Below are 144,179 nucleotides of genomic sequence, written 5' to 3' on the forward strand. Positions count from 1 at the left end.
CGGCGGTCACTAATAACATAATACATGTATTCTCTGGGTCACTATGGTTACGGTGATACCACATTTGTGTTGTTTTTTTTTTAACTATTATCACTTTGGCGCAATAGAAACTATCTTCCTAGCAAAAACCCACAAAAACTGTCGCCGCATTGCAAAATCCATAGCGTTCTTATCTTTTGTGCGACAGAGCTGGTTTTGGCCTTATTTTTTGTGGCAAGATCTGTAGTTTCTATTGATACCAAGTTTTATATGTATATGACTTTTTGATCTCTTTTATGATGTATTTTCTAAAGTGGATTGATAAAATACAGCTATTCTGATACTGTTTTTTTTTTTTTTTTTTTTACAGCGTGTGTCGTGCGATATAATTATTGATATAGTTTTATAGATTGGGTCGTTACGGACGTAACGATACCAAATATGTATAGGATTTGTGTTTTTGATCACTTTTATGTAATGTTTTATAGTGTATGGGGAATGTAATGCATCTTTATTATTAGGGGGGCTGTGTTGTGTTTGGTGCACATTTTTTTTCCCTCTTTTTTACTTTTACACTAGTGTACATTACTGTACACTAGTGTAAAATACTTTGATCACTGATACAATACATTGCAGTACCTTATGTACTGCAATGTATTGTACCATGCCTCATGCTGACAGGCAATAGCCACAGCCACCCCTGTCAGCATGAGGCATCTCCATGGTGACCCCAGGGACCTTCATTAGGACCCCGGGATCACCATGGAGACATCGGAGGACCCGACGGCGCCGCGGGATATCGCGATCACGTAAGTGACCCACGGCGCCGTCCGGGATCCACCGGGACCCGTTAGATGCCGCTGTCATGGTTTGACAGCGGCATTTAACGGGATAAACAGCCCGGAGCGGAGAATCCTCCACTCTGGGCAGTTACAGGAGGGTGTCAGCGGTCACACTGACCGCTGATCACCCGTCCTGCAGCCGCCGCCGGGCGGTGATTTATTCCGATGCGCCCGCCGTTAAAAGGCGTACGCATCGGAATAAAGCCCATTAGTGGCCGCCGTAAAAAGGCAGCATGGCGGTCACTAAGGGGTTAATGACCATTGAACTTTAAAAAAAAACAGTCAATGAGAGGTATGATGCAGGAGTTTTTAGTTCAATAAAAAACTCTCTGGTAAATAGTTTATTTTTCTCACTTTACAAGCTTAGTAGTGGAAGCTGTCTGATAGAAGGAATCTATTACTAAGCTGCAAGTATTAGGGCTTCTTCCCACCTCCTGTAAATTATGGGCCCTACAAACGGGGGAGCCCTTTAATGCAGTGTTTCCCCGCCCGGGATAATGTATCAGTATCATGCCAGGAGCAGGGAACTGTATGAATCCCCACTGCACTGTAGTGACAGGGTCGCATGGTTATATTCCAGATAAGCGAGCGCTGATCTGCTAGATTGGCTCTCCCTTACTGAGGGTATTACATGGTTCAATAATGGTGCAGCAAGAGCTACACAATTACACTTACTTTTTAATTACACTTTACACTTACTTTACTTGCCTTAAGTGTAAAGTAATAAACTGTATACTGGAACTTCTGAAGTGACCGGCTGCTCAGCCAATCACTGACCATGGAGCTGTCCTGTCTCAGTCAGTGATTGGCTGAGCGGCCTGTCACTGCACAGACCATCTCAGACGTACCATCGGCAACTGTGGAAAAGGGCAGAAGCGTGAAGAACTCCAAGGAGAATGAAGCGTTAAAGGGGTTGTCCAGCGAAAAAAAATTTCTTTCAAATCAACTGGTGTCAGAAAGTTATATAGATTTGTAATTCACTTCTATTAAAAAATCTCCAGTCTTCCCATACTTATCAGCTACTAAATGTCCTGCAGGTAGTCTTGTTTTATTTTCAGTCTGACACAGTGCTCTCTGCTGACATCTCTGGCCGAGACAGGAACTGTCCAGAGCAGGAGAGGTTTTCTATGGGGATTCATAGAAAACCGAGACAGAGTTCCTGTCTCGGCCAGAGGTAGCAGCAGAGAGCACTGTCAGACTGAAAATAAAACATTTCCTGCAGGACATACAGCAGCTAATAACTATGGGAAGACTTGAGATTTTTTAATAAAAGTAAATTAGAAATCTATATAACTTTCTGATATCAGTGGATTTGAAAGAAAAAGATTTTCGCTGGACAACCCCTTTAAGTATAACATCTATTATTTTCTTACCCATTCATCAGCTGTTGGCTGCCCATCACTATTACACGTAGTGATGTGTGCCCAGCAGCTGGTGATTTTAAGGCAGGATTAAAAGACACGATCAGTCGTTTTCATCGATCATTGTCTTTATTACACGGAACGATATTCTGTTGAATTGACCTGATTCTGCAGATTTTGGCACAGTGTAAAAATGGTAGGGTACACAGTGGGTCCACATCCATTGGGAGGTTGGCTTCTTGACAAGATATTCTCATTAAAATTAGAAATAGTCAAAAGCCAAGACCCCCTATACTGAAAAGCACGGGAGGAGTACTTCTCCCCCTGCTGGTTGGCTGACAGCAGCTGCTCCTCCTTCATGTCTCCTCCACTTGGCTACTTACACGCTTTACAACCATCATAACAATGGAGCTTGAAGATAGACCATAAATCTTTACCGATAATTAGATTTTTGGAGCCTTTGTTTTGGCAGATCGGCCTGCTCCATGACAATGGGTTTAGTCTCCTTTGATATAACTCCGTTCTGTGCTCTTCCAGTAGCAAAGCTTTAATACTAATCTGAGTGTGGATTTACGTGTTACTGACTTCTGTGCTAGGAACTACCGGGGCAGAACATATGTAGATGTATTTTTTTGAACAGATTTACAAATCCGCGGTAATTATAGTTGAGCTGTAACAATTTCGTTCTGTCTATATAACCTGACAAACAAAATATGATGTCACCGCTGCGGCTGTAGCGTATCCACTTAACCGTAATCTATATAGACAAGTGAGCCGCATTTCAAACAGCAGTCAGTCATAACAAGCCGCTAGCTTAAATGAAGCCTCGCAGTCCAAACACACATGATTCAGAGACACGGCTCCCAGTAAACGCGGCTAATCTCGCCTTTTATTGGGGTGAGTTAGATGAATAGCATGCAGTGCGTGAAGCTACATGTGAGTGCTCTTGCTTTGCTGGAGGCAAGAGCTGCAGTCAGGTGAAGATCATTTCCCCCCTAAAATCGAGTCCTAGTTGTATCCTGCTATTTCTCGGGACACTTAGATGACAATCGGTATGCAATTTGCAAATTAGAGGGTTTTTTTTTGGCAAGCTGTAAAATGTAAAGTATTTTTTTTCAAATCAGCTGGTGTCAGGATATTATACAGATTTGTAAATGATTTCTATTAAAAAAAAAAAAAAACTCAAGTATTTCCATAATTATCAGCTGCTGTATGTCCTGCAGGAAGTGGTGTATTCTTTCTGACACATTGCTCTCTGCTGCCACCTCTGGCCATGACAGGAACTGTCCAGAGCAGGAGCAATTCCCCATAGACAACCTTTCTTGCTCTCCAGACTGGAAATAATACACCACTTCCTGCAGGACATACAGCAGCTACTAAGTACTGGAAGACTGGAGACTTTTTAATAGAAGTAAATTACAAATATCTGGCACTTTATGACACCAGTTGATTTGAAATATATATATTTTTTTTCAAATCAACTGGTGTCAGGAAGTTATACAGATTTGTAAGGTGAGAGAGAGCACTGTGTCAGACTGGAGGGAATACATCACTTCTTGCAGGACACATAGCAGCTGATAAGTACTGGAAAATGTTTTTTTAGATAGAAGTAATTTTTAAATCTGTATAACTTTCTGCCACCAGTTTAATACAACTGTACATTAAATTATTCATTTACAGCTCTAAAAATACCATGCGTGATTACACCCTTTTAGCGATGTAAAAAATTTTGAAATTTGTTAATATTATCATAAAATATTATTTACAACTTTATAAAAAAAAACGCATGACTCATGTATGCAAAAAAATTACAAAAATTTCCAACTGTTCTATACAGATTAATTTTGCCTACAATAATAGACCTTATCCTAAAGTAATAATGTTAGAAGAAGCTATAAACCCCATTGTATATGTGGATCTATACTTTGTACGACAATTCAGTAAATAGTCAAATGGGCGTGAACTTAATTTTTATAATGGGAGTGACTATCATTTGGTGAGTGTGATTATAAAGTCTTGTTTTACATAGAGGGGCATGAATCCCTTATACACACTACCTTATACTTATTCACTCCCATTCTTAAAATTAAAGGGGTTGTCAGGTGAATTTTTTTTTTTCTTTCAAATTAACTGGTGTCAGAAGATTTGTAATTTACTTCTATTTAAAAATCTCAAGTCTTCCCATACTTATAAGCTGCTGTATGTCCTGCAGGAAGTGTTGTTTTATTTACATTCAGAAACAGTGCTCTCTGCTGACATCACTGGCCAAGTCAGGAACTGTCCAGAACAGTAGTAAATCCCCATAGAAAACCTCTCCTGCTCAGGACAGTTTCTGACTTCGGCCAGAGATGTCAGCAAACAGCACTGTTTCTGAATGTAAATAAACAACACGTTATGCAGGATATATAGTAGCTGATAAGTATGGGAAGACTTGAGATTTTTAAATAGAAGTAAATTACAAATCTATATAAGTTTTTGACACTAGTTGATTTGAAAGAAAATTTCTTTTCGCTGGACAACCCCTTTAAGTTCACGCCCATTTGACTATTTCCTGGATTGTCAAACAAACTATAAATCCACATATCTCAGGAACAGGAGGGCATATTAGGAAACAGTAAAAAGATATGTGATCAGGACTTCCTACGCTATTTAATAATGGTAACATCTCAGTTTTGAGGGGGGGGGGGGGGGTTCACTACAGGTCCTCTTTAAAGACAAACAGTATTTCTAGAATGGAATAAATTGAACTCCTTTTTTTTAATAAATGCTGGTATTGTGTCTCATTTATTTTAATGGAAAGTAACATGTAATACCATACACAGCCCATAGACAGTCATCACTGTTTCGGGGGATAAAAAATAGATTTATTTTTCTAATCCTGAACGATTTGATTCCAGTAAAAGGCCTATCACATTTTAGTACTCCATGACCTTCAGGATATTATCCTGATCTCCTCTTTAACACCTTCAGTACTCACCTGACAGAGACATCTCCTGCCGTACTCTTGGCATCGCAGTTTTCAGCCTCCACCCTTTAACTATTAAAACATAACCTGGGGGCATGCTGCACTGACAGGTCGAATGCGACACCCTTGTAATTTTATTGTTTCCTTGGAATTCTTACTGTCTTCTAAACATTGTATATTCACTGTGATTCATTCCAGTCATCCAGTTATCCTTCCAATCTAAAATCTAACTTTTTACAAGGGCCGATGGGAGGCAGAGAATCAGTGGCAATCTTGGCGATTGCTGATCGTTTGCTGATCCTTCACAAAGCTCAATCAAACGTGTGTCCAGGCTGCACAAATGATGGCTGGTTCAGGCACCTATTCCTACTCCTCGTAATACATGTGAGACTTTGAAGTCTAGAATCTCACACCAGTATTATTTTAGGAATAAAATGGCCCTATTGGAGTGTTCTGTTACCAATATTCCAGCTACTTAAAGGGGCAGAGCCGTTTTATCTTTAGCTGTTTATCACCAAATCATGATGGTAGGGGTAGATAGGGGTGTCGTCTGAAGAGCCCCACGTGTTCCGTCCGTACACTCGGACTTCCTCAGGGGTAATGTAGGTATAAAGGGTCCTATCATATCTACTGCGCATGCGCCAACAACGTAAGGACCGTCCTTGTGAATTATGCATTGGGGAAAGTCTGTATCCACTTTCAAAGATGGCGCCCACAAAGTAAGTCACATATGTTACGCAGGCGCATATATAACAGCATGTTATCAAATTGATATCCACCCATAGGGTTCTTAGTAAAAGCATAATATATGCAAGATCCCTCTTATTTAATAATTATCTTCACTGTGCAAGCAAGGTAGGACACAATTAGCGTATATCACACTATATTAGTGCAGCGCATGCGTACACCCAAATAGAGCGTTCCCATGTAAGTCACATACTTAGTCCATGTTAGGAGGATTTTCATCCACACAATCATACACGCAATCATGCACATCTACGGCAAAGATATCGTGCGTGTAGAGAAAACATAAAAACATGAGCGTATGATACAAATACCAGAGCAACGCATGCGTGCTACCCAAATAGGAAAGTGAGTCAATATATAAATGAATCCATTATGTGTTCTGTCTATCAAATAGATACACAGAATAAGTGTATATAAAAATAAAAAGTGTGTAATAACCGTGTCTAAATATCAACTATATCAAACACAAGTGTATTGATAGATAGCAAAAATAAATTAAAATAAAAATTTAATTATAAGAGATTATTATTATTAATAAAATAAAAGGGCAAACAACAATAAATGAAAAAAGTGAATAAAAAAGGGGAAAAACCCCTGGTGTATATGTAGATCAAAAAGATAAGGAATTTAAAATCCAACACTGAGACCGGATCAGGCCAACACCACTCACAGTCTATTGACAAAACAGTCTATTGACAATGATATTTACAATATCGCGTGGACTTGGGGGCAACATGGAGGCAGTAAAAGGGGCGTCAGACATGAGAGTCCCTTGTATATATGCAAGTACTCAGGGAATCAAACTAGACAAACACTGTTGTATTAATACAGATCATGTTATGTAGGTACCAGAAGCAAGGGGCAGATCCAGGACACAGTTCAGATAGGAAACATAGACTCATATCCACATGTCCACATGTCCATAGGAGTGGTTCCATCAGATGATCCAGGAGCCAAGGAAGTAAAGAAACAGGAAGCTCCCCGGAGTCAGTATTTCTAAAGGCATTAGTCCAAAATTGTGATGGCTTAGTAGGTGGTAATGGGATGCCAAGCGGTGCCAATGCAAGTTTGTAGATAACCATCCATGATCACGTGAATCTGAAACTAACACACAAAGAGGTGAATACACAGAAAAATCACATCAAAGTATTGACAAACAGTGCAAAAAAAGAGATTTGTGTAATACAAAAAGGAAAATAGAAAAAAGAGAAAGAAAGAAAGGAAGAACGAAGAAAAGAAAAAACAGCAAACAAGAGACTAGTGTATGTGGATGAGTGAGTGTGGGAAAAGATATATAACAGAAGAATTGTAGTGTATGACGTGTATGTGATGAAGGTGAGAGTAATAAAATGAATGTGCAGGATATAAAGCTGCAGAAAAGACAAACAAATGTAAAAAAAAGGCTAGGCATCCATCCACAGACAGCTGTTTCGGGGTAAATACCCCTCGTCAGTGTGGAGCAGGATTCTGGCTCAGGGGCAATGAAAAATAGACCAACACAGCATTACTGAGGTCAAGGAGATCAACGACAAAAAAAATGGAGTACTCACTTAGGAGTCTCCACTGATACCTTACCCCCTATAAATTTAAATATGCAAAAAAGGGTCCATGGAGCCTCAGTTACGAGTCTCAAAACACAGTGATCACAGCACTGCGTAGAGTCTACAAGGTTTTACTAAGGACTGGCTTCAGTCCACGCTGAGAGGATAATTCTATGTTAAAGTGGTTGACCACTTTATATTAAAATATTTTAGTGTACAGTATTAGTAAGTGTACTCACTGTATATACTGACAGCAGCTTCCTGTGTACCTAATAGAGCTAAAATCAGACTCTTTCCTCCAGGCTGTGCTGCCCTGCTCTGTTTTGTTTCTGTCCATAAAATGGCTGACATGGAGGAGCATGTGTCCATGCTCCACCCCCAGTGTCCTCCATAGGCATATACAGGCTCAGTGGTGGACATTGGGGGGGTGACCATGCTCCTCCATGTTGCCTTATCTTATGGACAGACTCACCACAGAGCAGGACAGCACAGCCTGGAGGAGGGGAGTCTGAACTGCTGTCAGTAAGTGCAGTGAGTACACTTACTAACACTGTACACTGGACAACTTTACTATAAAGTGGCCAACACTTTTAAAGAACCTGTTCCTGATCCAGGCAGTGAAAATAGGCAAGACAGGAGAGGGAAAGCTGTACAAGGACTCTCCTGTGACACTTAAATCTTCATGGAATTCCAGCCACGTGCAGCATGTCTTTAACAAAAGGTTTTTCATTCATACACCCCTATGATTGTAAAGTACACCGCAGTTTGCCAAATCTGTGGGGGGGGGGGGGGGGGGGAGAAGGTTTGGTCTAGTCTAAATGCAATTCCTGTGTACTGTGTTGCCCATACGGCTGACACTTAATGTAAAATGGTGTATATAAAAAAAAAACTGACTGTGTTTCATGTAATCCAAGTGTCTAGATGTCTCATTCCTGCACTTCGCACTTTGACAAAGACATTGTTGGGCTCACAGAGGCCACCGGCTTAGTTACACCACCGCCATGTGATATATCACATCTACTCTCTGCTAGCCCACAGCAGAATGCTTATGATCCCATAGGGTACCGCAATAAAAAATGTCAACGTCTAATCTCCGCATAAACCCTTTTATTTTGGAGTCTGAAACCCTAAGACTTCAGCGATGGGTCTTCTCACATGTATCTATGACATATCAAAAGGTAATATGGCTATTAACTGGTCTATATTAGAACAACTTACAATATAGTCCAATGTATATGGGATATTACAGCACGATCTGCACTCACACCCTCTTTAGCAAGTTCTGTAGAACATGTTGGCACTTCATGAATAAATGATGTCATCAGTAAGCAGCTTGTGAATGACACGATAAGCAGCTGTTAAGTGATTTACCGCTAATTGTTTTTATCATTGGTTTTTACTGCCGCACAATTCATTAAGTTCATTCTGTGCCATAAATTACCTTCTAACTGACAAAATTTTTCTTTTTTTTTTTCCTTCTCGAAAGATTTTTCCCATATTTATTGTACACAAAGTAGAGTCATTTTCTCAGTCTTTATTGGCAGAAAAGTGAATTCATAAAATTTTTTATTTAACCTTACAAATCAACACTTAGATTGATTAAATATAAAGCGTACGCTAAAGGGGTAAGGACTTAAAGGAGACAGATTTTGTATAAATTATAAAGTGAACTATAACTGTGGCACATAGATTTGTAGTAAGCGAAATATTAAACAATCCATTAAGATCAATCATAAGCTCATTAGCGCCCTCTTCTTCCTACAGGTGCCTAAAATATTGCAATATAATTTTGTTTAGGGCTCATAGAGGGGTAAGAAGCTTACTGCATACTGATTATACATTGAACTAAATAACAAACCAGTATGCAGTAAGCTCATCAGCTCCATCTAGTGGTGGCAGCTATAAAGATACAATAAGAAATTAACCAGCACGGAAAGTTGGTCCCAACAATTAAATGGTGTTGCTATAGCAATTTTCACGCTGCATTTTACAATGTCCTTTTGAGGTATATGTTGGGAGGATTTTCTGATGTATGCCTCAAGTCATATATGTTTTTTATGGTATTCTATTGTAGAGAATAGTGTCTTTAATGTAGCAATTTTAGAATATAGCATTACTATTTATATACATAATTATTACCCTAAGGCGCATTCCAGCCGTACCGCAGAAAACTATTAGAAATGTCCCGAAACTAAGCTTACAGCAGTCTAGATACTGTATCTCATCTCTAAACAGCAGCTTGTTGTGTGATGTCACCGTCATTAGATATATGCACAGACTCATGGGTTGGTGCAGTAAGACTAGTGGCAATGGTATAGAATGTGTTGCATGCCTGAAAAATAGGCAAGTATGAGTATTTGATTGACCGTGACAAAAACCACATTTTGATAGGTAGCCAACTTTTAAAGTGTCCAGTCTTGTGGAGTGTTCTGCTGGTGGCTGGTAAGGTGTAAAGGGGCCTCCTGGGACTCCACCGACAGATGATGTTGGTTGAGATAAGGATTGGTATGACCGATTTTCACTGCTGACCTCTTTGTTGTAGGAGAGATAAGCCGCCGCCAGAGCTGTCTGGCTGCCGCTTACCCCTCCCCTTTTGACATGAACACATGAAGGTTTCTCTTTTACATGGTTGATATTATACAGATATTTCCTACATATAATTCTTATGCATAGTTTTGGGTTTGTTGTTGATTCTTGTGATCTGCCATGTGCCTATAGTCCGTGTATTGTTTCGAATAGATGGCCCCGCAACACCTTTCACCAAGGTGAGGTGGGATCAGACAGATGGAGGTTGGGTTCATTTATCTTCGCCGGTGTTAAATATCTGTCGGCCCAGGTATAATTTAACATATTACCTACTTTCATTGACGTATACCTGCATCTATTGGGTTTCATCATCCAGGGCTAAGGTGACAGCCAAATAGCAAGGCCAAGGGCAATTTGAAAAAGCAGTGCTGGTAAAAATAAATTAATAATAATGATGATTTTTCCATTGCCCTAGAAAGGTAAGCCCAACGAGACCTCGTGTGACCTATTGTAGAAGTAGGTCTGTTAAAGAATAGATCTTGTGTGCAACAAACCAAGACCATTTCATTAGGTAATGGAGCTATCCTTAATGAATGCCGCGCCAGCGTGGAGGTGTGCCATCCACATAGTGCCAAGTGTTCAGTGTTATACTGTACGGTACAAATGACAGTCCTATGGGGCTAAGATGGAATACATCCTGGCAGTCCAACCTTTTTCTTATTTTATTAACTTAAAATATTTGACAGGTTGCTGTACGTTACTTAGATGTATGAACAGATCTGAAGAAACCTGAGCTAATCACATGTTGAGGCTAAGTTCACACAACGTATTTTTTCATTTATTAAATGAAAAGATACATTGCATTGATGTCTATGAAATGATGGCTGGAGTGTATACACCCAGTATACACTCCAACCGGGATTCCTTGCGGATGCAGAAAAAACTGACATGTCGGTTTTGTGTGGCTGCTATTCATTGAATAGCAGGCACACAAAACTGACAGTGCAGACAATGTAAAGTACGGCTCCGGCAGGGAGGGCAGGAAAGGCAGGGAGGGTAGAATGCGCGCCGGGCGCGCGCCTGTCAGCTCTGCCGCCTCCCCTCTCTCCCCTGCCACTGATACAAGATTGTATCAGCGGCAGGGGACATAGGAGAGGTGGCAGAGCGAGGGACATCAGCTTATGGGATCTTTATGATCCCATAAGCTGATGTAAAATCACGACCTGGGCATTGAGGCATCAATGATCTCAAGTCCTGAAAGGGTTAACAATCTCAATAGGTTATGGAAAAAAAGCAGAAGGCAAAAATTCAGGTCTCATGCACACGTGTGTAACAGAAATATGAACAAGCTGGGCTGTCATGTCCACTGACAGGGCCGGACTGCCCATCTGGCAAGTTGGGCAAATGCCAGATGGGTCGGTGTGCTAAGTGGGCCAGTCCATGAACAGCTTGACGGCTGGTTTTCCCCAGCACAGCACCCAGTCATCAGATTGGAGTCATGTATCCAGCCAGCCCCATATCTTTCATTTTCTAGTTCCCAGCAGGCCGAACCTCCTCATGGTTGCTGCATGTCTGACCTTGAAGGAAAAGGAGACTTATCAGTATTGGTGAACAGAAATCTTAGATGCAGGGGTCCTGCCATCCCCTGCATGACTATTACAAGGTTTATTAGTCAACAACAACAAAAGCAAATAAGAGAAGAAATGTGTGTGCTGTATCCTGCTGACTGATATGTGTAGTGAGAGTGCTAGATGTATTGTTCATAATATGTGTGCATTGTATTTAAAAATGTAAAATATTTCTAGAATACCACCTCTTTCATCCAGGTGCCTTGCTTAGTCTGGCCTCTCCCCATTGACCTGTCTGGCACGGGTGGCCCCACCAGGAGTAATACTCCCACCAGCTTAGCTCATTGGATCATCAAGGCACGCAAGCTCCCTCACCACGTCAAGGTAAAGGCACCATGAGGGAGCCCCTCCACCCTAACCCGATTACCCAATCCAACCCTTAATTTACCTGTCTTGATTGTGACCCCCCCCCCCCCCCCCCCGCAGCTCCCTTTTGAAGACCAGGCATGCCCAGCCCCCCTAACACGGACTTTCTTGGCGCGGCACCCTTCCTAGCCCAGGCCCACCCCATCACCCTAATGCAGACTCTCCTGGCGCCCTTCCAGCCCAGGCTTGCCCCAGCTCCCTAATGCGGACCCTGCCAGTGCCCCTCCCAGCCTGGGCCCACCCCAGCCCCCTAATGCAGACCTTCCCAGTGCCCTTCCCAGCCCAGACCTGTCCCAGGCCCATAACGTGGACCGTCCTGGCGCCCTTCCCAACCCAGGCCAGCCCCAGCTTCCTAAAGCAGACCATCTCGGCGTCCTTCCCACCACAGCCTCGCCCCAGCCACCTTATGTGGACCTCCCAGCGCCCTTCCCAGCCCACTCATGGGGATGTTCCCAGGCCTGCCTCTGCCCCATAAAGCGGACAATCCTGCCACCCTTCCAAGCCCAGGCCCGCCCCAACCCCCAAACACGGACCCTCCTGGCACCCTTTCCAGCCCAGGCCCACCCCAGCACCCTAACGCGGACCCTCCCGGCATCCTTCCCAGCCATGCTGCGTCTTGGAGATAACACTCACAGATCTCCATGGGCGCCATTACTAATGTCATCTGTATCCTGTAAAGATCAGTCTGATAAAGGTCAGCTAGTTACATGGCCGCCTAACATGACCAGTCTCTCCGCTATCCTGTGTGCGGTGTGTACTGGTAATACTTACCAGTAGACACTCTGGGAAGATGTACCGGGGAGCTGTGCCGTCCAACAGGCGTCTGTGACAGGAAAAATCTGCAGAAAATTGCCCCTCAGCAACCACAAGCCGCCACCAGACTTGTTTACATCTCCAGTGATGGTGGCAGTTGGTCGCCAGCCTCACCAGCCAATTCAAACCATAACAGTCTGTGATTGGCTTTTTTTTTTTTAAACTGAAGTATCTTTATTAACAACCAATTGTTTTTAACACTGCACACAATAAATGATTACACATCCCATACATAGCACAACAGTATAACACAGGGATCTCTACACTATACATCATACCATGTGTTATATAGTTACCAAGATAAAAAAAATTCCACAGACACTTCAGCTTTGACAATAAGAGGTGTGATTTACTGAAGGTGTAGCGTGTGTGTGTGTGTGTGTGTGTGTAAAGGGTGGCTTGTCACTGGGAGGGGTCCCCCCTCTTTTTCATAACCATTGAGGTAAAACCAATCAGCAGCAGCCTAGTAAGATCAGGGTAAGGAGGTCCATGTATCTTGGCCCTGTGTATATTTCCCAGTGATATGCTAGCACAGTGTGTAATAGATTTGTTGGGTCCATGGTGTTTTTTCACAATGCAGCATGCTGTAGGTGTATGATATATTGTGGGTATTTATTTACTATGTATAAGCCTATGGACTGATGAGCTGTCCACAGTATAGTCCCATCAGTCTCTGATCGGTAGGGTACTCCGTAGACTGTATACATATTTTCCAGGACTCCCTAGGGCTGCATCCATCCCCATTTACCATGAAATCCTACATGTGCTAAATATAAGCTAAATCTGCCCACCATTTCTCCATAGTTAGGGGATCCAGTGCCGTAATGGAGAGGCAGTCCCACAGATATGTGTCATCGTTCTTCCAGTCATGTTGTACCACCAGCATCTGAGAAAACCAATGGATTCTATCTAAGTAGCATAGTGGGGACTTGTAGTTTGTTTCCTATGCCTCAGAGGCCATGGTTGCTTTATCTGTTAGTTAGAATAATTTGGTCGATTAAGCTTTGTATAATTCTTTTCTAGCTCAGCTATCCGAGGCAGGATATTACCATTCCATAAAGGTTAGAGATAGCACGTTGAGGGCACAAAGTGGAACCCACAAAGGTGTAAATTAGCAGTTCGGGAAATTGTTGCCAGAGGCAAAAGGCGAAAACTCTGAAAAATCTTAGGGGGCACAATCTACTAATGTCTAGAAAGGTAAATAAGTAAATAAGGTGTTGGTCGATAAGAGAGTCCACTGGGCCTCATGTACTAACAATGCGCCAATTCCATGCCATAATGGTGTCGATTGTGTCTGAGGTTTTTTTCCGTCAAATTCATAATTCATTTATGTGGCGCATGCTCTTAGTAAATCTGGAAGATTTTTTTACAGGACAAAACTAAAACCCGACCATCCCGCCACTAGAAGTGACTGGCTTTTAGAATAGAGAACCTGTCAAAAAGTGACGGTTTGCTTAATAAGAAAAAGGGATTCCCACAGCATCCAAAGTGCAAAATGGTGTGTTTATTCACACATCAGGGTACAAAAATGCAACGTTTCGGCCTATTGCTTGACAAAGGCCAATAGGCCGAAACGTTGCATTTTTGTACCCTGATGTGTGAATAAACACACCATTTTGCACTTTGGATGCTGTGGGAATCCCTTTTTCTGAAGTTAGCCAGTGCTCATACCGAGGATTGTGAGCCCTGCGTGCATCCCATTTCTCTACCTTGTGGTCGTACTCGGAGTTTCTCCAAAGTGCTGTTGGATTTTTTTTTGTTTTTGGTTTGCTTAATAAATCTGACGGTTGTGGCGGGTTTTAAAAGAACACAAATGAAATACACACTTGGTGTGATTTTAGACAAAAATGACGGGTTTCTTTGTTTTTGGGAGTGGGATGGGGTTGGGTTGTGTCGCACACCCTTAGTAACTAAATTAGAACACCTAACTAACAGGATAAATAGACAGAAACCCAACAATTCACTGCCGGGAACACGGACTGGTGATCAAAAAAAGTAGATTTGTAACCAAGACTATTTGCAAAGTTTCTTTTTTATATTTATTTTAGATGCCTTTGTTCTTTGCGATCCCTGTTACATAAGATTCTGGCAAAATACAAGTAAAAAATCACCACTAGAATCCTCCATGCTGCTCATATGCTTCCTGGATTTTACAGCTCTTATTCTCTGCTAAGGATATGCTTTAACTGTAGAAAGAAGCAGAGATCCTTTACCTTCTGGCTACACATGCTGAATACCTGTGTTCCTGGGCAGTCATAGGGATAGTGATTCATTACATGTCCAGACACCCAGTATAAAGCATGTATGCATTCCACAATGTATGTATTAGGGAGAGAGAGAGTCCAGAAGAGGGGGTGCACAAAACGGCTGAAATAAGTGCGCTCAGGGGGTCACCACTGAGTGTGGACTGGGTCTAGGACTAATACTTGCTGAAATGGATTTAAAGGACGCTTCATCTGACTACAGTATATTGTTCCCTGTTATCAGCCATTTCAAACTGGAGACACTCTGACTGTATGGATCTTCTTAAGCAAGTTTAGAAGCCCCTGCCTGCTTGGTTACTATATTATCTCACGTATCTCCATTTCTGAGATTCCTTAGAGATATTTATAGACATGTCTGTGAATGGTGTTAGTGGATGGTTTCTGTAAAACCCAATTTCAGCTGGACTCGCTGGCTACCTTATAGGGGACTCCCACATTTTCCACAACGCCACTGGATTTTAATATGCCGATTCTTGTGTCTGGTGGCATCTTTTGGAACTGTCTGAAAGGTCATTAAAGTAATTCCAAGGCAAAACAAAAGATAAACCTAGAGTAATTTATGTCTGTTCCCCTGAAGAAGCTTTTTTTTTTATTGCAGAAAAACATGTTGGGTTGACATAAATTTGTATTCTGTAAATAAATGTTTTATTTAATTTGAGCCAGGAGCTAACTAATAATAGTGAAGTAGAGGAAACAGTTCACTATTCCAGATGGGATCTACCTGTGCTTGAACTCCCCATGTGGTGAGAGTGGCCAGAAGTAAGAATTTAAAAGTATGTTCAGCAACAAGGTTTTCTCTGATCCAAATGTTGTTTTTTGCATAAAAACACAATCTCCTGCAGCTCTTCCAGCTGTAACTTCAGTGACTGGGGCACGACATGGCCCCGGTTACTGACTAGCTGAACGGGCAATCGCTTGGCTGGGCCATGACGTTGCAGCTGGAAGACCTGGGAACCCCAATTCCAGCTGAAAGTGACAGCCCACAGCCATCACCAAGACTTGGAATCGCTGCTACGGAGGCACAAGGACTTGTAAGTATACATTGTTTATTAAGTTCCTGCACCCCCCTGCGGACCTTGCTCATTTTTATTTTCATGGGGCTTCCCATTTAATCATGGTCCTTGATTAAGAGTCAAGCGTACCCGAAACGCGTTGGTTGTGACAAAGGGATCATATTTTTATGCAATAAAAAATGTTTGAACCAATAAGAACCAATTAAGTTAAAACAGATCCCCCCCCCCAAATTGTTTTTAAATCATCACAATATATTCCCCTGCTGCTAAATTATAATTCAAAGTGTTTTATGACCAGATCAAAAGACGACTGATTATCTGGACATAAATCAGCTTAGTCACACCAAGGAGTCTGCTTATCTGACAGTTCTGTGGGCAGGACACAGCAGAAGGCTGCAGAGGAGAAACTAAGCAACATTTATAATAAAGACCTATATAGAAAATGTGTTTTGGACCATAATCATTACAAATCAAGAATACAGAACGCATTTATTGGTGCACCTACCTTTAAAGGGGGTTGCCACCAATTGTGAATAGGGAATAACAGTCAATTTAAAGGGGTACTTCAGAGAAAATCAACTGATGCCAGAGAGTTATACAATTTCTGTAAATGACTTCTATTTATCAGCTGCTGTATGCCCTGCAGGAAGTGCTGTTTTCTTTCCAGTCTGACACAGTGCTCTCTGCTGCCACCTCTGTCCATGTCCAGAGCAGTAACAATTCCCCATAGAAAACCTCTCCTCTTCTGGACAGTTCTTGACATGGGCAGAGGTGGCAGTAGAGAGCAGTGTGTCAGACTGGAAAGAATACAGCACTTCCTGCAGGGCATACATCAGCTGATAGGTATTAGAAGAGTTGAGATAGTTGAGATTTTTACAGTTACAAGGACTGATTCTGGTATTATGTACTGAATTAGCTGTGAGTATGGAGAAGTCAACGGCAGAATGTTTTGCCTTTGTTCTATGTAACATATCTATATGTGTCTTTTGGATTAGCCTCCACTGTGGTTGTAAAACAAGCACAGCACAAGGTCTTACATGTAGCACTTACTGCCCCTACCAGCATAGACTAGAGGTTGATGACATTATAGATATATACACCCTCACAGGTGTCTCCCATGACCTCCCTAAGAGCATCCATGCTTGTTTTGGCATATCTATGTGGGGGATGAGGGGGATGAGGGGGACGGGGGACGGGGGACGGGGGGGGGGGGGCTGTAGCAGGACCAAGACCATGTTGCTTAAAAGATCCAATGACCTATATGCTATATAAGAGGAAAACAGTAGTATGGGCTCCTGGTACTGATTAAAACTCACAACTTCCTATTATTGAAAATCAACTTGATGACTCTAAAATCTAGTCAGGATGATATAAAATAATGTGATGTCTACACAAAAGCAGGCTCAATAACATCGACCATGTGTGTAGTGCTGCCCGACGGTTTTCTCTGAGTTGCAGTCGGCATCGGCAGGGTCTGTTCTAAACCACCCATATATTTAGTGGGATCTTCAAATTAGAACCGTACAGAAAGAAGTAACACGTCAATTATTTTTTGTGCTATTCACATTCTATTGAAATCAGTAGAAGATTTTTAAGTGAAACCACGTGGTAAATGTCTGTGTGAATATGTCGTAACCTCATTGTTCTAGATTGAAAACCCATTAAACCCATGGGCACCATCATTCTGTGCCTCCTCTTACAAAGAAGCACAGAGGAGGGTGGAGGAAACAACCGTACAGGCCTCCTGAATCTCCAGTCTTATTGCAGTACCATGACCTGCACGGTCTGTAGTTGTTTAACGTACGTCCTGAAACATAGACGGCTGTAAACGCCATCCCTCATTTGCGATAAATAAATCCACTGCACAGCACAGAGAGCATGGAGAGGCTTTTAGTAACGTGACTAAGCGTCGTGTAGACCAGGAAAAGCAGATTTTATTAGAAGCGAAAACGAAACACGCTATTAATTATAGAACAGGCATGGCACGCCAGGCCAAGGCAGGTATGAAACTTCTCCTTTTCTGGCAAGTCATAGATGGAAACCAGAGACCCCATACCTGAGCACTCAGCCCCATGAATAATACAACAGCTTTTTAAATAATGAATTCTCTGCCCTGCTCAATAACCAGTATCTGACTGGAGGGGGCCCAAGACGTGAGCCGTGAGGAGCAGGACCCTACAGCCGCACAAGGTCTTAGGGCAATCGATTCCCAGCAAGTCCATCACAGCCACGCCACTCAAGCCTTATGAGACCCGGCACCATTCCGGCTCACTACCTTAGAAATTAAGAAAAGAAATATTACAGGTGAACCTATTAACCCGTCAGCCTGTCCCTGCAGGTTGCGGACTCAAAGATTCCCATAAGAAACACTTGTATTCCCAGTGGATGTTCATCAGTATACAGGTCTACAGTCACACGTCTCCAAGGAAAAGCAGTTTATAATATAATCTTATGGCGCAAATGTCACATGATAAATGGTGACCTCTGTAATGACGTAATAAGGGGTTATAGAGTTATACTGTATACTGTTATTATGTAATTCATAATACATGGTTATTTATACCATAATGGTAAGACCTAAAAGTTTCCCTGCAATTGTATGACTTTCATATCACATCAGTCATCAAATATTCCTATAGGCACAAAGGTAGAAAGCTATGGTCATAAATTGTTCTTAAAGACCTAAAGAGATTACGTTTTTTTTCTATATGTTGTGCACAGGTGTTGGTCCAGCGTTGTTACAAAATAATGGCCGTTATTAGGATGTCACATACCAAAAAGACTGTGGGGAGATTTATCAAACATGGTGTAAAGTGGAACTGGCTCAGTTGCCCCTAGCAACCAATCAGATTCCACCTTTCACTCCTCACAGACTCTTTGGAAAATGAAAGGTGGAATCTGATTGGTTGCTAGGGGCAACTGAGCTAGTTTCACTTTACACCATCTTTGCGCAACGCTACTAATAGCGATGCGTAATAGCGTTGCATGCCTGGCGGCTATCGATTGAATAAACTGTTCATACCTCTCCACCCTCTTCTCTTGTCCTCCGCTCGCTTACAGGCACCACGTGCTACAGCTTCTCTGAGCTGAAACACCAGGACTTCCATGGCCAGTGATTGGCTGAGCGGCCAATCAGCTTTGAGAAGCTTCAGTGTGCGATGTCGGTTAACGAGCAGAGGGCAGGAGAAGACCGGGAGCGTAGAGAGGTAATGTATGAACAGTTTAGCGTAAAGGCTGTATGAACATCGCTAACGATGTCCATGCAGGCCTAGCTAAACAATAATCGAGCCACGTAATAGACTCAGTAAACGAGAGCCGATATAGCAGATCAGCGCTCGTTTACATTATTGATCGGGCCATTATCGACCCGTGTAGTGGGAATATAGCCTAAGGGTAGTATTACACAGGCCAATAAAGGCCAGAGAATAAATGCAAACGAGCGCCGATATAGCAGAGTTTACTCCCCACTCATGTCTCCAGCTTGGGCGGGGTTTTGCTGCTAAGGTCCATTGAAGTGAATGGATCATATAGCATTACTTACCTGTCTATCCCAGTTTTGAAACTACCAAAAATCCATTTGTTTTTTTTTTGTTTTTTTATATGTATTGTGTTTCTGTCCTTCCTGGTTGAGCAGTTCCAAGAATGCAATGCTTTCCCTCAGCTGATCATCAAAGTCCCCCACCCGTCACCATCAGTACAATTAGTGCTGCATTTGTTCTGGCCATTCAGAGATGGTGAATCACTCAGGGGATTGGTGGATCCAGCCAAGCCTCCTGTGACATCACGCCCTGCCCCCTGTCTGCATCATCAGCCTGTGGTCAGCAAACACACACAATGTGAGACAGAGGCATGGAAGATTTGTCTCCTAAAGGGGAATAGCAGAAGGAGACAATGTGAATTGGCACAGGGGCCATTTTTTTTTCACTTTCTGGATTTCTATCAGCTACCAGTGTGGCAGAACAGCACAGATACAGTAACACGTTATATAGACACATCTATATAACTTTTTAATAGAAAACAAGTTTCTTATCCGGAGTTCCCTTTAATTGCAAACCGCACCTGGAGACAAAAGTTGTGTTCTCTCTGAAAGAAAGTGGCCATGTCTTTGTATCAATCCCTTTAAGGGTAGGTCACACATGGCAGAAAAACCTTCTGTGCAAGCATCCATTCACATGTAGTTAATCTGCGTATGCATGATTTAATCAATTAACAGTATATCAATAGCTGAAATCCACAGCATATTAAAGGAGTACTCCAGAGAAAATGAAATGGTGTCATAACGTTATACAGAAGTTTAAATAACTTAAAAAAACAACAACTCTTCCAGTACTTATCAGCTGCTGTATGTCCTGCAGGAAGTGGAGTTTTCTTCGAAGTCTGACATAGTGCTCTCTGCTGCCACCTCTGTCCATCGCAGAAACTGACCAGAGCAGTAGCAAATTCAATAAAAAACCTCTCCTGCTCTGGACAGTTCCTGACATGGACAGAGGTGGCAGCAGAGAGCACTGTGTCAGACTGGAAAGAACACATCACTTCATGCAGGACATACAGCTGCTGATAAGTACTGGAAGGCTAGAGATTTTTAGATATAAGTAATATACAAATCTGTATAACTTTCTGCCTCCAATTGATTTTAAAACATTTTTTCCCCCGCGATTTCCCCTTTAACTTGAACTTAAAGGATTTTTCATGGCAAATTCAATTCTCTAAATATGTCATTAATAAGATTAATGTGGTGCTAACATTTGAAACATAACCTGTTTAACAGAGCAGCTGATAAGTACTGGAAGACTTGAGTTTTTGAGTTTAAAGTACCCCTTTAGGTGCATGTGAACAGACCTCAGATCCACTACATAATCTACATGGATATGAAATATTGTGAAAACCCACAATAAAAATCAACAATGCAAATTGCATTGAAGTCTATGGACAGCGGCCGGAAATAACTGACAATAGCCATTGCCCAATACATTGTGTGAAACAACGGCCATGGTTTCCATTGACTTCAATGCAAATAATTTAATTATGAAAATGATTTCATTTTTAAAAAGTATGTGTGAACATAACCTTCAAGCAAATGTACCACTAGTACATCGTTTTTTTTTGTTTTTCACATGAATAGATGCTGGGATGCTGGTGCCAGGGTCCGTTTTTCACACCACCGCCCAGTTCCCCACGCACAGCGCCGGTCTATTCTTAAGCCAAAGGACTGCGACACAGGCATCCCTGCGTCTAGTCATGTGGACACAAGCACACAGATTTGTGGAGAGTCTTAAACAAAATAATAACAAGCAAGAATGGCATCTTGCTGAACATCTATGAATTTCATCACCTTGAATATTTTTTTTATATAGTCCATATACAAAGAATGACCGTGTGCCTCCTCTATGTAGTGCTGAATTTATGTGCTAATTATACACCACAAAAAAATGTTCTCGCTGGTAGAAAGAATTATGCCTCAGGATTAATGTCTGCTATTATGACATGAAGGCAAATATATCACTGCACAGTGAACCAGAAACTCAGCCATGGTCCAGGCATCACTAATACTTGTGGTGTCCCACTAGGGTTGTTACTGTTGTTCACACCCTTTGCAAAAGTCTGTACTTTTTGTGGTCTTATTGCAGGCAAAGTAGTATTGAGAGATGACCACTAGATGTCGCTATCCTATGTATTGAAGTGTGGAAGCTGCACAGCTGAAAAGTCTCTCAAAGGGTTATTGTGTTTCTATGTACCAGTAGGATCTTTCCTTTCTTCTGTCCTATTACCTCTGCTCTCTTTACTCTTCCGCTGCACTCTTTCCACCCAACCACAGCGCACCTTACATGCTGGATAGGAAGTCAGTCCTTTGGGTGAAGGAGGAGTCTTAGTCGGGATTCTGTGGAAGAAGGACGCAGATCAGATAGCTCTCCACAGTGGTCCTACTTGGGCCCTGGCCCTCTGCCAGGTCTCCACAACAAGAAGAGTCAGTGCCCCACCTGGGTAGGACGCAGGACAGTGCTCTCTTGCAAACTCTTCTCTCAGTGCATATACCCTGCATGATGCAGTGTTAAACCCCTCAGGAGAGGACTAGCCAACAGATCACCTCAACCCACGCCATGGACTAGAAGAAACAACAGTTCAGGACAGTATCCACTAAAGAGCCAAAGAGCTAGGAACTGATCCGGGTGGAGCAAAGTTACTGTAAAAGTCTATGAACTCCATCTAGCCGATCGCAGCACCTATAGTGTGGAATAGAGGGAGAATCTTCCCACTATTTCCATCGGGCTGTGCAGAAGTGATCGCAAAGCCCCGATGGTTGCTATGGCACCAGGAGGCTTCCCTGAAGCCTCCTGTGTCATAGTTACGGTGGCTGAGCCTGTTCATCTTTGGCTCTTTTACAGGCACATTACAATGCAATGCAGATCTGCAATGTAATGTAATGTGCCTGTAACCAGGTAAATAAATAGTGATGTCCCCATGGTGGGACAGCAAAATAAAGTACAACAGTAAATATAAAACACACACACACAAATAAAATAAAGTACAAAAATAAATACAAAAAAAAGTACACATATTCAGTATTGCCACGTGTGTAATGACGCTGGCAATAAAATTACCAGATAACTAAACCCGCACAGTGACCGCAGGAAAAAAAAAAAACACTAATTTTTGTCATTTTATGATGAAATGTGGGCATTTTTCACACCAAAATTGTATGAATATCAGCCAAATTTTACCACTAACCTAAAGTACAATATGTCACAATAAAACAATCTCAGAATTTCTAGTATAAGTTATAATATCACAGAGGTACAACCACATAAAGTGAGACTGGTCAGATTTAAAAAATGGGCACTATCTGGACCGGTCCTGAAGGGGTTAACGGATGGAACCTTCTGAACAACATGATCCTGAATGTTGATGCTGCTAATAGAAAAACATTGAGGTTTCTTACAAGTGGGAAGCTACCTTCTTACCGCTCCTGGATGATTGTCAGATTGCTTCCGGCCACGTTCATTCCTCCCTCATTCTTACTTTGATTATTAACATTCCAACCTGGCACCAGGCCTGACACATCTCAGGGTACGTTCCAGAGATGGGAATTTGAATATTGATGAGAAGTCTTCTAACATATTTACGTAGTCAATCAGGATTCCATTGAGTGATAGGAGAAAAAAAGGTTTACCCTGTTGATCCAGAGTATGAGTGTCAAACTGAGGCCCTCTAGCTGTTTTGCAACTACAATTCCCATCATGCTGAAGCTTTGGCCGTTTTTTGGCCAATAGCTAGCTCTCCCAACCCTACCATACAGATGAGCACTTGGCCAAGTGTTTGTGTGTTCTAAACAGAGAGAGGTGGTGTAAGGTGTTGCAAAAATCTTCTGGCCACTTATCTACCCGAGAACAAAAAGATCAGGCAGTTAAAATTCTACATGTCTAATCTTTCTCATACTCAATATTCATCCAATATTCAGATGGTCCCGCCAAAATGGCAGGTTTAACTATGAGGGCTGTGAAGTCTGTCTCCTTTATTGACCTTAAAAAAACAGGTCAAATTTTTTGATCGGTTGGGGTCATGGCTGGGCCCTCCAGTGATCAGGATCGTCTACCATTTCATATTGGTTTCCTGCCATATGGAAGATGGATTATTGACAACCCCCCTTTCTGCCAAAATTGGGTGACTGCTGTGGACCTAAAAGTTGTAATTTACACAGCTAGGAAAAGTCAGATCAAGTTATGAAGACAATTACACGAATTTCCTCCTAAATTTTTTATGACATACGTATTTCACAGATGAATACTATTCAGGGGAAAGACAGAAAATCTACTCACACATTCTTTGCCAGTCATTTTCCGATATGGGGAAAAATCTACTCCCAGCTAAATAGCACTCTGTAAATAACACTTTGCAGGTAATCCCTTTGCAGCTGGAGGGGCTTACAACACATTGCTTAGCAAGTAGAAGCAAATTTGGTCTTAAGAGAGTGTGAGGTCTGCAGGGCAGTAATTTAATTCAATTAGTCCTAACTTTTTAAAAAAGTACGCCCAGCATTCAGGAACTCTAACATTTAGGTTGTCTACACCTTGGGGCTGAAGTGGTAGATCTGACAGAGGTGCAAAATATAAGAATTCAGATTTTTAAATACTAGCACAATTTGCAACTTTTTATGTTGTTCTAACACTTCACAAAAAGATCATTTAGGAGAAATTGGCCCCTTTGTGACATTTTCAATTACATGAATGTTCAATTGCCGAGGATCTCCGCAGCTACGAAGTCTTACGAAGCAGAAAACCACCAACAAAAAAAAGTCACTTTTTAGCACCTGCTTTAGCTCAGTGGATTCTTTTCTATGATATTCTCACAACTGACGTTTGTCTGGTCTAAGAGAATTTACTATTGGGTGTAAATTATGGGACCTGTATACATGAGTTTCCTAGGCAGTAGATCAGGGTGTAAACCCATGGTGGAAACTGTACCACTTAACCAGGCCCTAGATCATGGCCTATGGGGCACTTGGCACCCAACAGAATAAACTGGATTAGTTGCTTCTGTAACTCTGGTTCACGTCAGCTGCCATTATGCCTGTATTGGTGTCCGATTGCCCGTTCTCTTGAGCTGCTGTTCTGTTCCTGGTCTCTCTGCTTGAAGTCACACTTGACCCAGATGCCTTGATGTTGGGATTCTTCTCTTGGGTCTTCTTTCAATGGCTCGCTCAGATCTCTTAACATGCCATGGTTGGCCAATGTGCCTTTTCTCCATCCAGTGCCCACATGTCATAGGATAGTATAACCATCTCAGCAATAGGCTCTTTTTGGTTTTGACCCTGCTAGTTTCTTGACCAAGCTCTTCTGGCTGTTGCCTGCCATTATCTTCTCAAATTTCATACTGAAAGAACTCTACCAGCCATGTTTGACAACACCCTAGCCTCTCCAACTATAATTGGAGTTGGCGTTAAACTTGTATCAGGTAAAAAAATAAAAAATCCTACAGAAGTGTAAAACATTGCATACCTATCTACCCCAGTTCTAAAACCACCAATAATTTAATTGTTTTGGGGGCTTAGTTAAGTACTTCCTGGTTAAGCAGTTGCCAAGTACTATAATTCCCCAAATGCATTGCTTTCTCTCAGCTGTTCATCACAGTCCTCCCATAGCACTTCTTCCCCGCCCAAAGCTGTTCCAGAACATGTCATTTCACTGCAGACTATTGCATCAGTGAGGTTGAAGCACCTGCGGCTTCATTCAGCACAATTTACAACCTCTCTGTCCCTCCTCCCCACCCTCCTCATCATTAGGAATGCTCCAGGCAGATTGCCTCCTATTCATCAGCTGTGAGAGGACGGCACATGGGCTGGATCGTTAGGGAACCTGTGTAGTTTTCACTGCAGAGGAATAGGAAAAATGGTGAAGAGGGTGGGGAGGAGGGACAGAGAGGTTTTGCTACCCTAATGCAATACACAAACTAAGCCACGGACAAAGGGCACAGGGCTGCCAGTATAAAAGTTGTTTTTTAGGACAATAACTACATCACCTGCCGAACGGACCACAGGACAAATCTTGGATTAAAAGCAGCTATATGAAGGTACAAGCGGTTTGGGGGGGTCAGATTGTGGGTACAGGGTTGCTTGAAATCATTAGGATTAGTAATGACACCTCTGACCGGCCCCTACAGTCTACATTATCTCCCTGTATACACACGTCCACAATTTTATTGGTACATTTAGGGTCTGCCGAAATTAACATCTCTGTGTAGAGAACTGGCAGGAGTGCTGTGGGAGCAGAGTAGGCAAGGTGGGAGGGCTGCGATGGAGAGCTGAGGGAAAGCAATGAATTCTGTGGACTGTAGTTTTTACCTAACATTAGAGAACCCCTTTAAAGATCTACAGCTTCTTCTTATAGGAGTAACCTACCTAATCAATGACTTTCATTTTATTTTTTTTCTTTCCTTTCTCTTGAATTGACGCTGGATATGTGACTAATGCTACGTTTACACGGAACGATTATCAGGCGAATTTTCGCAATAACGATCGAATTCGAACGATAATCGTACGTGTAAACGCGGCGAACAATCGATAAATCGTTCATTTTGATCTTTTAACATGTTCTTAAATCGTCGTTCGCAAAAAATTTGCCGATCGTTCCGTGTAAACAGTTCACTGATTTTACCTATGTGTGAGATAGGCTTAAGCGATCGCAAAACGAATTTTCTATACGATATATCGTTCCATCTAAACGCTGATCGTTATTAAAAAAAATCGTTACTTCGAAATCGTTAGTCGTACGATTGGGCCAATCGCCTCGTGTAAACTTAGCATTAGGGTCCATTTACACAGAAAGATTATCTGACAGATTATCTGCTAAAGATCTGAAGCCAAAGCCAGAAACAGACTATAAACAGAGATCAGGTCATAAAGGAAAGCCTGAGATTTCATCTCTTTAAATCCATTCCTGGCTTTGGCTTCAAATCTTTGGCAGATAATCTGTCAGATAATCTTTCTGTGTAAGTGGACCCTAATGGTGCATTTACACAGAAAGATTTATCTGACAGATCTTTGAAGCCAAAGCCAGGAACAGACTATAAACAGGGAACAGTCCATAAAGGAAACACAGGAATCCATCCTCTTTTCAAATCCATTCCTGGTTTTGGCTTCAAAAATCTGTCAGATAAATCTGTCTGTGTAAACACACCCTAAGTTGTGTTGTTTACTTGTAACCAATTTCTTAAAACCTTAATAAAAAATAATTGTGAAAGAAAAGTATACTTTTCTCCATATCGCCCTCCTCCAGATGCCATCTCATCATTCTTATAGAATTTCTGGAATGCCATAAAGAGGCTTCGCTATCAAAAGCCACCAATCTCCGCACGGAAACTACGACAAAACGACTTTCACAACGAACGCTGCTTATTCTTTCTCATTCAATCTCGGCCTTGAAATAAACCAATAAAATAAAAAATCCAGTACAGAAATTGGTGATAAGCGCTGTTCAGGAGAAGTCCAAACCTCAAACGAGAGCAATATAATCCTTGTGGTAACGCTACATGTGCGAGATGCCGAGATATGAATTCAGGCAGAACATCCCCCAATAAAGTAATAAGCAAAGGCCGGGAACAAAGACACCGTAAAACAAGGCCCCCGAAAACCTTCTCCAAACAATTTGATTTTGTTTTAAAACTTTTTATAGCAAGAAATTATCCACATCTGTTTTGTGTTTAGGAGTAAGGGGGCTCGACGTACAGAAGAAGTAGAGCAACACGCGGAGTCATTTAAGAGTGCTACACGTACCAAGCCCTTTCAACATGGATTTGATAAAACAGAAATCACACTTGGGTTATGAATGGATGGCGGTTCACGAGGTAGACGCATGGTAGGACGAGGGCCCAGATGGCACTCTTTTATGACCATGGTCGTCATCGCACTACTGGAGGCCATAGCAGAACCAAACCACGTGTGGGTCTTTTTTTACGCTCCAGAAGAGCCTGCCGATACCTGCAGTCATAAAATCAATTTTCCAGCCAGAACATTAGCATTAAATGAAGGGAAATAAGTTACATGTTGTCCCGTAACATCTGAAGAGGTTTCCATTCCGTCTTCTTCCCGTCACCACATTTCCGATGAATATCAGCACGGTCTATAATTAGTATAATAATGCAAAACATATACATATTGTGTACGCATGAGAAAATATCACAAAACAATTCTATTTCATCATGTTTCTTCCTTGTAGCTCAGCCTGTACCCCGGAGGACCTCCTGCATTGAAACCATATTTACCGAACAATTAATGATTGTAGATAGAAATGTCAATGTTTTTTTTTTTTCAAGTACAAGCTCCACCCACTTAAAGGCGTTATCCAGGATTAGGAAAAACATTTAAATTCTTGCAAAAACAGCTCCACCCTTGTCCTCAGGTTGTGTGTGGTATTACAGTTCAGCTCCATTTACTTCAATGGAACTGAGCTACAGTACTAGACTCGACTTGTCTTGTAAAAAAGATAAGCAACTCATGCTTTGCCAGCTTCTTTCTACTACTGGATATTTTAAAGGGGTTATCTAGCGCTACAAAAACATGGCCACTTTCTTCCAGAGACAGCCCCACTGTTGTCTCCAGGTTGGGTGGGCTTTGCTGCTCAGTTCCATTGAAGTGAATGGAGCCTAATTGCAAACTGCACCTGAACTGGAGACAAGTCGTGTTGTCTCTGAAAGAAAGTTTTTGTAGCACTGGATAACCCCTTTAAAGGCATTTACCATAAGCCTGGCACCCACACCCATACTATGTCCTGACTGCCCATCACACATTTGCCAGGTCTGGTGCAATGGCATCTCGTGTGGGGGATGTACTGTGCTGTAAGATGAGCAACCATTAAAGTGGTATTCCACTCAGGGAAAATACATGCTGAATCATGCCCCCTCCTGGAAACTAACTATTTTCTCTTGCCGGCTGTCTCTGCACTCTGTGATGCTGGGAGGGGTAAGCTGAGGTTTAGTTGCTGACCTCACTGTGATTAATCCTCCCTGCATTACAGAGTACAGAAACAGATGTCCAGGGACAGAGTTTACATGAGCCATCTCAGAAGGGAGGGGGAGCTTAAGAGAGCAGCTCACACACAGTTTTCTATGTCTTCAGCTGAAAACAGCAGGATCACAACTGGGGGAGGGAGAAAAGGTAATAAGAAGTATAGAACAAATGGTTAGTCACTAGTGGGGGGGATGATTCCGCATATATTTTACCTGAGGGGAATACCACTTTAATACAGAACTGTATGCACATCACTGCTCAACTTTGAACTTCCTGAAAGGGGCTCTCCATAGCGCTCAATGGTGGTTGTGGGATTTAGAGAGGTCTAGTCTAGTGCATTGCCTTCCTAACACCCCCCCCCCCCCCCCCAAAAAAAAAAAAAAAAAAAAACAGACATTAACAAAACAATAAAATAAAAACTGGATGTATATTAACATTTACTTTTAGATCACTCTATTTAAGCATCTGGCTTAACAATTGGTTACAAAACCCATGTTGACCCCCTAGATGTAGCTCTTAGGTAGCTGGAGATCCTGGTACATAGGTTCACAGTGGTAGGTTGGCCATAAAGGTCCATGAGCCTCTACCTCTGATCTGCAGGGCACAGAAGTTGTAAAGCATGAGTCCTTAATGACAAGGGCTTTCATAGCAACACTGAAACCTGGCACTGAGGGCCGTAAGACTGGCAGCTGGCACCAGGATAAAAACCTTATCACTGTCACTTGGCTCCTGGATGAGGATCGTATAACTGGCACCTGGCACTGGTGAGCGCCGTCATCCTATACTTTACACCAACATAGTATCACTGACACTTGAAATTTTTTACAACATGGCATTTTCTGATTGGTTATTTCTTATTAAAATATGTTCATGATTTGGTAGTATATAGCTACTGAGCTTAGTACATAGCAGGGAGGCAACTATAGGGTGTGATAGTACTCTATTGGCCATTGAAACTAGCAACAAAAGGATTGGGCATCCCGATATCCAACTGCCTGATCCATTTTGGAGTGATTGGGTTTGTGCAAACCTGAACTTAGTGTAACTTCACTAATCTCTACACCTGGGGTTTCAAAATCCGCTGGATCAATGGGTCGGACATAGGAAAAAAATTGGAGTTTGAGTATATGAATACATCTCAAGTGAAGAGCCACTATTCTTCACTAAATCTGCAGCCAGTGGACATGCAAGCAGTCTGCCAGCAATGTCAGGCACCAGGTTTACAACCCAGGACGTGCACTCCACCAGTGCTAGTGATGCCCCTGTCAGGAGCTTCAGTGCCCCATGGGCTCCAGATGCAGGAGGCCTGTAGACCGTGTGCATTAGACCCCTGGTCTAAAATGTATGAAATAAGGACTATGAAGTAAGAAATACAAGTAATATGAAGTAAGAAATTGCTTCCAAATCCTCCAAAAAATAATAGTATCAAAGGTAATACCCTGTTTCCCCCAAAATAAGACATCCCCTGAAAATAAGAACTAGTAGAGGTTTTGCTGAATTGCTAAATATAAGGCCTCCTCTGAAAGTAAGACCTAGCAAAGTTGTTTGGAAGCATGCCCGCCAAACAAAACACCAGGACATGCAGGTGTGATTCAATTTAGCCTGCCGCCATTGTCCCCTACCTTCATAGTCTGTTGCAGAGCAGCTGCATGCAGGACAAGAAGACCGTCACCTGCAGCCAACCCTGATGTTCCCTTTAGTGGCTGTCACTTATAAAAGGCATCAAGAGGCCAGTCGTCTGCCGTCATCCCATTGTCCCCTACCGCCAAACATAGAGCTGTACTCAGTCTGCCGTTATCCCGTCGTCTGCTGTCATACCGTACGCTGTCCCTGCTTTGCTCTACGAGTGTGCTGTGGTGAACTCTCTCTGGTGTCTGGAAGCTGCCATATTGTACACTCTGTTCCTCCTGTGCTGTACAAGTGTGTTGTGGTGAGCTCCCTCTGGTGGCTGTAAGCCACCATGCCGTATGCTGTCCCTGCTGTGCTGTACAAGTGTGCTGTGGTGAGCTCCCTTTTGGTGTCTGGAAGCTGCCATATCGTACACTGTGTCTGCTGTGCATATGACATGTAAATTCTCCTTCATGAAAAAATAAGACCTAGCACATCTTTGGGGACAAAAATTTATATAAAATACAGTCTTATTTTCAGGGAAACACACTATGTGTATGTTGTCACCCAAGTGTCAGATTTGATGACCTGTATCCTTACAAGTTCTCCATGATGGCACTACATTGGGCTTCTATCAAGAGGAAACATGTTACTCGCTCTCCATGGAACATGAAGGACATAAATCACAGTAAATATTGTAAAAAGCATATAACATTTATCCAAGCAATTACATCTGACATATGCATAAAAGACAGCACTCATATATACATTAAAAGCAACAACAATTGTAAAAACATAGCCAAGGGGGATGTACAATTAAATATTTACAGGGCCTACCCAGCACAGAACAAGCATCATGGAATAGATTACAAAAGGGATTTAAAGCAAGTGAAGCATAAAACAATAACGCCCATGTAAAGTGGAACCACAATGGTGGGAAGAGCACACAAAATAACACACATACACATCTATTCAAGTCAGTCCTGTAAAAGCAAACAGCAGAACATATACAACAGGCCGAGACGTCCGTCAGAGTGGTCACACATGTAAACAATTAGGATTTTATTTGTGTCAGGTCATTGAAGATATACAATATGGTTATGGCAGCTGCTAAGGGGATTGCACTGGCTCCTATGGTCTATGGTGGAAGTGGAAAGTGCATTGCTGCAAACTGTCTGTACATTTTATACACCATGGCCATGCAATGTGGATATACGCATACCTGGTTCATGTGGGCATTATGACTCCTCTTGTGTGAGAGGAACACAAATCAGGCACTTACCCCAAGAGAAGTGGTTCTAAATACATGGTAAGAAAAAATCTGAGAAAATGGTGTGATGTCTGTCAAGCTGTCAACTTGGTTGCTAGGGATTCAACTTAAAGAGGTTGTCCCTAGCAACCAGTCTGTCATAGACTACCAAGGTCTTTAGCTCAAGGTAGAATGATCACTAGACTGTGTAAAGTGGAAATGTAAAGGAGGTCTGCCAAGACACACAGAACAAAGGCAAAATGGTGTTTAAAAATGTACTTTATCTACTTCTCAAGACAAATAAGAATTTTGCTTAAAGGGGTTATCCAGGATTAAAAATAGCAAAGCTTATTACATCACCACCCCGGTCCTCATGTTGTAAGTGGTATTACAATTCAGCTCTATTCACTTCAAAGCAGATGAGCTGCGAACCCCCCACCCGAACTGAGGACAAGAGGAGTGCTGTTCCTGGAAGAAAGCGGACATTTTATTCTAAACCTGGACAACCCCTTTAAAATAATTGTAGGCTGAGGGCCTCTTTAAATGATATAACTTATTTAAAGGAGAAGCAACATTCACAGGATATATCATAAAAGATTAAAAACACTGTGGGGGAGATATAGCAAACATGGTGTAAAGTGAAACTGGCTCAGTTGCCCCTAGCAACCAATCAGATTCCACCTTTCATTCCTCACAGACTCTTTGTAAAATGAAAGGTGGAATCTGATTGGTTGCTAGGGGCAACTGAGCCAGTTTCACTTTACACCATGTTTGATGAATCTCCCCCATTGTGTGCCTACCTGGATGTGCTGGTGAGTGGCAGCACCCATAAAGGATATAACCTCTATAGCATATACACCTAGTACTATCCAGCATGCTAAAATCAACTCATTAGTAATAAAATATACCGTAATGGAATGTAAGGTGTTCTGTTATAATACACCAAAACTCATTGTATAAAATATAATGCAAAATAATAATAAAAAAAAACTAGTTTAGATTAGCACCTACCATCCTGAAAATATGACCGGGTGTTATTGGTTACACTTTTCGCTAAGCTACAACTACTTATAGCATATATAGCACATTGAAGGAGACCCTCAGCATTGTGGCTTACAACCATGTGTCGGTGTAAATAATATATTGGTGTTCCAGTCTTATAAAGTGATGACCTGTCACTAGACTATATTATCATGGTATGATGGGCAGGGTCTGATCTCTGGGACCCTATCAATTGAGAGTTAAAGTGTCACTGTCACTTAAAAAAAAAAAACAACAACTTGACACGTGACAGAGACATATGTAAGTTAAGACCACCAATGATTGTTGGATGGAGGCGGGAGACAGACTTTACTAAGTACTGTCTTCCTGCAGGAGATAGTCTCTGTAGACTTACAATGGAGCCCAATCTCTTGCAGTGATCTAGAGAGTGAATCACTTAGCTGAGCACTTCTCCTGGTTCTGTCTGAAGACCCAGATGACTACCAGTAAAAAGTTTGGACATGTCTCTAGAAAATGTCAAAAGTTGTTTAAAGTGACAGGGCCCATTTAGGTGACCACGGTGCATATTCAGCTCTGCACCCCCTTGATAATTTTTTGCTGCATGTGGGTGCCCCTCCAGCTGTTCGAGCACAATGGGGGTTGTCATTTTGCAACAGCCGGAGAGGCAAAAGTTGGGGAACGCTACAGTATAGGTTAATGTTATCCAACCAGTCTCTGGCGGGCAGACGCATCATTTTTGTACTTTATAATCGTCAAGGCAGTCAACTTATCTGAGCCAGAATATAACATCGGGCAACTATCAAAAACTACTTTCCCGCTACCAGGCTTCTTCAGCTTTAGAGAAACATGGCCGCTTTCTTCCAGAGACAGCATCACTCTATCTCGAGTCCATGTGTGGTTTGCAATTAAGCTCCATTCACTTCAATGAAATGGAGTTGCAAAATCCCACCAAAACTGGAGGCAAGAGTGGTGCTGTCTCTGGAAGATAGCGACCATGTTTTGTTTGTTTGTTTTTTTACGCTGGATAAGCCCTTTAAAAAGGTAGATATATGTGGGAGCAGGGACAACAGCTTATAAGGGTTTCTCCATTGTGATAAGAAGAGGAACCCCCAGATACAGAGAATACTTAGCGATACCAGAAAAGGTTCTATTCTCAATGCGGTTAAGGACATATCCACGGGGATGGGGGGGGATGACTGTTTACATTGGATACCTTTCTCAATGCCACAATTATGATAACCCCCTTTAAACTAGAGCCAAGAGATGGGGCAGAATGTGTTGTCCGTGTCCCATCCTAGAATCATGTTGGTTTTTATTATACTTTCCATTGCATAGTATTTATTACCTTCGGGTACATTATGATTTACTCAACCCACATGATAAGCATTTGCTAATACAGATTGGTTTATAGCCTTTTAATAGACTTGTTCTTAGTTCAATAGTGCTAAACATTCATCATATACCAAGTACTGACCTATGATGATCTCCTCTGCAGCAGATGGGGGTTGGAAGTTCATATACGCTCACCCATATGGATGTGTTTTGTACACAAGTCCCTATGGATATATCCCATGGCTAATAGAGACATGTCTATAACCTGAACTCCTGCCTACAGCAGAGGTCTTGGAGATTAGTACCTAATATAATTTGACATGTCTATTAAATACGATTTCTTTACATAATAGTTTTATGTAATCTCTATAATAAATGAATTATGAAATTCAACTCAAATCAACTGGTTTCAGAAAGTTATTGAGATTTGTAAATTACTTCTATTTAAAAATCTCCAGTCCTCCAGTACTTATCAGCTGCTGTATGTCCTGCAAATTGTGTATTCTTTTCAGTCTAAAACCTCTGTCCATGTCAAGAACTGTCCAGAGCAGTAGCAAATAGTTCCTGTCATGGACAGAGGTAGCAATGTGTCAGACTGGAAAGAATACACCACTTACTGCAGGACATACAGCAGCTGATAAGTATTGGAAGGCTTGAGATTTTTAAATATTGGTAATTAACAAAATCTGTATAACTTTCTGAAACCAGTTAATTCTTCTCTGGAGTACTCTTTAAAGCGACTGAGTACCCACAATCTGACCCCCCCCCCCCAAACTGCTTGTACTGTCAGATAGCTGCTTTCAATCCAAGATCTGTCCTGGGGTCTGTTCGGCAAGTGATGCAGTTAGGGTCTATTCACACGTCAGTATATTTTACAATCCGCAATTTTGAATCCGTTAGCAATCCGCAAATTTTCATCCGTATTGCATCTGTAAATACGGACCCCATAGAGTTGTATTGGGTGTGTCAGTTGAGGAATTTCTGTCTTTACTAGGGCATGTTTTTTTTTGCGGAACAGATTGCAGCCCAGCACACAACACGGATGTGTGTATGGGTCCATTGAAATACATTGGTCCTATTTTTCTGTCCGCTATTGCGGACAGGAACCTGGACGTGTGAATAGGGCCTTACTGTCCTAAAAAAACTACTTTTAAACTTGTGCCCTGTGTCAAATTGGCGTGGCCTAAAGTACCTATTTCCTAGGATTGCAAAACTGCTCCGTCCCTCCTTCCCATCCTCTTCATCATTAGGAATGCCCCTAGAACAATTTCTCCTATTCATCACCTGTGTGAGCAGTGCACATGAGCTGGATTGTTAAGGCATTGTTCAGACAGGTGATGAATAGGAAAAATCCTGCCCGGATTTCTTCTTTCTAGGTGTTTCTAGTGATGAGGAGGGACAGAGGGGCGGTGTAATCCTAGGGCGAACAAACTCTAGGCCACACCAGTTTGGCATAGGGCTGCAAGTTTAAAAGTTGTTCTTTAGGACAATAACTGCATCACCTGCTGAATGGACTCCAGGACAAATATCAGATTAAAAGCAGCTATCCAATGGTACAAGCAGTTTGGGGGGGACAGATTGTGGGCACAGAGTCGCTTTTATATCTTTGCTTGCTCTCAATGAATAGAAATATACACAGAAACACGTCCTACCCCTGTGCTGAACATGATAAGGATGGGATTTTAGTGGTTTTATATATCTGTATTATGACTACTGTAAAGATTGCTAGATATGTGGCCCTAATCTGGAGGAATTTATGTGCAGGTTAAAAAAAAAAAAAAAAAAAAAAAAGATTCTTTTTTTTTTTAAATCAAGTCAATGGAAAACTGATGCTGCAGGACAGTATAAAACTGCATTTGTTTTTTTCCTTTAAATGGAAACATTAAATGGAAAGCAAAAGCGAAGTGTGGCCCCTAGCCTTAGTCCGGGGTGGTGAGAATAAAACCAAGCCACTTTACGCCACAGAATTTAATATCACATTTACAATTTCTATTCCAGTTTGCGGCAAATAAAATGTTAAAATTATTCCACAATCCAGTTAAATTAACCCATTCTGGCCATGTATAACAATAAGATTCAGGTCGGACTGGAAGGTTTGCCAAAGTGATGGACTCAATAAAAAAAAAAAAATATATAAATAAAAATATTTTTAAAAATGTATTATGAATATGGTGGGGCAGTGCTACCATGAAGAGACGACTCTCCTGTAAGTCAGGATGTAATAGGAGTGGAATAATATCTGAGGTAAGAAGTCTTGCATCTGAACAGCACAGAGTCTTCATGTCCTGGTGGCTGCAAGCTGCGTTAATCGAGTCATTGTAGCGCCCCCTAATGACCGGCCAAAGGCCACAGTCCCTTTTCCTGTCCGCTTGGTGCTTTGCACCCGGGGGCTGGAGGATATTTTCTCTGTGGGCAAAACTCAGAATTAGAATTGGTGCATATATAGGTAGCGGGTGCGAAAAGAAGGATATCAAATGAGGGAAATAGACGTTTACTATAAAATAAAATAAAAGGAACTGACGCACATAAATGTAAGTAGTAAGTCTCCCCAGGATACGCTATAAATGTCTAATACATGCAGGCACCAGAGGGTTCAGGGACTCTTATTCATTGGTCCCTGAAGTATGAGTATGGTTAAGCATGCAGAAATTTCCCTGCAAGCAGCCAGCATGCAAGTCTGGAGTGTTAGGCTGGGTTTACATTACGTTTTTGCAATGTTTTTTTCCATCCGTTTTTGCAAAAAACGATGGAAAAAGGATGCAATTGTGTGCATCTGTTTTGATCCGTTTTTCAACTGACTTATACTATAAAAAAAAGAGGGATCAAAACGCATCTTTTTTTTTTTTTTATGTACACAAAAATGTACAAATGTACAAAAATGTACTTTTATTTTTGTGTACGTTAAAAAAAAAACAAAAAAAACATGCATTTTGATCCGTTTTATAATGGAAGTCAATGGAAAAACAGATCAAAACAAAAGGCACAAAAAATGCATCCGTTTTTCCATCTGTATTTTGCAAAAACAGATGAAAAAAACAAATTGTAAAAATGTAGTATGAACCCAGACAAACATTCCAACTGGTTGTCTGAATACAATGAAACACATCCCCCGAACCAACAACCACATCTACTGTGAGATTCTGGATTTGGTTATATACATTAAGGGTAGCTTTACACGTACCGTATCGCCGCTGTTTTTACGCAAGAAAAATCGCAGATCTGCCCCTGTGATTTTAGGCACCGAAAAATTGCATGAATTGACCTGCGTATTATGTGCGTAATTTACGCTGCGTTTTTTATATATACATAATACACAGGTCAATTCATGCGATTTTTCTGCATCTAAAATCGCAGGGGCGGATCTGGGATTTTCTTGCGTAAAATCAGCAGTGATACAGTACGTGTGAAGCTACCCTAAAGGAGGTATCCAGGCCTAGAAAAACATGGCTTCTTTCTTCAAGAAACAACCCCACCCTTATTCTCAGTTTGGGTGTATGTTTTGCAGCTCAGTTCCATTGAAGTGAATGGAACTGAGGTGTAATAACACATACAATCTGAGGACAGGGATGGTGTGGTTTCTGCAAGAAAGTAGCTGTGTTTTTTAAATTCTGAATATTCCATATAGGGATGGTCCGAACCTGCCGAGGTTCGGGTTTGTATGAACCCGAACGCTCAGCAGCAGATTCACACTGTCTGCCCGCTTCGTGGAGCGGGCGGATACAGCGGGAGGAACGCCTGGAAAACTGGGATACAGCCTATGGCTATGGAGCGGGCAGACAGCGGAATCATTACCGAGGGTTCGGGTTCGTACGAACCTGAACAGAACTCTGTTCGGACCATCCCTAACTCCATTTAAGGCTATGTTCCCACGCAGTATTTTTGGCCAGTATTTTGGAACTAAAACAAGGAGTGGATTGGTAACAAAGAAAGGCTATGCTCACACACTGAGTTGAAATTGAGTGTATCGACGCCATTTAATGGCAAATAACAACCGTTATTTTAAAATAACGGCCGATGTTTTAAAATAACTGCAATTGGTCATACACTCAATTTCAGCAGTGTGTGAACATAGCCTTTCTCTGTTTCCAATCCACTCCTGTTTTTGGTTGCAAAATACTGACCAAAACACTGTGTGGGAACCTATCCTCAGGAATAGATGATCAGTGAGGGGTGCTGAGTGTCAGACCCCTACCTATCAGACATGACATGTACTGTCCTATGGATAGGCCATCAGTAAAAAAAACCCTCTATAATATTAGCCAAATGTCTTGATTTAGGCCTAACCATCTAACGTGTATGGGGGCCTCAGAACTCTCCCGTGATGGCCAATATTAGAGGAGAGAAGAATCAGGAAGATGAATAAGCTGCTGACAAAGGAGTCTGGCAATGGCTTACTCCCCCTGCATATTCAAAACTCATTTGTATGAGTGGAGGGCACAGAGGTGTAAGAGCTGCTGGCCAAAACTGCCTTCAGCCGACAGCTTAAAGGAGAAGTCTGGTGAAAATTTTTATTAAAGTGTTGTATTGCCTCCCAAAAGTTATACAAATCACCAATATACACTTATTACGGGAAATGCTTATAAAGTGCTTTTTTTCCCTGCACTTACTACTGCATCAAGGCTTCACTTCCTGGATAACATGGTGATGTCACGACCCGACTCCCAGAACTGTGCGAGCTGTGCAGGCTGTGGCTGCTTGAGAGGATGATGGCAGAGGGACACTGAGGGACACAGGGCACTGGAGGGACACTGAGCATCCCCCCTGCCATCATCCTCTCCAGCAGCCACAGCCCACACAGCTCTGGGAGTCGGGTTGTGACATCACCATTTTATCCAGGAAGTGACATCACCATTTTATCCAGGAAGTGAAGCCTTGATGCAGTAGTAAGTGCAGGGAAAAAAGCACTTTATAAGCATTTCCCGTAATAAGTGTACATTGGTGATTTGTATAACTTTTGGGAAGCAATACAATACTTTAATAAAAATTTTTGCCGGACTTCTCCTTTAAGTGTTTGGCCATTGTGCTGACACAACAGTATTCTTATCAGAAAACACATTCTCACCTGCTATGGTTGGCGGCCTTTGCATCGGCTTTGTTGTGCTCATCTGTAACCTGGCAATACGACTCTGGCTGAGTACCCCGCTGCTCGCACGGGAGGAGGAAGAGCTGGTGGAGAAGACACATTGGTGAGGACAGTGTAAAGTACTACAGCTGGGGACATGGACGATACAGGTTACTGACAGATAGCGCTTGCTGCTTCTGAACTGACCAGATAAAAACACTGGTTACTTACTACTTTTACTGGTCAATGCTGCTGGATATACTGGGAGAAGAAGCACAACATGGGTAAATAGACAGCGATAGTATTTGAATTCTCACCTCATGGATCGCCTTCTTCTATGAGAGTACGACTTCATACTCGAAGCACATGAAGCAGAGCTGGGGACTTTTACTGCAGGACCATTTGTGGTGAACACAGGAATATCGGAGCTGTGAGAGAAAGACATTCTCCTTAATATCTTAAAGGCTAGTATCCACCAGGCTAAGGGCCCTATTCCACTGGACGATTATCGTTCAGATTATCGTTAAATCGTTCGAATCTAAACGATAATCGTTCGGTTGAAATGCAGTTAACGATTAACGACCGAACGAGAAATCGTTGATCGCTTTATAAGACCTGGACCTATTTTTATCGTTGCTCGTTCGCAAATCGTTCGCGTTGAATAAGACATCGTTCGGTCGTTCGCAATAGATACGAATGCAATAGCGAATAAATAGCGAAGAAAAAACGATCGCAATTACGATCATAAGTAACGATTATCGTTCAATGGAAATGAGTGAACGTTTTCAGGTCTTTCGCAATAGTGGTCGTTTGCGATCGTTAATCGTTAATGATATGCAAACGATAATCGTCCAGTGGAATAGGGCCCTAAGGAGTGCGGATAACCATCAAATGCAGTGAAAGATACTGATGGCACTGACTAATGGTGCGTTTACACAGACAAATTTATCTGACAGATCTTTGAAGCCAAAGCCAGGAACAGACTATAATCCAGGATCAGGTCATAAAGGAAAGAATGGGATCTATCCTCTTTTTAAATCCATTCCTGGCTTTGGCTTCCAAAATCTGTCAGATAAATCTCTCTGTGTAAACGCACCATAATGATGGTCACGTATGTATATGAGAACATGCCAGCTTTATTTACTGCCATTAACACATCAGTTTCTGTGCTAGGGGAACCCTGCTGTCAGGGATGCCATATGGACTTAACGGAGAACTCCAGTCACAATGAAAATTCTGTTACAAATAGAATATATACTTACCTGTCCCCAGCCCCGGCAGCGCCGTGTCACCAGCTCTCAGACAGCCACTGGCTTAATTTTCTCCCATCCTACTGCTACGTCACAACCAGGGGAAACCCTGGTTACCCACTCGGCCAGTCAGTGACTGCAGGGGTGTCCAGCTTAAGTCACTGACTGGCTGAGCAGGCATTTTTGTGACACTGCAGGAGCTAGAGGAGGCCTGCCCGGGTCTGAGATTAGTGATGTGGCACTGCGGGGGAAGGGGGATGGGTAAGTATGCATTCTTTATTATTCTTCCCCCACCCCCTGCTTGCACCAGATTTTTAGTTGTGGCCAGAGTTCCCCTTTCAAGGAAGTTATGTGTCTGAAGAAAGAGAGTTTAAAAATTATAATACAGATATCCTATGCTGTGAGCAGGGGGGTAAGTGTCACAGGGTTCCAACCACTGGAGTATATAGGCAACTTGCTGCTTCATTCCAAGAGGAGACTCATGTGTCCATTATCAATATCACAGAAGGTCTAGGCGTTCAGACCCCCCACAATGAGACACTTATCCGCTATCCCGTGGATAGGGAATTAGTGTTGTAAATTGGAATATCACTCTAAGATGTCCCAAGCCAGATTATCAAAAGTTTATAATCAAGCAATAGACTTCATAATCACATAGAGAAGTAATACAGAGAGACCTAAAGCCTTAAAAGGGGATATTCAGGATGTGTGGTATTACAGTTTAGATCCATCCACTTCAATGCAACTAAGCTGCAAAACCCCATATCCAAACCAAGCACAGGGGTGGTGCTGTTTCTGGAAGAAAGTACTAATTTTTCTTAACCCTGGATAACCCCTTTAACAAAATACAAGATCTTAGGTGTCAATACATTAATATCTAATCATTTATTAAAATTTATGATATTATGTGTAATGTGCCACCTCTGACGTGATCTGTTACCAACCTTTTTATAAACGTGCAGTCAATCTGCGACACGCCAATGTTTTCCCAGCCAGAGAATTCAGCGGGTCCAAACGTCACGGTTTTGTCCATCTCTGACATCTTCCAAGGCTCTTCAGACAAGTCAAATGTGGTGTTCATGTCCCGGACAAGAGTCGGTGTTGGTACTGGCACACTGTTTTGCAGGGCAGATGTGCCAAGCGGTACCCGACTCTTTGTGACTGTCTGAGAGAGCGTGCTTGGCACGGCTTGTGAGACGTACTTTGGTGTACACACAGACTGCTTAGACTGACTGGTACTACGGTGGTCAGTGGTTTTACTGGGAAACAGATTTGCACTGGATCTGAGGTTTGGTCGGCTGGGGATAGAGGATTTTCTTGGTCTCTTGACCTGAACCTCTGGGGTGCTGGGAGGGACTTGGCTGGATTTAGATGGAGTGTGCACATCAGCTTGTCTTCGTCTTTTCGCTGGCACCACAGGGCTGCGGAGAGAAGGGCTGATATCTGGAAGAAGGTCCCGGCGGCAGCGTTTGGCTGGCTGCCTCTTTCTGGTCGGAGGTGCCTCGACAACTGGCTCCTCATCTTTGATTTCCGGAATTATATCTAAAATATAGGAAGAAAAAAAAAATGAACAATCATTATAAAGAAGATCTATCCCCTGACGTGTTTCAGTAAACACTTGTATTCCCCATAAAACAAAAAAAAAAATCTGGAATATCTTTTCTCGGTCAAGAACATCTTACATGTCACATGGACACGTCAAAAGGTTTGAATGGTCGTGGGTCTTACTGCCAAGTGTCGGCACCGCGCCAATCAGTGACTGATAACCTATATCTTATGGACTACACAAATATATGTGTATACAGGGAAGTCTTTCTGAAACACTGTCCTTTTCTTGAGAAGGTCATTTTCGAATGCAATTTTGGCTAGTTTTCTCAAAGAGGTTTTACTGTATGAAATATAACGTGTCTATATATAACAAAATATCAAAGTAGGTCCGGGGATAGCACGCCAATCGGATGCACAGTCCTTTCGGGGTTCGACTCCTACCCCCAATCTTACACAGAAAAACAGAAGGTGGAGGACAGCATCATCTTCAACCAAGTGTCAAGTATTTATTGTGCCAATTCGCATAGTACAGTGCAATGTTTCAGCTCATGTATCTTGAGCCTTTTTCAAGTATATAGGCAAAATTCCTATAAGCCAGAGAGCTCGGTAATGCTCCACAGCGGAGGCCGGGGTGACTGCTTTACTGCTCTCCTGCCGGCGCTGTAAATGGAGCTTTATAAATGGAAAGCTAAACCTAAAAGTAGAGTTCAATGTAATGTAATGTAAATGCTCAATGTAAAGAGGGATTCATGGACGTTACAGCTCTACAATAAGCTGATAACCTATTGATGCCCTGTGAATAGATGCAGTTAATCTCCCACATATATCCATCATCTAACTCATTGCATGGATCATCCACCCCCCGCTAACCTCCATAACATTACTACTATTACATGCACATGGTCTGGTAAACAGGTACCCTCCCTTTGATTACACTTCACTACAGTGTAAAGGCTGCATATTTCCATTGACATGTTCATTAATAATATCCATGAGGCCTTATGTGCACAGCCATGTAAGGGATTCATGCCTGCATAGATCCATAGAGCTGCTGTAATACGTAATACATGTCTGCAGAACATTATAATCCTCATCACAGCTGCTGCCGAACATTATAATCCTCATCACAGCTGCTGCCGAACATTATAATCCTCATCACAGCTGCTGCCGAACATTATAATCCTCATCACAGCTGCTGCCGAACATTATAATCCTCATCACAGCTGCTGCCGAACATTATAATCCTCATCACAGCTGCTGCCGAACATTATAATCCTCATCACAGCTGCTGCAGAACATTATAATCCTCATCACAGCTGCTGCAGAACATTATAATCCTCATCACAGCTGCTGCCGAACATTATAATCCTCATCACAGCTGCTGCAGAACATTATAATCCTCATCACAGCTGCTGCCGAACATTATAATCCTCATCACAGCTGCTGCCGAACATTATAATCCTCATCACAGCTGCTGCAGAACATTATAATCCTCATCACAGCTGCTGCAGAACATTATAATCCTCATCACAGCTGCTGCCGAACATTATAATCCTCATCACAGCTGCTGCCGAACATTATAATCCTCATCACAGCTGCTGCAGATCATCAATATCCTCATCACAGCTGCTGCAGACCATCATGCAGTCCGCCCCTATTGCAGCCTATAGTCTGCTACTTCCGTTCTTGCCATCTATAGCATTTCCCAGAATCTGCTGATCTGCACTTCTTGCCGAAACTCACCCTCCATTGATGGCAGCTGACCATCTTCTTCCTCTTTCAGGCCTTTACTGCTGTCTTTTTCAGACAGTTCAGATTTCTGCTCTTTATCAGTCGGCGTTGTACCTCCACGATCGCCTGTGACTAACATCTCCAGCGCTTGCAGCTCGGCATCCATTTCTGGGGTCTGCAGGTTGGCTTGTTTCAGAACGGCATACTGCTTGCGTACAACATTCAGGAGCGCAGCGACCAGCCTGGGAATACACAAGGTTTAAGGCTGTGATCACACGTTGTCCTTAGGATGTGTTCATATTGCATTTCTGAGCTCTATGCGCTTCATTTCAGCTGTGTATTCTGCAGTGTTAGTAGTAAAACATGCTGCCTTTTATGATGCCCAGAGCTCCGAAACGGTTTAAATCTCTGTGCTACTGTACTGATATGGCTGTGTCAGTACAGTAGCGCAAAGATTTTACTATTGTGGAGTTCTCAGTATAATAACGAATGAGTGCTGAAGTCTGTTCTGTATCACATTGTCCGTATATACAGAACGTAAGTGTTTAGAGAAAAGCCTTGTGTTGTGTATCTTTATGAGCGCTGTGGCTAATAGTGCTAGTGGCCGCAGAATGGTGAATTTCATCACAAGAGCAGATATATAGCGATTGTCATCAAAAGCCAAAAATAATTCTGCCCAGTCACTTACTTCTCTGTGCTGTGATCGTAGGGGGCCAGCAGGATACTGAGATTGGTCTCTCCTGCTCCGCTTTCAAAGCTCTCAGACCCAGAATCCTGGAAGGACAAAAGATAGAACATGAATTATTATGTACTTATGTATGACACCAACATTGTCTGCATTTACCTATCACATATGTACAATTGTAGGGCAATCCTGATTTAGGTTATGTGCACACTACGGAACCCAGGCGGATCACCTACCGCAGATTCCGCAGCTCGCCCCCGCTCGCATCTCCGCCTGTGCCATAGACCCCATTCTATGGTCAGTCAGATTCTGCCATCTGCGCAAAGAATAAACTGGTGTGCACATACCCTAAGAAGGATTAGTAAATCTGTTCTAGCTTATTTCTGGAGGGAATCCAGACACACATGGAGAGAACATACAAACTCCATGCATGTGCCAACCGTGGCCGCACTAAAACCCGGGACCAACCACTGACCTACTGTGCTGGATCGGCAACACCTATGACCTTCGTCAGGGATGGTGATAGGTATTGCTGAAACATCTAGGATCTGTTTATACCCTCACAGGCTTCCGTAATTCTGTAGGAACACGTACCGGATGCAGTCCACTGGTAGTGGCTGTGCTGCCAGCTGGGGCACGCTCCGAGTAACTATACTGTCTGTCATCTTCCGTATTCTAGCTCTTTCATAATACAGAAAACAGAAAGCCATTTATCTGAATTATGCTGTTGGTCGCAGCACAAGTAAGTGATGGATGATATTTATTAATCAGGACATTTTATGTCTATAGCACTTTGTTTATACACTACATATCAGCTATACATCATATCGACTGTATATATTGGTTCCTTTAGTCAGTAATCTTGGTAGTGTTACTACAGAGGTGCTATAATAAATTTCCATATACTCTTATCCATTTGTTAGCATGGGGCTTTAAATCAGTATTCAGTAGCGGACAATGCCTTTCAGCACCATATCTCAACATCCACTACTACTACTGAGGGTTCATCATATACAAGCCTTAAAGTTCCCATGGACTTTGCTGACCTTGCCACATCGCAAGGGTTTTCTAAGATAAAATGTATCATTTATCCAGGCTACAACGCAAAGGATGCTTTCTTTTATTACAGCTATTCAGCCGACGCATTTCTATAAACGACTTCCTTCTTCATCAGGGTGTGTCTACAAAACGCATTATCTGCATTGCTGTAATAAAATCTCCAAGAGGGCATCTTCTGTGCTGTTGTGCAGGGAATCCTCCTATCATTGGGGTCACCTACGCAGCTTGACAAGGTCAGCTCCTGTGAGGTTTGCTGCATAGCAAAAAAAAAAAAAAAAAATTCACCCGTATTATAATCACAACATCTAGAGCCACGAGAAGCTGAATACAATACAGTAGAATATATAGGATTTTTCAATAATATATTTGCAAAGTTCCTTGACCTGCTTGTAAAAAATGCACAGAGCCTATAACTTCAGCTAGAAAAGGGAAATCACACTGTGTATAGGTAACATATGGACTGCAAAGATAGACCAGAAGGGGAGGGGGCTTTAAATACAAGGCAGAAGACGGCCCCCTAACAGATCGCCCCATTCCTGCTTTCTCTCAGGTCTCTGTGTTAGATAGGGCTCACATATATATATCCACTGAGGCATCAGAGAGGCGCGAGCTCATTGTAGGGTCCCATACATTCCTTTGATAAATGTCCTGAGAGGACGGGAGTAATAGGAAACACATTGGGGATGATGGTGGTCACTGGTACTATACCCCATTATTAGTCCCAGCTGCATCCCAGCTTCAGCCATCAGAACGTCCGTGCTGTGTGTCAGGCGGATTGAATAACATCCGCGGCCGTCAGAACATCGGCCAATTAAGCATTTTATGGGTTATTAATTAGATTCTGTCTCATTTAAAAAAAACAAAAAAAAAAAAAAACAGGAATTTACACAACTGTGTTATAAATAAAATTTATGAAAGGCTTCTTAGGAAAAACCCAGCCTCGGCCAATGCGGGAGATCGGTGTTTACCGCTAGACACAGCCTATTTAAAGTGTCACTGTCATTTAATTTTTTTCTTTTAGAAATCAATAGTACAAGCGATTTTAAGAAACTTTGTAATTGGGTTTATTAGCCAAAAATTAGCATTTTTATCATAAGAAAGCAGTTTGAAGCGCTCCACCATTTCTTTATTGTTCTCTATGGAGAGGGAAGGGGTGGAGGGAGATGAGGCACCAAAACAGGACAACAAAGAGTTAATTTACAGCTACATCACCAGGCTCTCTCCTCTGAAGTCAGCACTGACCTCTCTGACCTCTGAATAGTCTTTCACACAGCTAGTGCTGTGTAATCCTTTGTTCTCTGCTCTTTGCTGGCGATTAATCTCCCTCCTTCCTCCTCCCCCCTCCTAAGAACAGACAGGGACACGTCTGATGCAACAAGACGTGATTTCCTGATAATGAGCAGTGAATGAGAGAGAGGAGGGAGAGGGGGGCCCTGGGGAAAGTCTTTTTGATTGCAGATAATGGCATATTTGCCTAATAAACCCAATTACAAAGTTTCTTAAAAATCGCCTGTACTATTAATTTCTGCAAAAAAAATAAACATTTTTTAAAAAATAGGACAGTAACAAGAATGATTTGGGGTGCAAAAATGGGCTACTTGTCACAAATGGCTACCTATCCCTATACAAGCAGATGCTTGTATGGCAGATCGGGTACTTCTATGAATTACATGTGAACGGATGCCATGTACTGCCACACAGAATTACCACTAGTCTTACAACGCATTAAAACAAAGATAAAATAAGCCAATCTCACTCTTGGTACCCTTTAAAAGCTATGTCCATCTTTTTTGTGCCAGAACATCTAAAATAACAAAAAACAAAGCAACCTTGCTATAGGTGTTCATGAAAAATCCCTCCCTATATTGGGTCTACAGCTGTATGCAGACCAAAGCATCGCCATGGTTACAGACTACAAACAAATCCTGTGTAGTCTGATCCTATTCTAGTTCATCTGTTCCTAACCATCTCTGCCTGCTGGGAGGATATTGTAATAATCCGTATGTCTATATACTCCTAAATAAGCTAGGAGACTGTAGGTATACAGTAAGGGAGGCTGCTGGCAGGCCACTGAGCCAATCACTGGCTGGCACAGCTGTGGCCAGACATTGGCTGAGCGGCCTGTCAGCTCAGAGCCCGTTTTGAAGCTGCATCTGCCGGGAAACGAGCAGAGGGCACGGGATGACCAGGCGCGTGGAGAGGTAATGTATCCAATTGTTAGCCACAAGCGGACGATGATTTTAGGTCCAGACCTAAAGACACGATCAGGCGATGATAGTTGTCATTGGCTGATCACTGTCTATATTACACGGAGTGATAATATAGGAGTCGGACAATTAATGCTCCGTGTAATAGGGCCCAAACACTTTACCTGTACCAAGTGACTGTACCACAAGGCCCAGGCTGAAGCACTGGAGGAGAGCCGACCCACCCTTAGTGGGAGGAAACCCTAGCCCCTCTATGATAGGGTTCCAGGGTTCCATTGATTCTAATGGAGTCACGTCATGGAGGGGCTGGGGTTTCTTCCACTGGGGGTGGGTGGGTCGGCCCGCCTCCAGTGCTTCAACCTCGGCCTGGTGGTAGTCACTTTAAATTTCAGTTGACAAACAGTTTTGCTCCATTCATCCATTTTCACTTTTGCAATATATATTTTCTACCTAAGGCTTAGATACAGACTACATGAAGCTATAATAGTGGTCTCCATTGGGGTTGTCCCATTATCTGCTGCCGCTACAAACTACTGACAGACCTCACACGAGATGAGGGGACTGAGGAAGGGGGAAAATCCTCTCGCACTGAACACGTGCAGAGACCCCAGGCACGACTAATCCAGCGAGTGACCTTATTCAACCCCGGGAAAGAGACCCCCATGGTGGAGGCCGCCTCAGGAACCTGACTTCCCTGCAAGAGCCAAAAACAACCCGCAGATGCTAAAGACATCAGGAGGATGTAAACAAGAGGCCAGGATGATACCTGCAAAGCCCCGGACGAGGGAATGACTCCTACAGCCCAGGCAGCTGTTTTTAAAAAAAATTCTTTACCAAATTGTTTTGTATCTCAACCTGCATTAAGATTTATGATGTCACGTGACGTGTATGAGGGGGCGCTGTACCGTCCTCTTACTATAGCTCTGTATTTCCTACACCAGGAAACTAGAGAAGCTTGGGGACAACCATAAGCATGCTCGAAGTTTGCTCATCTCTACAGGAGACCTGTCAGCTTTACCTACACAAACTGTATATACATAGCCATGATGTCCAAGCTCCAGTCAGGAACAGAAAGATTTAGGGTAAGGCCACACATGGTGGATTTCCTGCAGATTGTTCTCAGATGTTTGCAGCGTTTGCAGTACTGGCGATGTGAATGGGATTTTCAAAATCTTGAAGGGGTACTCTGGGGAAAAAAAATGTTTTTTAACCCCTTAAGGACAGAGCCTGAAATGACCTTAAGGACAGAGACAAATTTTATGAATATGACCAGTGTCACTTTATTCATTAATAACTTCGGGATGCTTTTACCTATACGGCCGATTCTGAGATTCTGAGTTGGTAGCTTTTATTAAACTATATTTCATTTTTTTTAGACAATAGAAAGCTTAAAACATTAGCAGCAATTTTCCAAATTTTCTGTAAAATTTCAAAATCAGATATTTTTTAGGGACCTGTTAAGGTTTAAAGTGTATTTGAGGGGACTGTATGTTAGAAAGCCCCACAAAGCACCCCATCTCAGAAACTGCACCCCCCAAACTCTGCAAAAGCACATCCAGAAAATTTAACCCTTTAGGGGAGTCACAGAAATAAAAGCTAAGTGTGTAAGAAATTTGAAAATTTTTTATTTTCTGTGCAGAGATTTTATTGTAATCCAATATCTTTCATAATGATAAACCTATTAGCAGAGAAATGCACCCCAATATTGATTGCCACGTTTCTGCAGTTTATAGAAATACCCCATATGTGGCCCTATTGCGCTATTTGACGCAACCACAAGCCTCAGATATAAGGGAGCGCCTAGTGAATTTCAACGCCTCCGTTATATTTGGTCATTTCTGACCGTACCACTTCAGGTTGGCAGAGGCTCTGGGGTGCCAAAACCTAAAAAACACCCCTAAAAGGGACACCATTTAGAAAACTACACCCCTCAAGGAATGTAACAAGGGGTGCGGTGAGCATCTGGACCCCACAGGTGCTTTCCAGATTTTCAGAACAATGTGGTGTAAAAAAGGAAAAATTCAATTTTTTACACTAAAACGTTGTTCTAGCCTTCATTTTTCATTTTTACAAGGGGAGAAAAGAAAAAAAAAAAAACACCAAAATGTGTAGCGCAGTTTCTCCCGAATACAGAAATACCCCACATGTGGACATAAAGTGCCAAGAGGGCGCAGGACGAGCCTCCAAAGGGAAGGAGCGCCAATTGGCTTTTGGAAGCTGGATTTTACTGGAATGGATTTCAAGGGTCATGTCGCATTTACAGAGCCCTCGTGCTGCCAAAACACTGGAAACCCCCCACAAGTGACCCCATTCTGGAAACTACACCCCGCAAGGAATCTAACAAGGGGTGCAATGAGGATATGGACCCCACAGGTGACGGGCACAAATGTGGAACAATGTGACTGCACCCCTTGTTAGATTCCTTGAGGGGTGTAGTTTCCAGAATGGGGTCACTTGTGGGAGGTTTCCAGTGTTTTGGCAGCACGAGGGCTCTGTAAATGCGACATGGCATTCATCATCCATTCTGGCCAAATCCAACCACCAAAATCCAAATGGCGCTCTTTCCCTTCGGAGGCTTGCCCTGCACCCACATGGTGCTTTATGTCCACATGTGGGGTATTTACGGACTCGGGGGAAATTGCTCTACACATTATGTGTGTTTTTTTCTCTTTTAACCTCTTGTGAAAATGAAACATTTAAGGCTAAACCAACATTATAGTGTAAAAAATGTAATATTTTATTTTCACGCCATATTGTTCCACATTTGTGCCAGTCACCAGTGGGGTCCATATGCTCTCTACACCCCTTGTTACATTCCCTGAGGGGTATAGTTTCCATAATTGGGTCACTAGTGGGGGGTTCAACTGTTTTGGCAACACAGGGGCCTTTTGAATGCAACATGGCCCTCGAAATCCATTTCAGCCAAATTCATCCTCCAAAAGCCAAATGGCGCTCCTTCCTTTTGGAGGCTTACCCTGCACCCGCATGGCGCTTTATGTCCACATGTGGGGTATTTCCGTACTCAGGTGAAATTGCTCTACACATTTAGTGTTTTTATTATCTTTTAACCCCTTGTGAAAATGAAAAAATCAAGACAAGATCAATAATTTAGTGTAAAAATTAACATTTTTTACACTATATGTTAGTCTAGCCTTGATTTTTTTCCTTTTCCACAAGGGGTTAAAAAAGAAAGTGAACACAAAACGTGTAGGTTAATTTCCCCTGAGTACGAAAATACCCCATATGTGGACATAATGTGCCATATGGGCACAGGGCAAGCCACCAAAGGGACAGAGCGCCATTTAGAGGCTGGAATAGAGGATGGAGGCCATGCCGCAATTAAAAAGCTCCTGTGCTGTCAGGACAGTAGAAACCCCCCACAAGTGACCCCATTATGGAAACTACACCCCATAAGGAATCCAACAAGGGGTACAGTGAGAATATGGACCCCACTGGTGACGGGCACATATGTGGAACATGTACCGTGAAAATAAAAAATAATTTTTTTTCATTTTCACGCCACAAATGTGGCCGTCACCAGGGGGCCATATACCCGCTGCCCCCCTCATTAGATTCCTTATGGGGTGTAGTTTCCAGAATGGGTTAACTTGTAATTGGCTTTGTAATTGCATCATGGTATCCTCTAATGGGAATGGCGGCCATACCTATTTAGCTGGGGAAAAGGGACAATTCTAATTTATTTGGGGGGCTGCTCCAGAGGAAGGCAAAAAAAACCCTCGTAAGGCAGACGACAGTAGCCTCATCACAGGGGAAAAATTCCTTCCCGACTCCATAATGGCGATCAGAATAATCCCTGGATCAACGTGACCCCTGAAATAGGAATAAGGGACAGAATTTAGATAATGTAGAACCCCAATGACGTGTTGTAAGCCTTGAAGCGATCCTGTATGCAGAGGCCGGGGTGATCAGGACAGGTGTCACACTGGAAAATGGTGTCCTTCCTGATCCCCCTGTTACACCACACTCTGCACTTCTTCTGGGGTCTCCTGTTTTCCAGTGTGGGGGACGTCACCTGGAAAATGTTGTCCTGGTGCGATACGGGGTCCTTCATATCCAGAAGCGCTGGGTCCGCTCCATGGCTGCTAAATATTAGGGCTCTATTACTGCTTCTGATATTTTCGGATCGTGCCGCAAGCTACAGCAGCTCGGGCAGCGAGGGACCAGAAGAAGGGGTGCTAGTATAAAAGTCATCCCCGTACCGGTGGTGACCTTTATCCAGCAGTGGGAAGATCAGTTCCCGAAAGATCTCCCCACTAACTCCGAGGATGGGGGGGGGGGGGAGGGGGTATCTGGGGGCTGGATTCGGGTGTCCCTTCCTTCATACACTGTAATGGTACCTGCACACTGCGGAATGGAGAAGGATAACCCTTTGTGCATTCCGCAGCTGGCACCCACCGGCGGACTGATGCAGGCGCGCGTCTCCTCTCGTGTCACACTCCATTATATGCACGGGCGGATTCCGCCCCCTCTGTCCAAAGAATGAATGTGTTCATTCTTTGGATGGACGATGGAATCCGCCCGTGCATAGAATGGAGTCTATGACACAGGTGGAGACGCGCGCCTCCATCAGTCCGCCGGTGGGTGCCAGCTGCGGAATGCACAAAGGGTTATCCTTTGCCATTCCGCAGTGTGCACGTACCCTAAGGCTGGGTTCACACTATGTATATTTGAGGCTGTATTTGTGAGGCTGTATAGCAACCAAAACCAGGAGTGGATTGAAAACACAGAAAGGCTCTGTTCACATAATGTTGTAATTGAGTGGATGGCCATCATTTAATGGCAAATATTTGCTGTTATTTTAAAACAACGGCTGTGGTATTGAAATAATGGCCGTTATTTACTGTTATATGGCGGCCATCCACTCAAGTTCAACATTGTGTGAACAGATCCTTTCTGTGTTTTCAATCCACTCCTGGTTTTGGTTGCTATGAGGACCAGACATGAGGACCAAATACAGCCTCAAATATACATAGTGTGAACCCAGTTTGTAGAATTTCACTCCATACCGTGATCTCTTATTGGGACGGTACTGGCGGAAAAGACGTGTCTGGGGGGCAGCGTACGCTACGCTACCCCTAGACACGTCACTGGATGATGAGGACGATGAGGATGAATGGAGGAACGAAGGATCCCCCCATTCATCCTCACTGGCTGTTTCGGTGTTGGAGAAAATAATAACGTATGCGTCCGACACCGAAAACACCCTGGGGGCCATCTTTATACGGGGACTAGTATATGGGGTATGTAAATGTGTAGTGGTGTAGTGGAAAACTTTATTTCATGTAGTGTGGTGTAGTGTTTTTTTTAAAGTAAGAAAAAATATCCCTACGCCAAGAAAGGAGCTGCTGATAAATGCCGCACTTATGTGCGGCACTTATCAGCAGACAGTGGCGGTAGGATATAGGGGGGAAAAACGCCCCTACGCCAAAATGGAGGAGTTGCTGATCAGCGGCGCACTCAGTGCTGATCAGCACTCAGCAGCGTTAGGGCGCAAAAAAATTAAAAAAAATTTTTTAGAAAAAAAAATAAATCTTTTTAACCCAAAGCAACTGATCAGTGAATGATATTCACTGATTAGCCGCTAGGGGGCAGTAGAGCGACGGTGCCGGAGATTGCCGAGACCCGCCGAACCAGAGCGTTTCCGAAGCTGGACGACCGAACCCGGAAGTGAAGCGAAGAAGACGCGAGGACGGCGCGGACCGCAGATCTTCGCTCCGGACGCCCAGATCAGGCGAGTATGGTACACCTGCACCTCTCAGCTACCTAGCTGAGGGGTGGAGAACCCGGCAAAACTGTGTTTTTACAGTATGATCGCCGTGATGGGCCGGCCGGTACTGGCCGGCCTATCACGGCGATTGTGGGGGTGGCATCGGCGCCATCTTTGGTGGGGACACTTATGGCGATTGGTGCTATCTTGGACAGCACCAATCGCCATTGCTTTCCGGGTCACCGATGACCCAGAAAGCTGAATTTAGCTGCTATATGCTGATCTGTATTGATCAGCATATAGCAGCGATCGTCGGCACGGGAGGGGTTAATCACCCCACGTGCCGACGAGCAAAGATGGCTTGCTATACATTATAGCAGGCCATCTTCCCCGACCGCTGTGTGTGAACACACAGCGATCGGGGAAACATCGGGCGTAAGTATACGCCCGTTTGCGTTAAAGCCCACCCTGCGGGGGCGTATACTTACGCCCGATGTCGTTAAGGGGTTAAACTGGTGTCAGAAAGTTTTAAAAATCTCGAGTCTTCTAATACTTATCAGCTGCTGTATGTCCTGCAGGAATTGGTGTATTCTTTCCAGCCTGACACAGTGCTCTCTGCTGCCACCATTGTCTATGTCAGGAACTGTCCAGAGCAGTAGCAAATCCCCACAGAAAATCTCTGCTCTGGACAGTTTCTGACATGGACAGAGGTGGCAGCAGAGAGCACTGTGTCATAATGGAAAGAATACACCACTTCCTGCAGGACACACAGCAGCTGATAAGTACTGGAAGACTAGAGATTTTTTAAATAGGAATAATTTACAAATCTGTATAACTTTATGATGCCAATTGATTTAAAAGCTATTTTCCACTTTAATATCAAATAGAAGTAGATTACAATTCTGTATAACTTTCTGACACCAGATTTGAAATATTTTTCCCTCTGGAGTACCTTTCTAAAGCACACTGTCTTTTTTTGTTGTTGTTTTCTTTCCACAAAATTGACCCGTGGTGTGTATTTTAAATCTGCTGCATGTAAATTGTTGTAATTTTTTTTTTTAGATATCAATGGGGAATCAAAAGGAATCTATGAGGGCAGCATAAACTAGTGACAGAAATGCTGAACAGATTGGTGTATTACTTGTATATGTTTCGCTGTTCACCTAATATGCGGGAGAATAACATTCCTGCCACACCCTTCCCTCCGCCCTCCAGCTGCTGATTGACAGCTGACTACCTATACTCAGCATGGATAGATAACTGCCAATCAGCAGCTGGTGGCTGGAGTTTTAGATTCTCATGAATATCCAGGACTACTGAGCACATGCACATAACGGAGAGGACTACTTATGGTCCATGTTATTCAGGAGGAGATCTCTGGATCAGCTGCACAGAACAATGTAAGTGATACATCATTCTTTAAAATCAGCAACTATGGATAGAATATGGAGCATCTACCTCCCTTAATCAGATCTGATGGATTTTCTACAGCATGTGGCTGCAACCTTGTAAGTAGCAAATCACATTGGTGAAATGTAAGGTCATGTTGTTATTTTGGGTGATATGATATTTTTATTTTTACTGTGAAAGTGCCAAGAATAAGCAGTGAGTTACACCAGTGGCCTGTCTTACTGAAATATTAAAGACCGGCCAGAAGCCAAGTAGAATCCAGGGAGCTTTGGCCGCTCCAAGACAAGCTGCATTTCTTTCGGCAGTAGATATTCCAAGAGTCATTTCACTTGTAGACAGGTCTATAGCGATTTGTAAGACGGTGTTTTGTTTTCTTTTAGGTCCGATCATATGAAAGACATTACCTTCTGTCTGCAGCGGTGATACGTGGACTGGCACACGCTATGGACCAAAGGGAATCTGGTGCCCTATAAATCAGGGCAGGCCGACAACTCCCACAGGCTACATAAATGTCTCCGCACATTCAGGAGAAATTCCTACATGTCTGAAGGGGCTCGAGCTGTAATATGTGTGCAGGGACTGATGCCGACCTGTACACACAGCAGCCTGTCCCAGCACTGTACACACAGCAGCCTGTCCCAGCACTGTACACACAGCAGCCTGTCCCAGCACTGTACACACAGCAGCCTGTCCCAGCACTGTACACACAGCAGCCTGTCCCAGCACTGTACACACAGCAGCCTGTCCCAGCACTGTACACACAGCAGCCTGTCCCAGCACTGTACACACAGCAGCCTGTCCCAGCACTGTACACACAGCAGCCTGTCCCAGCACTGTACACACAGCAGCCTGTCCCAGCACTGTACACACAGCAGCCTGTCCCAGCACTGTACACACAGCAGCCTGTCCCAGCACTGTACACACAGCAGCCTGTCCCAGCACTGTACACACAGCAGCCTGTCCCAGCACTGTACACACAGCAGCCTGTCCCAGCACTGTACACACAGCAGCCTGTCCCAGCACTGTACACACAGCAGCCTGTCCCAGCACTGTACACACAGCAGCCTGTCCCAGCACTGTACACACAGCAGCATTTCACAGCACTGTACACATAGCAGCCTGACACAGCACTGTACACATAGCAGCCTGTCACAGCACTGTACACATAGCAGCCTGTCACAGCACTGTACACATAGCAGCCTGTCACAGCACTGTACACATAGCAGCCACGTCCATCCACGGGTCAACAAAACTGTACCTGTACTTCCTGCCCTGCCCTGACACCATAAACAACAGATGAAACGGGAGCAGGGATACTGCTGAAGCAGACGCTAGGGAGAGGAGCTGCAAGGTGCAGAGGGAAATGGGACCAGGAATTTCAAAGCATAGGTCACTTAAAAGTGGTGCTGTAACTTTAAAAACACTTAAAAAGACGCTGGTTGACCTCAGGGAGATCAACCAAAACACCACAGAGACACCATCATGTGTCTCGAAGTCAGTGTATTCTAGAACATTGCCCCCTGGGAAATCAAGTATGCAAAAGAACACTGCAGAGACACCAACCAAAACACCAAAGAGACACACGTGATGGTGTCTCTGCAGTGTTCTTTTGCATACTTGATTTCCCAGGGGGCAATGTTCTAGAATACACTGACTTTGAGACACATGATGGTGTCTCTGTGGTGTTTTGGTTGATCTCCCTGAGGTCAACCAGTGTCTTTTTGCATGCACTTACTAGTCATTGCTCCCAATAGCCAGAATCCTACTCCACACTGATGAGGGGCAAATACCCCAAAACAGCTGTCTGTGGATGGATACCTTGCTTGGGTGGATTCCTTGATTGGAGACATTCCTTGGCTTTGTTGTTCCTTCCTGGAGGAAGGTCTGGATAGTTTACCGACCTCGAGACACGTGATGATGTCTCTGCAGTGTTCTTTTGCATACTTTAAAAACACTGACATGCCAAAGATTTTGATTGGAAGGTGTATGGGCGTTCAGACCCCTCCCACTCCAACACAAACAAATTACTAGACAGAAGCCCATGGCTGAGCACTTCATTCTCTGGCTCGTTGCTCTATTCGTAAGTCTATGGAGTATCCTGCAATGAGCTGGATAGAGCAGCAAGCCGTAGGGTGAAGCCATCAGTCACAGGCTTCTATCGATTCTCTCATCAGATCTCTGATCAGAAAACCCAGACCCTGAATGATTGACACTTTGGACAAGGCTGTGTCAAGTTCTTTTTAAAGTGACAGTAACGCTGTAAAAGTTCCATAGTGACTGGAATAACAGCAGCTATGCCCATAAAGGGTTAACGTGACCGCTGTGTAGTTCTCCTCCAGATGTGTCGCCTTAACATGCTTTTTTAAGAGGATGGAAGAAGCATTGTAAAACACCTCTCAACTCTGGTTTGGGGGCGTCACAGTAGACGCCCGCTGCTTTAACCCCGTAATGGTTGCCAGACAGAGCTTTTAATTCTTCTGATGTGCTGCCATTATGAGCTGTACAATTCCAATGCCCAGGGTGTTAGAAAGAGCCTTGGTTATCAAGACACTGAGGTGGATAAGATTGGTCTCTGTCCCTGTATCCTCATAGATGCTGTGATCCAGAGGCTCCCTCTGTCAAGTCAATAGCACCCCAAGACTCCAGAGACCACAATAATCCCCAAAGTCTTTACTAAGCACCTGCTTATGAGGATTTGCTACTACTGTGCACAGTTCCTGACACAGACAGAGGTGGCAGCAGAGAGCACTGTGTCAGGCTGGAAAGAATACACCACTTCCTGCAGGACATACAGCAGCTGATAAGTATTGTAAGACTGGAGATTTTAAATAGAAAGTTATACAGATTTGTAAATTACTTCTAACACTAGTTGGTTTAAAAAGCTATTTTTTCTCTGGAGTACCCCTTTAATATGAATGGCCTGTTTGTGTAATACACAGATGTGTGCAAGAGCTGCCTTCCACCCTGCGTAATAGATTAGGGTCTTCAATACGGGGCATTGAACATGTGTTTTCTAAACCAATAAGCTAGAGGCGAAAAATGTATAGATCAGGACACTATGGAGGAGATTTATCAAACATGGTGTAACGTGAAACTGGCCCAGTTGCCCCTAGCAACCAATCAGATTCCACCTTTCATTTTCCAAAGAGTCTGTGAGGAATTAAAAGTGGAATCTGGTTGCTCGGGGCAACAGAGACAGTTTAACTTTATACCAGTTTGACTTTCTCTTTATTCTTAAAGGGGTTATTCAAGATTAGAAAAAACAGCACCATGGGTTTTGTGTGGTATTACAATGCAGCTTCATTCACTTTAATGGAGCTAAGCTGCAAAACACAAACTGAGGAGAGGTGCTGTTTCTGGAAGGAAGTGGACACTGTTTTCTAAGCCTGAACAACCCCTTCAAATTATAAATAAATGAATTGGTTTTTTTTAGCAGAATGCCGGACAATTTCCCCTATGTCTTTATTGAAAATGTACGACCACTAGAGAGGAGAGCAATTTAACCCTTTAAGGACATGGCCTATTTTCGTTTTTACGTTTTCGGTTTTTCCTCCTTGTGTTTAAAAGGTCATAGCACTTGCATTTTTCCACCTAGAAACCCACATGACCCCTTATTTCTTGCGTCACTAATTGTACTTTGCAATTACAGGCTGAATTTTTGCATAAAGTACACTGCGAAACCAGAAAAAAATTCAAAGTGTGGTGAAATTGAAAAAAAAAACGCATTTCTTTTATTTGGGGGAAATGTGTTTTTACGCCATTCGCCCTGGGGTAAAACTGACTTGTTATTCATGTTCCTCAAGTCGTTACGATTAAAACGATATGTAACATGTATAACTTATATTGTATCTGATGGCCTGTAAAAAATTCAAACCGTTGTTAACCAATATACATTCCTTAAAATCGCTCCATTCCCAGGCTTATAGCGCTTTTATCCTTTGGTCTATGGGGCTGAGCGAGGTGTCATTTTTTGCGCCATGATGTGATCTTTCTATCGGTACCTTGATTGCGCATATACGACTTTTTGATCGCTTTTTATTACATTTTTTCTGGATTTGATGCGACCAAAAATGCGCAATTTTGCACTTTGGGATTTTTTTGCGCTGACGCCGTTTACCGTACGAGATCAGGAATGTGATTAATTAATAGTTCGGGCGATTACGCACGCGGCGATACCAAACATGTTTATTTATTTATTTGTTTACTTTTATTTAAAACCTGGGAAAAGGGGGGTGATTCAGACTTTTATTAGGGGAGGGGGCTTTTTACTATTAACAACACGTTTTTTTTTTTTTTTTTACACATATACTAGAAGCCCCCCTGGGGGACTTCTAGTATATACACTTTGATCTCTCATAGAGATCTCTGCAGCATAGATATGCTGCAGAGATCCATGAGATCGGCACTCGTTTGCTTTCGGCTGCTGCAGCCGGAAACAAACGAGGGCCGAGCCGAGGACGGCGCCATCTTGGACGCGTCCCCGGCCGGCATCAGTAACGGAGATCGCTCCTCCGGGACAAGGTCCCGGAGGAGCGATCTCCCCCACTAGACACCAGGGAAACGTTGCCTCCGGTAATCGGAGGCAGCTGTCAACTTTGACAGCTGCCTCCGATTAGCTAATTAGCGGGCACGGCGATCGGACCGTGCCCGCTAATAGCGGCGGTCCCGGGCTACACGCGGCACCCGGGATCGCGGCACTTCAAAGCGGGGCCGCCGCGCGGCCCCGCTTTGAAGTGCTAATGAGGACATAGGACGTACCGGTACGTCCTATGTCCTTAAGAGGTTAAAGCGTAACTGTCATATTTTTTTTTTATTGCAGAAATCAGTAGTATAAGCGATTTTAAGAAACTCTGTAATAGGTTTTATCAGCCAAAAAAGCCTCTTTCTGTACTCAAGAAGCAATCTCCCAGCCTCCCCCCCCCCTGACTTCTTATCTGTGCATTATCAGGCAAACACGTCTTCATTACAGAGAAGCCAGTGAAGACGGGCTCTGCTCTCTCCATTGTAAGCCTATGAAGGGGGGAGGGGCTGAGGGAGATGAGGGAGCAGGAAGAGGTGACATGAAGGTCAGCTGTTTGTAGACTCTCTGGGCAGCTAAGACGCTGGATTCAGGTGTCAGAAAGGTCAGTGCTTATCTATGAACTTACTGAGAGAAGATTGCAGGGTGTTGTGCTGTGCAGAAATCCTCCGTGCTCAGTCACTCCTAACAGCCCCTCCCCCCTCCATAGCCACATAATGGAGACAGAAATCCTGCCTTATTTGATGTGAGGGGGGAGGCTGGGAGATTGCTTTATCAGTCCAGAAGGAAACTCTTTTGGTTTATAAAACCTATTACAGAGTTTCTTAAAATCGCTTGAACTGTTGATATTTAATGTTTTTAAAAAAATGGCCCTGAAATGACAGTTACGCTTTAAGTATGCTCGAGTCAATTTGTCTGACATTTGAATACTGGTGGCTAAAGAAGTTGGATGCAGTCCTAGGGAGTCCTGGCAAACATGGATACAGACATAAGCTCCCTAGGGAGTCCTGGCTAACATGGATACAGACATAAGCTCCCTAGGGAGTCCTGGCTAACATGGATACAGACATAGGTTCCCTAGGGAGTCCTGGCTAACATGGATACAGACATAGGTTCCCTAGGGAGTCCTGGCTAACATGGATACAGACATAGGTTCCCTAGGGAGTCCTGGCTAACATGGATACAGACATAAGCTCCCTAGGGAGTCCTGGCGAACATGGATACAGACATAAGCTCCCTAGGGAGTCCTGGCTAACATGGATACAGACATAAGCTCCCTAGGGCTGCATCCAACTTCTTCAGCCAGCGGTAATCAAATGCAGCACGACTTGCCTTGGGCATGCTTGAGCTGCGCTCCTCTCTAGTGGCCACCTTAATAGTTTTCATCCTCCTGTCTATGACGGTGGCTGTACTGGAATCACCAAGGTGGCAGCACACTACCCACTGTCATTTTCCATATACACACTGGACTTCACTTACCTGACTCTCTTTCTTCTTGGAATGACGCTTATAATGTAAACGCTCAGCAGACAACTTGCTCAGGGATTGCAGCCTCTTCTTACACCCTTGCTCTGGGCTTGACGTATCTAAAGGCTCTGCCAAACTGTGGAAACAGAAGACAATGGAGCGTTATGAAACACAAAGGGGGGCATTTATGAAGACCAGCTTACTCTTACCCCCCCCCCCCAACTACTCCATCAGATTCACTAAGAGGTGCACATCCATACATGCCATGGCAGGAGCCCAATTCGCAATCATGGTAAATTTGGTGCATGCCCGCCTCCTCCAAAGACCATTTACCCTAAGGGGAGTCATGTCAAATACCAAAACCATAGACAACTGGAGATCACCACATGATGGCTATGGAGCCCATTTCAGGTAGGGTGACATCAACATCCCCATAAAGTGTTCAGTAACTGTGTACTCTTCGTCTTAAAAAAAAACCCAGCAACGTGTCCATATAGTTCCCCATCTCTTCATATTAACCCCTTAGGGATCAAGCAATATTTCTATCATCGCATTCATTTTACTGTCCATCAATGTACCAGTATAAGATTTTTTTTTTTCCGGGAAAAAGTCATCTCCTATCTATATACATGTACGCCGCAAATATCGTAATCCCTTCCACAAATGTTTCCAGCCGGAGAAGAGATACAAAACATGAGAAACGTATGTGGGGGAAACAGACCTGCACCTGATAAACATGTCAGCATTCCTGCTCCGCAAAATACTCCAAAAGTAAAAACATCTGGATCTATTTGACTCGTGTACCAGTCATTTCACGCCAATACTGAATTGGCAGCTGCAGTTCAGAGAACATGAGAAGACTGAATCCACAGCGTAATGTATATACACATAGTATAGTAAGTAACCAGACACCCAACGTGGCACTGACCATCTCAGCTATACAAACAGGAATGGGCGATAGGCAAACATGGCGGCTGCGGAAGGGGGGGGGGGTGCACAATAATACGTTGATCTTGCTCCATCATTAGGTGGTTTAACAACTTCCACATAACAACATAAAAAAAGGCAATGTGCTGCCTCAGTTATGAAAACAACTTCAAAAAAGTTACCCCGGCCAAAACATGGGCACGAGAGGGGGAGAGCCATATTACCCAGATGGGAATCTACTTTCCGTGAAATAACAGGAATTACACAGAATCCAATCTAAAATTATTATTATTTTTTTCAAAAGAACAAAGCAAATTGCTAAGCGCCCCCTGCTTACCCTGTGATTTTTATTTTATACATTTTTTCTTTTATTTTGTTGTTTTACTTGTTCCAGATTCTATGTTAATGGCCAGAAATAAAAGGGAGAGAACATAACTTAAAGGAGAAATGTTTCCTAAGCCCTGCAGCAGATGCATATGTAACGCATTTCGGCTAAATGGTCCCAGATCCCATGGGCGGACTCGTACTGTCATTAAGAGGAACAGTGGATGGGATACGAGCGAGGGGCTTGAGTGCAAACATGTGAGCGGCGGACAAGATAGCCGGTAATGGGATCGTGACTACTGTGGAGGGGAGGACACACAGGACCCGGGCGAGGGATATATGTTTTGCATCAGCTTTACGACTGCAAATGAGAATGTAGATAATCGCTCTGGTAAAGCTAGTTAGTATTTAGACTGGGGCTATACAGTAACTGGTTTCATGGCCTCTACAATGCTTCAGTGTGGTTATCCCCCAATTACACCATGTAGACCCAGTCTCGAGGGAACCACCGATCACTTTCATGCTGCCTGAAACACAAGTCATTAGGGCGTTCCCTGGAAGCTTCTGCCTGCCCCACCAGCCTCGGTTAAAAGGGTTATTCAGAGCTACAAAAACATGGCCACTTTTGCCCCGCTTTTGTCTCCAGTTCAGATTTGGTTTGCGATTAGGCTCCATTTACTTCAATGGAACTGAGTTTCAAACCCCACCCAATCTGGAAACAAGAGTGGGGCAAAAGTGGCCATGTTTTTGTAGCGCTGGATAACCCCTATAATAGATCTCTTCCTATAACCAAACACTCTACTAAGCCAAACCCTGTACTCCTATCACGCAGGGCAGGAAGGAGGCGTGCATGCTGCAGCTCACCCCAGACTCCACAATTCTTGAGCTTAGAAGAAACACTTCATTTTATACCTTTGCAAACAGCCATCAACTAAGTCAGGTATCACTTGTTTTATCTCTCTCTCTCCTACCCTATTCCCTGTAAAGGGAATGTGTCACCTAGATTTTCTTTTACTGACTGGAGTCAGATACTAAAACTTGTTCTTCTATTCTAATCCGTTTCTAATTTCTGACTTTCATTTTTATTTCTTTTACTAGTTGCCTGGGCTGTTTTTAACAGCATTTATTGACATGCTCTCCAGGAAGACTAATGGACATAGATGACAATAGAGTCTGTCCCCTTGGGTTGAATGTTAGGGTGCCTTTCACAGACAGATTTATCTGACAGATTTTTGAAGCCAAAGCCAGGAACAGACTATAAACAGAGAACAGGTCATAAGATAAATCAGATAAATCTCTGTGTAAAAGCACCCTAAAACATCATTGAGCGTGCTCTGTGACCTTTGAGAAAGGTCATTCCACAGAGAGCTGCTATTGTCTTGTATTGTATTGTCTTTCGTCCCTCCGCAGGCATTGTATAATTCGTGTGGCCATCATCATTCATGGTTATCGGCCACACTTCTGTTACACACATATGTGCAGCTGATAACAATGGATTTTCCTGCCGGTCAAAAGACCCAATCAGCCGATAAGCAAACATTTTCCCGCTGAGCAGCTGATCGTTGACACTTTCATGCCGATGGTAACCGTTGGAGTGTTTCTAGGAATGCTGGTTGTCAATAATCAGCCTGTTACCCACAGGAAGATCAGATCAGTAGTCTGCTGGTGTGCAAGACTTTACAGATACACTACTTTACAAAAACACTAGATGTGTTTTTGTTTAGTATGATTTATGTTTATCCATATTTTTCTCTACCTTCATTTTTATCTTCCTCATGTCTCAATGCCTATGCTGCCAGAATTGCCAGATAACATGCCAGATCCAGTTTGGATTTTCTTATTACCCAGATCCAGTTCAGGTTTTCCTATGTACCTGAACATAGGCTGATCATGTGATCAATTAGGGGGAGATAAAAGTATCATCCCTCCACCATACAAACATACTGTGCCACTGATGAAGGAGTGAACATAACACTCTGAAACGCGTATGGCTAAACATTATTCTCCCACACATGTGTAAGAGCAAGTCCTATACACCATTTTAACTATTGGGGCCCCATTTAACATATGCCATTTTCTCCAAACAAACTGCTGGTTACACCTGAATATTGCTGCATCAGAAACTGACAAAAAGAGGACGGTGAGAGCATCCCGAGCGCGGCCGCGCAGAGTGTGTGAACTGCTCCTGCCACTACACAAGGACGCATTGCCACAGGCTGGCCCTGATCGCTTCTGCTGCTGTATCTCCATCGGGACGGGTGAGAGGTGTCACAGACACCAGACGCTTTCTTTACTACTACACAACCTCCACCCTATACAAATAAGCATGTTTCTGTAGAATGTACTTGCTCTGGCACTGTAGGACTACAGATCCCAGCAATCCCAGCCATTCCAGTACCAGTATACTGACATACCACAGATGCTCACCAGGCTCATGTCAAACACAATGCACAAACTGCCACAACTACGTGACTGCATCTGAACTACTGTACACAGCAAGCTCCGTGGCTCATAGCTGCCCATTATATCTATAGCAACTCTGCCTATTGCTGCTTGGACATCACCCATTACAGACTTAACCCGCAGTGCTAGTATCCAAATATTCATTTATTGATTTTCCCGCCAGGACCTGGTGGCATTTTTACTAGTATCTTTTATTGTACTTTATTGTTTCCATGATCATTATATGTGATTTTAGATATTCTAATTAAATCAGCATTTTATATTCTTATTTTATTATGTTTCAATACTATATCACATAGGGCTGCTGTGACATCGGTAACAATGTCCATGCAGCCTTTGTTAAACGATTATCGGCCTTGTAATGGGCCCAGTAAATGAGCGCCGAACTAGCAGATAGACGCTCGTTTACAGTTATTATCGGGCCCCCATCGGCCCGTGTAATGGTACCGTAACTCTTAGGCTCCGTTCCCACTGAGCAAAGGTAGCGGAATTGCGCGACGGAATTGTCCGCCGCGGAATGCCGTTAGCCTCCCGCTCATAATGGGACTCTATGGGAGGCGCGCGCTCCTGCCCTGTCCGCGCTGAAGAATGAACATGTTCATTCTTCAGCGCGTATAGAGCAGCAGCGCGCGCCTCCCATAGACTCCCATTATGAGCGGGAGGCTAACGGCATTCCGCGGCGGACAATTCCGTCGCGGAATTCCGCTAGCTTTGCTCAGTGGGAACGGGGCCTTAGGCATGGATGTAAAAATATCATTACCTGGGAGATTTCCCCTGCACGGGGCTCGGGCATAGAGACGAGGACTCATTGGGGTCTTGGTTTGATTCCTTCATTTCATAGGATCGCAGCTTGGCCTTTAGTTCAGCTACCTGTTCAATGCAGAAACAATACATTAGCACTGACTGCCGCACAGTTAGACTATGTGGTCACTCAATTTTCTGGTTAGGGGGGCACAAAAAGGATCTTAATAACATTTATGTTTTTCAAATACAAATTATTAGTAGTTTTTCCATTAAGTTCAGTAAAATTTAAATGAGCGCTGTCATAAAAAAAAAAAAAAAACTTTTAACATGTAAGAGTGACAAGTAAGAGTTTTCATTGGTCGCGGTCCGACTGCTCAGATCCCAACCGATCAGGAGAAGGAGTCGGGAGAAATCCACGTGCCACATGTTCACTCCGGAGTCTGTGTAATTTTACCGACCGCATTACGCAGCCACCCAAGTCAGATAACACAGGGCTGAGAGACCATATGGCATGCACGTTTGCCTGATCGGTCGCAGCCTTAACACTCAGACCATGACCGATCGAAACTTTTCACATGTTACTTTGACATATCAATAGTTTTTTTTCCATGGCAGGTACTTTTAATAATCTGTGTGTGAACATATCCTAACTTGCACCATGCTAGGGTCCAGATATCTAATACAATCTTACCTCAGCTTTCAGTTCCTCGCACACGGCGGCGTATTTGCTGATGTGACAGTCCAGATTAATCACATTGCTCTTCAGCTAGAGAAAGCAGAGGAAAGCAAAGTAGTAGAAAAAAAAAAGGTAAATGAAATGAACATAATTTAACTATGGGTGGTGTGCACGATCAGCAGATCGATAGAATGACCTCTGGATGATAGAGGATGCTCAGGTTTGCCCCAAGTGTGCAACATTTGATTACCGGTGGCTGAAGTTGTTAGATGCAACCCTAAGGCTGTCTGGAATTCATGGATACACAAATAGGCCATAGGCTGTATCCATGTTTTCCAGGACTCCTTAGGGCTGGAGAAAACTTCTGCGGCCACCAGTAATGAAATGCTCAGGGTGCGGATGAAGCAGAATGCGCTCAAGATTAGATAATCTCTACTAATAGCCTAACTCACCTACAAAGTAACCCAAGCAGGTACTGCAGCTCATCTTTTATATAACTTCTCTGAATAGCTACATAACAAAGGCAAACAATAAATAAATAGAAAAATTACCCACCGACAATTTAATCTCTTTGGCCCGATTGGCGTATTTAAGTGTATTGTAAGTGTCATCATAACTTAGAGAGGAAGGGCTAATGGCCGCAATCATCACTGTTCTGCAGTTGCCGCCAATGGAGTCTTTCAGAAGCCGGGTTAGTTTACTGTCCCTATAGGGTATGTGAGCCTTCTTATTCTGCAACAGAGGAAAATGTGAATTAGATATACTTTCCTGACAAAGGGAGGTTAAAGGAGTAGTTAAACAAAAATGTTTTTCTTTCAAATCAACTGGTGCCAGAAAGTTCTAAAGATTTGTAATTTACTTCTATTTAAAAATCTCAAGTCTTCGAGTACTTATCAGCTGCTGTATGTCCTGCAGGAAGTGGTGTATTCTTTCCATTCTGACACAGTGCTCCCTGCTGCCACCTCTGTTCGTGTCAGGAACTGTCCAGAGCAGTAGCAAATTCCCATAGAAAACTTCTCCTGCTCTCCAGACTAGAAAGAATACACCACTTCCTGCAGGACATCAGCTAATAAGTACTGGAGAACTGGTGTAAACGTACCATAACTGGTGTCCATAAAGATTAGATAATGATGAACATTCCAACTTTACTATTTAATTATATTATAATAAAGGGGTACTCCAGGCTGGGGGCTTTTTGCCTATGGCCGGGGAGGAGGTGGATGAGGGCAATGATATCCCCTTACCTCCCCGGTTCCAGCGCAGTGTCCCGTATTGCGTCGCTCCAGTCCGCGCTGCCCGGCTACTTCCTGGTCTCTGCAGGGGCCTGGGACGTGATGTTCTAAGTCCATTCAGCCAGTCAGTGGCAGAGGCGGGATCCCGCCTCTGCCACTGACTGGCTGAGCGGACTTGAAACGTCACGTCTCAAGCCCGCGTCAAGTGACCAGGAAGCGGCAGGGCACTGCGCTGGAACCGGGGAGGTAAGGGGACGTCATTGCCCTCATCCACCACCTCCCCGGCCATAGGCAAAAAAGCCCCCAGCCTGGAGTACCCCCTTTAAGACAATACAATTATTTCTCCCCTGCTAACAAATTGCGTACAATTACAATCGTTCATATTAGTCTCCGAACGTTCATAATTATGAATGAACGATGTGTACATACAGCAAACGATTTGCGAATGGCAAGCAAACGATTAAGAACGATTTTTTGGTTGGCTCAAACAACGAATAAATGAATTAATTTTCTTTAGTCGTTTCATCATTGCCTGCATACACCTGGGAAGAATATCTCCTTTGTCCATATGAGGAACTGTCCAGAGCAGTAGCAAATCCCCATAGAAAACCTCTCCTGCCCTCCAAACTGAAAATACCACTTCCCACAGGACATACTGCAGCTGATAAGTACTGGAAGACTTGAGATTTTTTAATACAAGTAAATTACAAATCTATGGAACTAGATATGAAAAAAAAACAACAAAATTTGGTGAACAATTCAAACTATTTTTCTCCCAATAATCTTTCCTTGGAGTAGAGCTCTAAGATGGTTGCCCAGTCCTGCTGGGAATTGGGCGTATATAGAGTGTGTATGGGCAGCTCATGACCCATGACCAGCGGGTGGCCAGGAGCTTTGATATGCGGAAAATCAGTAAAGAAGCAGTGGGACCCCCCACTGACCAGCAAGATGCCAGCACCTGCTAGGGTGGAAAACACCCTGGATGAATAAAATGAATGAAATACCTGCGTATGCCCGCCAAAAAGCAGATTGTTAAATCTAAATAAAGATTCCTCCACATTGGAGGAAGAAGAAAGTAAGCAGTATTTATAGGATAATAGTTTGTATGGGAAGTCTCCAAACATGATACTTGGGAGTTCTGGAGTCCTGACGCCAATAAGTAATGACAAACAAGAACCATGTGTTACACATGATGTTATGTTGTCCCTTTCGTCGTGGAACATCCCAATATAAACACAACACATCTGCGCCAAGTGTCCGAGTGGTCGACTTCAGGAAAAGATTACTTTGTGTTTGCCTTGTGCCCGGGAACTGCAGATTACATTAATACACACCAGACGCACCGACGGCTTTTCATGAGGCTCAAAACACAACAAGATACAAATCACGGACTGAGCCCATATGAAAAGAATCAGCAGCAAGCACCCAAGGCATGAATGTCGTGAGGGGACAGCGGGTACCTTGGCATCGGCCAGCGCGTTAATGACATTTATGAGCGCCAGCAGGGAGCGGTTGATGTTGGCCCCCTCTCGGAGGCGCTCTCCTTTGGCGTTTGTGGAGGATGCTCGCTCGGATCCGGCTAGATCGATAAGGCTCATCTTAGCCACGCGGATGTCCTGGCTGATGCTGGCCGTACGATCTTGCTGTTTGACATAAATCTAGATGGGGAAGACAAAAAGAGAGGTCCTTATCATATGAAATATTGATACGATAACATTAGATATGGATGATACAACTACATGGAAGCACTTGAGGGGTTAAACTTGCAGGACTGAAGTTTTCAATGGCCCCGACCACACATGTAGAGTGACCATAGTGCAGCAAAGTGGCACTGTACATTGAGGAATAAAAAGTATTCTATGGAAGAGACATTGGATCGCCATTGGGGTCGCCAGCACAAGAGCATGTTGCAGAACCATAAAGTTTTGTTTTCAATCTACACTCCGTTTATGGGTAACGTCTGTAGTCTGGTTACTAACTACAAACAGTAAACCAATGTGTGTGCATGGTTACAGACAACAAAGAAACCCTGTATATTCCGATCCTGCAGTCACATTGTCGTCCGTCTGTCCCCTGCTTCTTCTTATAAGTCATAGGTTGGAGAGAAGTAGCGGACGGATGGCTGCAAGACCATACAGGACACGGGTTGTTTGTAGTCGATAACCATGGAGAGACATAAGTTACATAGGAGCTGTAGACACAGATGAATTTTATCTGCATTGGAGCAGAGGTGGGCCTATTTTTTTTAAGGGAAACTATCATAAGCATCTAACCTGCTGATCTGTCCCTATAACGCTAAGGGGGTTAAGGATGACGTCAATTTTCTTCTTCATCCTAAGCGCAGGTTGCACAATATTATCAGTTTATTCCCCATGCTAATTAGCGCACTGGGGGTGGGACTACCACCCCCAGTGCATCGATCCACCCTGTCCCCCCAGCCCACTGTGCTGATATTTACTAGAAGAAGAGGGCAGGCCAGGGCGGCTCGAAGCACAGGAGTGGTGCTGTTTCTATAAATAAAGAAAGCAGACATTTTCTAAGCCTGCATAACCCCTTTAAAGATAGGACCTGGAGGACTGACAGCAGGGCCATAGTAAGCGTTAGTGCTATATCTGAATGGCATATCATGGCAGAGAGCGTGCACTGGGGCACAATCCCACTAAGTATGCAGCATGGTGGTCGGGGCAGCTCTGCAGCAACTAGAGGAGACAGTGGAGCAGAAGTTATGGAGCTTAGCTGACGTCCTATAATATTGAGGGAGAATTTTACTGTTAAGCTCTTGAATCCTGGAAGAGATGAGCAGACACGACTAATGCAATTGCATGACCCAATTTGGCCGCTTAAGCCCTCATGAGGCCGTTCTGGGGTGCGCCATCTCCAAAGCAACATTAGGAAATCTGTAGCACAGTATTAGGCTATGTTCACACAACGTATGGTTCGTATAAATCACGGCCGTTGTAGCAAATTGCAACAACGGACGTGATTCACACGTATTCAACATAGTAAAACATACGTTGTATGTGACTGAATGGAATCCCGGCCAGAGCGCATAGACATAGTATACGCTCCGGCCAGGTTTCCTTCCGGCCGCACAAAAAACTGGTCAGTTTTCTGCAACGCTATTCATTGAATAGCGGCCACACAGAACATGTCAGTTCACACAATGGAGCAGCCGCACGCTTCATTGTGTGCAGTGGTGAATTGGGATGTGGGCGCACACAGATGCGCCCGCATCAGAGTTCACCAGAAATGAAGATCATCTGGCTATTACTGCGGTACTGGCCAGGATGCGGTACTGACCATTCTGTGACCTGGCCGGGTCACAGAACGGCCAGTGTTATACGTAGTGTGAACCCGGCCTAAGAGACGAATAAAACATACCTGGAAAACAGCATGTGACCGCGATGATGTTGCATTAGCGTCTGTCGGGTGCTGGGTCCGGTTCAGGTTACCATTGGCCAACATTTGTAGGAGCTGCTTTGCAGATTTGGGCTTTGGATATAAAGGAAACAAACAATTAGAAGAGACCTCAGATTCTCTGTACTCTGCAGGATGTGCCATATAATATCATCCATATATAAGAGGTCACAGCAAAAGGAGGAGTTTTTACTCACCGTAAACTCTCTTTCTCGTAGTCTTCATTGGGGGACACAGACACCGTGGGTATAGGCTGCTGCCACTAGGAGGCTGACACTAAGAAAAAACAAAACAAGTCGGCCCCTCCCAGCAGGCTATACCCGCCCACTGGCACTGAGCTAATTCAGTAGTGAAAAAGCAGTAGGAGGAGCCGAAATAAACGTAAAGGAAAAAAACAGTCCACACTCAAAATCTGAAAAACACAGGCCAACAGGCAACCTTAATCAGACAACAGAGGGTGGGTGCTGTGTCCCCCAATGAAGACTACGAGAAAGAGAGTTTACGGTGAGTAAAAACTCCTCCTTTCTCGTGCGTCTTATTGGGGGACACAGACACCGTGGGACGTCCAAAAGCAGTCCCTTGGGTGGGAAGAGACAGAGTGGAGCTAAGAAGAGGAAGAAGCCACTGCTGCCTGCAACACCATGCGGCCCAGACTCGCATCGGCCGATGCAAACGTGTCCACACGGTAAAACCTAGAAAAGGTGTGCAGCGAGGACCACGTGGCGGCCTTGCAGACTTGAAGAGCTGAGGCCCCATGACGGATGGCCCAGGAAGCCCCAACCGAACGAGTCGAGTGAGCTGCAATCCGGAACGGGGGCGACTTACCCTTGCTCCGGTAAGCCTGAGCGATGGCGGAGCGGACCCAGCGGGCCAGGGTCGCCTTAGACGCTGCTGACCCCTTTCGAGGACCCTCAGGGATGACGAAGAGTGAGTCCGAGTGCCGAAGAGACTTTGTCCTGGAGAGATAGATGCGCAGGGCGCGAACCACATCCAGCTTGTGGAGTGCGCGCTCCCTTGGATGAGAGGGGGCCGGGCAGAAAGAGGGAAGAACAATATCTTCGTTGAGGTGGAAAGGTGAAACCACCTTGGGCTGGAAGGAAGCCGCGGGCCTAAGCACCGCCTTATCCTGGTGCAACACCAGCAGGGGAGGACGGCAAGAAAGGGCTGCCAGTTCCGAAATCCGCCGGACAGACGTAACCGCCACCAGGAAAACCACCTTAAAGGACAAGATGGCCAAAGGCACCTCCCGGAGGGGCTCAAACGGAGGAGACTGCAGAGCATCCAGGACGAGATTCAGATCCCACGGGGGCACTGGGTGCCGATAAGGAGGTGCAATGTGCGCCACTCCCTGGAGAAAAGTCCTGACTTGGGGAACTGACGCCAATGGTCTCTGGAAAAAAACTGAAAGGGCAGAAACCTGGCCCTTAAGAGAGCTCAGAGCTAAGCCTGCGTCCAGGCCTGCCTGGAGGAAGGCCAGGAGTCGCGCCAGAGAAAAAGGAAGTGGAGGCGCAGAACAGGCCTCACAGTGACGGAGGAAGGCCCTCCAACAACGATAATAAATCCTCGCCGATGCAGGCTTCCGGGCCCTGATCATGGTCCTAATGACCGCATCAGAGAAACCGCGTGATTTCAGAATCCAGGTTTCAACAGCCACGCCGTCAAACGTAGCGTGGCTAAACGCGGGTGGCAGAGTGGACCTTGAGTGAGAAGGTCCGGCCGGTCTGGTAGACGCCAGGGGACGTCGGCGGCGAGGTTCACGAGATCCGTGTACCAGGCGCGCCGTGGCCAGTCCGGGGCCACGAGGATCACCGGAAGTCCTTCCGACTTTATTTTTCTCACCACCCGCGGCAGAAGCGGGAGGGGAGGAAAGATGTAAGGGAGGTTGAACCGACGCCAGGGAATCACCAAGGCGTCCGAGGCCAGAGCCAGAAGGTCCCGCGTCCGGCAGACGAACTTCGGCAGTCTGTGGTTGAAGCGAGACGCCATCAGATCCACATCCGGTGTCCCCCACCTGCGACAGATCTGGGAGAACACCTCGGGATGCAGGGTCCATTCCCCTGGATCCACCCGTGCACGACTCAGATAGTCGGCCATCCAATTGTCCACACCCGGAATGTGAACAGCGGACAAGGCAAGCACGGTTTCCTCCGCCCAGGAGAGGATCAGCGCCACTTCCATCATGGCGGCCTTGCTGCGGGTCCCGCCCTGATGATTCACATAAGCCACTGCCGTGGCGTTGTCTGTCTGCACCCGAACGGGGAGACCGTGGAGCTGTGTCTGCCAGTGCAGAAGGGAGAGACGAATCGCCCGCAGCTCGAGGATGTTGATGGGAAGGCAAGCTTCCTTGGACGACCAGGTTCCCTGAACCGTCAGATCGTTCCAAACCCCTCCCCAGCCCCGCAGGCTGGCATCGGTGGTCACAATCTGCCAATGAACGGGAAGAAAGGAGCGACCCAGAGAGAGGCTCGGAGAGCGCAACCACCACTGAAGGTCTTGGCGGAGGCGAGCCGGTAGTTTCACCCTCCGATCTAGAGAGGGGAGTGACCTGTCCCACCGAGACAGCAGGAAGAGCTGCAGGGGGCGGGAATGAAACTGGGCAAAAGGGATCGCCTCCATAGACGCCACCATCTTCCCCAGAACCCTCATACAGAAACGTATGGACACAGGGCGGTGGCTGCAAAGAGCTCTGATATCGACCTGAAGGGACTGCAACTTGTCCTCTGGAAGGAAAACGCGGGCCTGAACTGAATCCAAACGCATTCCCAGAAACACGATGGACTGGGCAGGGACCAGGGAGGACTTGGAACGGTTGAGCAGCCAACCGAAGCGAGAGAGCGTATCCAGGGTGATATGAAGGCTCTCTAAATTCTGGTCCTTGGATGGGGCTTTGACGAGTATGTCGTCCAAGTAAGGGGTTACTGAGACACCTCGAGCCCGAAGAAGAGCCATAACAGCCGCCATGGTCTTCGTGAAAACCCGCGGAGCCGAAGCCAGGCCGAACGGGAGAGCCACGAACTGATAATGCTCTTCCCCCACTGCAAAACGCAGGAAGCGTTGATGAGGAGGATAAATCGGCACGTGAAGATACGCGTCCTGAATATCCACCGAAGAAAGAAACTCGCCTGGCTCCAGAGATGCGATCACAGAACGCAGGGACTCCATCCGGAAGTGAGATAGTCGGACGTGACGATTCAGACGCTTGAGGTCTAGAATCGGACGCACCGAACCGTCCTTCTTCGGAACCACGAATAGGTTCGAATAGAACCCGCGGAACCGCTGAAGAGGAGGGACGCGAACAATCACTCCCTTCGAGAGGAGCGAAGGGATGGCCTGGAAAAAAACGGCCGCCAGGGCAGGGGACCTGGGGGGACGAGAAAGGAAAAAACGATCGCGGGGAACGGAAACGAACTCGATCTTGTAACCCTGTGAGATCAGTTCTCGCACCCAGGCGTCCTGAACCTGAGCAAGCCAGACCTCCTGGAACAACAGGAGGCGGCCGCCCACCCGAGGAGATCCGGGTGGGGGAAAACCTTCAGGAGGAGGAGGGCTTGGAGGTGCCAGGCTTGAAGGGGGGGCGGGAGGCGGCAGATCGCGCCTGCCAGGAAGAACGGTTCTTGGAGAAACCGGACCTTTTGTTCTGAGGGGCCGCAGTCTTCCCGGAGCGAGTCGGCGGAAGCGACCGAAAGGAACGAAAGGAGCCTGGTTTGCGACGGGAATCCTGACGCTTGGGGCGCTGCTGGGGAAGATTGGTACTCTTCCCCCCTGTGGCATCAGAAATTATGTCATCCAGGCGCTTCCCAAAGAGGCGAGAGCCCGCAAAAGGAAGACTGGTGAGAGACCGCTTGGAAGCGTTGTCAGCCCGCCACTCGCGAAGCCACAGGGACCAACGAATAGGTACAATATTGGCCGACGCAAAAGCCGAACAGGCTGCAGCGTCCAGAGAAGCCGAGCAGATGTACTGAGCCGCGTCCTGAATCTGTTGGGCGAGGTCGGCTAAGTCCTCGGCCGATACGCCAGAGGTAAGGCCGTCCCTCAGTTGCTTGGCCCACACTGAAATGGACTTAGACACCCAAGTGGAGGCAAGTGTGGGAAGGAGAGATGAACCGGAGGCCTCAAAAGCCGACTTAGCTAAGGACTCGGTGCGTCTGTCAGTGGAATCCTTAAGAGACGACGCATTGTCCAGCGGAAGAGTCGTGACCTTGGTCAACCGAGAGATCGGGGGATCCACTGCAGGTGGACCTGACCAGCGAGACACGAGGTCCTCGGGGAAAGGATAAAGGACCGACAAGTGTTTAGGCTTTGAGAAACGCTTGTCTGGGGTCTTCCAAAATTTGGAAAACAGGTCATCAAATTCCTTGTGACTGGGGAAAGTGCTGCGGACACGGTGACCGCTTTTATGGAAAAAAACCTCATCAGCAGGCGATGGGTCCGGAGAATCCTTCAACTGGAAGGTATCGCGGACTGCGGCCACAAGGCTGTCCACAGTGGAAACCGCGGGAGAAACATCCTCAGGATCAGAGTTGGAAGCCGACTCCGAATCCGACAGATCTCCAGGCGAATGGGATCGCCTGTTAGGAGAGATATGAGTAGGGGCCAGGCTAGTTCCAGGGGAGCCAGAGGAAGAGCGAGAAGAGGCACGGCGAGGACGCTTGTGAGAGCGGCTCCTGCCGGGCCGTACGCAACTGGCTGCCGGGCGGGATTGGGCAGGCGCTGAAGAAGAAGCAGACAGGCGATCAAGGGCGGCCGCCACAGACTGAGACAACTGAGCCATCTGCGACACTGACTGGCAGAGAGAGCGCGCCCAGGCCGGGGCAGACTCCTCAGACTCCGGTGGGGGGTCCTGAGTAGGGGACATAGACGAACAGGACTGCATAGAACAAGCAGCGCAGATAGGCTGAGAGTGGCCAGAAGCAGATTTAGTGTTACAAGACGTACAGAAATAGTAGGTAACAGAGGAAGGAGGAGGGTGCTGGCGGCGTGTGGATTCAGATCTTGAGTCAGACATAATGAAAACTAAATATATATATACATATATTAGTAAGAGACAAGCACAGCCAGCTAGTGTATTCCTACAGGCAGATATACTGTTATGAGCAGAAGTAACCAAAAAAACCTGCAGGAAGACAGAATACACACAATGAGACTCAGAAAGACAGTCACTGGAGAAAAAGAACATGGCATAAAGTCCCATAGAGACCTTACCAGGCAATCAATCTGTGTTGTCAGCCCGCCAGAGGTCCGGGCAGGGCACAGGACGGCTGCTGAGGGCAGGATGGACAGAAGAAGACTGACCAGGAAGAACAGCTGGGGGTTGTAGTCCCACGGACTGAGGACTCCTGACGACCGTGGAGCTGCGCAGTCTGCCGAACCGACCGGGCTGCACAGAAGACCGCGTCACGTGCGTAGTGACGCGACACGTGCGGAGTGACGTCAGACGTCGGCCCGCGCGGGAAGAAGACCGCGCGCGGGAAATTCAAGGACCAGAGAAGAAGCGGCGCGCGCGCGCGGGAAGAAGAGGCCGAGAGAACCGGAAGTCACGGCCGGACCCGGAAGTCGCGGTCCATGAGGAGGGGGGCCCCCCAGCCGGCACCTAAAGCGGCATCCCAGTTCCCGACCCCCCCGCATGCGGTGACGGCAGGAGGACCGGAACGCAGCGGGGGAGGGAAAAGGTGCAGGGAACGGAGCTGGAGGTGCCTGGAAAGGTGAACGGACGGGGACCTGGGCTCTCTACCCCCCCGGAGGTAGACAGACCGCGGGAGGGAACCGGGGGACCCCAGGGAGAGGGAGAGGAGAGAGCAGGGGGGCTATTACTTACCCCTGATTAGCTGAATGACCTGTCCCCTTGATCTTCTGCCGGCACTGTGCCGCGCTGCCGCGCGCAACTTTGGGAGGCTGGGCGGGCAGGGGCTGGCGGAGCAGGTCCGCATAAGGAGCAAACAGACAGCAGGGCTAGTCTGTGTCCTGGGCGCTGGGTCCGGCCGGTGGCAACCTAGGGTAAACAGCCCCTTTCCAGTTAGGTTCTGTGCCCTGGTTGCATAAGGGGGGGGATCAGGGCGAGTCTATTAGTGACCCACCGTGCCCCAGACCTGTAAGAAGAAAAAATTAAACAGCCTAAAAACACAAGCAGAAACTGGTCTGGAGTAACCAGACCTGCGTCTGCCTCCTACTGACACTAAGCTAAACTGAATTAGCTCAGTGCCAGTGGGCGGGTATAGCCTGCTGGGAGGGGCCGACTTGTTTTGTTTTTTCTTAGTGTCAGCCTCCTAGTGGCAGCAGCCTATACCCACGGTGTCTGTGTCCCCCAATAAGACGCACGAGAAAATAACTATTAGACTGTGAAAGATGTGGATTTATGATGGATCCTGGTCTAATATCCTCACCGAGACCGGAGTATTTATAGTTAGTAAGAACAGAATAACCAGGGGCATAACATGGAGTGTTCATGAAACAGTTTCCAAGAAACTTGTATGGATGAATATCTGCCCGAAACCAATCCCGTCAGGGAGATAAGAGGAGTGTAACTCATTGATGTAACGCTCTGTAGAAATGACCGGCAACTATTAAACCTTTTGCAGATGGTTCATAGATAAAAGACAAAACCATTATTGTTTATAACAGAAATGCCCTATGACCTATACTGGAAGAAACCACAGTGCATGCGCTGTACTAGACAGTCCCATAGCAAGTGAATGGAGCATAGGCCAAACATGCATTCAAGGGCTAAGGGACCCCAGTTCTTGTGATTGTTTGGTGTACTATTATGGAGACTACTGACTACTGGGACCCCCTGCAATCTCCAGGATAGTGAAATCCCCATTCTGGAGATCACAGGAGGCCGGACAGTTACAATAGTACCTCTGTTCTCAAACGTAATTGGTTCTAGAAGTTTGGCAAGCGAGCAGTGTCCTTCCATAGGAAATAATGTAAATGTGTTTGGTTCCAGCAGCCACCAATAATCAACTATATTATCATTTATTACATAGAGAAGCGCCTAGTTTAGTCATTGCAGTATAGAACAGCATTATACTGTACAGTACATTTACAGTGACTAAATTGGGCACTTTTCAATGTAATAAATGAGTACTATAGTTAATTATTGGTGGGTGCTAGTCTGCTGGGTTCACAAATACTGAAATTGCAGCGGATTTCACGCTACGAGCTCCGCAGCGATTCCTGGTACTGTCAGTTTGAATAGTTATACATACTTGCTGCAGGTGTGTAAAGCGCCATCCCCCTTAACCCGCTGCGGCCTGGTGAATACTTTATGTGTTCTGGCTTGTTTCTGTGGCTTACGGCTACCTGAGCGGGAGCTCAGCCAATCAGTAGTTGCGGCGGGACAGCGTACTGATTGGCGGGATACCAGGGAGCCACAGAAGCAGGCCAGAGTGCGGACGGGTAAAGTGTTCACCAGGCGACGGCAGGTTAAGGGGGATGGTGCTTTACATACATGCAGCTCAATGAAAATTCCAAAATTGCGAGTATGTAAACTTATTCAAACTGATAGTACCGGGAATTGGAGCTCACGGCATGAAATCCGCTGCGATTCTGGTACTTGTGAACCCACCCTAAAACAAGAAATGTTCAACAGAACCAGCAATTATACTGTAGTACAGTAATGCACCAACTCCTCACTCATCCTTTACTGTATAGAGTACCCCCCCCCCATCCTAGCACTGCAATGGATGGCAGATGGTGGTGCACTGACAGTACTACTACTGTACTGTATATGCACTACAGCAATCTCATACAGTATTGTACAGGATGGGAGATGGTGGAGCACTGACTGTACTACTACTGTACTGTATATGCACTCCAGCAGTCTTATACAGTACAGGATGAGAGATGGTGGTGCACTGACAGTACTACTACTGTACTGTATATGCAATACAGCAATCTCATACAGTATTGTACAGGATGGGAGATGGTGGTGCACTGACTTTACTACTACTGTACTGTATATGCACTCCAGCAGTCTTATACAGTACAGGATGAGAGATGGTGGTGCACTGACAGTACTACTACTGTACTGTATATGCAATACAGCAATCTCATACAGTATTGTACAGGATGGGAGATGGTGGTGCACTGACTTTACTACTACTGTACTGTATATGCACTCCAGCAGTCTTATACAGTACAGGATGAAAGATGGTGGTACACTGGCTATACTTCTACTGTACTGTATATGCACTCCAGAAGTCTTATACAGTACAGGATGGGAGATGGTGGTGCACTGACTGTACTACTACTGTACTGTATATGCAGTCCAGCAGTCTTATACAGTAATGTACAGGATGGGAGATGGTGGTGCACTGACTATACTACTGTACTGTATATGCACTCCACCAGTCTTATACAGTAATGTACAGGATGGGAGATGGTGGTGCACTGACTGTACTACTACTGTGCTGTATATGCACTCCAGCAGTCTTATACAGTACAGGATGAAAGATGGTGGTACACTGGCTATACTTCTACTGTACTGTATATGCACTCCAGAAGTCTTATACAGTACAGGATGGGAGATGGTGGTGCACTGACTGTACTACTACTGTACTGTATATGCAGTCCAGCAGTCTTATACAGTAATGTACAGGATGGGAGATGGTGGTGCACTGACTATACTACTGTACTGTATATGCACTCCACCAGTCTTATACAGTAATGTACAGGATGGGAGATGGTGGTGCACTGACTGTACTACTACTGTGCTGTATATGCACTCCAGCAGTCTTATACAGTACAGGATGAGAGATGGTGGTGCACTGACCGTACTACTACTGTACTGTATATGCAATACAGCAATCTCATACAGTATTGTACAGGATGGGAGATGGTGGTGCACTGACTTTACTACTACTGTACTGTATATGCACTCCAGCACTATTATACAGTAGAGGATGGGAGATGGTGGTGCACTGACTGTACTACTACTATACTGTATATGCACTCCAGCAGTCTTATACAGTAGAGGATGGGAGATGGTGGTGCACTGACTGTACTACTACTGTACTGTATATGCACTCCAGCAGTCTTATACAGTACAGGATGGGAGATGGTGGTGCAATGACTGTACTACTACTGTACTGTATATGCACTCCAGCAGTCTTATACAGTAATGTACGTGAAGCTCACAAAAACGTTGGGATACCGAGCAAAGTTCCTAACAGTACTTCCGGGTATATTTTCGTTCAAATAACAGTTTAAACTCGGAAGCATTCAAACTCCACAGTACCACTGTATTCCCTATCCTTTAAGCCACCTTCTTGGCTACAAAGGAGAAAATTATGTCGCACATACATATCCTTTTGTTAAAATGAAATCTGATTTCCTACTCAGAACCGATGCTCAGCCAATCAGTAGCTGCAGGGGTTTCTCGCCTCAGTCACCCATTTGTTAAGCGGGTCGTTCTTGTGGGTTTGCAAAGTTACAGGACTGGACCACTGGCTTACTGCTCCTAGTTCTTCTAATAAATGACATGAACCCTTCATGCACAATTACCTGATGGAAGGAGAGACCCTGGACTACAACCCCTTTCTGGGGATCTTCTCTGATGGCCAGAGAGCCTTTGGGTTCCAGAAGGTCTTGGATCTGTTCATTGTACACCTGAAAAGCCAGAGAGATTGGTTTTATTCTGCTCCAGTTACTGAGGCTAAGAAAGAGACTGTTACCTGCAAATCCTCCCCCCAACTAAAGTCATCAGAAAATAGATTATAAGATGCTGGTCCGGAATCTGTATAGTTCTATTTACCTGCACTCCCTGCTATAAGACCACAAAACGTAGCATACTAAGTATCCTCTCCATTATACTTCTGAGCTTTGTAGTCCTCTATGCATCAATATGCCCAGTGTGCAGGCTTAGGGGGCAGTCACATGTTCCAGGATTAAAATCTGTGCGCAGATAATGTGCTATGGACCGGAATCAGAGACCTCCCGACATCATGATTTATTTTGACGCTGGGAGCTCAGAATCTGTTACTCTACTGTACTGACACAGTCACACAGCTGTGTCAGTACAGTAGCATGAAAATTTAAACAGTTGGATGATTGTTCCTCTTCCTCAGCAATAAACCACATGACATATTTAAAAAGGGACACTCCAATCTAATGGGGTTTCTGCCAAGGCAAAATCTCAGAATTGGCTGCTGATGTATCTTTGATGGCCCTATTCTACTCAATGACCCAAACGTATTCAGGTAGTGTCTACTTTTGGGTACTTTTCCAAGCATATATGAGTTTTGGCTTCACACATGGTCCGTACCTCCAGGTAGGAGATGAGCACCTCACATGACTTCTCCTCCTTGATGGCTTCTATTCGCTGATATAGTTCCACCATAGTGAGATACATGACTCCTGGGTCGGCTTCACATCCCAGCATTGTGTGCGTCTTCCCTGCTCCGGTAGCTCCGTAGGCAAAAACTAGAAGAAGGAAAAAAATCCTTATAAAGTACAATGGGGAGGAGAAAGACCCCACCACCTCCATCACGGGACTCCTTGTATTGCCATAGCATAGCATAGAGCATTGTTTTTAGCATAAATGTGTTATGTGGACTTTATCCATCTAATTTGGCGCAACTCTGGGCATGTTATTGTGTCATGCTGGGATTGGTGGAGACATTAGGGCTGAGACTTCACAGATGATTGAAGAGGTGCTGACAGTCACATGTCTGACGGATAGGCAACTAGTCACACAATGTATTTTTTGGCTAAACAACGGCTGATCACATTAACCTCTATGCAAGCCCGGCTGCAGTGTATACACACTGTATACACAGCGGGGGAGATTTATCAAACATGGTGTAAAGTGAAACTGGCTCAGTTGCCCCTAGCAACCAATCAGATTCCACCTTTCATTCCTCACAGACTCTTTGGAAAATGAAAGGTGGAATCTGATTGGTTGCTAGGGGCAACTGAGCCAGTTTTACTGTACACCATGTTTGATAAATCTGCCCCTATGTCCGGGATTCCATGCACAGAAAACTGACATGTCTATTTTGTGCGGCCGCTACTCAGTGAACAACGGCCTCACGAATGGGTCTTTGCACACAATCAGGGCCGTATTAACAGCTGCTGCTGCCCTAGGCACTAAACCTGAAGACGCCGCATCTTGGGGAGCCTGGTTTCGGCCACATACATTTCTTTACACGTAGAAACATTTTCTGAATCACAGTTTTCCTGTTTTTAACTGCTTAAAACAAACAAATTTCCACATTAAAGCAATGATTAGAGCCGTCTGAAGCAATTTCTAGATTGGTTGGTAATAGCAGAGAGCACTGTGTCAGACTGAGGATAAAACATTTCCTGCAGGACATACAGCAGCTGATAAGTATGAGAAGACTTGAGATTTTTAAATAAAAGCAAATTACAGATCTATATAACTTTCTGACACCAGTTGATTCGAAAGAAAAAGATTTTCGCTGGACAACCCCTTTAAGTTGAAGTGATGTTCATGCGGCCAATACTGCAATAACGGCTGGGTTGAACATTTCAGACAGCGGCCGTTCTGCTTGAACATGGCCTTAAAAACCCTAAGGGTGGTTTTTATTGTATCCATAGTCTCTCTGAGCCAAATAACGTGTACTCCTCCATCTAGCTTGTCTACAGCACACACAAGTAACTACTGTGTGTGACACCAACCATATGGGAAACCCTCTCCAGTAACATCAATTATGATGATTAAACTGGGAACATTTCATTCTGGTCCCATTACAATAGATTCCAGTAACGTGACATCCCATTGATGACAATGCCCTCTAAACAAATTTGCCGACGCCTTTTCATGTCTGACAAAACTACAGACAACTGGGGTCCTAATCCTGACAACTATGAGTGTGATCACAAAGCGTCTCGTGTGCAGCAGACGCCGCCGCCGTCACCTGCCAATAGACGCAATGCAATGAATAACAGACGGCCAGGAGTATTTACTCGGGTGTTAATGAAGTGTAGCCGAGAACAAGCAGACATCTTCTTCATGCGGCCGACGGATGAAAATAAATCCATTGTTGTGGATTATTGCTCAGTAAATGACCCGGGTAACACTGACAAAGCGCTCAAACGATGCGAATCATGATTTACAATGTAGAGGGGTGTTTGCCAAATGAAAACCAAACATATAGGATATCATAGGGACACGGGACAGAAGCGGAGAGACGGATGCCAAATGAAAACCAAACATATAGGATATCATAGGGACACGGGACAGAAGCGGAGAGACGGACGCATAGGGCCGAGGCCTATTGTGAGGGGGCTGAAATATTTATTTCATTGGACTAGACCAAGGCGTAGGGAACCTTGGCTCTCCAGCTGTTGCAAAACTACAACTCCCATCATGCCTGGACAGCCAAAGCTAAAGCTTTGGCTGTCCGCGCATGATGGGAGTTGTAGTTTTGCAACACCTGGAGAGCCAAGGTTCCCTACCCCTGGACCAGAAAAACAAAAATGATGTTACTGCCAGAGAAGCTGCTTGTCGGACAGCGATGGCACCTATGTGAATGCGGCCTAAGGAGGCCCTGGCGTCTCACCTGAGCAGTTGTAGCCATTGAGGACCCCATCAAGCACCTGCTTGGTCGTATACTCAAACACTTCTTGTTGGCAGCTTTGTTCCCCGAAGACACGGTCAAATATGAATTTCAGGTCCTTCCCCTTGCGCCTTGTTCCCTCGTGACCTCTCATATTCGAGAAGACTCGGGACGTATCGGGTTCATCTGGGTCGAAGATTAAGATGTTGTCGTCCAATACCTGCACCGCCGCGTACTGGTTACCTTCCTGCTCCCTTAAATTAGGGGGGCGGACACGGACCACCACAGAGACGTTACCTTCTTCGGCGGCCCCAGGAGCAGCCATGTTGTAGCGATGAGACGACTGGCGTCAGACAGTCCTGGGGGGATAACAAAATGTCACTGCTTACTGTGGTCTTGCTATCACAATGCTCCCCACTTACATCTGTGGACACACAATAAACACTGTTCAGGATCTGGGCTTTGTTCACACAGCGCTGGAGGCTCTATCACTAAAAAAACTGATGCATTTGTGTGTATTCGTTTAGATCCGTTTTTTCCATTGACTTCAATTGTAAAAAAAAAAAAAAAAAAAAAGGGATCAGTTTTTTTTTGACGGACACAAAGTGTCACCTATGTTTTTGTGTCCGTCAAAAAAAAAAAAAACACAAATGCATCCGTTTTTTCCATTCGTTTTTTTTGCAAAAAACGGATAAAAAAATGGATTGCAAAAACGCACTGTGAACCTAGCCTATATAGGTTGCAGTACCAACATGGTACCTGTAGCTTATCCATCCATGTAGCAGAAAAGGTGTAATCTTAGTGTGACCAAGTGTCAAAGAGGAGTTGCAGCTCTCCAGCCGTCCGCGCTCTGTCACAACTTCTCCTCCTTGTGAATAATTCCATCTCAGCCTCCAGTTCCCGCATCCTAAACTCTTCAAGCACCATAGCCAGGAAGAGCATGCGTGCTGAGCAGTGAAGCTTATTTCCGTCAATGTGCATGCGCCACTCTTCCTGGCTACGGCACTTGAATAAGTTTAGGACGCAGGACGAGCGCGGGAACTGGAGGCCGAGATGAAATTATTATTCAAAAGGAGGAGGTGTGACAGAGCGCAGCACGGCCGGAGAGCCACAACTCCTCTTTGACACTTGGTCACACTTAGATTGCACAGTTTCTGCTACATGGACGGATAAGCTACAGGTACTATTCTGAAGAGGGTGCTGTGACCGATATAACACGAGTCGGGTCCGAGTGCTGACAGATTCCTTTAAAAGTGATTTGGATCTGTCGGGTGTCATTAGTATTAATGTAGATATGAACAGAGCCCAATATATATAGATGGTCACTGTAACTTTGGACGTGTCCTAGAGATGTCACCACCAAAGAAATGAGATTCAACAGCACCAAAGGATGGATATCCAGAAGATGCCCAGATGAAGAGGATGGGAAAAACACTGGAAAAGCCTACTGTCTTAAAGGGGTTATCTAGCCTTGGGGCACTTTTTGGGGGCGGACCGGGGAGGAGCTGGCTGAAATAAAAGACGTCCACTTACCTCCCCGGTTCCAGCGGCGGGTCCCGCATCACGGCGCTCCGGTTCCTGGTGTCTGACGCCGCCCAAAACGCAATGTCTCAGGGCCGCTCAGCCACTCAGTGAAGGAGGCGGGATCCGAGCGGACTTCAAACGGATCCCGCCTCCTTCACTGAGTGGCTGAGCGGCCCTGAGACGTAGCGTCTCGGGCGGCGTCAGACACCAGGAAGCGTCCGGGAACCGGGCACCGGAGCGCCGTGATGCGGGACCCGCCGCTGGAACCGGGGAGGTAAGTGGACGTCTTTTATTTCAGCCCCCTCCTCCCCGGTCCCCCCCAAAAAAGTGCCCCCAGGCTGGAGCACCCCTTTAAAGTGACTGTACCACCAGGCCCAGGCTGAAGCACTGGAGGCGAGCCGACCCACCCTTAGTAGGAGGAAACCCCAGCCCCTCTATGATAGGGTTCCATTGATTCTAATGGAGTCACGTAATGGAGGGGCTGCGGTTTCTTCCCACTGGGGGTGGGTCGGCCGCCTCCAGTGCTTCAGCCTGGGCCTGGTGAATAAAGCTTTGAAACCACACTACAGATGCTGCCGGACCCTCTTCCTTCTATGCCGTACAGATGTGATAACCGGGCAAGGACTGTGTGTCTAGTGCATGCTAAGTGTGTTCTCTCCTAGACTCATAATGTAAGTTTATACGACCATTTTATGCTGTATGTCAGGGGTGAGGGCCTGAGTTTGACACATCTGCTGTATGTAGAGTGTGGAGAGAAGCGCTCAGCTGTGAGCTTCTCCCTGTTCTAACCATCAGTGAGGATCTGACCAATACCCAGGCAATAAATACGCCTGACATGTCTCTACTACAGGGATGGGGAACCTTGGCTCTCCAGCTGTTGCAAAACTACAACTCCCATCATGCCTGGACAGCCAATGCATTAGTTGTAGTTTTACAGCAGATGGAGGGGTAAAGGTTCCCAATCACTGATTTAGTTGATGAAGGTTAAAATGTCATATGACCAGCGTAACCTATTATAGAACAATGGCTTCTCAACCCGGGACACTGCAGCTATTGCAGAACTACAACTCCCATCATGCTCTGAAGTGTCACCGCTTGGGGAAACACTGTACGATGCCTCAGCACTGACACGTATAGAGAGTCCGGCGGTGTTAGCTCCGGGCACAGGAGCCTACACATCACTGACCACGGCACCACGTGACCGCCGGCCCATGTGACCACTCACCTGGTATAAATACAGCTGATAATAACGTCTCCAATCTCCATAAATCCTCTGTACGATTTGTGATGGTCTCCTAGTCCCCGCCCCCTTTCTCACCACACTTCCGCCAGACTAAAAAGTTCAAATCAAGCGGGCTCTGCCGGACGAGGACACTGATTGGGCAATTAGTCCTCGGCGCTGATTGGTGAGGAAGTGACGTAAGTGAGCTGCGCGGTGGTTGACGGGAAATGTAGTCTCGGTTAGTTTTGTTATGGAAGCGCGCGCTGTGTAGAGGTATAGGAGTCGCGCTTTTATCCTAGTATACTGTATACAGCGATTAGCATGCTGAACGTGAGGACACCTTATATCAGTGGGGGAGTCTGTGTAGTATTAATAGTTGGTCAGCAACCTTAAAAAAAAATAAAAAAAAAAATTATATATATATATATATATATATATATATATATATATATATATATATATATATATATATATATATACACACATATATATGTGTGTGTGTGTGTGTGTGCCTTGCAGTTTGAAGTGGAGGAAAGCCCGACAGGGTTGTCATGAAAGGAACCTTTAAGAATTATTAGCAAAAATAAATTATTTAAAATAAATAAGCTCCGCCCTCAAAACGCTATGTGACCACCCAGTAAGGCAGTGTTCACACTGGGGATCATTAGGAATGGCTCAGAGTGCAGCTGGGGTCTGACTTGTATGACCCCTGACTGGCTGCCACCTTCACTGTCAGGCAAATACAGGGGTAGAGAAATGAAGCTTCCCCTATAGAAGGGCTCTGGGGTTCTCTGGGGACTCAAATTAGATGAGAATCATCTATCAGGCGCTTCAGATGCTGCAATCGCCGTGTATTAACTAAAAAGAATTAGCACAAAAAGTTTCTGATAGGTGGCGCTATAGCAGAAACTATTTTATTTGCATACATTGAGACTTCATAGATACATGGGGGGTAGGGGGTATACTTGATTACCCACTATGACTTCTGGTTATGGGGTTTCTAGAAGGGTCAGGACTACCATGACAGGCCTGCATCAGTGCCAGATCTGAAGAATAGTGCTCACATTGTTGTGATCAAGTGAGTTTGCAGATGAAGAGCGTTGTTGAAGACCAAGGGGGACATATTAAATATTTGTAGCTTACGTAGCTATAGCGCCACCTATTGGTGACCTTTTGTACTGAATATTTTAAATGGCGAATACATCTGCGCGGTCTGCCATTTAGAGCAGCAGAATGTGCTCCAGAGCCCTCTGAGTTAGGGAAGTTTAATTTTGTTAACCCATACATGTGACCGCAGCAGCAGACTACACAGAGACCTGTCATTGGGGAGAAGCGGGGGATCTGGCCACAATAGCTCAGATTGTCCAATGCTGTTTACTCTATTACACAGGACAAATATTGGCCCAGTAGGGCAGCAGGGACCAGAAGCAGCATCAAACCTGGAAACAGAGCTGCCCAATAAAGAGGGGAGCAGGGCAGCTGTTCACCCGCACCATGGTAATGACGGGAGGGGGGAAGTGCTTCTTAAAGGAGAAGTCCGGCAAATTTTTTAAATAAAACTATTGCCCCCCAAAAGTTATACAAATCGCCAATATACACTTATTACTGGAAATGCTTATAAAGTGCTTTTTTGCCTGCACTTACTACTACATCAAGGCTTCACTTCCTGGATAACATGGTGATGTCACTTCCTGGATAACATGGTGATGTCACTTCCTGGATAACATGGTGTTGTCACTTCCTGGATAACTTGGTGATGTCACTTCCTGGATAACATGTTGTTGTCACTTCCTGGATAACATGGTGTTGTCACTTCCTGGATAACTTGGTGATGTCACTTCCTGGATAACTTGGTGATGTGACGACCTGACTCCCAGAGCTGTGCGGGCTGTGGCTGCTGGAGGATGATGGCAGGGGGATGCTCAGTGTCATGTCCTTCAGTGTCGGCTCTGTCCCCCTCCTAGTCTCTCCACTGCTGCTGCAGCCTCGTTTTCCTTGCTGCTGCTCTCCCCCAGCTTGGGGACACCTCCCCCACATTCCCACATTCCCACTCCCCGCCCGGCGGGACCTGCTCAATTATCCCCAGACTGGCGCCAAATTTAAACTAGCCGGCAACCAGTGCTGTGTTTCCCCGGCTACCGCTGCAGACTCTCTCTCCCCCTCCTGGGACTCCACTTCTCACATCCCCCTGCAGTGGCTGCAGGGACATCTCCAAATCGGGATTCCACTCCTCTCATCCCAGTAAATTGTCAGGGTCATATTTGTCCTCAAATTTACTATTTTACCCAAAAATGTGTTTTATTATAAAAATTTCAATCGAATTAGTACAAACAACCCTAAAAAAAAGGTCCATAGCAGTAGCAAATCCCTATAGAAAACCTCTCCTGCTCTGGACAGTTCCTGACACGGACAGAGGTGGCAGCAGTGAGCACTGTGTCAGACTGGAAAGAATACACCACTTCCTGCAGCACACACAGCAGCTGATATGTACTGGAATACGAGATTTTTTAAAAAGAAGTAAATTACAAAACTTTTTAATGTTACGGCATCTGTTGATTTAAGAAGTATTCTTTTTTTCTGGAGTACCCCTTTAAAATCTTAAGATCAAAATGAGCTTTTTTTTTATTGTGGACCACAAGGGGTTAAACAAAGTTTCCTATTGGCAAAGTCATACAGACTGAAACCATTCTCCAGTACATTCTACTTATCAGGCAGATGGAGAGACTATTGACCTGAACGCATCTCCAGCTCTGGAATCACTTCAGAAACTCGCTGACTTATGTCCCATAGGGGGATTGCAGCATTTGTTATTAATACCCCTATCCTGCTGTTATACAGCTTTATTAGTACCGAGACGTATCACATGTAATAGAGGAAAAGATGGTGGCATTCATACCCGTCCCGGATTCATGTTGTGCCAGCCGTGCTGGAGAAGGTTGCCAGATTATTAGGTGGAGCTCGGCTTTGATGTTAGTCTTTGCTCTCATAGATGGAGGAAGATATTGGTGTGTCCGATCCAGATCTGTCAACGTTTATAATGCTTCATCACTGAGACTTATGAAAGCTGTGACGTCAATGTGGGGCCGCATGTGTCTGTTGTCCGGTAATTTTATGTAAATAAAATTAAAGGGGTTAGAGGTGGTATAAAAAAAAAAAAAAATACTCGCATAGGGTCTCCCCCGCAGCTCCCACTGTGACATCTTCTGGTCTTCTGCACATCAGTGCCTCTTACTTGCTCCCTCCTTGTCTCCTCAGTAATGGCCGGTTTATCTGATCACTCACTCCAATCTGATCAGTGAATAGCAGAGCGGCTGTCAGTCACTGCCACTGACTTGGAAGTAGGAAGCAGAAGCTGAATGGGTCCCATACACGCAGCGCTGTATGGGACCCGGCCCCCTTCCCTGTGTTCCCTCCACCCCGGAAGTGTTTTACACTATACTTACTGAATCGCTGTTGACCCCGGCCGCCATCTTGGGTCGACAGCGATTCAGTAAGTATACTGTACCATACTTCCAGGGTGGGGGGGGAACACAGGCAAGGGGGCCATTCACTTAAATAACACACATTACAAACTTATATCACTTTGTAATGTGTGTTATTTAGTGAATAAATGTTAAACGCCGCACTACCCCTTAAGGGTTATAAATACCCAGACCACCTGCTAACCTTGGACCACCATTGAGTTCTATGGTGACCCATGTGTTTCGGCCATAAAACAGATCCCCATACACCTTCAATAGTAGCCGTCAGCCATTCCTCCTCAGGCGTGCAGAGTCACATGGTTGATGAACAGTGAGTTTTGCCAATTCATAATTACTGTTCAGAATCACATGGAAGAAGTCCAGGCAGACATGTAGAAGATGGCGTCCTCATGTTGGTTTTTGGCCCTGTAAACATTGACATCCTTTCACACATTCAGACCTGCTGGATGTTTCCCACATCTCTCTCAGAACACAAATAAATGGCATCTTATTAATAAGATAATCTGTTAAAGCTGCCCGGTGTCATCACAGTACAGCAGAGCTCCAAAAGCCTTCCAGGATCCTCAATACAAGGTTATAAACAAGTCTTTAGCTCTGAATCGTCCGCACTGTTTCTATTACCCTGGGTGGTTGGAAAGAAAAGCACGTCATATCCTGGAGCACTGAAGATGTGTTATGGGGTCTCGAATCCTAACCCTCTGCTGTAAAGATTTCCCTTGGAAAATGGCGTCATATATTCTAGGTCAGAAGCATAGACGTTTGTTAGGAACTAATGTCTCGTTCCCCCTGTTGTAGAGGGCATGTGTGTGTATGAAATACACATGGAGACTACAGAAGAGTGAACCTTAATCACTCTCTGGTTCCTCACTAGTCATTTGATTACTATTGTCTGAAGAAGTTGGATGTAGCCCTAGGAAGTCCTTGAAAACATGGATATTGCCTATGGCTGTATCTATGTCTTCCAGGCAGCCTTAGGGCTGCATCCAACTTCTTCAGCCAATGGTAATCAAATGCCGAGTGTTGAGGTTTGGATGAACCTTTGCTTTCTCCCCTCTATTTTACCTATGTCTAAGTACTCCTTTATGTTTACACCTTGCCTGCCTCAAAGACAGGTTCTACAGACTGTTCTGACTTCAGTTTGGGGTGCGGGCCAAAGAACCACCAGTGTTACAAGAATCATAAATCTTCCTGGCATTCTCCCTTCCCTTGCTATTAGTTTGTCACATAACAATGGATCGAGCCTGTTCCTGAGCAAAGGGTCAGGCAATCTTAATTGCTTAAAGGGAATCTGTCACTAAGTTTATGCTCCTTTAAATGAGGGCAGGATAAACTAGTGACAGAAAAGCGGAACAGAACAATGTATTACTTACATCATTTTGTTCAGCTGTTCTCCTGATATGAAGGAGAATGGGATATGCACCACTCCCCCTGCCCTCCAGCTGTTGATTGACAGCTGACTGCTTATTAACAACATGGATAGATAACTGCCAATCAGCAGCTGGGTGGCTGAGTTTGCTGGTGCTCATGAATATCCAGGACTACTGAGCTCATGTACATAATGGAGAGGACTACTTATTGTCCATGTTATTCAGGAACAGACAGGATTACTTATGTGTAAATAGGACCTAATACATGGTTGTATATATTTTAGTCCTTGTCACTCTGTACTCTAAGGGCCCTATTCCACGGGCCGATCAATAATGTAAACGGCGTAGATCGGCGCTCCTTTACTGGGCCTATTCCACAGCCCGATGATCGTGTAGCGTTACCGATGTCCTTGCAGCATACATTACCTAGCAGGGCTTCTCCTCTGCTCCGTCTTTCTCCCCGGGTCCTGCAGCGCAGCATCAACTCAGCATGTGATTGGCTGAGCGGTCTAACAGCTCAGTCAGGCGGCACCAAAGCTGCTGCTGCACGTGGGACCGGGATGAAGACAGAGCGGAGGAGAAGCCCTGCTAGGTCATTTATGCTGCTTGAATCGTCAGTCGCCTGCTGTGCATCGCTATTCCACGCAGATGATTTTAGGTTTGGGCCTAAATAAACTATCAGCCGATGACACGATCAGCGGCTGATCATTTTCTCTATTCCACCGAGCGATAATCAGCCGAATCGGGCCGATTCGTTCGATTATCGCTCCGTGGAATAGGCCCCTAAGTCCTGAGGATTGCGAGCCACAGTCAGGGCACGGGAAAGGCGAAACCCGGTTCCAACTGGTTAGTCCCACCGATTCTGAACATTTAAAGTGTCACTGTCGTGATTTTTTTTTTTTTTTTTTGCAGAAATCAATAGTCCAGGAGATTTTAAGAAACTTTGTAATTATGTTTATTAGCCGAAAAATGCATTTTTATCATGAAAAAGCAGTTTGAAGCTCTCCCCCCTGTCTTCATTGGTCTACTATGGAGAGAGCTAAATAAAAGACCAAAACAGGACAACAAAGAGTTAATCTACAAATACCTCACCCTCTATCTTCTCTGACAGTCACCACTGACCTCTCTGAGCTCTGATTACAGCTATCACCCAGCTCCGTGCCTGTAATCCTCTGTTATCTGCTTTCTGCTGTCGGCTAACTCCCTCCTTCCTCCTCCCCCCTCCCCTCTCCCTAGAGCAGACAGGGGACGACTCCTGCAACAAGTCACAATTTTCTGATTTTTTGCAGTGGATGGAAAAGAGGAAGGAGGGGGGGGCTGGGAAAAGGCTTTTTAAATGCAGATAATGGCATATTTGGCTAATAAACCCAATTACAAAGTTTCTTAAAATCGCCTGGACTTATGATTTCTACAAAATAAAAAATACGACAGTGACTCTTTAAAGGGATAGTCTGGAGAATTATTATTATTTTTTAATCACCTGGTGTCAATAAGTTATACAGATTTGTAAACGACTAATGACTAATAAAAATCCTATCAATTCTTTCATTATCAGCTGCTGTATGACCTGCAGGAAGTGGTGTATTCTTTCCTGTCTAACACACTGCTCTCTGCTGCCACCTCTGTCCATGTTAGGAACTGTCCAGAGCAGTAGCAAATCCCCATAGAAAACCTCCTCCTGCTCTAGTAGCAAATCCCCATAGAAAACAACCTCCTGCTCTAGACAGTTCCTGACATGGACAGAGGTGGCAGCAGAGAGCAGTGTGCCAGACTGTAAAGAATACACCACTTTCTGCAGGACATACAGCAGCTGATAAGTATTGGAAGGCTTTATAAAATTTTATAAAAGTAATTTACAGATCTGTATAACTTTCTGGCACCAGTTGATTTTTTTTTTTTAACTTTCTTTGCAGTGCCCCTTTAAGTCCCATCCTGGGAAAGCCGCCAGAATGGCCATGGTTTTGAATAAACCCCACCTATCTTGCGGACACTTTCTAGGGTTGTTCCCCTTTAGATTCCTCTTGTTCCTAGACATATTTTATTCAAAATCTACATTTTAAGCAGAGTTTCACTTTTTCACCCAAACCTAGTAGCGAAAAGATCTAACAACAAAGTCTGCTGGTGATATCGGGGAGCGTTGAATGATGTCTGATCGCATTCTTGGCAGCAATATTTGATTTCAATCTTGGTCTAGAGGTTTGTAGAGAGCAGCAGATAAGACGCCGTCTCTGTTACCTGGGAATTTGCTCATTAATGTTAATGGCCGCTCTACCGATGACAATTTGTATCTCCAGCGCCGGGATTTAGTTTACCCTTAAGTAGCTGCGATGAGAGCTATGATGATCTGGATAAAAAGTCTCCTCTCATAGACAGTAACACTGAAAAAGGAGAGAAAGAAAAGAAGAATACCACTGAAAGGGCAGTTCTGCCAGCTAACGTACACAGAAAGGATATCATTAGCCTCCCTGTGAAAGTCTGGGGCATCGACTGGCATCGGATTCATCAAGGTTATACGGGTCAGGTCCCAGCCACATTAACCTTTTCATCCTTTAATCTGATTTTAATGTTTTTTTCGTTTCTCTACTTTTTCTTCTTCTACTACTTTTTGCCTTTTTGTTTTATGATCGTAGTATTATTTTACTTCTACACTGGCATAGATCTGAACATGCCATAATACTCATTACTGCTTATTTAAAGGGGTTGTCAGTCCTTTTCTTTTTATACTGGATGCTCAGGTTAGGGAGCTCATGCCTGCCCAATCCTTAAAGAGTCACTGTCGTATTTTTTTTTTTTTTGCAGAAATCAATAGTCCAGGCGATTTTAAGAAACTTTGTAATTGGGTTTATTAGCCAAATCTGCCATTATCTGCATGTAAAAAGCCTTTTCCCAGGTCCCCCCCTCCTTCCTCTTTTTCATCCACTCTGAAAAATCTGAAAATTGTGACTTGTTGCAGGAGACGTCCCCTGTCTGCTCTAGGGAGAGGGGAGGGGGGAGGAGGAAGGAGGGAGTTAGCCGGCAGCAGAAAGCAGATAACAGAGGATTACAGGCACGGAGCTGGGTGACAGCTGTAATCCGAGCTCAGACTGGTCACTGGTGATGGTCAGAAGAGATAACGGGTGAGGGATTTGTAGATTAACTCTTTGTTGTCCTGTTTTGGTCTTTTCTTTAGCTCTCTCCATAGGAGAACAATGAAGACAGGGGGGAGAGCTTCAAACTGCTTTTTCATGATAAAAATGCATTTTTCGGATAATAAACCCAATTACAAAGTTTCTTAAAATCGCCTGGACTATTGATTTCTACAAAAAAAAAATTCACGACAGTGACACTTTAATACTCACCACTCCCTGGTGATGTCCTGACACAAGCTGCCTGCTCTGCCAATCTCTCCCAGTAGCAGTGACCCGCCCTCTCCAGTGATTGGCTGAGCAGGCAATAGCTTGTATTGTGTCATCACCAGGAAGTGTTGAGCAGCAGGGACTAGGCACCATTGGCAAGTGGGAGGTAAGCACATTTAGACATGTAAAGAAATGGTGACAACCCCTTTTAAGGAGAAGTCCGGCGAATTTTTTTTTTCAAGTATTGCATTGCCCCACAAAGGTTATACAAATCCCCAATATACACTTATTACGGGAAATGCTTATAAAGTGTTTTTTTCCCTGCACCGACTACTGCATCAAGGCTTCACTTCCTGGATAACATGGAGATGTCACGACCCCACTCCCATGGAGAGGATGATGGCAGGGGGACACTGAGGGACACAGGGCACTGGAGGAACACTAAGTGTCCCCCTGCCATCATCCTCTCCAGCAAGCCACAGCCCACACAGCTCTGGGAGTCGGGTCGTGACATCACCATTTTATCCATGAAGTGACATCACCATTTTATCCATGAAGTGACATCACCATGTTATCCAGGGAGTGACATCACCATGTTATCCAGGAAGTGACATCACCGTTTTATCCAGGAAGTGAAGCCTTGATGCAGTAGTAAGTGCAGGGAAAAAAGCACTTTATGTCCATTTCCCATATTAAGTGTATAATTTAAAGTGTAATTTGTATAACTTTTGGGGGGCAATACAATACTTTAATAAAAATTTTCGCCGGACTTTTCCTTTAGGCTATGTTCACACGGCGTAAGAGACCGGCCGTTCCGTGACCCGGCCGAGTCACGGAACGGCCGGTCTCTGCAAAAATCATCCCGGCCAGTACTTAAGTACCGGCTGGAGCATCTTTCCGGCCGCAGAGTTCTGATGCAGGCGCATCTGCGCCCGCCCGTTTAGAACTCCTCACAGCACACAATGAAGCAAGCGGCTAAGGTGGGACTCCGCTACGGCCGCTGATTGGCAGAGCTGCCTTGAGACATCACGTCTCATGTAGCAGCTCTGACCAGGAAGCGTCCGCGAGACGGGAGTACCGGGTGGCGCGATCTGGGCACCGGCGCTGGAACGGGGGAGGTAAGTGACCTCCAGCTTCAATTTCCACCCCCTCCCCGGCAATCCTTAAAAAATACCCCCCGGCCCAGAGTACCCCTTTAAGGTGTGATATATATGCATAATCTTTGTACAAACATAAAAAAAGTAATGCTGGTTGAATAAGTGGGGCCAGGATGTTGCAGACTTGCCAGCAAGTTGGGAAACCTGTGTGAGGACAGACTACAGAAACCACAGGTTGGAGACCACTGCTGTGCCACATCTCTATCTAGATCACAATTAGAGGTGAAGACATTACTGTTGCTTAGTGAAAAATGCCTCTTTTATATCCAGAACCATAGCTGATATCACATTATATTGTAGCGTGTGTTATGTCATGGAACAGGGTGCACTCCTGAGTATTAAAAAAAAAAAGAGGTCCTAAAGATAAAGATGAGTGGTCACAAGAACATGGCTGATCTACTACAGATCCTCCATTAATCATAGTACTTCCAGCTCTGCGCTTTACTTTATTTCCACACAACTAAGTGGAAAAGACATTAAAAATTCTCAAAGTTATAAGGAAGATATCACATCTGGGGATCTGTAAAATGTAGCATAAACAGATGTCTCGTCTTAAGGGCAAAGTGCTCTGCCATGGTGTGGGCTGATCTGGTAGTTTTTGGGAATGCAGTATATCGGTTTACTAGGAAACAGTCAATTATAAGTAGAATAAGGCCCATTCATTAAGATGGAAAGAATACCCTGTTATTCCGCTCTCACACCTGCAATCTGGTTGAGCCTTTATAATTGATAGGTGCCATTCTTCTGGATCCAGCTATATGCATTATTATCCAATTATTTAGTACAACTGCAGGGTAATGTTGATCACCCTTTTGTCCGTAGGCATAAGGGTCCAGATGTCTTACAGATAAAGATGCTGTCTATAGAAGAGTATACTATATCTACAAATGCCTCTGGATTGGATAAATATAGGAAAGAAAAAATTGTGCAACATTCCACTGAATTCTCTACATTGGAGCTATTTCCCCTAGAAAAATTGATCCTAGAAAAAATAACCTTTATGGTGCCATAATAAGGCAGTAGTAATGAAGCCTATATCTCTGGAGCTGTAGAGACTGCCTGGAACACCATAGCTAGTGGTTTAGCCTCCGGGGGGACGAGTGAGAGGTTGGTAATTTGTATTACTGAGTCACTGTACATACATGTGTTACTGATGTACTATGCCCATATATATATATATATATATATATATATATATATATATATATATTACTATTGCACTATGCCCCTATATATGTATCACTAATGCACTATGCCCCCCATATATATATATTACTATTGCACTATGCCCCTATATATGTATCACTAATGCACTATGCCCCAATATATTACTGATGCACTGTGCCCCCACATATGTATTACTAATGCACTGTGCCCCCATATGTGTATTACTGATGCACTATTCCCCTATATATGTATTACTGATGCACTATGCCCCAATATATTACTGATGCAATATGCCGCCACATATGTATTACTAATGCACTGTGCCCCCCATATATGTATTACTGATGCACTATTCACCCATATATGTATTACTGATGCACTGTGCCCCCCATATATGTATTACTGATGCACTATGTCCCCACATATGTATTACTAATGCACTGTGCCCCCCATATATGTATTACTCATGCACTATGCCCTATATATGTATTACTAATGCACTGTGCCCCCCATATATGTATTACTCATGCACTATGCCCCCACATATGTATTACTAATGCACTGTGCCCCCCATATATGTATTACTCATGCACTATGCCCTATATATGTATTAATGATGCACTGTTCCCATATATATGTAATACTGGTGCGCTGTTCCCTACATATATGTGTTATTGATGTGCTGCACCCCCATATATGTATTAATGATGCACTGTGCCCCCATATGTGTATTACTGATGCACTGTGCCCATATGCATGCATTACTCATGTACTGTGCCACCATATATGTATTACTGATGCATTGTACCCCCACATATGTACTACTGATGCACTATGCCCACACATATGTATTACTGATTTACTGTGCTGCACTGTAATAATTTTTTTTATACATCTCCTAGTAGCTTCTGGCAATCATTATACCCATTATAAGTAAGAACAGAAAAAGAAACAGTAGCTAGCCATAAACCTGGTCCCCACATGTTTTAAGCTAAACTTTAAAGTGTCACTGTCGTTATAACTTTCAAAATTTAAATCAACAGTAGATGTGATATAAAGCAAGTTTGCAATGTACATGTTTTTAGAAATCATGGAAAACACAGCACTTCCTGTTTTCTGACTCTTTTTTTCTCAAAAAACAGGAAACAGTCAGTAAACAGTCAGAAAACAGGAAGTCCTGTGTATCCCAGGCCATCTGAGCGCTCACAGAGAGAAGCCAGTCATGTGACTGATGGACACCTTGAGCCGTGACTCTCTGTACTGGCCGGAATTCCTGAGTTTAGTCTTGTATATTGGAAACTTGCTTTATTTTACATCTACTGTTGATTTAGATTTGGAAAGTTATAACGTCCGTGACACTTTAAGGCTGAGCATCACATTTCTGCATTACCCATTGAAAACCCGTCAGGGCTCGATGCGTTAGCCATGTTGGTCTTATACTAAGAATGGAAGATAACAGTGAAAAATAATAGCTGGTTTTTCTACGAATTAGGGGCCTTTCTAATGCATGACAGACCTTGGGACTATGGGATGGAAGTGATCAGTTATCAGTGTGACGTCAGGGGCAATGTAAGGTTACTGAGATATAATAGGACACTAAGAAGCTCCTGCGACTAAACTGCTCCAAAATCTCAGCAGGTGCGTACATCAAAAGCCTTGATGGAGCTTTTGGTTTACAAGTAATCACATTAGAGCATATTACCCATTGAGACCTGATGAATTATCAGAATTACAATGACGTTCATTATGGCATTTAAAGGAGAAGTCTGGGCTCAGACTTTTTTCAAAACAGCCGAGGAGGAGGTGGGTAAACATAACAACATGCTCTTACCTCCCTGGCCCCAGATCTAGGGTCCGCTGTCAACCGCACTGATTCCCAATCGCCGGCCACATGACGTGTCAGGCCCGCTCAGCCAGTCAGCAGCTGAGATAGATGACAGTGGACCCCAGCGCTAAAGCCGGGGAGATAAGCGTTATGTTCATCCACCTCCTTCCTGGCTGTTTTGAAGAAAAAAAAGTCAGAGCCCAGCCAATCACAACGGATTTCACGCTGCGATTTTCGCAACAAAGGCACGGGGATGGGTGCGTTCACTTATTTTTTATTTTCTCACCCACCCCCACCCAGGGCCGTTTCTGCCATGAGGCGGAATGAGTATTCCGCCTCAGGCGGCAGATTCTGCGCCCCTGCAGGGGGCGGCAGACAGCAGCCCTGCGCCTGCAGCCGCTCACCTGTCCTGCCGCAGCCGTCCGGTCCCGCCGCCAACGCTTACCGCTGTCCCGCGCCGTCAGTCAGCAGCTGTCATCGCCCTCCAGCGAGTCGTGAGTGCCCGTGGTCAGCGGGGGCCGCGACTCTCTGGAGGGCGATGACAGCTGCTGACTGACGGCACTGGAGCGCGGAAAGGAACAGCGGTGGGACGGGACGGCTGCGGCAGGACAGGTGAGCGGCTGCAGGGTCGGGAGACAGCGGTGAGCGGGACGGGACGGCTGCTGCAGGACAGGTGAGTGGCTGCAGGGCCGGCCCGGGGGGGGGGGGGTGCGGGGCGTCCAGGCGCGGGTGATTCGGTTACGGCGGGGGGGGGGGGGGGGGGGGGGGGGGGGGGGCGGGGTGCAGGTGCGGGTGATTCGGTTACGTTGGCGGGGGGGGATGGGGGGGTTGTCAGGGGGCGGCCGCCTGAGGTTTGCCTCAGGCGGCAGAAACCCCAGAATCGGCCCTGCCCCCACCTGCCTGCCATTTTTACAGTTAGTGGGACTACTCCTTTAAGTGCTATAAACTTGATACAGAAACTTTGATACAGAAAAGCCACAAAATAACACACAAGACACAAAAATAACAACATTAACTTGGATTGAGAGCGTTTTGCTAGAAGAGCTCACAGTTTTTTTAAATTTGTGACTTGGTTTAAGAGCTCCCTGTACTGGGTGGAAGGGCGAGTAGGGGAGGGGCATGGTCTGCATAGCGGGGTCTACAGCCCTGTACTCTGACCCAGGAAGTCTCCCTCACCTTCTAAATCATAGCAGATCCACTTCAGGCTGGGGCTTGCATCAGGGGACAGGACTGTGGGGGTAATCTCTCCATAGCTGTAACCCCTCTCTCCCCGGACAGAGAGTGCTATGCCCACATCTGCCCTGCTCATTCCTTCATGCTCCCTGCAGTCTCTGTCAGCCCTTGTGTTTCCCATCCTCTCCATTACTGTACAGTCATGGCCAAAAGTTTTGAGAATGACATAAATATTCTATTTTCACATGATCTGCCGCCCTCTGGTTTTTATGTGTTTGTCAGATGTTTTTATCACATACAGAAATATAATTGAAATCATATTATGAGTAACAAAAGCTTATATTGACAGAATGAGTTAATGCAGCAAGTCAATATTTGCAGTGTTGACCCTTCTTCTTCAGGACCTCTGCAATTCTCCCTGGCTGCTCTCAATCAACTTCTGGACCAAATCCTGACTGATAGCAGTCCATTCTTGCACAATCAATGCTTGCATTTTGTCAGAATTTGTTGGTTTTTGTTTGTCCACCCGTCTCTTGATGATTGACCACAAGTTCTCAATAGGATTAAGATCTGGGGAGTTTCCAGGCCATGGATGAAAAATCTCTGTTTTGTTCCCTGAGCCATTTAGTTATCAACTTTGCTTTATGGCAAGGTGCTCCATCATGCTGCAAAAGGCATTGTTAATCGCCAAACTGCTCTTGGACGGTTGGGAGAAGTTGCTCTTGGAGGACATGGTTAACAGAAGAGAAACAATGATGCCAAGCACCAGCCTCTTTTAAAGTGTTTAGTGGTGTCATTCTTACCTAATCATGACAGATTGATCTCCAGCCCTGTCCTCATCAACACCCACACCCGTGTTAATGGAGCAATCACTGAAACGATGTTAGCTGGTCCTTTTAAGGCAGGGCTGCAATGATGTTGAAATGTGTTTTGGGGGATAAAGTTCATTTTCTAGGCAAATATTGACTTTGCAAGTAATTGCTGTTAAGCTGATCACTCTTTATAACATTCTGGAGTATATGCAAATTGCCATTTTAAAAACTGAATCAGTAGACTTTGTAAAAACTAATATTTGTATCATTCTCAAAACTTTTGGCCATGACTGTACAGTAACTTATAATATCACATATTCAGCTGTTTCTAAATGTTTGTTTCATTTGTTTTACATGTTATTCAGAATTAAAAAAAAATCATTATTTTTGGGGTGTGGAACCAATTGTATGCATTTCTATGATTTCTTATGGGGAAATTTGCTTTGGTTTAAGAGTGGGTTTGGATTACAAGCACGGTCCCGGAACAAATTATGCTCGTAATCCAAGGCACCACTGTATATAAATTTTAAAATAATGCCAGGAAATAATGAATGGCCCCTCAGTTTATTTTTAAACAAACCTGTAATTAATTAAAAATTAGACTGGTCCTTCCCCACTGTGTCTGTGATCACATGACTTTCATCAGCCAATGAAAAGCAACTTTGATGCCCTTATTCACTGTTCCTTGTGCACAAAGACAAGATAGCTGTCTGAGATACAGATACTATTATTACCTTGGCATTCTTCAACAATGTAAATTGTTATCCACATGTTTAATACTCATGGAGCAGTCAAGAACCTTCTAGAACAGTGCTTCTCAAACTGTGAGGTGGGCCTTACCAGTGAGGCGCCCCCTAGATGTTGGTGAGGCCCAGCTGGGGAGCCAGTTTTCACATAGGTAAATATGATCTGCACAGTCCTCCAAAATCTCCATTTTAGCAACATTATTTATTAATTTGTTCTTAGTTTATTATTATATAGAGCTCGGGAGATGGGTGAAAGGTAGCCCTAGCATTATTTTCAGCTTTTAAATGGATTTTCACCATATATGGTGAGGCCCAGGCACCCTCCTGGTCAGTCTGGTGAGGCCCAGGCATTGCCTTGGTCTGTTGGGTGAGGCTCCAGTAGAAATAGTTTGAGAAGCACTGGTCTAGAATATAGTTGAAAAAGGAAAATTAATGAGAGACCCTTACTAAAGTTTGTTTGAAATGTGACAAATGTCAACACCAGCAGGTGTGTATTCATTAAAGGGGTTGTCCAGCGAAAATCTTTTTCTTTCAAATCAACTGGTGTCTAAAAGTTATATAGATTTGTAATTTTTTATTTCTTTTAAAAAAATCTAAAGCCTTCCCATACTTATTAGCTGCTGTATGTTCTGCAGGAAATGTTGTTTTATTTTCAGTCTGACACAGTGCTCTCTGCTGACATCTCTGGCCGAGACAGGAACTGTCCAGAGCAGTTGAGGTTTTTCATGGGGATTCATAGAAAGCCGAGACAGAGTTCCTGTCTCGGCCAGAGATGTCAGCAGAGAGCACTATGTCAGACTGAAAATAAAACAACATTTCCTGCAGGACATACAGCAGCTAATGAGTATGGGAAGACCAGAGATTTTTTAATAGAAGTAAATTACAAATCTTTATAACTTTCTGACACCAGTTGATTTGAATGAAAAAGATTTTCGCTGGACAACCCCTTTAAGGCACTGAACCAGTTTGACTTTGGGCCTCTCTTGAGGACACTAAGTAGCCCAGATCTTTTACCCAAGCAGTCCACTTAACTATACGCCCTGGGTCGTCTAGGGGTTACGCCATGGAAGTCTGTCCCCAGACGACCTAGGGCGTAACTGTACGCCCTGGGTGTTTCTCCCGCTATGAAGCGTGCTCCGGAGCGGAGCGCGCTTCATAGCAGGTGGGGGCCGGCTGCAGTGAGCAGCCGGGACCTCACCGGTAATGACACGCTGCAGCGATCGCGCTGCCGCGTGTCATTAACTCCTTAAACGCCGCGGTCGCAGCGGAGTCCCCTGTCACTTACTGATCGGGACCCCCGCAGTGTGACTGCGGGGTTCCCGATCGGTAAAACGGACTGCCGGAGGTCTCTCACCTGCCTCCGTGCGGTCCGATCGGCGCTCTGGTCACTGAGCCTGCACAGGCAGGCTCAATGAGCAGATCACCGATAACACTGATCAATGCTATGCCTATGGCATAGCATTCATCAGTGTAGAAATCAAACTAATGTATGTAAAAGTCCCCCAAAGGGACTTCAAATGTGTAAAAAAAAAAAAGTTAAAAACACTAACACACTACCCCAAAACCCCTCCCCCAATAAAAGTTGAAATCACCCCCCTTTCCCATTATATAAATAAAACATATAAAAATAAATAAACAAATAAACATATAATATACCGTAGCGTGCGTAATTGTCTGATCTATTAAAATATAACAAGCGTCATTGCGAACGGTAAACGGCGTACACGAAAAGAGGGAAAAAAGTGCGCGGATTACCGATTTTATGTTACATTATATATAAAATTTTTTTTATAAAAAGCGATCAAAACGTCCGATCTTCACAAATATGGTATTAATAAAAACTAGAGATCATGGCGGAAAAAATGATACCCCATACAGCCCCGTAGGTGAAAAAATAAAACCGTTATAAGCGTCACAATAGTCCCATTTTATTAATATTTAATTGCCAAAAAAAAAGGATTTCATTTAAAAAAATTTATAACATTAGAGAATCTGTGTAACCTGCATATGGTTGTGTTCGGACTGACCTATAGAGTAATAGTATCATGTCGCTTTTACCATATAGTGCATTACGTAGACACAGGAACCCCCCAAACGTTACCATATTGCATTCTTATTTACGATTTCACCTATTTATATCTTCATAAATAATATATTTGGGATTCCATCGTACATGTTATGGTAAAATGAATGACGCCATTACACAGTACAACTATTCCTGTAACAAATAAGTCCTTACATGGCCTTGTAGATAAAAAACTGAGAGTGCTGGAGCTCTTAGAAGGGGAGGAGGGAAAAACGGAAACACTAAGATCAAAATTTGCGCGGTCCACTGGGTCATTTTGGGCCTGGTCCTCAAAGGGTTAAAGGGACTATGAGGCTGATACCTCTTGAAGTGGAATAAGTATAAGTGGTGGTTGGTTTTGAGGGCCATGAGACACCAATAGGATTCAGCACAGGGTAAGCTGGTAGGGCAAACAGCATAGCTCCTAAGTGTCCCTCTTTTGGAGGGATAGTCCCTACTTTTGACTCACGTCTCTCTGTGCCTCTTTACCTCATACATGTCCCTCTTTTCAACCTCTTTTTTAACCTTTCAATTAGATTTGCATTAATAGAATTTCTATGTTGCTCTAGAACAGGGGTGTCAAACTCAAATACACAGTGGGCCAAAATAAAAAAATTAGACAAAGTCGCGGGCCAACCTTGATATTTATTGAAGAGGGCATGCGGCGCTCCTGGCACTGTCAGATTAGCGTGTGGTGTTCCTGGCACTGTCAGTGGTGTGCATCCCCCAGCACTGTGCACTATGATAAATGATAAGATAAATTGCTATGACATGGTTACACCCCAAAAGTGTCCCACATAGTAACCAGCGCTCCCAATATTGCCCCACATAGTAGCTAGCCCTACTATTGGTGCCCCTTATAGTAGCTATAAAGTAGCCAGCCCTCCTAATGGTGACCCATATAATAGTCACCTTCCCCCCCAAACGTCCCATATATTAGCCTGCCCTACCAGTAGTGCCCCATATAGTAGCCAGCCCCCAATAGTCTCTTATGTAGAAGCCAGGCCTCCCCAATAGTGTATTTTATAGAGGCCAGCTCTCCCGAATAGTCTTATATAGTAGCCAGCCCTCCCTATAGCCTCTTATGTAGTAGTCAGCCCTCCCCAATAGTCTTATATAGAAGTCAGCCCTCCCCCATAGTCTTGCACAGAAGTCAGCCCTCCCCATAGCCTCTTATGTAGTAGCCAGCCCTCCCCAAGTCTCATATATAGTAGCCAGCCCTCCCCTATAGTCTCATATATAGTAGCCAGCCCTCCCCTATAGTCTCTTATATAGTAGCCAGCCCTCCCCTGTAGTCTCATATAGTAGCCAGCCCTCCCCATAGCCTCTTATGGAGTAGCCAGCCCTCCCCCATAGTCTCCTATAGAGTAGCCAGCCCTCCCCCATAGTCTCCTATAGAGTAGCCAGCCCTCTCACATAGTCTCTTATTGAGTAGCCAGCTCTCTCTTATAGTCTTTTATGTAGTAGCCAGCCCCCCATAGTCTCTTATGAAGTAGCCAGCCCTCCCCCATAGTCTCTTATGAAGTAGCCAGCCCTCCCCCATAGTCTCTTATGTAGTAGCCAGCCCTCCCCCATTGCCTCTTAGCGAGTAGCCAGCCTTTTCCCATAGCCTCTTATATAGTAGCCAGCCCTCCCCCATGGTCTCTTATAAAGTAGCCAGCCCTCCTCCATAGTCTCTTAGGAAGTAGCCAGCCTTTCCCCATAGCCTCTTAAGTAGTAGCCAGCCCTCCCCAAGTCTCGTTTATAGTAGCCAGCCCTCCCCCATAGCCTCTTATGTAGTAGCCAGCCCTCCCCAAGTCTCGTTTATAGTAGCCAGCCCTCCCCCATAGTCTCTTATGTAGCAGCCCGCCCTCCCCCATAGCCTCTTATGTAGTAGCCAGCCCTCCCTAAGTCTCGTTTATAGTAGCCAGCCCTCCCTAAGTCTCGTTTATAGTAGCCAGCCCTCCCCCATAGCCTCTTATGGAGTAGCCAGCCTTTCCCCATAGACTCACTCTTCCTGCGGCCCCAGCCTCCCGCAGCCCCAGCTGCCTGCGGCCTACAAGATTATAATATGGGAGGTCTGAGCGGCCGTTCGGACCTCCCATATTATAATCTGTGATGGCGGGCCGAAAATAATGGCACCGCGGGCCACAGTTTGACATGTCTGCTCTAGAAAGTGTCTGGTATCAAATGTGCATATAATTTCATCATGTGCTGCAAGGTGGATCCTAAAAATTGTTATATCTGGATTAGGGATGGTCCGAACCTGGTTCGGATGGGGTTCGTACGAACCCGAACCATCCGCAATGATTACCGCTGTCTGCCCGCTCCGTGCAGCGGGCGGATCCAGACGGAGGAACGCCTGGAAAACCTTATTCAGATGAATGTGACGTTATGGCCCTTTTTACACATGCAGTTCATTTACACACTTCTAGGAAGAGCTCTTTGGCAATGCAGCTAGATGACAAAATAACGCTTACAAAAAGCATCCTTCCTGCCAGTGAAACATGGAAGGTCCATTGTGTTGCGGAGCTGTAGTGAACATTGATAAGCTACACAAAAGCTATATTCAGAGAATAACAAGTATAAAGAGGAGAACAAGTTAAAAAGGATAATTAATAAAATAAAGGTGTACATGAAGGCTTCGCCTCCAGAGACAGACAGAAAACCTGGCCCATTGCCCAATGCTTAAACCTTTAGGGCCAATTTCTGTCTGTCTTCCCTTCAGGGGGTCTCTCTATAATTTACTTACCAATAATAATAAATGAGCATGAATAATTGAAAACAACTAGAACAACTTAGCTTGTCCTGGGTCTTCTCTTCAGAACCAACCTACTAAATTCCCACCCAATACATCAGCTCGGGATTGAAGAATAAACATGTGGCAACTTATGAAGCTGTTTACTACTTACCAGGAAAATAGAATATATTGGAAATTAATTATTGGCAAAAAATATACTGAGTAATTTTCCTTATCAATGTATTTGCCGGACCAACACAAGTCCTGATTGATCCCCTCCCCCCCCATTGAGATTAATAGAAAGCCGCCTTAAAAAGGTGGTATGTGAGAACTGCTTTGTATATGCTTTCTAGGAATACAGCCTGTCAAGCATGACATCTCACACCCCATCAGCACTGCAAGGAACAGTGTATCGGGTGCAATTGTGGGATTTAGCACTTTTTTTAATCATTCTTTCGGTATCGTTTTTGCTTCCACATGCTGGTGCGTGTTTGCTCTAATTTTGCAGCGCATGAAAATGACAGCACTTTAACCAATCAATTAGTACCGGGCATTGCACAAATCCCCAGAAAATTACCATCCAATCCCTTAAAGGTAGAAGATAAGGAATGAAATTAGAGGAGGTGTGGAAGATAATAACCGTACAAATTGAAGCTTTTGTGGAGAATTCCAGATGAGAGGATGCACATGTCTGGCTTCAGGGAAGTTCTGCTAAATAAAAAAAAAAAAACACGCAAAATACCAGAACAGCTGATATGGTGAGAGGTGACACACAGGTCATTTACCACCCATCCAGTAACGATACTTAAAGAGGTTTTCCTGGAAAAATGAACTTTTCCCTTATCCACAGGAAAGAGAAAAAGTAGGATATTGCGGGGGGTCTGACCTCTGTACCCCCACCGTTCTCCGTATCGGGTCCTCTGCTTCTGTATTTTTATTAGAGGCGCAGGTACGGCACATGACCCGCGTCTCTATTCCTTCCTATGGAGCCGAAGGAAAGAACCAAGTACATTGGCTCCTCCAGCGTACTCGTCTCTTTCCGTCACTCCATAGGAATGTATAAAGTTGCGGGTCACATGCCGTAACCATGGCTCTAATATTAATACAGAAGCCGAGGACCCGATACGGAGATCAGCGGGTGGTACAGAGGTTGGATCCCCCCCAATCTCCTACTTTCCCCTATCCACAAGGAAGGGAAAATAAAAATGTGTTCACTGTGCTGGATATCCAGCGTCACATTTTAAAGGGAACTATCAGCAGGTAAGACAAAACTGGAAGGGGGGGTTCGGCAGGATTGGTGCTCAGAGGGGTGGTAGCCGTGCCCCCAGTGCTCCTAACTGCTTACTGCAGAATAAACATCAAGGGAACTTACCTTCATCCTCTGCTCCCCCTGCTAGGGAGCTATTAGCAGGTTGGATTCGTCTAACCTGCGGATAGTGTACCGTTAATAGTCCGGGCATTATTTGTCAATACTATAGCACTTATCAGTACTTAAAAGAAAAAAATTGGAAATTGAGCAGGGGAGGCCTAATTTTTAATGTTAATGTTTTTTTTTAAAAACTTTTAACTTTCTTTTTTTTAACAGTTTTAGTTTAATTTAAATTGATTTTCCAGAAGAGAAAAGCTATTGATAGCCTATCCATTGGATTATATATAGTCTACCATCAACTTTAGAGTCATAGGTAGAGTATATGCACATTAGCTGATATACATATATACATATTATGCATTTATTTTGTATGGATCCATGTGTCCAGAATATGGCATCTATAAACTGCCATGAGCTAATACTAATTGCCTTTTATATAGAGCCACACACAGGTTTTTCTTCCATGGAAGTTTACGAGAATGTAGAGTCGCATGGAGGAATAATATGGACGCACTTAGAGAGCCTATGGATGTGCAGTATGAACCCATAGCTATACACATGCACATTCAGTTCATCTGTGCGTACATGTGGTTTCAGTTGGGGAGGAGATGATCCGAATGATTTCTGGGATTTGTCAAACTCTGCAGCTATATTGTAGGTATTGGAAAGAAGACCTATGACTATCCTACAAATGTTAACCTTAGAGGGGAAAAAGAAGAGGCCAATCATCAAAAGTCCGTTCTTTCTAAGTGACTGTTTTTTTTTCACAATGGAAACCTGGGGTCCAGCCAGAATGTTCTGTCCTCATCTGTTTTAATAATTTTTATTACAGCAATTTTATAATGAATTGCGGACAGGACTGCAAGAAAGCAACCGTAATGAAAAACAAACCAGACAGCACAGTGCTGATATATATATATATATATATATATATATATATATATATATATATTACTACACATGAGGTATACTACATGGATGGTAAACGTTCTCTCTCCTCATACTACATGGATGGTAAACGTTCTCTCTCCTCATACTACATGGATGGTAAACGTTCCCTCTCCTCATACTACATTGATAGTGTTATGACTGAACCTGTTAGGACCTTGGCATGGTCCTCGGTTTGAAAGGTACAACTGAGACTGTGCTTTTCTCCGTGCATTTGTGTTTATTCTGTGTGTGTTTTTGCATCTGTCTGCACACTGTCCTACTCCTTCTGCTTTGCTTATTGATTCACCCGCCACACCCATCTCTCCTCTGCTGAGTTCCTTCTAACATCTGATTTCTCCCTCACTCTTGCTGGATTCTGGACCTCTGTTCCTATCACGTTCTGATCTCCTATATACCGTATGCTTCCTCAATATGTCAACCCTTTGCCAGCTATTAGTTGTCTTTGAAGCATGCTAGCGTATTTTGTGCTCATCACTCTGTCTTTTATATCTGTTTTTTCTAACCCCGGCTTTCTGACTTCCCCTTATTTGTTAGCTTGCCTTGTCTGTTTTTTTTCTCTATCATGTTACTGCAGGTGAGGGACCATCTTTGTGGTTGTCTGCAGTTGCTTAGGACTGTTCGAGGCAAGTGGACGGGGAGAAGTTCAGAGTTCACTGTCTCTGTTAACCCTGTCCCTTCCGTGTCTAAACTCTACCTGCGCTTTGTGACAGACAGTAAATGTTTCCTCTTTCCATACTACATGGATAGTAAATGTTCTTTCCTCATACTACATGGAGAGAAAACGTTCCCTCTCCCCATATAACATGGATTGTAAACGTTCCCTCATTCCATACTACATGCTGTGGGACACATATGCACTATACTACTCCTCCCATCATCTGCTCATAGTATGAGCAGATGATGAGGGAGTAGTACCAGGGCTATCCCCATCACCAGCACATCCCTGCCGCCGCTGATGCACTGCAGTTCACATGCCATGCCGGGAACTGCAAAGCCGCCCCCGCGTCTTGCCGACTCATTCCCTGATGTCACCTGAGCTGCCGGGGGTGACATCAAGGAACGAGTCGGCAAGACGCGATGGCGGCGGTGAGCTCTGCAGTCCCCGGTAGGGCATGTGTACTGCAGTGCATCGGTGGAATCTGCGGCGGCAGGGATGTGCTGGTGATGGGGATAGCCCTGTTACTACTCCCCCATCATCTGCTCATACTATGAGCAGATGATAGGAGGAGGAGTACAGTGCATATGTGGGGAGGGGGGGAATGTTTGATGATGGGGATGGCCCTGGTACTACTCCCCCATCATCTGCTCATACTGTAAGCAGATGATGGTAGGAGTAGTACAGTGTATATGTGTCCCACAGCACCGAGCAGGGAGGGAGGGGGGAGGTAGTTAGATGCACAGGCACCTCTCCCTCCCTGCTTGTTGCCCTCCAAATGTTTTGATTGAATACATTTAGCGAATATTTTGGGTAGCAAGGACACTTTCTATATTCTATAAATGTATTCAATCAATAAAGCATAGGGTACATTACTTTACATTACTTTATATAGAAAAATTACATTACATCCATAGAAACAATCACAGTGCCATAGACTTCTACATATAGTGCGCCCCCTGCTGGACACTCCGTAGGAATTACAACTGATTTGCAACGTCACATTTTTTTACAGAATCTGAACCCTGCCTGATCTAAATTAAGGGAAATAGCAGTATGTGTACATTTCCCATAATTAATGTACATTAGGAATTTGTCTAACTTTCCATAAGTAATAACATTAAAAATATGTTTTGGCCGGAGTTGTCCTTTAACCACTTCAGGACTGTGGACGTAACTGTACGTCCTTTTTTTCAGGGTTTTCCCGCTCAAGGACGTACAGTGTCATCCCGCAGCGGGTCCCGGTTGTCAGTGATAGCTGTGCACTGATCGCGGCAGTTATAAGTGCTGCGATCAGGCCGATAGCAGCACCTATAGTGTGGAATAGAGGGAGAATCTTCCCTTTATTCCCATCGGTTCTGCAATGCAATGTAATGTGTCTGTAATCAGGCAATCAAATAGTGATGTCCTCACAGTAAAATAAAGTAAAACAGTAAACATAAAACAAACAGACAAATAAAATAAATAGTACACAACACATAAAATCCCTATAGCCCCCAATGCAATAATAAATGTAAAATAAATAAATAAATAAAGTATTTACACCCCCCGTGCCAATGATTGCTGTTATTGGCTGGTCAGTCCAGACCAGCCAATGGCAGCTGAATACAGCTTTCCAGGTCATCGGTCCACGACAGCACCAATTGCCATTACTGTTTTGTGTAAAAGTGGCCATGGTGCACCTTCCCCGATCGCTGTTATTGGCATACCAGGACCAAACTCCCCGCTGCACACAATGGAGCGTGCGGTCAGAGCTGCACGCTCCATTGTGTGAACTGACATGTCAGTTTTTTGTGTGGCCACTAGTGATTCCCTCTAGCTGCAGCACAATGTAAGTAAAGTATTAATCACGGACATGATTAACACTTTACTTACGTTGTGTGAACATGGCCTTAGACTGTATGAAGGAAGGAACACCCGAATTCAACACCCAGAATTCCCCCCCCCAATCCTAGGAGTAGTTGGATGATCGTTTGGGAACTGATCTTCTCACTGCTGGATAAAGGTTTCCACCTGTACGTGGATAACTTTTATGCCAGCATCCATCTGTTCCGGTGTAACAGGCCAGAGTATACCCCCAGCCAGGGGCGGATTAACTTTACTATGGGCCCCGGGCTGTTCACCAAGCTTGGGCCCCCAACCTACTGTAACTATGGCGGCACTAACATGTCTTTTTCCTCCATAGTGCAGCCTGTAAAGTACCTGTGTTGACATCATTGTCACATGATAAGGTCCTTCAATTTATTCTCTAATGTTACTGCATTGTCTCCTGGCTACAGTTTTGCCCTTATTTGTTCAAAATTGTGGTAAAAAGCATTGATTTTTATGCAAATCATGACTGAACATAAGTCTGTTTGGGGGGGGCATGGGCCCCTGAGGCGCCAAAAACGTACCTATTCTAACCCGCTACCACCCCCATCCCAGACAATACCCGGGGTTAAAATGGCCTAAACTAGATTATGCCCCGGGTATATTTTGGCCTAGACTAATTCACACCCCTTCAGGCTGTTTTATACAAGAATTACTTCGTTTTTCAACATTTTATCGGGGATTCGGCTTTGTCTGCTGAGTTAAGCGACAAGCTGACTGATGTGAATCTTAAAAGTCTAATCCCATAGGGGGAGATTTATCATTGTGTTTGCATTATTTTTTTTGTGCACTTCATAAATGTCTGTGCAAGACTTATTAAAGGTTTTTCACCATCTATTTTCCATCAGTTTCCAATGCCTGCACCTTTTTTTTAATGTTTGCGCGGGGGGTGGGGGGGGGGGGGTGGCGGGTCACACTGTTTTTGCAGTCCATTTTCTTTTTTTCCATCAGTTTTTTGCACAATGGATAAAAAAAAGAAAGCGCTTGTGTGCCTCCATTTTGATCAGTTTTTCCATTAATTTCCATAATAAAGAAGGGATAAAAATACATCCGTTTTTTTAGCATACACAAAAAATGTGGTTGACCGCGTTTTTGTGTATGCCAAAAGAAGATGCGTTTTGATCCCTTTATTAATCCGTTTTTTTGTTTGCAAAAAGGATGAAAAAAACGGACTGCACAAAACGCAGTGTGAACCCAGCCTTAGGCATAAATTGTGCAAGATGTATCAAGGCACTTGCGTCTAATGATGATTTTTGTGCAATTTTGTGCAGCCCATAAAAACCTTTCAGCTCAAAAAAATTGTGCAGATGATACACTGATGGGACAGCGCCACCTACTGTCAGCTCATTGTAAGCACTGTACTGTATTTTCCAACAAAAGGAAGTAGCTGTATGTCTGAGTATGATAAAAAAAAAAAAAAAGATCTGTGCACTTTTCAACAAACAAGAGGTAAAGTGAGAAAACCAATGAAGTTATATTATTATGACCTGAAGCAATAAAATCTGGCCTAGGCTATTTTACACCCCCTGGTATAGAATAGATCCCCTGGGGTACACTGTAGCGTTGGCTAAAAGTGAGAAAACCAGTGACATGATAACTTGGAGGGATATAGTCTGGCCTAGACTGTTTTACACCCCCAAATATAGAGTTTATCCCCTGGGGTATACAGTGGCCTGGGCCAGGGGTGAGAAAACCAGTGAAGTAATAACATTATGGTCCGGAGTCCGGAGTATACTCTGGCCTAGGCTATTTTACACACTGGGTATAGTTTGGTCTAGGCTATTTTATACCCCGGGGTATAGTTTGGTCTAGGCTATTTTACATATCAAGTATACTCTGGCCTAGGCTATTTTATACACCGGGGTATATTCTGGCCTAGAGGGGTATAGTTTGGCCTAGGCTATTTTATACCTCGGGATATATTCTGGCCTAGGCTATTTTAAACCCCAGGGTATACTCTGGCCTAGGCCAAACTATACCCGGGTATAATCTGGACGGGGGTTAATCTGGCCTGCTACACCAGTCCCTCGCTGCCCGAGCTACTGTAGCTTGTGGCACAATCCGAAAAAAATCAGAGAGGCCTCCCAAGTCATCCGGTAAGACAACCAAGGGATGAGAGCAGGGGTTTTTCCAGTGAAAATATGTTGTTGGTCAAATATAAGGACAAATGTGTTGTCCTTATTTTGACCATAATTCATAGGAATAGAGCCACCCCTGTCCCTGTACGTGGTACCACAAACGTGGTGCACAAACCTGATTGTGTTCTAGACTACAATCAGTATATGGGAGGAGTTGATCTCTTAGATCAAGTCCTCAAACCATATAACGCTATGAGAAAAAACAGAACATGGTACAAAAAGGTAGCCGTATATCTGGTCCAAACAGCGATTTACAACTCATATGTGATGTACCGATGTGCCGGCCACCCGGGGAAATACCAGGAAGCAGTAATTAGAGCCCTAATATTTGGCAGCCATGAAGTGGGCCCCAGCATTTCTGGATATGAAGGATCCCGTAGCGTACAAGGGAAACATTTTCCAGGTGACGTCCCCCAAAAGGGGAGATCCCAAAAGAAGTGCAGAGTGTGCCGTAAAAGGGGGATCAGGAAGGACACCATTTTCCAGTGTGACACCTGTCCTGATCACCCCGGCCTCTACATAAAGGATCACTTTAAGGCTTACCACACGTCATTGGAGTTCTACTTTTTCTAAATTCTTTCCCTTGTTCGTATTTCACCTATGGGTGCCAGGGGTCACGTTGATCCAGGGATCATTCTGATCGCCATTTTGGAGTCTGGAAGGAATTTTTTCCCTGTGATGAGGCTACTGTCGTCTGCCTTACAAGTGTTTTTTGCCTTCCTCTGGATCAACACAGGTTGAATTTGATGGACTCCTGTCATTTTCAACTTTATAAACTAATAATTGGCCTAATACCCCCAAATAAATTAAACATTTTCCCTTTTCCCCAACTAAATAGGCATGGCTCCCATTCCCATTAGAGGCTTGCCATGTTGCATTTACAAGTGACCCCATTTTGGAAACTACACCCCTTAAGGAATCTAACAAGGGGGGCAGCAGGGATATGGCCCCCTGGTGAGGGGCACATTTTTGCTGTGAAAATGAAAAAAATTGTACCAGTGGGCACCAGCACGGCACCAGTGGGGTCCATATGCTCGCTGCACCCTTTTCAGAATTCTTAAGGGGTGTAGTTTCCAGAATGAGGTCACGTGTGGGGGTTTTCACTGTCTTGGCAAAAAAGGGGCTTTGTAAATGCGACATGGCTCTTAAAATCCATTGCAGCCGAATTCAGCCTCCAAAAGCCAAATGGCGCTCCTTCCTTTTGGAGGCTCGTCTTGTGGCCGCATGGCCACATGTGGAGTATTTCCTTACTCGAGAAAAACTGCTCTACATGTTTTTTGTTTTTTTTTCTCTTTTAAACCCTTGTGAAAATGAAAAATTCAAGGCCAATGTTTAAGTGTAAAAAATTTTATTGATCATTGATCTAGTGTTATCATTTTTACAACGGGTTAAAAGAGAAAAAAACAGAACAAAATGTGTAGAGCAATTTGCCATGAGTATGAAAATACCCTACATGTGGACATAAAGCGCCATGTGGGCGCAGGACAAGCCATCCGAAGGAAAGGAGCGCCATTTGGCTTTTGGAGGCTGGATTTGGCTGGAATGGATTTCGAGGGCAATGTCGTCGTGCTGCCAAAGCAGTGAAAACCCCCCACAAATGACCCCATTCTGGAAACAAAGCCGCTCAAGGAATCTAACAAGGGGTGCAGTAAGGCTATGGACCCCTTGATGATGGGCACATTTGTGCCGTAAAAGTGAAAAAATGAAAATTTTCACTTTCATGTCACATTGTTCCACATTTGTGCCCATCACCAGTGGGGTCCATAGCCTCACTGCCCCCCTTGTTAGATTTCTTGAAGGGTTTAGTTTCCAGAATGGAGTCACTTGCGGGGGGTTTCCACTGACTTGGCTGTATGTGGGCTTTGTAAATGCGACATCACCCTCGAAATTCATTCCAGCCAAATGAAGCCTTCCCTTTTGAGGCTCGCCCTGTGCCCGCTTGGCACTTTATGTCCACATGTTGGATATTTCCGTACTTGGGAGAAACTCCTTTACATGTTTTGTGTTTTTTCTCTTTTATCCCCTTAAAAAATTGAAAAATTGAAGGCTAGAACAACATTTTAGTGTAAAAAAAATAAATTTTTCCTTTTTCACGCAACATTGTTCTGAAAATCTGTGAAGCACCTGTGGGGTCCAGATGCTCACCGCACCCCTTTTTACATTCCTTGAGGGGTGTAGTTTTCTAAATGTTGTCCCTTTAGGGGTGTATTTTATGTTTTGGAACCCCAGAGCCTCTGCCAACCTGAAGTGGTACAGTCAGAAATGACCAAATATAACGGAGCCATTGAAATTCACTAGGCGCTCCCTTATATCTGAGGCTTGTGGTTGCGTCAAATAGCGCAATACGGCCACATATGGGGTATTTCTATAAACTGCAGAAACGGGACAATAATTATTGGGTTGCATTTCTCTGGTAATAGGTTTATAATTATGAAAGATATTGGATTACAATAAAATTCCTGCAGAGAAAATAAAAATTTTTAATTTTCTTACACACGCTTTTATTTTATGACTCACCTAATGGGTTAAAAAAAATGGATGTGCTTTTGCACAATTTGGGGGGTGCAGTTTCTGAAATGGGGTGCTTTGTGGAGCTTTCTAACATATAGTCTTCTCAAATACACTTAAAACCTGAACAGGTCCCTTTAAAAAAAAACTGATTTTAAAATTTTTGTGAAAATTTGGAAAATTGCTGCCAATGTTTTAAGCTTTCTATTGTCTAAAAAAAATGTAAAGAAAGTTTAATAAATGCCGCCAACATATTGCTAATGCTATTTAATATATAATTTATGTGGCATAACCATTTTCAGTATAAGCAGAAAAGTTTTAAAGTAGGAAAAATGCATTTTTTTCACTTTATTTTGGGGTTTTTCAGATTCGTTATAAAATATGTCATGAGAAATTAATCTCAGAATCAGCAGGATAGGTAAAAGCATTCCAAAGTTATTAATGAATAAAGTGACACAGGTCATATTCATAAAATTTGCCTTGGTCCTTAAAGGAGTACTCCGGACTGGGGGCTTTTTTTTTTATATGGCCGGGGAGGAGGAGGCTGAGGGCAACGATGTCCACTCACCTCCCCGGTTCCAGCGGTGGGTCTCGTATCACGACGCTCCGGTCCCTGCTGCCCGGCCGCTTCCTGGTGTGTGACGCGGGCTTAAGACGTGACGTTTCAAGTTCGCTCAGCCAGTCAGAGACGGAGGTGGGATCCCGCCTCTGTTACTGACAGGCTGAGTGGACTTGAAACGTCATGTCTCAAGCCCGCGTCAGACATCAGGAATCGACCGGGCAGCGGGGACCGGAGCGTCGCGATACAGGACCCGCCGCTGGAACCGGGGAGGTGAGTGGACGTCGTTGCCCTCAGCCACCTCCTCCCCGGCCATATAAAAAAAAAGCCCCCAGGCTGGATTACCCCTTTAAGGCCATTTCAAGCCCGGTCCTTAAGGGGTTAAATGCAGAGAATAAGGTTTTATTTTCTGATTTGGGTTCTGTAAAGTTTGTAAAATGTCTGTTGAGTCCTAGCACCCCCTTGGTTGATATTTAGAGGGGGGCAAGGTAGTTGTCAGTCCCTGCTTCCTGTCAATCATTCCACCTAGCATTATATTCATAGATCCTGCATGGATCTAATTTTCAGATAGTTATTAAGAAATCATGATATGTATAACACAACGGAAACATCCCATCACATCCTGCACCACTTAAACTATTATAACCTTTCGGGATGACACAAGGGAAGAATTTGGATGCAATTGACTTTGTGTGATGAATGATGCGATGATATGATAATTGTTCACGGTGTATTACAATTATTCACACTTTAGTAAATAATCCCTTAAATAAAGGTTGGATATAAAAGAGGTGAAAGATGAGACGGTGTGAAAAATAAATCCTAAATTAATAACCGTGCAAGAAAACGGAATATAATGTAAATCAATTGGCAGAGAGGTACACGTAGGTACAATACTGACCCCTACTGGTCAACAGGGGAGCTAATAATCCCAATTATGTTACGTGGAGACAGCAGAGATGAGCAAATTTGCAAAAGTACGAGTTTGTACGAACTCGAATTATCGGTATATAAATCCCACGGCCTGGAGAAGTTGGATGCAGCCCCAGGACCGCCTGGAAAATATGCCTATGGCTGTATACATGTTTTTTGTCCAGGTCAGTTTCATCAGTTTTTATTTTTTCTATTTATTTAAAAGCCTTTTTCCAGGCAAATTTTTGGGGATGAAATACCCTCAAGATTTCAATAGCAGATGGGCTGCGTGCCAATATCCAGCACCCCTCAGGGCCGTCTTACCCATTGGGCATGGTAGGCAGCTGCCCGGGGGCCCTTGCGCCCTAGGGGGCCCCTGCCCGCTGTCACATCGGGCAGGGGCCCCCTAGGACGCAAGGGTCCCCGGCAGCCGCCTACCATGCCCAATGGATAAGACGGCCCTGCGTGCCCCCCCTTCCCCTTCTCTCTCTCTCTTGCGACCGCACTTTCTTGCTTGCGGTCGCAAGAGGAAATCCGGCCCCGGCTGATGCGTTGCTCCCCGGGGGATTCTCCGGGAGCGCACGCATCAGGGACCTCAGTGCGCGTGCGCGTCCTGTACCGGAAGTCCCGGCCTGGGCGCACACTGAGCTTCCGGATGTGTGCGCTCCCTGAGAATCCCCCAGAGAGCGATGCATCAGCCGGGGGCAGAAGAGGAGAAGAAGCAGCGACAAGGGAGCGCTGGTAGGTGAGTTGTGTGTTTGTTTTTTTATCTGCTGTGCAGGGGGGAGCGATCCATAAGGGGGGAATATGGGGAAGCCATCTATAGGGGGGGGATACAGGGGGGAGCCCTCTATAAGGGGGGGATACAGGGGGGAGCCATCTATAAGGGGGGGAATACGGGGGAGCCATCTATTGGGGGGGATACAGGGGGGAGCCATCTATAAGGGGGGAATACGGGGGAGCCATCTATGGGGGGGATACAGGGGGGAGCCATCTATGGGGGGGATACAGGGGGGAGCCATCTATGGGGGGGATACAGGGGGGAGCTATCTATAAGGGGGGGATACAGGGGGGAGCCATCTATAAGGGGGGAATACGGGGGAGCCATCTATTGGGGGGGATACAGGGGGGAGCCATCTATAAGGGGGGAATACGGGGGAGCCATCTATGGGGGGGATACAGGGGGGAGCCATCTATAAGGGGGGGATACAGGGGGGAGCCATCTATAAGGGGGGGAATACGGGGGAGCCATCTATTGGGGGGATACAGGGGGGAGCCATCTATAAGGGGGGAATACGGGGGGGGCCATTTATAGGGGGGATACAGGGGGGAGCCATCTATAGGGGGGATACAGGGGGAGCCATCTATAAGGGGGGAATACGGTGGAGCCATCTATAGGGGGGATACAGGGGGGAGCCATCTATAAGGGGGGAATACGGGGGAGCCATCTATAGGGGGGGTACAGGGGGGAGCCATCTATAGGGGGGGATACAGGGGGCGCCATTTATAGGGGGGGATACAGTGGGGAGCCATCTATAGGGGGGATACAGGGGGAGCCATCTATTAGGGGGGAATACAGGGGAGGGGAGCCATCTATAGGGGGGGGAATACAGGGGGGAGCCATCTATAAGGGAATAATACAGGGGGGAGCCATCTATAAGGGGGGAATACAGGGGGGGGAGCCATCTATAAGGGGGGAATACAGGGGGAGCCATCTGTACGGGGGGAATACAGGGGGGAGCCATCTATACGGGGGAATACAGGGGGGAGCCATCTATAAGGGGGAATACAGGGGGGAGCCATCTATAAGGGGGGAATACAGGGGGAGCCATCTGTACGGGGGGAATACAGGGGGGAGCCATCTATACGGGGGAATACAGGGGGGAGCCATCTATAAGGGGGAAATACAGGGGGAGCCATCTATAAGGGGAGCACCTCTGCCCAGGGGCCCATAATGCTGTTAGGACGGCCCTGGCACCCCTACCAATCAACTCTTTTCCAAAGTTGTGAGATAGGTATACACAGTGAAGGAGAGCAGGAAGAAGGCAGCTCTGTACACTGTGTAGTGGCCACACTGGGTTACTGCAGCTCAGCCCTCATTCACTTGAGTGGTAGCTGTGATGTGGTAATCCAGCTTGGCCACTGCACACAGGGCTGTATTATCAGCTGCTGTTGCCCTAGGCACTAAACCCGAAGACGCCCCATCTACACGCACCTATTGGCGATACCAGACCTGACCAATACCACCATACCCCCCACCCCCCTGGAAAAGACACCAGATTTACTGGCAAGTCTGAACGGGAGGAGGGAAACTAAAAAAATAAAAACAAAATAAATTTTTTTTTCTGTCCCCCTGCTCCCTGGTGCTGCCCCCCTGCAAGGTGCTGCCCTAGGCACCGGACCACAAGTGCCTAGTGGTAAATACGGCCCTGACTACACAGTGTACAGAGCTGTCGGCTTCCTACTTTTTTACACTGTATATACGTATATCACAGCTTTGACAAACAGCTAGTCACAGGGGTTCCAGGTGTTTGAACCCCACCCATCTAATACTGATGAACATTACAAGCCAATATGGTGCACAAACATAAATAGCCAATGATAAAGAGTACCGTAAGATGAAAGACTAGAGTAACAACAACAAAAGAACCCAGAAAAATTCAGGCAAGACAAGGACCATGGTCCATAGATCTCAGACTGGTCAGAAAAATAAGAACAAGCAAGACAGCCAAGGAAGTCTAAGGACATCTAACGAATCGAGTAAACCCGCCTTGCAATACCAATCTGTAAGACTGGTCATAGTGTGGTGTCCCACTGTTAAGTGCCCTCTTCAGGTTCAGTGGTGATGAAGGTAGCATTCTCTAGATTCACCACTAGGTGTCAGTGTTACTTTTAAGTCTTGTTATCTCATGCACAGCTGAAGTTAACAAAGTGTTACTGTTATTGTTGTACCATGTGTTCTGTGCTGACCTATAGGAGATGTTCTTTCTTTCTATACCTATCCCTGCTCTTCACACATACACACAGCCCCTGGGGAAGTAGCTAGTTAGCCCTGTGTGGGACAAATCAGTGTTTAGTCTAAGACACACGTGTATGCAGAAGCAACCAGAGACACTCACTTCTTTCAGTCTATATACTATATCTATTATGCAGTGCTAGACACTACCAAGGGAGAAGAGTCAAGGATCATCCTAGCCCACAACGGGAACCAATCTTAAAAGTGCAGAACAGTATCCTGACATACAAGAGGAACTAGCTTGGATAAAACAAAGCTACCAAGAAGGTCTACGTATTCTATCTCGCAGTGCAGGTAACCAGAAAGACTCGGACACTTAGCTTCACCCAGTACTGCAGTGACACACTACTATCAAAGTAGATCGCTTAACCACAATAATGTATCGCAATAAAGGTTCTCCACTTTTGAAAAAAATTCTTTGTGTTCTTATTTTTCTGGTGTTCCGTGTCTATTCGATCAATACCAAAAAAAAATCTTCAGTTGGGCGATCACCATAGGGACATCCGGAGGTGTGTCCGACAACCAGTTATGGAATAGGCACCAACAGAATAACACTAACTAGCTGTGGAGTGGTACAGAGATCAGCTTTCACTTCAGGTGGCCATAAAAATAGATCTGTTAAAGGAGTTTTCTGGGCAAAACAGATTGACAAGCTATTTTCAGGATAGCTTATTAGTCACTGATCGGCAGAGTGCTGACACCTGGCACCCCCACTACATTGTGAATGGGGCCGGAAGCAGTTGGTGCCATTCACTGTGTAGTGGTGAAGACATGTAACTGCAGCTTAACTCCCATTTAAGTGAACAGCAGCTGTCAAAAGTCAAAGTTTTTTTCCAGTGACAGGTACACTTTAAAGGGGTTGTTCATAGAATGTTTTTTCTTTCAGAACAACTGGTCCCAGCAAGTGCCAGAGATTTGTAATTCACTTCACAAAAAAAAACAACCCTCAAATCTTCTAATACTTATCAGCTGCTGTATGTCCTGCAGGAAGTGATGTCTGCTGCCACCTCTGTCCAGAGCAGTAGCAAATCCCCATAGAAAACCTCTCCTGCTCTCCAGACTGGAAAAAATACACAACTTTCTGCAGGACATACAGCAGCTGATACGTACAAGAAAACTTGAGTGTTTAATAGACGTAAATGACAAATCTCTGCCACTTTCTGGCACCAGTTGATTTAAAAGAAAAAATTTGATGTGAACTACCCCTTTAACCTACAACACCTTTCATATGTTCTTCCCTTTGTATTAGGATGATCAGATTTCTCCACCATAGTCTTCTTCACTCTGAACTATCTCTTGCCTCAGTGATACTCACCCATCCATGACGCAGCTCTCATCATCCCAGTGCGGTGTGGCCCGGCCCTGGGAACCTTTTATCATACATGGTGTTGGAGAACAAAGTACAAAAGCTGTGCGCACCGTGGGGGAATGGCATGAACATTAAGACCTAATTCACATGTCCATTGTTCTGTTCGCAATTGCGGGCAGAACATGAAACCAATGTTATCCAATGGCCCCGTTAACACGCCCATACTTGTATACGGGGCCGCGATCCGTGCCGCAAAAAATCTGGACATGTTGTAATGTGGACCGTTTTTTGCGCCACGGATCGCTAGGGTAATGAAGTGGGAACGTAGTGCTCTGTGAAGCAGGGAGCACTACGGATGCACAATTGTAGTGCGGGCCGTGGGTCCGCGGTCACGAACTGCACTACGGTTGTGTGAATGAGGCCTAATAAGGAACATTACAATCTTCTTAAATGGCCATACATTGTGCCAGACTGAGAGATGGGGAGATAAAGTCTACAGTATTCTCTATCACAGGATAGTAGTTATGGGTAAATGTGTGTATTCTCTCAATGGTCATGTGCTGCCATCATGTGGTGACTTACAGAATTGTTTTCTGATTTTGCAGTTTCCATCAGAGCTGGTAGACTCCGGCTGCTGAGTAATGGTGTCATAAAATACAGGTAATAAAATGTTTTTTTTTAAGCATACATATATTTCCAGTGGATCCTCTGTGCTGCTGTTGTAAAGCATGGAGCCACATTAAGAGACAGAGTGTTCACCTTTAACCACTGCAAGGTGGGTGGACTTCAGCAATAGGTCACCACCCTCCCTCAGCTATTTGTTATGCTGGAAATTTATTGCATGAAGTCACCATCCCAAAGCTTGGGGCTGCACTACTGAATAGGATTTCTGACCTGTGTGAGTCTAAATGACCACATACATAAGTACGATAGAAAGCAATGTTAGTGCCTTTATCTTTCTATCTGTGGTACATTATATGATTCCTTCTATTGGTGAGAAAATATTCTTGTCTTATACAAACAATGTTTCCTTCCCGTTAAAGAAAAAAAAACAAAAACGAATCCTGTGAATAGATTTGAGAGATGGATCTGTAACATAAAGCAGAAGGGCTTAGTATATACACTTAATGCTATTAATAACGTCTATGTATGCATTACATCATGGTTTCATGGGTGCCAGTCAGCAGCAGTAAAGGCCGAGGTGTACAAACATGGTCACATTTCAGCTTAATATACACTGGATTAGTAAGTGTAGAAGGTGTATGTATCCTACCATGGAAAACATAGGGTCAACTTAAAAATTCTTGATGTTGTTGAAAAACATATATAAAACATATAAACATATATATTTTTACATTTCTTAAAGGGAAACTCTAGGTAGAGGTTAAAAAAAAGAAACTTCTGCAGAAGCATATAGCATTACTTACCAATCTATCCCAGGTTTTTTTTTTTTTTTTGGGGGGGGGGGGGGGTTGTTCTGTATTGTGTTTCTGTACTTCCTGGTTGAGCAGTTCCCAGAATGCAATGCTTTCCCTCAGCTGTTCATCACAGTCCTCCACCCTGCCCATTTCCAGACCATATCTATTGCAGAACATCTAGGCTGTGTTCACACATTGCAGTTTCATTGTGTTACTAAATTATTTGCAGTACTTTATCATTTCATTGTGGTCCCACCCACACAGTACACAGTTACTACCTGTTAGCATGCTGTATTCTCTACCTGTAACACCACACAGCACCCAGTATTCTCTACCTGTAACACCACACAGCACGCTGTATTCTCTACCTGTAACACCACACAGCACGCTGTATTCTCTACCTGTAACACCACACAGCACGCTGTATTCTCTACCTGTAACACCACACAGCACGCTGTATTCTCTACCTGTAACACCACACAGCACGCTGTATTCTCTACCTGTAACACCACACAGCACCCAGTATTCTCTACCTGTAACACCACACAGCACGCTGTATTCTCTACCTGTAACACCACACAGCACGCTGTATTCTCTACCTGTAACACCACACAGCACGCTGTATTCTCTACCTGTAACACCACACAGCACACGGTATTCTCTACCTGTAACACCACACAGCACCCAGTATTCTCTACCTGTAACACCACACAGCACGCTGTATTCTCTACCTGTAACACCACACAGCACGCTGTATTCTCTACCTGTAACACCACACAGCACGCTGTATTCTCTACCTGTAACACCACACAGCACGCTGTATTCTCTACCTGTAACACCACACAGCACGCTGTATTCTCTACCTGTAACACCACACAGCACGCTGTATTCTCTACCTGTAACACCACACAGCATGCTGTATTCTCTACCGGTAACACCACACAGCACACTGTATTCTCCACCTGTAACACCAAGCTGTATTCTCTACCTGTAACACCAAGCTGTATTCTCTACCTGTAACACCACACAGCACGCTGTATTCTCTGCCTGTAACACCACACAGCACGCTGTATTCTCTACCTGTAACACCACACAGCAGGCTGTATTCTCTACCTGTAACACCACACAGCACTGTATTCTCTACCTATAACACCACACAGCACGCTGTATTCTCTACCTGTAACACTACGCAGCATGCTGTATTCTCTACCTGTAACACTACGCAGCATGCTGTATTCTCTACTTGTAACACCACACAGCACGCTGTATTCTCTACCTGTAACACCACACAGCATGCTCTATTCTCTACCTGTAACACCACACAGCACACTGTATTCTCTACCTGTAACACCACACAGCACACTGTATTCTCTACCTGTAACACCACACAGCATGCTCTATTCTCTACCTGTAACACCACACAGCACACTGTATTCTCTACCTGTAACACCACACAGCACACTGTATTCTCTACCTGTAACACCACACAGCACGCTGTATTCTCTACCTGTAACACCACACAGCATGTTCTATTCTCTACCTGTAACACCACACAGCACACTGTATTCTCTACCTGTAACACCACACAGCACACTGTATTCTCTACCTGTAACACCACACAGCGCTGTATTCTCTACCTGTAACACCACACAGCACGCTGTATTCTCTACCTGTAACACCACACAGCACGCTGTATTCTCTACCTGTAACACTACGCAGCATGCTGTATTCTCTACTTGTAACACCACACAGCACGCTGTATTCTCTACCTGTAACACCACACAGCATGCTCTATTCTCTACCTGTAACACCACACAGTGCTGTATTCTCTACTTGTAACACCACACAGCACGCTGTATTCTCTACCTGTAACACCACACAGCATGCTCTATTCTCTACCTGTAACACCACACAGCACACTGTATTCTCTACCTGTAACACCACACAGCACACTGTATTCTCTACCTGTAACACCACACAGCACGCTGTATTCCCTACCTGTAACACAACACAGCACACTGTATTCTCTACCTGTAACACCACACAGCACGCTGTATTCTCTTCCTGTAACACCACACAGCACGCTGTATTCTCTACCTGTAACACCACACAGCACGCTGTATTCTCTACCTGTAACATCACACAGCACACTGTATTCTCTACCTGTAACACCACACAGCGCTGTATTCTCTACCTGTAACACCACACAGCACACTGTATTCTCTACCTGCAACACCAGACAGCATGCTGTATTCTCTACCTGTAACACCACACAGCACGCTGTATTCTCTACCTGTAACACCACACAGCACGCTGTATTCCCTACCTGTAACACAACACAGCACACTGTATTCTCTACCTATAACACCACACAGCACGCTGTATTCTCTACCTGTAACACCACACAGCACGCTGTATTCTCTTCCTGTAACACCACACAGCACGCTGTATTCTCTACCTGTAACACCACACAGCACGCTGTATTCTCTTCCTGTAACACCACACAGCACGCTGTATTCTCTACCTGTAACACCACACAGCACGCTGTATTCTCTACCTGTAACATCACACAGCACACTGTATTCTCTACCTGTAACACCACACAGCGCTGTATTCTCTACCTGTAACACCACACAGCACACTGTATTCTCTACCTGCAACACCAGACAGCATGCTGTATTCTCTACCTGTAACACCACACAGCACGCTGTATTCTCTACCTGTACCACCAGAGAATGCCTGCATGGACCGATGAGGGGGCATAGTCATCCATTCTGTACTGTGAACCTAGACACCACCTACCAGGTCTAAGGCATTGTATTATCTCTACACAAACCAACTACAGGTGATCCATTAACCTGATGCCACCACTTACAAAGTCTATCATGGACCAGGAGTATTCCACTCAATTATAACTTTTGATATGTTGCTGCCCATGGTGAGACTAACAATTCATTCCATACCATTTCATATCTATTCAGTCTCCTTCCCCTTGTTCTGAGCTGCTGCTTTCTGTTAAGGACACAAAAATCTGTGTTTGAGCCTTTCTTTCTGTCTCCCCCTCCTCCTTCCTCCCTTCTGAGACAGCTGATGTAAACAAGTCCCTGACTAGCATTATCTGCAACATTGTAACTTCTTAGTAATGCTGGGAAACTCAATCAGAGTTAGCTTATCAACTTGACCTCAGATTAACCCTCCCAAAAAAGCTTCAATGTTGCAGAAAACCTTCCAGGGACTTGGTTACATCAGTTGTCTCAAAAGGGAGGGGGAGGAGGGAGAGGAGACCGAGAGAACGGCTCACATACAACGATCTTTGTGTCAACAGAAAGTAGCAGCTGAGAACTAGGGGAAGGAGACTGAATAGATATCAAAGGTTATGTTTGAGTGGAATACCCCTTTAATAATAAGGAGTGTACTTTGCAAGTAGCACACACTTGCAGGTGTATTAGTAATTCACCATTTCTTCTATAAAGCTACAGACCTATCCAGAGATTTACAGACAATCACATAATCTGATGTAAGGAGTTGTCATTGTTAGCCTTACGTAACCCAAATTCCTGCAAGCTGAAAGGGTCTAAGCACTAACATATTACAAATCACACTCTATAGCAAAGACCGGAATAGAGGTGTGAATCATGGAGCGACAATGCAGAATATTACTATACATCAATCAGGAGTCAGTGCTGTAACTGGAGCTGCCGCAGGGTTGTCATACAGGGAGCATGCCTATAACATAATGTATAGAACAAATGTTATAGGGACCTAGGACACGGAGGGGTCCTCAAAATAAAAAACTGTACAATAAACAATAATGGCCATCTGTTTATTCAGTCCCCTGGCACCATATACTTATCTACACTACTGCTGCATCATGTTCCTGTATACATTGACTGTGCACCTGTATACAGTCACAGACCTGCTTCCAGTTATTCATGGTATTTCCTTTAATGGGCTCTTATAATGAATCTAATGTTGTAGAGAACATAGTATAAATATACAGTTTTATTCCAATCTCTGTCCTCATATTGAATCAGCTAGGATATTTCAGCTCTGAAGCCAATATAATTGTTTGCCTGCTTTACAGATCAGAGCAGTGTTGAGTACAGTGTACCGTGCTGATGATACAGGGTAGAGTACAGTGCTGATGATAGGTGAGTACAGTGCTGATGATAGGTGAGTACAGTGTACAGTACAGTGCTGATGATAGGTGAGTACAGTGTACAGTACAGTGCTGATGATAGGTGAGTACAGTGCTGATGATAGGTGAGTACAGTGTACAGTACAGTACTGATGATAGGTGAGTACAGTGTACAGTACAGTGCTGATGATAGGTGAGTACAGTGTACAGTACAGTGCTGATGATAGGTGAGTACAGTGCTGATGATAGGTGAGTACAGTGTACAGTACAGTGCTGATGATAGGTGAGTACAGTGTACAGTACTGATGATAGGTGAGTACAGTGTACAGTACAGTGCTGATGATAGGTGAGTACAGTGTACAGTACAGTGCTGATGAATGATGAGTATAGCGTAAAGTACAGTGCTAATGATAGGTGAGTACAGTCTACAGTACAGTGCTGATCATAGGGGAGTACAGTCTACAGTACAGTGCTGATGATACACGTGAGTACAGTGTACAGTACAGTGCTGATGAGTGATGAGTATAGCATAAAGTACAGTGCTAATGATAGATTAGCTCTGAGTACAGCATAGTGCCAAAGTTGGCTTTATACAGTACATTCACATGGGCAGCAAGGGTCTCCTGTTCTAAAGATTGGAACCAACCAATCAGATACATGGATAGTTATACTTACTTGTATTCAGGTCCAGTCTCCTTAAGGAGACTTGTAATTGATGGACTAATTGAGCTGTGACACTCTGTACTAGCTGGGGATTCATGTGTTTAGGCTCTTTTTTTAACCAGCACAAGACTGAAAAGCTGCCTTGAGGGGACCGGACCTGAATACAAGTAAGTATAACTTTGTTTTAAAGCTCTAGCTAAAAAGGCACAGAGAGGCCTTATACCACATGGGGGCACAAAAGAGGCCTTACTACTATATGTAGCCACCAGGGGCGTAGCTTATGTCTTATAGACCCTGGTGCAAGAAGTGAACTCCCCCCCCCCTCCACGTAGGGCCACACGACCGCAACCCAACCCCACTCCACACGCAGAAATGTGATAATTTAGTGATGGTGATAGTGATGGTCAGTGCTGCTTCTGGTTTTTTTGTGCCTGAGGCAAAAACTGAAACGCCCTGTACCTCTAACAGTTATACAGTTACCAAATAATACCACTAAACCGGGAACAAATACTCTCACAATACATAAACAGTATACAGTGAAAAAATATAGTCACTATAAATATACTATCAGACCAGGGGTCGGTTGCTATGAAGAAGAGTGTGTGTATTATGGCTTAGAGCAGTTAAGTAGCAGTAAATTGAGTAGGTATGTTGGTTGCCTTCTATATATAGGTTCCCCTGCTGTGCTCCCATACAGTAGTAATGCCCCCTGCCCTGCTGTACCCCCATATAATAATAATGTCCCCCTGCTGTGCCTCCATATAGTAATAATGTCTTCTGCTGTGCCCTACATATAGTAATAATGCCTTCTGCTGTGCCCTACATATAGTAATAATGCCTTCTGCTGTGCCCCCCATATAGTAATAATGTCTTCTGCTGTGCTCCCCATATAGTAATAATGTTTCCTGCTGTGCCCCCATTTAGTAATAATGTCTCATGCTGTGCCCCATATAGTTATAATGCCTCCTGATGTGCCTCTGTATAGTAATAATTAGAGATGAGTGAACTGGGTCCGGGTTCGAGTCCATCCAAACCCGAACTTTCGGCATTTGATAAGCGGGGGCTGCTGAACTTGGATAAAGCTCTAAGGTTGTCTGGAAAACATGGATACAGACAATGACTATATCCATGTTTTCCACATAGCCTTAGGGCTTTATCCAACTTTACCAGCCACCGCTAATCAAATGCCGAAAGTTCGGGTTCGGATCGACTCGAGCATGCTCCAGGTTCGCTCATCTCTAGTAATAATGTTTCATGCTGTACCCCATATAGTTACAATGCCTCCTGATGTGCCTCTGTATAGTAATAATGCCCCATACTGTGCCCCCATTTAGTAATAATGTTTCCTGTTGTGCCCCCATATAGTAATAATGTCTCCTACTTCTGGCTAATATATACACTAATTTAACAGGACACAAAAGCACTGCATATCACACTACTGAGTCCAGGTAAGTTAGTGTGTATATATATATATATATATATATATATATATATATATATATATATATATATCAGTGGAGAGTGGCCCAAACAATCACTAGCTGACTACATTATGCCAAGAGAAGTGTATGGGGCCTGCTGCACTACACCACACTGTATGCCAGCATCTCTTTGGTGGTGGGATGCTGAAAGTGTACCTGTCATTATAAAAAAAAATTTGACATGTCCTAGACATATCATAGAGACACCATAGAGACATGCATGTGCTGCTCTTACATGTGTATTGTATATTAACGACACATAACATACACTTCCCTCTCTTCTCTGGCTGCTCCTGTCTCCTTATCTATGGCTTATCTCCTTATCTATCCAGGGTTAACCCTTTGACTGCTTTCCTCCAGATAGTTCTGTTACATTTGCAGCAGAAGAGCAGTAGAAGGGTTAAACCTGAGCTGCTGTAATAAATGAAGAGTTACAGATAAGGAGACAGGAACAGCCTGCCGGGCCCCCCTGGATGGCGGGCCAGGTCGTGTCTGCGACCTCTGCGACTGCTGTAGCTACGCCACTGGCAGACACAGAGAGGACCTAACTACCATATGGGGGCATAGAGAGGGATTAGCTACAGTATGGAGGCACAATGAGGTTTAGCTACTATATGGGGGACAGAGGAGGCCTAATACAATACGTGCTGGAGCGAGGAATCTCATATTCTTTTCCATTATACTCTGCAGTTGTGACCTAGGCTGGATGGGTGATCTGTGACTCGAGAAGATCTCACCTGTGAGTCACTGTATGATGGTAATTTCAGTGGCCACACTGTGGCGGTATCGGTAATACTGGCCTCGGTATACTAGATATGCTGGCAACTAACTTGCTGTAATCTATAGTAGCAGTATAGTGCTGCAACCAATAAATACCCACAGTACAAGGTGGTCTGCACTGCAGGTTTTACCTCAGCATGCAGCTATTCTTGCAGGTTTCACACAACGCCTTTAATCTATACAATGCAAAGGTTGTTTTTTCTATGAGAATATATACTTGCAGAGTGATTGACATTCCCCCGCCGGCCGCAGCATACTGTACCTGCTCCACGCTCCGGCTTGCTTTGGGGGCTCCCGGCTGGATGTCCCGCTCAGCCAATCAGTGCGCTGCCCCACCACAGCCACTGATTGGCTGAGCGAGACGTGCAGACGCCGAGAGCCACGAAGCAAACTAGAGTGCGAAGCAGGTACAGTATGCTGCGGCCAGCGGCGGGTGGGGGAAGCAGTGGGGTGTGATGTCAATCCCACTGCGAGTATGTATTCTCATAGAAAATACAAGGCAGTTAAAGCGACTCTGTACCCACAATCTGTCCCCCCCCCCCCCCAAAACCACTTGTACCTTCGGATAGCTGCTTTTAATCCAAGATCTGTCCTGGGGTCCGTTCTAATAGAATCTAATATTCAATAATTGTACATGTATCTGCCAAGAACTGTGCGTGAGCTGTACTGACAGTGCTGACCATGGAGAACCTCAAGAACATATCACATATGTATCAGTACATGTCACATATGTGTTAAAGCAGCTGTCTACTTTCTGAAAAACCATTAACGTATACTGTACACTATAGGGTCAAGTTCACACGCAGTGGAAATTCCAGTAAGCAACAGGCTAGAAAATCTGACAGTGACATGAGTATTTCACCAAGAGCCAATCCGTAAAGTACCCCGTACCCTTTGGATAAGATTACTTTTAGAACATTATCCCCCTACTTTGTGACTAGGCAAAGAAAACCAGAAGTCTATGGACCCCTATATCTACCAAGCAAACCATAGAATGTTCCCAGTAGGGTTGAGCGAGCACTAAAATGCTCAAGTGCTTGTTAAGCGAGTCAATCATTGTTTAATACTCTTGTACTTGACTCTTGTAACGAACCCTATTGAAGTCAATAGGAGACTCAAGCATTTATCCTTTTATATTACTATACAATAGATTATGGCAGGAGATCAAAATTGTAGGTTCTATCCAGTTATTGCTTGAATATGTGGACGAAATGATCATCAATTCCTGAGAGTTCCTGACAACTGTTATGGCTGCATTTTCTTTTGATACTTTTGCTATTATATATCCATGTAGTATAGGAAGCATATTGAACTATAGAAAAATTCCATGGGTGATGGTGTAGAGGCACAACTATAGGGGGTCCAGATCTTCCAGTCTTACGTGGGTCCTGGAGCCCAAGGAGGCTCAGCAGGTTCCTCTGTCTCTTAGGAGGAGACCAGTACTATAAATGACAAGGGATAGATTACAGGTTTTGTACTGGGGTTAGGAAGCTTTATTTCTTTAGGAAAGCCAAAGAGCATTTCCCGCCAAATTCACCATCACCGATGTGTCGCTATCCACTCAAGTCTGAGAAAGCTGGGGGAACTATTGACCATATTGGATCCTCTTCAGTTTTTTTTAGTGGTATATGTACATAATAAATGTTTTAATTTATGGTCTTGTATTGTCTATGGAAGCTAGTCTTGCTCACTGCCTTCTCCACTTTCAGGCTCACTTTCCCTGCCTCTTTTGGGTCTGTACCAAGGGTGAGAATTTACCATGCTGTTATATTTAGAAGGGGCCGAGCCTAGAGACGCGACTTGTTTACGATGGGGATGGTAACCTAGCCCGTAGTTACAAAGCACACACCTGTCACTCCTTCTACTGGAGCTACGGGAGGGAGGTGGGAGGCAGGGGGCGCCTCAGTGCTCGCCATATCCCTGAGCTGGAGTGGAGCAAGTCAGAGGCGAAATATCACAAGCATTCTGTCTCTCCACACTCAGTCTAACATTGCTTTAATTCACAACGGGCTTTGAATGTTTCAAGGTCTTACCTCTGTTTTCACATAATAAAGTGCCATGCAGTAAAGACATACAAGCGATGAATCAATAGGCAGAGGTTACATGCTGACAGGGTGCATGGGACCCACCCCAGAAGAATGTCCATGGCAGCATCCACTTCTAATGAAGCAATAAAGATGGGACAGCCCTTCAACACTGCTTGTCCAAGCTTTTGTAGTCATGAGAAGGCAACCAAGCAACATTAGAGGCGTGCCACCTCTGGAGTAGCGTTGAACGAACTTGCCGAACGGTTCAGGTCTGGCCACATTTTCCGACCCCGAACGCTCCGCATTTGACTCCCGACGGCTGAAGAAGGTGGATGCAGCTCTAGGGTGGCCAGGATAACATGGACACAGCCTATGGCTGGACTCCCAAGGGCAGCATTCAACTTCTCTAGCCACCGGGAGTCAAAGGCACAGTGGCCAGGGTTCGGAGAATGTTGGTCGAGTTTGGCAAGTCTGCTCAACACTACTGCTCATAGATATGCATCTAAGGACCTCCCTATTAAACATAAGAACAATAATGTTTTTTTTTTTACTGAAAACCTTAACATTTGTGCTATTCACCCAAAAAGAGAACAACTACAAGTGTATGTACCACATAGCTGTGGGCGGAGCATATGCTGGTGGTGGGTGGGGCTCAGGTACTGCCCGCAGCCAGAATTAAAAATAAAGGAAAACATGCTAATTGTAACGCCCGGAGTAGTGGATCCACTGGACCGGCACCAGCGATGGCACAAACCTCACCAGGGAGCGGAGTCTAAGGGGCCGCTGGTTTTCACCAAAGCCCGCCGCAAGGCGGGATGGACTTGCTGCGGCAGGCGACCCCCAGGTCGCTACCCCTGGCTTGGTTGCTGGTGACAGCAGGCGAGGCGTGACAGGAGCAGGTACTGACAGTGGCGTGGAAGCGTACCGCAGGTGACAGGCTGAACACAGGAACAGCAGAGAGACGGGAAGCAGGAACCAGGGACTAGGAGTAGGGACTGGGTAGCGGACAGGAATCAGGAACAAGGACTAGGGACCAGGTAGCGGACAGGTATCAGGAACAACAGGGAGCTGGGCCAAACGCTATGGGAAGCATGTAGAGGCTCCAACACAGGGGACAGGGCATGCTGGGATTTATAGGGGAGTGATTGGGTGCAACTACCAATTAGGAGCGCACTGCCCCTTTAAATCTGAGACAGCCGGCGCGCGCGCGCCCGAGGAGGCAGGGACGCGCGCGCCGGCCGGCACAGCGAGAGGCAGGAGCGTGGAGAGGTGAGGCGCCCCCCGGGGCCGAAGTAATAGCAGCGCCGGGTCCCTGACTAGGGACACCGGCTGCTGCACGGGGCAGGAGGCGGTCGCGGCGGCGGCCCGGGAACGCGGGACGCCGCCGCGGCCGTGACACTAATTAAGAAGAAGGCTTATTTTACATGGTGGAGGAGAACAGGTCTACCACTATGAAACAACAGTGCGGGATTACTGAACTCCTGACACTGAGTAGCAATAACCCTTCCCAAAAGGACTGCCCATAGGCACAAGCCTGATGTGCCTAACTGGAATTCTGGATCTGATCCTACTGCAACCCATTGGATATTATTGGTGGCTCCTCCTGAGGTCTAGGCCTCTAAAAGGACTGCTGCTACACCTGGTACTGTAACTTTGGACAAGATGCAATACCAGACACGGCCTTGTATTGACATTGACAGCCTTGTATAGACAATGGACATCCCTTTATTTGAATGCCTACATTCTTAGACACCAGGGTTTCGAAAAGCCAGAGGCTGGCCACTTCTTAATTATTATTTTTTTGTTTTAAGGGGATTATGTACATAAAGCAACCCCTGTAAATGCATTGCAAAGCACATTAATGAATGTGTCAGACATGAAGGCTTTTTGTAAGACAGATTAGGCTTTTTGGAAGTAGAATCACGCATGATGATCTCAAGTGTCCAGTGTCCAGATGTTCTTGGAAATGTCTGTAACCATATAGCAGTGCCAGGGACACTAAAATGGAAAAATCTATCCTAATTGATTTCTTAGATATGTGTCAGAACATAAACATCAGGATAGCCCAGGGGTGAACCCAGAAAGAGATGCAGCAGGCTGGTTTCGGGTATGAACTATTTTATTTGTACATTGTTAGGATAGCTTTAATTTTCAAACTAGACTACCATGTAATGTATCAGGTAAGGATTTCATGGTGACCTAGCACATAACCATCCCTCGAAATGACACCTATAAGCATGAAAGAATTAGTGGTGCATGTAGTATGCCACCCAGAATTCCCTTTGTCCTGCCCAATTATATAGGCTTTTACTTCTGTGGATTCTCCACAGAGCCAGTTTAAAGCAAATGTATCAGGAGGAAACCCCCGCCCCTCTATGACGCGACTCCATTGATTCTAAAGGAACCGCAGCATAGAGGGGAGGTGATTTCCTTTCACTGGGGGTGGGCCGGCCCGCCTCCAAAGCTTCAGCCCCGGCCCGGTACCCATGGATAGAACGGCGCCGTACATTGGAACCAGGCTGCAGTTAAAAAAATGGACCATGGCACCGGCTTCCCTGTGCCGGCGCCATTCTATCCCTGGGTCATATTAAAGCGAATGTGTGGTGTCCCACTAGGGGTGTTACTATTATCCACACCCTTCGTAATAGTCTGTACTTTTTGTAGTCCTATTGCAGCTGAAGTGCTACTAAAGATGACCACTAGATGTCGCTGTATTGTATAACTGAAGTGAGGAAGCTGCACAGATGAAGTGTATCAAAGGGTTATTGTGTTTGTGTATACCAGATTCTGTGAACCAGTAGGATCTCTACTTTCTTCTATCCTATCACCTCTTCCCTGCTCTCCTGTTGCACTCTTTCCACCCAACCACAGCGTGTCTCACATGCTGGTTAGGAAGTTAGTCCCTTGGGTGAAGAAGGAGTCTTAGTTTAGATTCTGTGGAGAAAGGACGTGGCTCAGATAGCTCTCCACAGTGGTTTTTGCCTGGGCTCTGGCCCTCTGCCAGGTCCCCCCTAACAAGTCGCAGTCTTAGTCAGTACCCCGCATGGGCAGGACGCGGGACAGTCACCTCTTACAAACTTCTTTCTTGAAGTACCTAAACCCCGCATAATGCAGTGCTAAACCCTTTAGGAAAACTAATAGATCATCTCAACCCACATCGTGGACTAGAAGTATTACAGTGCAGGACAGTATTAACAAAAGAGCCAAAGAGCTAGGAACTGATCCGGGTGGAGCAAAGTTAGGGAAAGTCTATGAACTCCATCTTGCAGAGTGGGTGTAACCAGAAAATTCTGACCATTCTGCTCATCCCAGTTAACAGGGTCTGGGGCCTGTGTCACCCATTAGTACGGTTCAAAGCTAGTGCGCATAAGGTGGTGTGAAGACTATAGGAAAAGGTCAATACATGGGCACAGGTTGTTGTTTCTTCTTCTTCTACAAGTATTCTTCTCTACACTCCAACATCCCGGCAGAGCACATTACTACTTGGGTTGAGACTCTCACGGCACCCTCCTCTCTACTACGCTACTTCAGTACAACCTTACCAACTCCACTGCATCCTACTTAGCACTTATCACACAGATCTGGTGGTTCTATGTTTGTGTATTTATTGGAACTGTATCAAGTGTATCTCAAGATTCGTTGTATTCCCTGCTGCATATTAACAAGTAGTAAACCAAGTCAACGTAATCAACTGAGTGTGTGATCATTCACCACCACCTGCACTGCACTACACTGCAACCTTGGGTTATCTCCTCTTTCTGTGGGTGGTGGGTGCTACTACCATTCGGGAGGGTCATTACATGGCTCTGGCCACCTGTGACTACACTATCCCAAGGGACCCTGCAGCAACCCAACAGGACACTGACCACAGGGGAAAAGGGTACAACCGGCCTTACACTATAAAAGCAGGCGTGCCATCACACCTGTGTGGCCACCAGAAACTGGCGTCACGTGACAAAACCCAAAGGTCCAGCTGTATCTTGGCCATCCACCACAGTAGTGGCGTCACACTTCCATCTAGCAAGTGACCGGCCGTCCCACCGCTACAACATCATCCGGGGGTTACCACAAATATACCTGATGGTACATGAAGGTCGTCTGTTAAGCTTTCAAGGCTTGTCAACTAACTCAGGCTCTCTACTAACTCTAGACTAACTCCATGAATAGTTAGCTATACCTTATAAACTACATGCTATACTATTTATACAACCTCTATATTACCTCTGCTACTGAACTAAACAAACTAACACTGGTAGATGGGAGTCAGCACCGGCAATCCTGTTCCCACAGCAAACAACCAAGTACAACGTAGTCACAGCATAGCCACGAGGTCACGAGTAAAAAGGTAATTTTTACTCCACCATCTTCAGATACAAAGTTTCAGTGGGTATAAATGCCTTTATCATGGGAATTGTTATTGTATTTTTTGTTTTTTTTGCTCTGCGTTCCAGGAGTTTTAGTGGAAAATGCACAAGAGAAATATACACTTTTTGTAATTGGTGAAGTATAGCAGAATGTCCATGTAATATAATATATGGCTTCTTTGTTATGCTTTTTTCTTACTGAAATTTTTTAAAAAAGGGAAAAAAATTATCTTTCTCCCATCTTACTCCACCCCTCCATCTAATCTCTCAATCACAATCAATGGCTGCACTCCGTCCCCCATCCCTTCCGAGTCCGCTGCCTTGAGGTCACCTTTGATTGTATCCTGTCTTTTAAACCGCACATTCAGACACTGGCCACCTCTTGTTGCCTTCACCTCAAAAACATTTCCCGAATCCACTCTCCTGCCCTACTAATCCACATCTCCCCTTGCTGTGTCTCTGCCAATCCATTTACTGGCTCCCCGTTGCCCGACTAATTAATTTTAAGTTGTTGACCATGGCATACAAAGCCATCCACAACCTGTCCCCTCTATATCCTGCTACCGTCCCAGTATGTAGTGTGTCCCAATAGGTAAATAGGTAGTTTGCTCCCAAGTGGCTAGTCTGCCCCCCCCATAGGGACTTTGCACCCTTGTAGGTAGTTTTCCCCACTTTCATCCCATTTAGGTTGGACATCTGTAGGTCATTTGCCCCCTTTAGTTAGGACCCCTGTAGGTAGTTTTCACCCTTAAGATAGTACCCCCTGTCGGTAGTTTGCCACCTTTAGGTACGACCTGAAGTCAATGGAATCTATACCTAGTTCTTACCAGAGCTTCTACCTCCAGTCACTAGAGGGCAGGAGTGTCTCTTCCTTTGGGATGCACACTGGTTTGTCATTTTTTTTTTTTAAATTGTGTCGCGCACCTTCATTAAATTTGTCGGAACACTAAACCGAAAGGGGAAAATGGACAAAAATGCGACAATTTCCTACCGGGAACACGTTAGTAAAATCAGCCCCATAATCTTTTCCATCAACAGTGCTGTCTGGGGTTTGTTTTTTGCGGTACCATATATACCATAAAATGTCATGTGAAACAAATAAATAAATAATTCTGCAACTTTTAGGGGGCTTTAATTCTATATTGTTAAGACGTTAGGGATGCATCATTGTTTAACTTGGCAGATTTACATTTGGGATGTTGGATAACTATGCAATAAACATGAAAGTAGTGATGTTATAACACGGGTTTTGATACTTGTATGTTGTGTATGGCTTATAGTCTGTCTCTTTACTTAAGGGATTCCCCCAACTAATTCACTTCTTTTGCTTCCAAAGTGAAGTTCAACACTCATGAAATGAGAAGTTCACCCGTTCACCTAGAGCAGCTGTTCTGTTTCGTCTAGTGGACAAGATGTGATGCATGGTGAATATTACAGAAACAAGCAGGTGCCCAGAAAGATGAAGTACTGTGTATGTAACTGAAGAGGCAGAGTCGTGTGTGCAATCATATGCCGAGTGTCAAGTGATCACACTCGCTGTCATGTTACTGCCATCTAGTCTGAACCCCTCTGTAAGGTAAGATGGGGATTCGTCTTCGGTGATTTGTCATTTAATATAGGGATTCCCTTGCACAGTTCTCAAAAATACATCTGTACCTCAGAAGAAAACACCCTTTCTTGGAAAACCCTTTGCTTGTACTAAACTTACGCAATCACAAGAATTACTATGAATGATTGCGCTACAGGAATAGAAATATCCAGCTTTTAATAGAAGTTAAAGAGGTTGCACAGGGTTAGAGAAATATGGCTGCTTTCTTCCACAAACAGTATTACATCTGTCTGTGTCCAATGCTGCAGTTAAACTCCATTGATGTGAATGGGGCTAACGTGCAATACCACACACACAACCAAGCATGGCATTGGATTTGCTTTACTCAACCATGAATGTTTTTCAATTTTCATGATATTATTTCTAAAAATCACTGCATGTTAACTGCTTAAAAAACAAAACATGGCCCCCCTTTAAAAAAAAAAAAAAAAATAGCCCAATTTTTGTCCTCACTTTCGGTGGGAGTTTTGCAGCTCAGTTGTATTGAAGTGAATGGAGCTGAATTGTAATACCACACACAACCTGGGGACAAGGGTGGTGCTGTTTTTTCAAGAAAGATCAGGAAAGAGATACAGATAATAAATTTATGAGAGCAACACACCTTTCCTGGAGCTGTTAGGCCTCATTCACACATCAGTATATTTTTGCAGAGTATATTATATGTCCGCATTTTGGCATCCACAATCGTCTAAAAAACATCCGTAGGGCACATCCGTAGCGTCCGTGTTTTTTTGCGAATACCTACAAATTCTACAGTGTAGTCAGTGCTTAGTTAATAAAGTTGAACTAGTTGTGTTGTGATCTGCTTGTTCTGCGGACATTTTGTGGATTGCGCAGGCTCTAGTAGGTTTCTATGGGGGGAAATGTGCAGTAATTGCGGTCTGCACTACAACCTGTTCTTTTGACGTGTCATAGAGACATGTTAAAAGTTTTGATCGGTCCGTATCTGAGTGTTCCGACCCGTACCGATTGGGAGAATGGATGTACACTTTAAGGACCTTTCACCCAGGCCGATCTTCAGATGAATGTTGTGGCCAACAGTCTTAAAATCAAGTGCTCCACAAGCGATCCAGCGATTGTTCTTGCAGTGTGGTCGGCAACCAATTGATCAAATATGAAGGATAATTCAACAACATTGGCACCTGCTGGAAGCAGGTGTAGATTTAGTACGCCGGGCGCAGGTTCGGGAGCCTGCTCTCCATACTCACCAGCTGCACGTCTTTCTTCTTAACACTGTGTTTTCTGTTTTGATTTGTTTTTGTTTTCTAGAATCCCCCGGAGCCCTAAGCAAAGGGGGACATGACTTTGGGAGGGGGGAACCTATAGCCTCAACAGTCTTGTCTGTATAATGCTATACATTTAAGCACAGGTGGTTCTGCTTTAAGAGGGAGAAGTATATGCCTGGTGTATTAGTATGAGCAGGGTGGGGTTTAGGAATAGATATAACTTCCTGTCTTTCTCTCACTTCCTCTCTTTCACTAGAAGATCTGGAGAAAAACATTTCCCTACCGCCCTCCCTTTTTCCATCTTTACTTTAAAACTAATTTTCTTTTGTAAGTGTAATAATGCATGAATTGTAAATGTTATGTTTGTGTATGGTACAATATGCAATGGCAAAATTGATTTTATTTTCATTTGATTAGTTACAGTTTGGCATTAAGCCTCTAAGCCCAAGGGAAGAGCAATCCTTCAGCCATGGTTCCCTAGAGGTTTCCTCCACAGGCGTGCTGGAGGATGACTCTTTATAAGTCGAGGTTTTGCCTTGTTTTGCACAATTGTCATACTTTTGCCTGGACTTTTAGTTTTAAGTTATACGTCCATGGCATTGAATTAAGTGTGCAAAAACGTGTAAAAGATTTTTTTTAAAAACATTAAAATAAAATATGCATGTTTTATTATGTGTCACAGCTTTGGTTTGGCGGCTCAGGAGTCAGGTGTAAGTTGCAGGCAAGTTATAGTGGACTCCTTCAGCTGCATTGACATGCTTTGTACCGCACGTCCCTGGTGTCTAGTGGGTCGGATCTCCCCCCCACTTCTTGTTAATGTAAAAAAAAAGGAAAAAAGTGTTTTTATTAATAAAAAAAATCCCCTCCCCTATTAAAAGTCCAAATCACCCCCCATTTCCCATAAATAAATAAACAAATAAACAAATATGTTTGGTATTGCCACGTGCGTAATCGCCCGAACTATTAAATAATCACATCCTGATCTCGCATGGTAAACGGCGTCAGCGCAGCAAAATTCCAAAAGGAAAAATTGCGCATTTTTGGTCGCATCAAATCCTGAAAAATTGTAATAAAAAGTGATGAAAAAGTTGTATATGCGCAATCAAGGTACTGATAGAAAGAACACATCATAGCGCAACAAATGACACCTCACACAGCCCCATAGACCAAAGGATAAAAGCGCTATAAGCCTGAGAATAGAGCGATTTTAAGGAACATATATCTGTTAACAATGGTTTGAATTTTTTAAAAGCCATCAAATAAAATAGAAGATATACATGTTACATATCATTGTAATCGTACTGATGTGAGGAACATGCATAACATGTCAGTTTTACCATAGGGCAAATGGCGTAAATGCAATTTTTCAAATTGACAGCGCAAATGATTTTTTTTCTTGTTTCACAGCATATTTTATGGGAAAATAAAGTCTGTCACTGCAAAGTACAATTGGTGTCGCAAAAAATAAGGGCTCATGTGGGTCTCTAGGTGAAAAAATGCAACTGCTATGGCCTTTTAAACATAAAGTGGAAAAAGCAAAAGTGCAAAAACGAAAATTGGCTTTGACCTTAAGGGGTTAAAGTAGACTGGCTCTGCTAGAATGGCAAGCCAGAACGTGCCGCCCCCTTAATTGCTGTCTGGCCAAGTGCTGTATGGCAGACAGCCATAGTATATGAGAATCCCAGTGACCTAGCACTTCTCCTGTGATTGTTTTAAGGCCCTATTCCACCAACAGATCTGACGACAGATTATCTGCCAAAGATTTGAAGCCAAACCCAGGAGTGGATTTGAAAAGAGGAGAAATCCAGTCTTTCCTTTATGACCCGTTCTCTGTTTATAGTCTGTTCCTGGGTTTGGCTTTAAATCTTTGGCAGATAATCTGTCATCAGATCTGGGAAAGCGAGGGTTCATCCCATATCCAAAAGTCATGTCTTTTTATCTGCTAGTACTACCTACTTACTCTTTTCTTTTTCTGTCGTCTGTTCCCCTTATCTTTTTGAGGGTGTATTTCTCGCCCTGTTTAAATTTTATTGTTGGGTTGGCTGTAATTTCGGCCTCCCCTAGCCTATGTTGATGTGGACACTGAATTATCCTTCTTCATTGCTAGTATACCTCTATTATCTTTATATTCAGGCAAATTGTTGTATTATGCATACCCTTGTGGCGGAGGTGAGCTGTGTCTCCCTGGTTGTATTTGACTCATGCAAAAATAAACAAATTAAAAAAAAAACAAAAAAAACTTTGACATGTCAGAGAGACATGTCAAAAGTTTTGATCGGCCCTGGTCTGAGTGGTCAGACCCGTATATATCGTCAGAACGAGTCGGAAGAAGTCCACAATCAGTGCGGCCCTCTCCCAGCTCTGTGTAACATGATAAGACAGCCTCATAATGAAAGTCAATGGGGCACATCTTTTCTCACTGACACAGAGCAGGGAACAGACCACGCTGATTGCGGACTTCTCCCAACTTGTTCTCATGAAACGTACCGGACAGACACTCAGACCCGGACCAATCAAAACTTTTTAAATGTCTCTATGATATTTCAAAAGTTTCAAAATGACAGTGACACTTTAAAGGGGAACGAATCTAACCTGCTGATAGCCCCCTATAGAGCTGGGGACGCAGAGGAGGAAGGTATGTGTGTTACCTTTCTCCTCGACGCTGTTAGTCAGGGTAAAGTCCCATCCGGGGCACAATCAGGAGCACTGCCACTTCATCCGGTCCACCCCTTCTAATGATAATCAATGGAGGTGGCAGGCCAGATGACAAGCCAGTGCTCTGGAGCGGTGTGTTTACCTCAACTAGCAGCGCGGGATCGGCCCCAAAACACATACCTTCCTCCTCAGCATCCCGGGGTTCGCTATCTGGGGTTATCGGCAGGTTAGATTCCTCTAACCCGCTGATCGTTTCCCTTTAAGAACAGAATGGATACAGGGAACACACTCATGTACTGTGTATGGAGTGCAGCACTAATCATTTTTATTGCCTACATAGACCCCTTTAAGGACACACTGTAAGTCTCCCCACACACTATAATGCCTCTTTAGTGCTCCACACACATTAAAAGGCCCTCAAAGTGCCCCACATGGTATCAAGTGCCCCAATACTTACATAGTTATCTTATAACATTGTTGACGCTAAATATTACCACCATACAGTGATTAACACATTGCCTTCATACTGCTACTGAACAAAACAAAACTGAAAGATATTACCAATGACCACTTACCAATTACCACACCATGACGATTATCACTACCACTACTACCCTATAAAAAAGTTACATTTAGGGACTTACAAGGGGCATCTTATCTGATCAGGTTCGTTCAGTCTTCCTTTTTCTCTCCATGCAACCCAGACCATCTTGAAGTCTTCTCCTGGTCATGAATCCTTTCTCCGGAATGTGCCAGAGAAACATTTTAGGCTCCTTGCTCCAGCACATATAGTGATTTGGTCCCCTAATAGTACTAGTTAGGCTTCTCTGTGGCTCCATATAGTTTTAAGGCCCCCCAGAGCACCCAAATAATAGTTAAGTATGTTTTGTGTCGCTAGATAGTACTAAGGTCTTTATATAGTATAGGCCCCTCTGTGCAGTTCCCATATAGTAAAGGCCCTTCAGTGCAGTCCCCATATAGTAAAGGCCCTTCAGTGCAGTCCCCATATAGCATCAGGACTCTGTGCACCCCTATATAGTATAAGATCCCTTTCTGCAACCCCTAAATAGTATAGACACCCCCTTTGCAGCCCCCATACATTAAACAGGGTGCCTGCTGTACATCCCCATATGGTATCCATCCTGTGCGACTTCCACATATGGTATTAGCCCCTCAATGGAACCCCCATATAGTATTAGTCCCCCCTTGCCCCATATAATATCTACCCTCCCTGCAGCCCCTATATAGTATTAGTCCCTGCCCCAAGTCCCCCCTCCCTGCACCCCAATTTAATATCAGAACACGCTAATATATTATAGAGATGCCACCTGTTCAGACAGCTTTTCAATCACCAAAGTTCTCATTTTGTTATACAAGCACTGTGCTGATGCTGAGTTGTGACACTTACTGAGTTTACTTTAAAGTTCCTCATCTTGGTAAAAGATCTATTGCTCAATAAAGCAGCAACACAGATTTAGTGGGCAGGGGATAGCTCCATTCAAGGCAAGCAATGATAGTGGGATGAAGGGGAAAATGTGAGACTTTCTTTCCAAATCACTAACAAATACACACAGAGTAACTTTTTAGTTTGTATAGTTATAGAGGCTAAGGAAGAGTGGAAGAGTTAGTGGGTAAAGAAAATTGTCCAGATCTGTGGGGATTGGCAACTTCAAATGGTTGTTGACAGCTGACATATTTAGAACAGGCCCCAGCTCTTTAATATTACTGGGTAACATCACTAAGATAGCAGTACTGCATGGCACTACTATGTGGTTGGCACTGCTGTAAGTAGCATTGCTGTTTGGCTACCACTAAGGCTATGTTCACACTTGTTGGATTTGCTTTTACCAGAGCTACTAAGGAATTTTTAAAGAATCATCTACAGTAATCTTAAAACAACTCAGATTTATGCCAAAGATGTGCCAGGAGATCTACAAGTGTATTAGCCATAATTCCGTTGAAAGATTCATTGAGTATCGTTGGGCAACCATTAGTTTGCTATACAGTAAGTACTTTTGTTAGTGCAGTATTTCTGAGTGGATGTTCCACTGTTATCTAGTATCTATGTAGGTCGGTACTGTGGTCTGTGTATGTTCTGGGCTGAAGGGCCTGTATTCTGCACTCCCACTACTAAGTGGCACTGTCTGTTGTGAACTACTTAGCAGAGCTGACGGGGGTTTGCTGAAAGGGTTAACTGGGAATGTGTATTTTCACTTTGTATGCCACTGTATGTTATCCTGACTGAAAGCCTCCTGACCAGGCTAGAGTTTAGTGGTTTCCAGTATATTCCTGCCTAGAGAGCCCTCTGAAAGGTATATATAGTGAGGTGGAGCTAAATTAGATGTGTCTAGTCAGCATGATTTCCAGAGAGAGGAAGAGACAAGAATTGTTCCTGTTGAGGAGTACTTTCCAGGGCCTGGCCTGGAGGCCAGGACCCATTTGTGGGGACTATATCTTTATTTCTCCAGCACCTCAACCCTAGCTCATGTTGGGCCAGTGAGACTGCTGTAGGCCTTGAATAATGTGAATCCTCTTAATGCTGGGCTTCTATCCTCCTTTGTCCCTGATAACTAGACAGGTGTCTTCACCAGTGGTTAGTTTTGTGCAACTAAAGCAGAGAACTCATCTGCAATGCACTAAGTTACCTTAGAGGCCCCCAAGCTAGCTTTGCCCACCAGGTGCGGCCTGTGTTCCTTGATTCATGTCACTTGGTGCCCATGGATAGCATTAGGTGGATGTTCATAAATCGTGAATGCAGGTACTTTGTCTACTAAGACCCCACAGCTGAGTACCTAGTTGTCCTGATAGGACCCATCTCTCTCCCTACCCTGCAGGCAGTCCACTGTAACCAGTGCTAGTAAAGTCTAAAGTCAGTCAAGCCTAAGCTTAAGTCAAGTTAAGTCTATCTCCAGAGACTGTTTAAAGATATTCCACAGTACTATTTTCAAGTAAACCTGTGCAAAGCAGTGATTTTTCTCAAGTCTTAAGTATACCTGTGTGTGGAAGTGATTTTAGGTATTTAGTTTTAAAGAGGATGTACCACCAGATACATCCTCTTTAACCTGAACCCACTGATCGAATGGCGCTGGCACGGGGAAGCCGGTGCCGCGGTCTGTTTTTCGGACCGAGGCCCGGTTCCCGTGCACGGCGCCGTTGTATGCACTGGAACCGGCCGCTACTCAAGCACTGGAGGCTGGCCCGCCCGCCCCCAGTGGGAGGGAATTCCCTCTCCTGTA

General features: G+C 44.6%; 1 protein-coding gene and 1 long non-coding RNA gene across 6 annotated transcripts; both read right to left on the reverse strand.

The window, feature by feature from the left end:
* Positions 1 to 6,692: 6,692 nt before the first annotated feature.
* LOC138769917 (uncharacterized) lies at positions 6,693 to 12,888 on the reverse strand. The gene is made up of 2 exons (XR_011359350.1): positions 12,727 to 12,888; positions 6,693 to 6,998 (listed from the first exon to the last, which is right to left on the reverse strand). It is a non-coding gene; the product is annotated as an uncharacterized lncRNA (long non-coding RNA).
* A 22,762-nt stretch (positions 12,889 to 35,650) lies between these two features.
* Positions 35,651 to 85,573, reverse strand: KIF18B (kinesin family member 18B). Of its 5 annotated transcripts, none has more exons than XM_069947034.1 (16): positions 85,452 to 85,573; positions 82,706 to 83,061; positions 80,446 to 80,603; positions 79,686 to 79,790; positions 70,149 to 70,259; positions 68,228 to 68,425; positions 66,091 to 66,267; positions 65,551 to 65,625; positions 64,876 to 64,985; positions 60,414 to 60,537; positions 44,015 to 44,100; positions 43,339 to 43,568; positions 40,992 to 41,589; positions 39,115 to 39,225; positions 38,798 to 38,901; positions 35,651 to 36,141 (listed from the first exon to the last, which is right to left on the reverse strand). In XM_069947034.1, the coding sequence occupies exons 2-16, from the start codon at positions 83,025 to 83,027 to the stop codon at positions 36,014 to 36,016; spliced, it is 2,637 nt and encodes an 878-aa protein (XP_069803135.1). In that variant the 5' UTR covers positions 83,028 to 83,061; positions 85,452 to 85,573; the 3' UTR covers positions 35,651 to 36,013. The 5 variants fall into 5 exon arrangements, with proteins under 5 accessions (XP_069803135.1, XP_069803138.1, XP_069803136.1 ...); XM_069947037.1 differs by lacking the exon at positions 85,452 to 85,573 and adding an exon at positions 85,413 to 85,432; XM_069947035.1 differs by lacking the exon at positions 85,452 to 85,573 and adding an exon at positions 85,356 to 85,430.
* Positions 85,574 to 144,179: the final 58,606 nt, after the last annotated feature.

This window comes from Dendropsophus ebraccatus, chromosome 12 (genome assembly GCF_027789765.1).
Source record: "Dendropsophus ebraccatus isolate aDenEbr1 chromosome 12, aDenEbr1.pat, whole genome shotgun sequence".
Lineage (NCBI taxonomy): Eukaryota > Metazoa > Chordata > Amphibia > Anura > Hylidae > Dendropsophus > Dendropsophus ebraccatus.

Excerpts from the sequence above, each read along its gene's own strand:
- KIF18B (XM_069947034.1), bottom strand. The coding sequence starts at position 83,027 with ATGGCTGCTCCTGGGGCCGCCGAAGAAGGTAACGTCTCTGTGGTGGTC. Across the intron at positions 43,569-44,014 it reads TACGATCACAGCACAGAGAA|GCTGGTCGCTGCGCTCCTGA; the intron begins GTAAGTGACTGG and ends GTGTATTCCCAG. Across the intron at positions 39,226-40,991 it reads GACTGCACGTTTATAAAAAG|CTCCGATATTCCTGTGTTCA; the intron begins GTTGGTAACAGA and ends TTTCTCTCACAG.